Below are 144,179 nucleotides of genomic sequence, written 5' to 3' on the forward strand. Positions count from 1 at the left end.
TTTGCCTGACCGTAGGAATTAATTAAACTAATTTATCCAATGTACTTACAAGGTAAAAAGTGAAAACTTGAACCAAACATTGCTCACCAAAAACCCTAGTTAGCAACCATGCCTAAAATTAGCCATTCCAGATAATTTTGATGGATTAAGAGCTTCAAATGGGTGCCTGATTTACACGAAGAATAACAAAAATTTGCAGGTCGAAACCTCCTAAAATAAGCATAGTTGACCTTACGGAACAGTATTTAAGAATTATTTACAACAGAATTGAGTAACAGGAGTGCTCCTAGAAATTCCAATTGGATTGCATTTTCTAATGTTCTGATTAAGCGTTCTCAACCATGAAGAATACATAGTGTCTCTGTGTAATTCCCTCACACCATATACACTGATCTTCTTTCTTCTTATTCTGAGGAAAAAAAACAAAAAAAACAAAAGTACAGTGTGCTTCCATTATCCGCTGTACATGGAAACAAACCAAGTATACATTTTTCACAACCCATATCATTATGATTGAGAGCTTTTCCCACTGGTTGAAGAACAAAAGGGGAAAAAAAGAAGAAAAACAAAATATAACAGATGGTCGAGGAAAAGATGACTCCAGTCCAAATGATTAAAATTACCTACTTGTAAAACCAAAGCTTGCTCTTCTCAACTCTTGCTAGTCGCACCCAGGCTCTCGTAAAACAAGATGTATCCATGATCTGTATTACTTGAATATTCTTGCGCTGAACCAAAAAATGTCTGCACAGCAGACTCGTCAATCATCTCCACATTTTCATCATCAAAAAATAGCCAGTGATTGTGGCTTTTCACAAGGCTGACATAGTGTCCGTGATTGGGCCCACTTCCAACGTGAACAACAACTGCAAATAACGAGTATTCAATATCTGCATCTTCAACTGTATTACTCAGCTTCAGCTCAAGTGGAAAGACAACTCGATAAGATAGCTTCTTGTATCGACCCAGCTGCTCAATGTATTTGAACCTCTTCAGATGGATGACCAAGATGTGAGGAGGTTTCTTTATCTTCATCCTCTTCTGAGCTTCTTGCAAACTGCAATTGGAACAAAAAGATTTTTATCATTTAACTATTAAACATGATATGTTTGATCCTGTCCAAACTATCAGAAACACGTAACTAATAATGGAGGTTCAAACAATCATCCAAATTTTCAAGAATGCTCAAAATCAACTACCACAACCGACTAAAACAAGTGCTGTGTAAAACATGGCAATTTGAAAGGTTACATTTATCATATTTACAAAAACACACAAAATAGCAATGTACTAACAATGTAAACCATTATTAGGTCATCTCACACCTATCCAGTTTGAAATCCATGTCCCTATACCTTCACCATGGACTAAGAAATTAAATGAAAATTGGTAGGTACTTCCTGTGTGCCCAGTAGCAGTAGGCCCAACAGGCTAGCACCACTACCGATCCCCTCCTTGATGACTTACTAAAGATTTCATCAACATATTTGGCAAATTTTCATCAACATATTTGGCAAATAGCAACTGATCCCACAACCAGATACTTGGCTTTGTGTTGTTAATTCTTCAGCTTAAGTATCCTAACTATAAATAATATAAAAATCAGATAAATATAAGAAAAACCCTTGAAAAAGATGCAATTTTAGATGGGCTAATGAATTGCTGCATTTCAATATTGATATGAGTGGATGCATTCAAACATCGATCCGCCTTTTGCAGGTAATTTACAAATGTATAAACTGTCAAACTGTTATTGCTTTAAAGAATTACCTGTTTTCAAGCTCTGTAATGAATTTTTGCCATTGGGCTAGCAGCCCAGTGATAGAATTCCTGTCTAATAATACAAGAGATAAAGGGTTCAATGCACAACACCCTTGAAACCCCTCCCCCTTGATCCTTTCGGAAGTACAGTGGGGGAGAGGAGATCTGGTAAATGGCCTGTAAAGCCAATCCAAGCTCTCCAAGAGTCATACCCAGCAACAAAAATAGAGTTCTAGACTTCTAGTGAGTGAAACTGTGGACCAAATAATTCCAGGCAAGACTCTAAATAGACTGTGTTGCACAAACTATTGAGAACAGCACTAGAAGGCTAATTCCATAAATCAACTCAACTATAAATAACAACAAAAAGAAGCCAATGGTAAATGACAATTCAACAAAATCACCTACCTGCAGCACTTGTCGCAGAAAAACTTATCCTCTGCATTTAAAGTTTCTGTGGAACTAAAATTTTTCAAACAGCTTGTTATTGAACTGTTCTGCTCAATATCAAGGCTCAAGTCGAAAAATGTTTCATCTCTTGCTGTAACAGTCTCGCATTGGAGGCACCTTGTCTCATTGGTAAGAATTCCCTGATACAAGCATGCATAACAAGTCATGAGATGCTTGCTTTTCCTTTCATTTTTTTTTTTTTTTTAATTTTTCCTCCTGGTTGGAGAGAAAGGCAAGAAAGGAGGGAAATTATGCAGGGAAAAAGCATATTGCCAGTACTATCTAACAAAGTATAGGCAAAAGCAAATAATAAACTAATAATGAAGAAAATTTAGAATGTTTGACATTTAACTATGCAAATAACTTACAACAAAAACAAAAATATAAGTCACCTGAAAATTTTTGTGTACCCAGGTCACTAAAGGTTCCTTTGAAAGACCATTCGCCTGAGCATGTTTTGGACCATTTGCAACCTTTTCAGATGTGGATGAACTTTCCAGATCACTTTTTGCCACTTGGGCTTCCTTCTCCAATATGTCAACAAGTTCATTTAGCAAAAAATTCAAAAATTCATGAGCATCCTGCATGAAAAATAGACAAACATTTATTCATCTGTAAACTTTTTTCTTAGTCCAGTGTAAATCTATATGTCAAACAGACTGATATGATTAATTACTGCAAATGAACCTATACCTGGTGCATATAGCTGCGGAAAAGCTCATTTTGTTTTTTCAATCTCTGTACAAAACGCTTTGGGGCAATTACACCTGTTTTCTTCTTCTGTGAACTTATCTACACACAAGAATAATCACAGTTGGGCCCAACAACATAGCTGAAACAGTAACAAATAACCCCTGCATATCTTCTGCAACACAATAACTCTTTTTTGCTCCTTTCTGAAGTGAATCAGCAGAAAGCACAAATGCACAGAACAAAACATGTGAATTAAACAAGAGTAACAAGCAAGGGATTTCTTTTTTTTTTTTTTTCTTTTTTGGCATTAGTTTGGATTAGCCACAAACAGAGTGGAATTGAGGCATAGAATTCATATAAAATAAAAAGTTCAGGATTTAGTTGTTGCTGTAGTTGTTGCATTAGATAAAAATAAATTATGAACAAAATACTAAGGTTCCAAAAAATAAGAGAGTGCTTTAGCTGAGAATGTATTACTAATATCTTGAGAATACAACACTTAATTGGACAAACACCAAGCAGCAATATCCGAAGACATTACTAAAGCTATTGCCAGTAAAACCCGAGGACAAGTAACTGTGGAAATATATGCAAACGCGTTTCATTGACTTGCTCAATTTCTTAGGAGAAGAACATTTACATTAATGCTAAGTGGATGTAGATGAGTATATCTACAAAGGAGGTAAATACCTATATAGTTATCAGATGCTGTTTCCACAAGAACTGACTTTAGAAAGCCAAAAAGAAAAGGAAAAAGAAACGGAAAAAAAAAAAAGGAAAAAGAAAAGATAGAGTATTTAATTCCAAGCATGATGACAAGGGAAATTATAAGAGAGGACACAAACACACTACACACTGAATTAGATGAATCCCCCTCCCTTTTTGCATAACAAATAAATCAGCTGATCGTATCCAAAATTGGTTTCGAGAAAAACATTCTAACATACTATCTTATGCTGTTAACTTCTAAATGAATCTCTAACCTATTTCTGAGATAAGAGTTCACTAGATTATTTATGACAATGTTATTTGAAGAAGCATACCACAATAACAACCAAAAAAAATAACTAATAAAAATATTACTGTCATTAATAAAAGAAAATGTGAAGAATGAACAAACAAGTAAAAATAAATAAAAGCATGCACAAGAGCATTATTATATCATAATTATATAGGGGAATAGGCAGCAAAGTAAACCCATTACATATTCAGAAAAAAATAATAATCCCAGCTGCTCATGTAACATTATTATAACATAATTATATAGCACAAGAGCATGTAGAAAGTTGAAGGGGAAAATTTTAAGCACTTAAAAAAGGACAAAGAAATGAACTTGATGATAAATCTCACTTGCTTTGACATCCAAAGTAACAATCAAAGTTCCAAACGTTTACAGGGATTTGTTTACCTGTGTAAATAAGTCCGCCAAGCAAGTCAAGAGATTCTCCTCTGCATCCCCAGTACTTTTATTATTTGCATAATATTCTAGTAGTTGTTCACGAAACGGCACACAAAAGTAAAGTGCCTGCATTGTAAAAGGACGAATAGAAGTAAGGCATGATGAGGTACAAATAGATAAAAAATTGAAAAATAGATGACAATAATTCATTTTGGGTTCATTATGAATGCAATTCAGCTACTTAAAATTACATTGAATGACTATTCAAGAAGTTGATACATATCTTAGTAAAGACAATAAAATCGGAGCTAATTTGAGAAACTGACAGTACTTATAATTAACAATGCATTAAACAGAATCTCAAGATGCATGCATATAATAAATCCTTCAAAGTAAGGATAGTGTAAGTAATTTGCAAATACACGGACTAGGAAGTGCAGAGTTGAGAGTTCAATGAACAGGCCAGAAAGGCATATAATTTGCTCCTAAAAGCTGCTTCAAATCTATTTCAACCAATTCAGTTGCTAATATCACACTACAAAATCTTGTTTCCCATTTAAAAAAAAAAAAAAAAAAAAATCAAGTCAAGAAAATCAGAGGCTAATAACACGTAACAAACTTGAGCACCTCATACGTAACCATATGAATTACATGAATCTCTAGTCACTAATTACTTATACCATAAACCCCTGCCAAATAATTACTCATAATTTCCAGCTTAAAATTTAAACCAATCATATCTATCAAGTTTAAATTTAAAATACTAAATACCCAGAATCTTAAACTATACAACCTTTTGCAAAAGCAATAAACACATATATTTGTTACTAATGTTAAATCCTAACCTTAATCTCCATTTCTATACAAATATCAGTACATATCTTGTTTAATCACATGTCACAGAAATGCACTCTACACGAAACATCTAATCCAACTAAAAGCGCCCATAAGAAAAAATCAATTCCCTCAAAAATGGTGAACAGTTCACGAACTAACAAGCTACAAAAGATTTGATAAAACAAAACCACACGATAAGGATAAGCACAAAAACGATAATTACTTAACAATAATTAAGAACTAAATGAAAAGCTATTACAATCGAAAGTTTGACAAAACCTGTAAGACGCTGTTACAGTAGCAAGTGTTGCCAAAATTCTCGAGGCCAAAGTATCGTTCGCCTTCAGGAAACTGGTCGCCAAGAGCTTTTTCCAGTTTCGAGCCTGCAGCGCCCATTAGTGCATCAATTGATTTGACTCAGATCTCTCTCTATGCCTCCTCCAATTCAACTCAGCGATTCAACAATTTCCATCGAAGACTCTTCCCGGTCTGCACCGTCTTGTCTCTGTATCGTCGTATCGGTTAATGTTTGGATTGATTTTAGGGTTTGTTTGGGAAATGGAAATTTTGCAGGAAATGGAGCAAAGACGAGAACGAGACGAGGGTTTTTTTTTTTTTCGTTCTAGCAGAGTAAAACTAGGAAATGAAACATATGAACAAGGCAAATACAAAGGGAAGAATTTTCTGTCTCTTATATTTATAATTTTTAAAGAATTATATATATATATATATATATATTAAAATATAAAAATATATAATGAAGTGAGATAAAATTTAATTATTTAAAAATAAAATAAAATACAATTAACTAGTCTTTGAATAAAATTTGATTCTAACCTCTAATGTTTTGTGAAAGCTACTTAAAAAGTTAGCGTACAACACACAGTATCTTAATTCGATTCGGCATTCATAGCATCCTAATCCAATAAAATTTGCAAATTGAAAATTTTTTACTTTCAAAAATTAATTAAACAGTCATTTTATTTTTAATTTTCATTAAATTTATAATAAATATTAATTTTACCATTAACAAAATTTTGAATTTCTTGTTTAAATCAATATCAAATTAAATTAACTTTTTATATATTCTATTTTTCACAATTCTTAAATTACAAATAAAAATTTACTTATTTAATATTTTTTAAAAAATAAAAATTCTAACTTATAAGTTTTACCAAATTATAAAAAATAATAATAATTCACGCGATAAAACCATCTGCATCGTTTCAGTATTTGCTGTTTGACGTGCTCCAAAGTCCAAACTACCCAAGGGACAAAATGCCTGTTCGTTGATTAATGAACTAATAACGAGAAATTTCTCATTCTCGGAAGAAGAAATAGGTACGAGTTAAAATTTTACCAAATCATTTTTCTTTTATACTTCCATATCGTCTCCCTGTAGATAGATCCGACTAATTTTCACTCGACCTCGGATATAAATGAGCTGATCCGAAAAAATTTATATTACAAGAAATTAAATTTATAATATGGTAATCAACCTACAAATGATTTTTGCTAATAAACTATCTGATTGAGTTTACCAAATCATTTTTTATATGGCATATAATATATATATATATATATATATATATATTGTTATATAATAATAATAATATAATATATAAATTATATTATTGAGAGAATAATTTAATAATTATGCAATTATAATGATTTTAATTTTTATATAACAACTTTAACTACTAAAGTTTAGTCTCAAACTAGCTGGAGTCAGTTATATATTTAATATATAAAAATAATATCCAATCCAGTGGAAATTTTTCCAATAGAATAATACAATATAATTAATCTTAAAATTTTATTCATGCAGTTTGTTAATTAATTACTGCAATGATGTTTTTTTTTCGCTAATTAGCAAATCAAGATAATAAAAAAGAAAGGAAATAAACATTGTTGCAACTTGTTATAGTTTTACTACATTTTTAACTTTTTCATAAGTATTAACTTAAAATTAAACTTAGAGATTATAATTGAAATGATGAAATTGTAACAACATCCGAAATTCAATGTATTTTTACACTTAAAAGGAAAATGATTAATCAGTTTATTATTATGATTATTATTTAGAGTTCTAAATAAGAAATAATTACAATCTCTCTAACGTATATTTTATCTCACTATTAGATTATTTTATTTGAAAAATGAACTATTTTTATGTAACATCCCTTCCCGGTCCACCCGTAAATCCGAATGAACCGAACCGAGACGCTACAAACTGGTTGACTGTATGGCCTGACATGCTGAAATTATAATGTATATTGAATATAATATCATGCTGATGTTGTTTACAATAATAATGTAATTTATATTTACAAAACATGATACTAGTGTCAAAATGAAATGAGCCCAACTGAGTGCCCTGTACATGCCATAAAAAGGGTAGACAAAAGATACATATTAAAATGAGTAGCTACCCTGAAGACTGAGTCTTCTACAGATGAACTGCAACAGTTGTAAGCTGACTCTACTGTCCGATCTCAAAACCTGCGAGTTAGATAGGTAACTCGCTGAGCAAATAAAGCTCAGTGGATATCTCAACATATAAAGAAACCATTAAACACCTACATGTATAGAAAGAACCATGTAAACACATATGGCACATATAAGCACACATCATGATACTTTCATGATACCTTGATTATCTTTTGTACTATTTATAATACTGTATGATTCATGAAATGTTATGTCAAGATATCTGTATGGCTCCATAAGGTTATAGTGAAACCGAAGTGATAAGAAAAACTGTATGAAACTGGATGAATACTGTATGCTTGGCTGCTATGGCCCATATATAATCATATCCACTCAACGGCCTGTAGCCGGAGTATCAAACTGTATGGGATGCAAATCTGCTATCCTATGTCGCGACATAGCCTTATCTACATGGTTTCTACCTAACCTCAATGGAGCATAATGTTGGTATGTCAATAATATAACATAACATTATATTAATAGTTCATAACTTCATAATTCATAATGTATATTTGATTGCACATTATTTGCATGCTTGCATGTTGTTTTGATACATGTTCTAATGTTGTATTTGATGTTAAAATGATTGGAGGCATATAAGTGAAGCAAAGGAATACAATTGCATTGAAAATGAAGTCCAAAAATGCATGAAAACACAAGTCGCGAGCGCGTACTTGAAAGTCGCGAGCGCGTAAAGCACCAAATGAGAGACAGTGAGTTATTGGGCACAAGTCGCGAGCGCGAGAAGTGCCAAATGAGAGACAGTGAGTTCCCAGGCCAAATTCGCGAGCGCGCGATGAAGGTCGCGAGCGTTTACAGGCCAAGGGCCAAGTACGCGAGCGCGTACTTCAAAGTCGCGAGCGCGAGAAGTGCCAAATGAGAGTCAGAGAGTTTGCGAGCACAAGTCGCGAGCGCGCATTTGAAAATCGCGAGCGCGAGAAGGCAACGCGAGCTCGTCATGCGATTCGAGCGCGTGCTTCGCTTTTTCCAGCCTGCACAGTCTGTACTCTTTTGGTCATATCTCTCAATATATAACTCCGATTTGGATGATTCAAAAACCCATGTAAAGCTAACACATAGAGCAACAAATAACTCTTCTATGACACTTCCTAATTCCATCATTAAATGGGGTCAAAATCAAGATGAAGTTACTGGTAAAATTTCCAGCAAAACCTGTTTCAACATAAACTCAATATTCACTTCATTTAGTCACTTCCTCCCCTGTTCTCCCCTGTTTTCTCACCATTACCAGTCTTCCCACTCAACATGAAGCAATATATTGTCACACTAACAACACACCACACAATTCTCATACAAAGAAATTGGAAAATAACAAGAGATATCAAACCTTTGCTCCAAAAAGCTTGAGCTCCTCTTTAACTTCTTTTTTCTACACTCCTTGAACTCCCTTCACCTATAAATAAGAATTCTTATGAATTCTAAAATAATAGCACCAAATGATTCAATTATGAACTTCAAGAAGGTTTACTTACTTGGATAAAAGAGAAGTTGAAGTTAAGGCTTAACTACCATTAAAATTGAAAGGAAGGTGGAAGAGGAAAGGAAGAAGATGAAGATAAACATGAAAATGGGAAAGTGAAATGGGTATGCACGGGTAGGCTCTAAAAGATCCATAACTTTGTGTGTAAAAGTTCTAAATGGTACCTCAATTGTAAGAAGGTTACAACTTAACACCCAAGCTGTATGTTTTAGTGCAAATAAATCCTAACCCTTATGCTTTGATCTTTTTCTCTCACTCAAGTAACTCCACTTATAAACCCATTCTACCCCAACCGGGTTTGGTTCAACTCGACTCAACTCAACTACTCAACTCTATGCTAAGACTCGATTTGGTAGGATGTCACATTTTATTTAGAAAGTGAGCATATTCCATCAAAAAAGTTAAAAAGTATATTTAACTAACAGTAATTAAAGAACTCACTTTTTAAGATGGAAGGATTTGTTTGTGAGATGAAAATATAAGTTAATAACTTTATAATTATTTTTCTAAAACATTGAAAGACTTAAAGTGTTAATTTCAATATAATTTAAAGGTTTTATTATATTATTATTACTATCTAAGCGGCGTGTCCCATTTAGCCCTTTTACTTTTTATTAATTATATTTTTATCATATAATAATTTTATTATTCTTTAGTTAGATTCTTGCCACAACAGTATTTTATCCCGCTTAATGCTTTTATAATTATTTAATTAGATTTATGTCCAATATTATTTTTTCACTTAACCTTTTTATTGTTCTTTAATTACACTCTTGTCATAACATAAATAATTATTCATTTAAAATTTTTTAAATAAATTTTTCTAAATTTATATAAGCAAATTGAATATGAGTTTTCCATGCATTTTTTAAAAAGCATAAATTGAATGGTTAATTTTGTAATATATAAAATTGATTTGCCATTGATTTTTATAAAAAAACTTTTTTCATTAATTTGATTATTTTCATTTTTTTAGATCCAATTAATAAATAAATGCCATATATATTCTCTCATAAGTAGAAATCATTAGAATTTGAAACCTTTGATGGTTTACGTGCATACATATAACTGATAACATTAAATACTATTAATATTTGTATTTATAATAAACAATTATCAATTAAATATTAATTACTAAATATTGATAATAAATTTTTCAAGTAAATTGAATATTAATATTATAAACTTATATAAAGCTCTACTAATAATATTTTTAAAATAATATTTATTTATTCTATTATTAGTCCGATCAATAAAATAATAATATTTGATATCTTATTTAAACTCAAAAATAATATCTATATAAATTTATATTTTTTTGACTTTTTATCTAAATTGATTAAAATTAAAAATTTAAAGATAAAAAAATTAATAAAAATTATTTTTAATTTTATTTATATAAATTGTCTATTTTCATTTGAGAAATATTATATATATAATAGATTGACATTAAAAAGCTTTTATTTTGCATATATTCAAATTAAAAAACTTTATAAATAGATAATATATTAAATTTTACTTATTATAAATGTAAAAAAAAAAAAGTTTCTTATTGTATATAGTATTTCATGTATTTACTTTTCAATTAATTATGAATATAAATTATCTTTGGTGATTATTTAAATAATAAATTAATGATGAAATTAATTTCATTAATAATTTTATTAATTATTATTTTTATTTTTAAAAAATATTTTAAAAATTACTATAGGTTGACAATAAAATTGTATTGTTGACAAATTTATAAAAAAGTTGTGCCAACAAAAACAAAAACGAACATATATAAATTTTTCAACCTTATTTGGTGAAAAATATATGTATCTGTGTGATAACAAATATTTTGACAAATAACATTATCAAACTGCACAGATGCTATCATGATTTATTATATAATTACATGTACATAATAATGTCAATATAACATTTACAACATTGTTTATAAGTTAAATTATTATGTACGAAATTAATAAATATGAAGTATCACATACACTTTTATTATAAAATTTCAAATTCTATTATATTATGACACAACTTATAAAATTATATTTAAATTAACCGACACATCGCGCCAAGATTATGTGTTCATTATATTCTAAAATAGAGTGGAGAAAAAAAAAAAATGAAAAGTCACTCAATGTACATATTTGATCTTCTTATAGAAAGGCTTGCCCATCAACTTTTGATATTGTAGCTATAAACACCTAATCTTTTATAACCGTAATTTATGCCATGAATTGCTATAATCGCAACTAAAATGCACCAACACGTTCATAAAACCCTAAGTTTATTCAATAAAAGAATCACTTTTAAAGAAGATTTTACACATGTGATTGAGAGCAAGCTCAATGGACAACGGGGATAAAACAGTTATTAGATGATTAGGACATCCTGTCAAGAGATAAAGAAGGATATGAACTTTCTGTACGTCGTATGCCTACTTTTCCTGAAACATTTCCTGTTATTTTGGTAGATGAAAATGAAATTATTAGTTTTCGCAATTCAATCATATAGGAATCCCCTACCCCTAGGTCAATCTCACAAGCCTCTTGGTTCGATTAAGTTATGAATAATCAGAAATTTTATTTTCCTTTTTATCCGAAAATTTTAAACTAATAAATAGTCTGAATAGTAAACAATATCCTAAAGGTAATTATATTATATTTAATATATTAATAAATATTAACTAATGAGGTTAACCAATTGGTCATTTTCTAAATCAAACATTTACCAATTTACTAATGTAACAAATTATTCATAAGCTAACCAATATTTTATATTGATAATATTATATATCCTCACCACCAAGCTATGCTCACTCTTTAATTTATATTCAAGTCATTTATAAGTCACAAATCACAACATGAATCATACTTTGCGTTTGAATTAATAGATAACCTCTTCTTCTATATTTTTATATCTGTATGAATCGATATCATTAATTTTAATTTCTTCCCATGTAATTTATTTAATTAAATTTATCGCATATTTATGTATAACCTTCGTAATTCTAATTCTTTTTGCTTTTTCTTAATTCTAATTCTAATTCTTAATTCTATATTGTGCTTCTCATTCTAAAACTTCTCCAATTGATTTTCCAAGTTCCTTTTTGATATGGCTCCATTCTGTCTAAGGACGAGTTTAAAACCTTTATAAAAGCATAATTTACTAAAATAAAATCATATCCAAGGAGCCTAGCTAGCTTCAAATCAAATCACTGTCTCGCAATGAATTTACAACAAGTTATAAGATAAGAAGGAGATTTTTTGAAGTGCAGAATATCAAGCCTCCATTGAAGTCAACAATATAGTTTTATTATCCATTCCATCTAAAATTCAATGTTTTATCTTGATACTTTAATCATTTACAACATTTTCATCCGGCAAAGCGATCATAAAAGGACGTGTAAAGCAAAACTCCTGGCTAATTTTTAGAACGGCAGGCTCGTTATGAGTAGATAAATGCAGGACACAGAAATGAATTTGATCATAGATTGAAAAGGGAAAAATTAATTATAAGATACGCCTTTTGATAGAATGACATAGAGAGTTAGAAGAACTCCAAGTTAAGCGTGCTCACTTAAAGGAAATACTAAGATGCGTGACCTCCTAGGAAATTTCACATAGCTTCTAGGATTGCAGGCTAGCTATGGATAGAGGAATGTGAGACACAAGAATGAATCGGATCATATATTAAAAAAGGGAAAACAAAGGCGCCTTTTGGTGCAATGAATTGGAAAGTTGGAAGAACACCAGAGTTAAAGGAAATCTTAGGATGAGTGATCTCCTTGAAAATTCTTCATTTCACATCTAGTATGGAATAGAATTGGCCTGATCCAAAGCGATTATTATGATTACTATTTTAATTATTTGATTTAATATTTTTATTTGTAAATTTTAACTGAAGAATCGAAAGGTGAACTTTAAAATTTAAAAAGCTAATAATTGAATCTTATTTAGATTTAGACATAAGCTACATTTAGTTGAGGATTATGGTAAGATTTCTTAGATCTTAAATTAATTTGAATAGTCGAGAAATCAAGGATTGAAATTTAAATTATAATATACTTTTATACCTTGAAAGAGAATTAAATTACCTTAAGAAATTCTCACCTTCAAAATATGTATTTTCTAAATTAAATTAGTTAAATTATTAACCATAGATAGATTAGAGTGATGAAACCTAAATTTAAGAAGTTTTATACCCTTTGTTTATTTGAAGAGTAGTTGTGATTTATTTAATTAGTTAATTATTTTAATTTTAATTTTATTTATCTTTCTCTTAAATTAATCATTGTTAATATAATGAAAATCACAATAGTTAAATACTCAAAGCTAATCCTAGTATGAACAACACTTTACTAACTTTGTATTATTTTAATGATCCGTGCACTCGTAAGTTTCCGTAGACAATTTCAAATCAAATTCATACCACTGTATAAGTTTTAATTATATATTTATAAAATATATTTCAGTAAAGGAAAAATATATAATTAGGTTTATGCATTAATATATGACCCAAAATTTTTAACAAAGAAACCTTAAGCTTCAAGAAGAAATTTTTTAACCTATGGCGAATTTAGAAATATTTTTATCCGGGTTAGTATATAATTTTTTTGAAAACCTAATACCCAAAGCAATTACGCGCGGGTGGTAGCTTTTGTTCGTATCCCTGTAAAAATAAGGGGTCAATATTGAATTTTTCAAATTTTCTATGCCAAAAGTGAAAATTTGCAGACAAAGAAAAATTGGCTCAGGGAGAGCGAGTACAGAGTCAGCTAGTAGTTGCCTTATCTACTTCGCTAGAATTCTATAGAGCGCCTGCTCACTAGAAAGCAGAAATGTTGAGTTTCTCCAGCGCAACTTTTCTCCCAAAGCCGTTATCTGCAATCCCCAAATCAAGCTTTTCCGGCATTCCAATCCGCCACACATGTCCTCTTCCAATTCGAGTACCTGCTCAAAGGACACGGTCGTTTTCTGGATACGCAGTAGTAATGATGGCGAAGAGAGAAGAAGAACTGAAGGAAATCAGAGGCCTGAGTACTGAGCAAATAAATGAAGAGGTAATTGATCTTAAAGGCGAGCTCTTTATGCTTCGGCTTCAGAAATCGGCCCGCAACGAGTTCAAGTCCAGCGAATTTCGCCGAATGCGCAAAAGGGTATCTTTCCCATATGTTTTTTGTTATTATTAGTTAAAATTCATTACATTAGAAATTTTGGTTCAGGATTTGCTCGAATTATCTCCGTTTTTGAGGGAGGAATTATGGCTTTTCCTTAAAGCTGTAGTTACAGTGCTATGCTTGAAATAGTTTTCACTAAATGATATTACTGTGAGCGTTTGTTGCAATTTATTTGTGAGATTGATAATGTAGGTGGGAGATGTTTTTTTGGCTTTTGATTCAATGGAGTTTCTATAGGGTTAGTTGTCTAGCAGTCATTGTCAAAATAAGTGGATTACATTTATGGTTGGAATAACCAATGATGAGAATTGTGTAATTGGATAGCTTTTGCTTCTGTTATAATTTTATTGTTTTTTTTAACTGTGCGTGGTGATTAGAGAGGAATTCTGATAGATATTAACTTGGAACCATGAAAACGTGGAACATAATATTTTATATTTGAGTTTTTTCATTCATATTAACCTCTCCACATATTAATAATGTTTAAACCTTGGAGAGATGCATAAAATGTGAGGTGTAATATCAGCAAAATTGAAATAGTCGTACATTGATCATTTAAGAAAAAAGAAAAAGAAACATATTGACCCCAAAAAATGGTAAAAGTTCAGTGGGGACAAACTAAAGAGGATTTCAAGCTACTTTGAATTTATATGGAACATTTGTCATTTTTCAAATTTTGAATGGGGGCAGTTGCCTCGCTAATACAAAAGCATAGATCCACTTTTGGTGAAGCATCTTCATTCTCTCTCACACTCTTGTATCACATTGCTAACTCTATCTACCTGCCTGCAAACCCTATGCTAATTGTATGTGTCATAGTATTGACAATAAGGAGGGCCTAAGATCATGGCTTTCTAAGTGTGCTCTTTTTATATATGTATATTAAGTATGTTCATATCATTATTTTTTTCTTGAAATAGGCATCTTTTTGATAACGATTGAGATTTAAAATTTGTGGATTTTCTTTGGCTTTTAATTTCAGTCAACTTCAGGCTTCAAACAAAGATTTCAAATCTTTTAGGGTGCTGTGTTTGATAGCATATCTTTAACTTGGTTGGAGCCTAGAAGACTGCCAGCATCTATGTTGTTAAATTGCTATTTGAATATATGGAGAACTTCTTCACTTCTTATTTTCTTCACACCTCAGTGATTAATTACATTATCTAGAGTGTGGAGATGAGTCTATTCTATGGTGCAATGTTGGTTTCATGCCCATTGCCGGCCTTTACGATTAAGTAATTGTGTCCAACACTTTTACATGGATGTGAATAACGTTGTTTAACCTGTAATGAATAATCTCACATATGTTGACAAGTGCTACTTATAGGTACGTACCAAAAACAGTTGCTGTTGTGAGGTGACTTAGCTGAAGTCATATAACATGGCTTAAACTAAATGTTAGTATGTTATGGTTATCATCTGATAAGATACTTTGAACTGATGTGACAATGGCAGAGTGATGGAGCTGTATATTTTATCCAATACCCAATCAGGAGCAGTGAGTACTTTATGGAAGTTCATTACATCTTATAACACATGTAAAGCTATTTTATATAGCCTCCTAATGTGATATTGAGTGTGATTCTTTGAATGCCTAATGGACACTTGGGGTTAAGGTTGATGAGATTTTGGTTTTGGTTAAGGCTGCTGACTGTACACAAGGTAGGGATGGAAATCGCTTGATGGCTTCTAATAAATGATTTTCCTTTGAAATGCAAAATGGCAAACAATAGGATTGATGTGTTGACCAGTTGACTAAAAATGGTTGGAATGAGGTTCAGGTGAATGAGGGGAGTGGAAGTAGTGACAGGACCATAAAACTGAACAATGATGCTTCTGAGTATAAATCCAAGAGCATATCCAAAGTGATGCAAGTTCAGCATCCTAATGTGCTATAGATATGACTATATGCCTTCAAAATGCAGAGGCATTTGATTGTATGCATCATTATGTCCTTGCAAACGACTATTGACTTGCTGGGACTTAGGATTACTTTCGAAGTAGTAGGCTAGCAGCCATAATAACGTTTTAGTTGCTAACTTGCCATCATTGCTCATTGACCTAGTGAAATAACTAGTAAGCTGCTTGCTACTTTTTTCCATGTGCCTGCTGTCCCATTTTTCCAGTTTGTCGATTCTGTGCTCTGCTAACAATTCATCACTTGGTTTATTATTAGATGATACTCACATGTGAGCCTTTTTAGTACAAAGGTTTTATAGATGCATATCCTAAAGACCCGTGGTTTTAGTATCATGTTAATGAGAGTTTTTGTTAATAACAGATTGCTCGCATGCTTACTGTTAAACGGGAAAGAGAGCTTGAGGAGGGGATCAACAAGAGGTTGTCAAGAAAGTTAGACCGACAATGGAAGAAAAGCATTGTAGTGAGACCACCTCCATCTTTGAAGAAGTTGCAAGAGGAAGAGGCAGCTGCAGAAGCTGAGAAATCTGCATAAGTAAATGTTTGCATTTTGTAGTTCCATGATACGGACTGCTCATTTCTTTGCTTAACTTTCAGCTTTTTATGTTAGACCATTTTTGTATAATTTCATGTCTGGTTTTTGGTTCTCAAGTTTCCCCACTTTCCCTTTTTAGGATCTTATATATATATATATACACACACCACAGCTTGAATTTAATTTGGACTCAAAAAACTGACACTGCTCAATATACCTCATTACTCATGAAAAGCTCAACTCTAAAGCTGAAATTTCTCCAAGTAACAATTCAGATTGCGACCAGCCCAACTTGTTTTCATGTGTTTGTAACAAATGTCATGGATTTATATTTATTTAGGAGAAATTGAATTACAAATCTAAATGTTTGGTTTGTATATACTCTCTCTTTCCCAGTATTTATATCCTTAGACAAGAGTTAGGGTAATATCAGGTAAAACTTTTAACTTTGCTCATTTTAGTGTTGATCTAACAGTCTGTCGGTACAAATTTAACTGCTTGATTTATATGAAATGTAAATACACCATACTTATGTTTCATGGATTTTTATACAAAATTTTAATTTTCGACTTGAGAAGAGAGACTCATGGAAAAATTAGAATTGTTTAAAAAAATTATGGGAAAATTAAAATTAAAATTCAAGCAAAAAGAACAAAACGCTGGCGTACCATTTGTACATCATGCCTTTTTTTTTTTTTTTTTTTAGCCCGATCAGATTACCAGTTTCCCTCAGTTCAATAAGAAAAAAAAAAAAAAAACAAAATCATATTTTTATTTTCTATCATATTACTCCCGCCCAACTGGTGATTGCTCCGGCCGCGCAAACAGCCATGGAAGAAGAAACGACGACAGCTCCACCAACACCGGTAGCAACAGATATCTCAAACTCAACCAAAGCCTTAGACCCAACCCTACAAAAAAAGCACCAAGCAATGCTCGATCGCCTCTCTATCCGCCATCAAACGCGCAGCAAATCCTCCTCCTCAACCACCGACTCTACCGCTTCCTTCCTCTCCAAATTCTCCGACTTCAAACGCTCAATTGAATTCCAACTCGCTGAGTCATCAAAACTCGCCAGCACCGATCCAACTCGCCTAAAATCTCACCTCGTCAATATCTCCAACTCCATCTCCTCCCTCGAACAACTCGTCGCCGAGAATTCCTACTTTCTCCCTTCCTATGAACTTCGCTCCTCTCTCAAAACCGTCGCGGAACTTAAACTATCTCTCGAAAATCTCCACTCTGAGCTTGTCCCGAAAAAGAAATTTTCTTTCAAAAACAAATCTACAAGCAAAACCCCAATCTCTGAACCTAAAGAAAACGAAATCGCCAAACCCGAAACACCGAAACCGATTTTCACAATTAAGGATTCACCAGGAATTAGGAACAAAGTGAATGAAATATTAACAAAGAATTTTAGAGGATCGGAGATTGGTGAATTTACGATATCGGATTTGGATTCATGTGAAGTTAGGTTAATTGGTTGCATTGGTGCGCTTTTTGTTAATCGCTTAAGGAATTGTAAGGTTTATGCAGGGCCAGTTATAGGTTCAATTTTGATTGAGGAAGTTGAAAACAGTATTTTTGTTTTGGCTTCCCATCAGATAAGGATACATTACGCGAGAGAAAGTGATTTTTATCTGAGAGTGAGGAGCAGGCCGATAATTGAAGATTGTGGAGGTGTTAGATTTGCGCCTTACTGTTTGAGTTATGAAGGAATTGAGGAAGATTTGAAGGAAGCAGGTTTGGAGGAGGAGACTGGGAACTGGAGCAATGTAGATGACTTTAAATGGTTGAGAGCTGTGCAGTCTCCTAATTGGTCTGTTTTGGAGGTGAGTGAGAGACTCGAGGGTGTTGAGATCAAGGATGGGAGTGAAAATGGAAGGAGTTAGGGTTGTGGGATGGTGAAATTGATGTTCTGATATGCCAAATTGAGTTCAGGTAACCTTTTTGTTTTTGCAATTTTTTTAGTGTTAGTGATCTTTTGTATACTGGATTTGTTTCAATTACTGTGTTATTGGATTTGGAGATGATAGGCAAGTGCAATTTTATTAGCTAGTGTGCTTTTTGTTACTTCCATGCATGTAATATCCTGTTTTTTAGCAGATGTAATGAACTAATTCCTTTTATGAAATTTTGTTTTCACATATTGGTTCTTCTCTCTCATTTTGCTCTTCATATTTGGTTTATGTAATTATGCATGTGTGATAATTTTGAACCTACACATGTTGGTCGAATGATGAAAAATGGCTAGCAGTGTCTGATGACGGTCTTTGAATACCTTATCCTCACACAATCCTAGGTAGCTGTAAATTCTCTTCATTCCAATGTGCCTAAAAAGATACTGATAGCTTATATTTTACTGGTGGAGGCCTGATTCCTTTCAGTGACTGCGTGTACAGCTGCATTTATGTGTAATTTACCTTAAAGTCACAACTTTTGGAGTAGTTTGTATAAAAGAGTCATACCGTGAATGATATGAAAAGAAGCTTGTTAGAATCTGTGTGCATCTGAAATTTCTGAAAATAACTTCTGCGGTTGCTTAATTTTTTTTACTGAAAACAAACCTGAAATTGGAAAAACAAACTCTTCTAGTTGGATAATGAGCTGCCTGAAAAAATTTGAGAGTTCAGGCTAGGTCTGGTAACAGTAGTATTTAGCCATTCAGGTTGGAATTGTTATCCCTTTGAAAATATTGTAATTTGAAATGTTAACTTTGTGGTCACTGTGATATTAAACTGCAGAATGATGAAATTAATAATGCAGTTGGAAGGTAATGGAGCTGTTTCTTCCATATAGATTGTTGTGAATCAAATATCAGTCATATGATTGACCTTATTTTATCAAGTTCAGCAATGTGTTAGACTGGCAAACCTAAGTGACCATACTTTTATTTTCGTGAAAACTTTATTGAGTTTGATGATTCTCTTGTTAACTTTTTCAATTCTGGATTAACTTATATCTCTATTATCATCGTTTTCATCATCATTAAGCCTATGTAAGAACATAGAAATAGCAGTGGCTCGAGATTTCATGACTATTGTAAAAGAAACATGAAGCCGAAAGGCCTAAGGTTTGGTTGTGCTTTGTATGCTAATTGCAAACTCAACTACAACCTGGCTATTGTATTAATGAAACTCCCTGCCGGGAGGAGTAATGAAATATATATCAGGATGCATTGCAAATTAAATTAATTAAACTTCCAGAGGGGAGGACTAATGAGGGATAAACCAGAATGCTTTGCGGATTAACTATCGGATTGGTGAGGCTCCTTAGTGGAGGAGTGATGGAGGATGTGCCAGGACGCGTATAAAGGGCCAGAGAACAGCATAACCATAATGACCCAATGTCCCAAACTACCACAAAGCAAAAGAAACAGAGCAAAATTTAGTTGTTGCAGTAGTCATAAGGGTGCACCAATGGAGCTTGAGGTGACCCATGAGATAAACTTGTTCCTGGGTTAGCCAAGAGAATGAAGCAACTAACATGATTCGTAACAATGATCTGATGTGAAGGCAATCGGCCTGCATAACGGCTGTAGCAGCCATATTCAATGTGGTGGCAGTAACAGCCATGAAGGTTTGCAAATAGAGCCTTGAGAGCACCTATAAACCTATATCAGAGTCTGGACTAACTTACATCTCTATCATCTTTTTCATCATTGCTTAGAACATTGTAACAAGTAATAACAGCAACTTGAGATTTCTTAACTATTCTATAAAACAAAAAAGAAAAGAAAAGAAATTGGTGTTTCCCTTCTGATTTTACCAATAAAGTCAGATAGATTGGATGTTTGGGATTCAGAGATCAGGTTATGATGTTTTTTCGCTTCTCTGTCTGTGGGTGTTTTTACAAGTTATATCACTATTAGCTTAAGCTAATGGATGAAGATTGATCTGTTTAGTATAGCAAGGAGTGGCCGCTTTCCTTATTGCTTGAGTTGAAGGTTATGTGTATTGACAAACCACTGCAGTAAGCAAGCAATTATTACATTCCATATTAACAGAAAGTTTCACCTCATCGCAAGAGCAAGGGACCAGGACGTGGAAGGTAATTACTTAGAAAGGATGCTTGGTTTGACCTTTAAATTTAGTACATATTTGGTAGAATGTTATTGAACATTATGGAACGCAATCAAATAGGAGTTCAATTGAACGATGAACTGAACATGCTGGCAAACTTGCTTCTGGAACATGCTGGCAAACTTGCTTCTGGCAATAACCACCCCCGCCCCCAAAAACCCCAAAAGGAGCATGGAGAGTTAAGCAATGCTAAATTGATTTTTTCTTTTTTTCTTTTTTTTTTTTTTTTTTTTTGGGTCCTTTTGGGCTGCCTTATTGTTTGTTAACAGATATTATGACTCCCTTATTGTTTGTTAACAGATATTATGACTCCTGAAGTCATAGAGTTTGTTGTTACTGTTAGAATACCAATCAGGATTTTGCAATCATTTTATTAAAGTTGCATTATTATTTAACTCAATAATTCACATGTAGAGATCTCTAGTTTGCAGAAATTTGCATGGAACTGTACTATATTTGGCAATTAGTTGCATGGGTACTGGTCTCCTTTGCATTCAAATCAAGGTTTTTGTAGCCTTTTATAGTTGTCACAAGGTATTATCATATCAAGTAATGTTATTTCCGTTGCAGTTGCAGTTGCAAATTCAAATTTTACTTTTAATGATCAATACTTCGACATTTATAGTCCAATTCAGTCACCAAAAAGTTATTAGCAATACATATTAGACATTCTTTCTTTCACTGACCCTTGCACATGGACATGTGTGCATGTGTTTGCTGTTCTGGCTATGATTCGTACTATTTCTTATTGATTTATTTGGTCCGACCTTTATGTGGGCACGTACTATTGATGATATGCTTTCACATGGCATATATGAACGTTTGATGATCATGTTTGTTGGTTGACAGGAGGATGGGCTTTGAACCTAGTGCTCTAGCACCATGCCAATTGCAAAGCCGGTCTCTTGGTTCTATTACAGCTTTTGGACTTTGCAGATAACAACTTGGGGGGACAAATGGTTATTACCATCTTGCTATGCAATGAATAAGTTGACCTTAGTCGTGAATATTATTTTCATTCACTTGTTTCTCCAAACACTAAGATTTATTCAGTTCTATCAACTGCTGCGGATTCTGGGGAAGGAACCTTGTTTGGATGTTTTAAACAATTCTGAAATACAAATTAAGTACTTCGTTCTTTTGCTCAAAATCTCATGTAAAAAACTCAATTTGTGATTATTTCATGGAATGCATGGTTCAATTCGTATGTTTGATAATGTGAAGTGGTTGTTCCCTGATTGTGCAATATCATTAGCAGGCAATTGAACCTCCATTTGGTTTTCAGGAACTGTTTATCCTGTTCTGTATGTTTTGGGAAACGTGAAGAACCTGTTCACTAGGGTTAGGAGATGATTGAAAAGTTCTTTTCTTTTTAGGGAAATTTTTCTCTGAGTATACTGCAAACTCTGGCAAGATTTGTTTTGAACATGAGTATTGGACTGTTCTTGGGCATAGGTGCCTCAACTGCTTGATCTATTACTGTTCTGGTGCTGGCTAGCTTGTCGATGTTATTAAGTGTATGAGATGTGGAATCTTAATGGGTAATCATATTAGTAGTAGTTCAGACCAATTGGCCAATTGATGATACCCACTCTGACTTTATTGATGGCATTGGTCTCATAGATGGAATCTTTACAGTTTGACCATAAAAATACCAATTTAAAAATCGCTTGTCAGAAAGACAGGTGCCTTCCTTATTAATTTGCTTATATGCAAATATGAAGTAAAAGATTATTTTGATGGTTTCAACTTAGTGGTACTATTATATAGAGATGAAATTGCATCATTTGGATTTTGTCAAGAGTTTAGTGATTGCTCTTTCAATATGGTCAAAAGTTGGCTTTGGAGTAGGGACAATTTCAGCAACTCTCACTAACACAAAGTCTTATATATATTTTTTTCTTTATTTAAAAGTCAAGTAATGGAATCTTGAACAGATTTTCAACTTGCCAGCCTAAGGATAACTGCATTTCAGTGTCTGATTATGGAGATGGCATTATTGTATGTTTCTTTTGAACTCTTCTTTTAAAAGTCTAATATTTTTTATACTTATTTTCCAAATGTATTCATCGGATCATGACATATTCACATTGAAGTAATCTTTTTCATACTGCGGGTCTTACACTCATCAGACTCCACAAGTAACTAAAAGTGGGTGTACCAGGGACCCTCAATTTTTCATTAGTGAATATCTTATAGTTTCATCCTCACATTTCCAGGAAATCAAGTTTTATATTTAATTCAGAAAGAAGTTTTGGATGTGAAGTTGAATATTTAGTATGAAAGCATGAAAGCTCAGAGCACAAAAGTATGCAGTTGTGTCCTCAAATGCTAGCTTAGCTTGTTGTACAATGTTTTCTAATCCATACTCGCCAACTCTCATTATCTGAGCCACAGTTTTGCACACAACGTCTTTTTCAAGCTTTGACTTGATCTTATAGCACTGTTCTTGATGATACAATTCTTTCCATCTGCAACTCTGACCATGTGACTTGTTTACCTACATCATTATTTGAACTTTTGACTGATTCTCATTTCTCATGCTCCAGATTCCACAACTAAAACGTTCAGAAGACAGATTTTACTTTTACCTTTCTTGGCCTCTTCCTCTCCAAAATTTTTCTTTTGGAAAATATATATGATGGTAATAAAGTATGTTTAAAGTGTCTATTGATAATATTTGCCTCAATTCTTTTGTGGTATCGAGCTGTATCAGGAGCCTAGATTGAGTCGTATGAAGAGCAAGACAATTGCAAGTTTGTATGTGTAAAATTAATCTTCTACATATTTGAGTGGTGCAGACTGCAGAGACTAAGACAATTGGTAGCCTGCTAAGGTATGGTTTGCTATCATTTTACTGGTGTAAATCATTCAATGTGTAATATTTTTATAGTGATGTACAATTTTCTCACTTTCTTTTCCACGTTTATTTCTTGTATGAATGGTGGTTCTACATTTTTTCCCTGGTGATGTTTATTATGATACCATGTCGATGAACATGATAGCTTTTTTTACATGGTTGCGATTAGATCTATGTTTCTGGTGCATACTGAATGTTTTAGCTTCTATCTTTTTGCCTAGGGGTATCCAAAGGGGCAGTTCGGTTCCGAACTGAATCGATCCGTAAAAACTGCACTTTCCTTTTTTCTCAAACCAGAAAATTGTTTGGAACCGAACAAACTCATTGGTTCGGTTAATGGTTTTGGGCGAAAATTACATATGTTGTTTAACCGAACCAAAAACCAAAACCAAAATTATTTAACATTTCAAACTGAAACCGTACTAAATATCCAAAAAACCGAACTGGACAGGTATTTTGGTTTTAACCAAACTTTGCTCGCCCCTAGTTGTGCCTTTGGAACTTGAGAGAGAGAGATGTAAAGTAGCTCTTGGCTGAACCATTTACTGAAATTTTAATTTGGTTCCTGTCTTAAAGTTTTGCTATTCAGGTGTTAAGCTACCAATATTTGCTGTCATGATCCTTGGCCAGTCACCTCTGGATAAGCTTCCTCTCCAAAGCCAAGGTATGTTTTTTCTCTGCAACAGAGTGAAGGTAATATATGTTCTCTCTATTTTTATATTTCTTTGGTACATGGGGAATCCCACTTTTAGGAACTCGAAAACTGGTTAAAAAGGGAATATCTGCAACTAAAAATAATCTAGTGATTAAATTAGGAACTCGTGAGAATCCTAGAACTGAACAATTATTACTGAAATAAAACTAGATGTTGATCAGGTGTCGTTTTGAATCTAGGCTTGAGTTGGATTGTCGTTTGATCTTCTGCATTGACATTGAGGGAAGGTAACAGAGGGCCTTTTCTTAACTGACTGCGTAGGATTAAGAAGAGGGGTTAGACCAGTTATTATGCGTTAAGAAAGAAAAAGGGCCTGTCTTAATTGAACTTGGTTATGGATGGATTAGATACCATCAAGTTTTTAAGCCCATGAGAGTCTTTTTCATAGTTTCTGAAATGGGTTTGGTTCAGGATGGTGTGTCAGTCAACCTTTAATTTATTCTAATCTAATTGTCTTTTATTAAAATTAGCAATGCAAAATATTGTCTTGGTTAAAGAAAAATCAAGCTATTTCCAAGGAAAAGTAACTTCTTATTTCAAAAGTGAAAATTTTTTTTGCAGACATTAATAAATTTATTATAAGCTTGTAAATACATTTATTAATCTATTAATTATTACCGGTAGCCACCACTGTCAATAACCTGTAATTGTTATATTTATCATTTTTTATACATTTTTCTCGTATTGAACAATAAATTTTTCAAAAATGAAATTTTTAAAGAGAAATTATTTGGAGAAAAGAAAAGAAGAATCATAAGAGAGTTTTATATGTAGACAATCTGGATGAATAAAATACTATGAACTCTCTCTCTATGTATATATATAAATTAATGGATTGAGCATGCTTTGGTAGAAGGAATAATAATATTTATTATGAGTCTTTACTCAATTATGGTTATGATTATATAGTAAGTATTATTTTGGTGATGACTTTGACTTGCAATTTAGAATTTAGTGTGGGATTTAGAACCTCATTCACCATTTTAATTTGGCTTCATCACCAATTTCCTTCTCAACTCTGCAATTTTTGCTTTGTAAATTCCCATCAATTAAATCCTAATTGCTCTTTATTTTCTAGCCAATTAATGAGTGAGTCTGCGAATTGGGTTTTAACTCTGAAAAATTAAAGAAAAATCAAATAATTACAAAATTTAGGTCAAAATTAATCATAGTCAAATTTTTCAAACAAGCCGATGTTTAATATAAAAATTTCTCGGACCAAGCCTGAACAATTCAGAGTTCGGTTCGGCTTGATTCATTTACAACCCTAATCATAGACTAAATGTATATAATTGCTTATGTACTTTTCGTGAAAAATCTTATGATATCTTTAACCAATTAAACACTTTAATTAATAAAATTATATCCATCAAACTCTTGAAGTTGCAAAACCATTCTTTTAAATGTTCTAAATTGTAATATTGCATTAATTAAACACTTATTAGATAATTGAAATATTTGAAAGTTATTATTTCAAAAGTTGTATTAACTAATAATTAGATATGATTAATATATTTTATATATATATATAAAAAAAACAAAAATCTTGTACACTATTATTGCCAGTATATATAAATATGCAATATTACCAAAATTTTATAACTTTGAAAATAAAATAAGTCTTCGCAAAATTAACTCATAATCTTAATTTTACTATTATACTAGGGTCATCCTCAAAATACAACTACATATATATATATATATATATATATAACTTAATTAATTTACTTTAAATAATTCATAATTCATAATTCATATATATATATATATATATATATATATATATATATATAAAAGAACATGTAATTAATGAGAAGTTGATGGGAATTTACATTTAAGTAATTGGTAACTGAAAGATGATTGCGTAAAATAATTCCTATATTTAATTTGATATATCTAATATATATGTAGTTTACATAATATATATATATATATATATATATATATATATATATATATATATATATATATATCAACTGTCAGTCTCATTTTCTTTCACTATCTTTAGCTGTAAACTATGATGTCATTTTGCCTACTGAACTTTAGCCAACAAATAAGACATATTAATTTTGATGCCCAAAACAATTAATTAATATAACAGAGTTACAATTGTTTCATTAAAATACTAATTATTACATAAAGTTGTAAGCTTGGTCAGTTGATAATTAGGTTTGCTTTCCATTTTATTGACCAAAATTTAATTTTTCTCTCGGATATATTTTTCTCCTTTGCAAATTTTCTAAGGGCGAATGACTTGTTTTTAACTAGATTACAAATATGGACTCAATTATAATACAATGCAAGAAAGCTGATCCGTTAATTTTTTTTTTTCAAAAAATAAAATTCTAATCACATATAACTTAATATTATATATAAAAAAAATGTTCTCATGATAATATCAATCTTACAAAAAAAAAAAAAAAAATTATATATGCAAATTCCTTACCTATAATGTTGGTTATAACAGTTGAGAAAACTTGATCCCATATCACCCACATGATGCTAATGTAAACGAGGTGTAAATGAGAAGATTTGATTATAAATTAAATAATTTAAGATAGTAATTAATTACTAGTAAATTAAATAAGTTTCTTGCTAATCAAGTGATTAGACCATTAAGTTCAAAGAACTACAAGAGAAACAATGAACCTTTGGACACGTAATTATCATTGAAATGGTAAAGATATGACGAAACTAGCATGGACTTTGCGTACCCCACATGAAATATTTTTAAAAAATAATTTTGATTTAAATTAGGGTTTTTTGGGCAATTAACAGTTGAAAATAGTGAATTAATTTGGTGTTTAATCTATGTATTATGCTTTCAAATACGATTCACGTGTAATGGGCGTAATACTAATTTATATTATATGTCAATGGTTTTAATTGATCTCGTTTTCTGCTTTAATTTTTGTGTTTCTTTAATCAAGTGCTTAACGATGTTTAGAGTAACTGTCAGTGTCACTAATATTAGGAACAACCTCAGTACTACTCCAAGCTAATCTTAGCTTAATTATATATTTTAATTATCTAGGTTCTAACGTACAAAAAGACCTACAACAATACATTATAATATTTATTTTTATTTTTATTTTAACATTATATATGCCGTTTTAATATATGGTGATTGATGCGCATTTATATATAAAATTATTGAAAATATATTTTTTTTGGTATCTCCAATTCATTGGATTAGGATTAAATAGTTTAAATATTTGGTTAATACGTATTTTCTTGTAACTTAATTTGTTAAAATGACAAAAAAAAAAAAAAAGTTAAGAAATTGATTAAAATAAGTGTACTTAGTGTAAACATTTTCAAAAACTTATAAAAACTTTTGATTTATTTTACGTATTCCTTTTTCTTAACTTACAAGTCAAATCAAACACATAAGTAAAATATTAATATTAATTAATTGAAATTAAGGTTTATTAATTTTCATTTTGCATGGGAATAGAAAGACCAAGAACCATATACGTGGCATAAAGAAGCAAAGAAAGTCCGAGTTTAGATGTATTGGGTAGAAACTTAACAGAGCAAGCAATTTAGTTGTTTAGCTGACACTACAGCTATGATCTTTTCTAATAATTTTTAATTAGGTGACGCCATTTGGCCCTCTCGATTCTTTAATTATATAATTAATAATAATAATTATAATTATTAATTAACCTGCTTCATTTGGTGGTCCATCCGACAAGGAACCCTAGTTGAAGAAGCAATGTGAAAACCTTCACCTAGTTTTCGTGAAGAAGGTGACATTAGGGTTTTCTTTTTCACTTTCTATAAATTACAAGGTTTGAGAATTTTGTTTGGTTTGTTTTCCGTGAAAAACTTGTGCCGACAGCTAAATGAGGTAAGTGAAGATAAAAAATTAACGCTAATGGGATTCTCACTTTAATTTGACTCTACACATTGATGTGATGCTTTGTTATGAGTTTAGGTTTGAATAATTAAGCTAGCTTATGAAGTTAGATAATGACATTTTTCTTTTAATTATATCATTGTGATGGACCTCACCCTGGATTTTTATTCTATATACAACATTAACCTTTCGTAAAACTTCATTTTCTTCGTATTAGTAAATATATTCAATTGCAATCCTATATATAATCAATTTTCTCTTTGATTTCTTTATAATCTCATAATTTTAATTATACTTAGTCGGACTGAAGTGATAATACACATTTATGTTCTTCGAATAATAGGAATTTAATTCTTAGAAAAAACACATTTAGAAAGGGACTGCAACAAATTTCGGAACGAGAAAGGTCTCGTACTCAAAAAAAAAAGTATGAAAATACTTACAGGAGATCGAGGAAAAAAAAAAAAAAGGGTATAATCTTTCCTAAGGAAATAAAAGAACTTAATGGGATTTTTTAATTAAATAGCTAAAACTGATTAGATTAGACTAATAACCCAAAGATAGAGTAGTTGTTTTATAGTCCATGAAACTGATTAGATTTAAATCCCGACAACTTTCTCTCTTAAAAATTTTTGGCAATAAACAAAAATACCTTTGCTTCAATGCGAGGAGAAACATGTAGATTGTATATGAAACTGTCTTTAGCTTTTCTCTAAAAATGGAAAATTTCTTTTTAACTAACCGCATTAAGATTGTTTGTTTTTGCATATTCCTTCACCTTTTGCATTAAAAGTTTCTTTTCAATGTTATAATATGATGTATTTTTCGTTTTCCTATCCTTCTGGAAAATATCAGATGAAATTTCTCTCTCTGCCGGTATGAAATACATAAACAGAAAGAAGACAAGGAAGAAGAAGACAGTGTCGATGAGACCAATAAATGCATTGTGAGGGGTTAAAAGAGAAGAAGGAAATTCAGTGTTTGCTATACCAACTTCTCCTCTAACCATCTCTCTCCCTCAATGGTCAAATTAATGGATCATCACCTCCTTTCATGTCCTTTTCGAATTGAGTAAGTTTTATTTTCTGATCATTGGACCAAGTATTTTGACAACTACATTTTTTTTTAATCATACACTCTTGCTCAAACTTATTTTTTTTTATTATTATTTTTTTTAGAACTAATTTCAATGTTTTGGAATTTTCACGCACAGTATATAGCTTGTTTGAAAGTTATTTATCGTCAATTTTTGTCGGCCTAGGTAATTTTTTTTCTTTTAAAAAAAAAATTTCTTTTCAAATGCTTTCTAAGGAAAACAATTTTTAGAGTTAATCCATTATTTTTTATGTTATTAGAAATATTTAAAATAATTAACTCAAATTATAATAATTACAAGTAGTTCCTATAAAAGGATTCATACCGTTTAGTTCTAAGAATTTATCCTCTTTATTATTTTGTCCCTCCTTTTTTGGTAAATATATTTATTCGCCCTAATATTTTCTTTTGTTAAACTATTTAATCATTCCGTTGAAAAATTGTCATCTTTTATTAAGTTCAAATGAAAATAATAAATGTGAAAGACTAAATAGCATCATTATATTAGATATAAAAGACCAAATAATCAAATAACACAGGGTGTCTAAAAATAAAAACTATACATTTTAAATGTAAGAACTAATCAACGGAGCAAAATCTCGGAAATAGATCGATATATTACAAAAAGAGATACAAAGTGGTAACTAAGGGCAAATTTTGGTGGACTAAATGGTATTTATTCCCTAAGTTTTTGGATCAAGTAAAAATATAATTTAATTTCAAAGAATACAAAGAATTTTGGAGAAGATAAGATGCAAAATTTTCATTTTACAAGGATGTATTATCACAATTTACCAATATATATTTTCATTATTTGGGTATAGATTTTAAATTGCAGCATACTTTCAAACCCTAAGGCACCATAAATAATAGAGGGTTTCACATAATTGTGATAATATATATACACACACACACACGTAGAGGTGGGGATAGGGAGAGAGAAAGGTGGCCTATGAGCAATGTGGCTGGTTAGAATGCAAAATCAGTTGTGCACACGTGTGGAAAGAGACTCCAATTTTTAGAATTGAATTATTAGGAATGCCCCAATTCGAGATTAGGGTAATACACGACAAAATACACTTTTAAGGAAATAATTTTCTAGGTAATATATTTTGAATGTGGTTTGATATGTAAATTAATTTCTTAGAAAATAAATTGCTTTCAAATTACAAAATACCATAATATAACTTCAAGAGCATTTAGATAATAAATAAATTGATAAATTCGTTACACTAAGTTAGAAAAGTGCAACTTCCCTAAACATCTCTAAGGAACTTACTTCACTTGGTTAATGAAAGTTAAATGATTTACTTCATAAGAGGTAGAATTGATAATACGAACTAAATACAAGCACTTTAATTATATGCAGAATTACACTTCCTTGGTCTACTTACCTTCAACTAAACATCATCTAGCTTTCCCATTAATATATATATATATATTTTATCCTGTTTATGAGTGTTTACCACTTGAGATACAGCCAGCTCCCAGTAATTTTAAATTTTAGTTAATCAAAAAAAAAAAAAAATGAAATTCACATTCTTATTGATTGCATTAATTCTGTTAAACTATTTTGTTGTTATATATTAATATAAATTATTAATAGCCAATTAGTTGTGAATTGGTCGATCCTTCTCATTACTATGAGAAGTGAAAAGTCTTAAATTTGAATTCTTTTGACAGTTAAAGAGAGGATTATTATTTATAGTGTAGTCTGCAATGTTATCTTGACTCATTGAAAATTTTAATAAATTTAAAAAAAAAAAACATAAATAATTAGTACATCTAGATGCTCTTTTGGCATGCAAGAGTTCCCTAATTCCCTCCTCCACAGATTTCTTCTTTACCTAAATAAATCCATGTAGAAATTTTTATAGTAGCTTTATTTGGAAAGAATATGATCTCAAAATTTCACCTAACTAGAATAGAACTTGCTATTACAAGGAGTATTAATTCTATTGTTAAAGCTTAACATTGATCGAAGTTTATTTTATTGTTATTGCTTTCATTATTATTGTCATTATTTAAAATAAAAAGACTTCTGCTTAGTCATTTATTTGGGTTTATATATATATATATATATATATATATATATATATATATATATATATATATATAGTGCATTTCGTCCCTCTCAAGATAAGCAAAAGGATTTAAATTACAAAATCTCTAGAGCCTTCCTGATCATGAGGTGAGCTGTAAGTTGAATTTGGTGACAAATTTTTAAAAATATGTAATGTTTGTTTAAAAAGAATAATGTAACGTAGTTGTCTTTATAGGATCAAGAGTGCAAAATCCCTTCTCCATTGCTATTGTGTTAGCTTACATCGTGTCAGACCTATAGGGAAAACGCTCTCAGAGAGAATTTTCTTTAGTTATAAATATCGAGTAGGATTTTTTCACTTTTAACGATGATTTTCTTTATTTACAAGTATTGAATAAGATTTTTCTTTATTTACAAGTATCAAATACTTGACTTCTTACGTTAAGGACTTTGAGTCTTTTTTACTCAGACCAACTCCTATCGATAAGACTATAATTTCTTTTTTTATGAGTGAAAAAGCATATATACCTTTGTTTGTGCTAACTATTATTTTTAAATTTATTGTAAATTATATATACAGCCATTGACGAAGGGAGGGGCCAGAGGTGGCCCCCACTCCCTAACTAATTTTTTTAAAATAAATTATCGCATAAAATATTGAAAATTTTTATTGTACTTTTTAAAATAATAAATTTTTTCAATTTTACTCCCCTTATCTCTTCAAATTTTTTAGCCTCCTAATTTTAATTTCCAGCTTCGTGACTATATACTTACAGTAAATATATGTTGATGATATATAGTGAAGCAGGCTAAAGAAAGAAGTGGTTCAAATTGAAAGTGGGTCTTTAATGCTGGGGAAGTTGGTGAGGAAGATCTAATAAATTTATAATAATAGATTATAAAATTACAAAATATATATATTAAAAAAAGGAGATCCATGCATTCAGTGACGAAATAATCCCCATGTTGCGTGCATGGCATAGGTTCCAAATGGCCACCTGCGACGTGCCACCTGTTCCCCCTCATGCTGACTGCTTCTTCCTTTTATTTTTCACTATAATAATTAATTAATTTCCAATTTCTTTATTTTTTTTATTTAGCAAAGCAGCCATTAATTCAGCTCCAATAATGCTCTCCATAGGCCTTTTCGATCTAAATACTATTTCCCCAATTTTTTTTCCTGATCAATTAATTATTAAGATTTGAATTTTAATTTTTTATGCTTCAAATTATTGTAAAATAGAAAAAAATTGCTGACTTGATTTCATTATTTTTTAATTTTTGATGGGCTCAAGAATAAGTAGTGCAATTGAAAATTGGAGATAGACAATCCCACATCCCAATTTAAGTATAATTTGGTGAAGTTTTATATTTAAAATAAGTTCTATAATTAGTAAATTTTGCAAATAAAACGAATCTCAAATTGTTTTATTCCAGACATTTTGTAATAATTTGTTCAACTGGATTAAGCGTGGCTATTTTTTAGTATATGCAGCTGCATCAATTCAATCATCACATACTCCATTCTCTTACAAAAATTTTTTATATTTTAAATCTCGGCATTTTTATTTTTTTCATAAATATTATAAGAATAATAATTTATATGTTAGTTGATTCGGCAGATTCTCATTTCTATATAAAACTGTTAAACTTGTTTTGACATCCCTGAATTTCAGAATTTGATTTAATTAATTTTAAATTAATTAAATTTCAATTAATAATTTCTAATTAACAAGATAAAAACGTGCTTAATTATATTGGGAGTTTTATAATCTCTTTTCAATATCATCAAATTATGACAATATGTATTATAATTTATGTTAAATGAAATTTCTAAAATTGTTACCCAAAAGCTTGATTTTATAATGAAAACAATTTTTTTTTACTATTGAACTTTATTTTTCACATGCTATAATATTTTTAACGTGCATTACACGGCACACATCTAATTTGCTAAAAGGACCCACTTGTTCAACGCACATTTTCCTATTTGTCTATAGGTTCTTGCATTCCTATTGACCAAAATAATGTATGACCAACACGTATATCGATTTCTAAGAAGCGCACTTATCTAAGAGAGTCAAAAATATTTATATTCTATGGTTCGAGGGAGATTAAACCTCCTGATTAATAAAAAAAAAAAAAAAAAAAAAAAAGAGATATCATAACCTTGATCATATATGATTAATTATTTCCATATTATTAATTCACTGTAGTTCCGTATTTATAGTTATTGTTTTGTTTATTGTACCAATCAAAGATTCGAGAGTAACTTGATCAGTCTCCTTTGTTCCTTTTAGGGGAGAAAGAAATGGGAGTTTTGAAATTGAATCTTCCCATTAACGATTATGATAAAGTGTTATCAATTTGAAGAATTATATTTATTACATAGCTTATAATATATATGCATTTCTCAATCAAATTTGTCAAAATAAAGAACATGCTAGAGTGAATGTGCTATTTTTTTTTTATCAGCAAAGAAGAATTTTTTATTTGTATTTGACGTTAATTAAAAACCAGAATCTACACCCAATAGATTATGCAGAACACATGTGCTATTGATGTTATAATTTTCCTTCTCATATAAGGTCACACTTATGATAGCCAAATTAACCCTATCATGTTATATACAATGGCGTTTTTTTTTTTTTGAGTATTGAGGAGGAGATTCAAACTTGAATCTATTGTTAGGTCGTATATGCACTTACCATTAGATTATGTCTTGGTGTATACATTTTTTTTTTTTACTTATAGACTTGTTAATTAATTTGTTTAATCATTAATCATACCAAGGCTCAAGAGATTAAAAAAATTATATTCCGGATTTAACATAAATCCATTTTGGTTTTCCTTAATTACTATACCAAACATAAGAATTATGCTCTGTTTTGAAAATGAATTTTTTTTATCATACTTAAGTTTTAAAAATATATATAATAAGAATGTAACTAGCAGATCCATTAAATAGTCCAAATGCTGTAACCTACCAGTAAGATTACATATTCTATGTATTTTACTTGTCAAAGGTAGAGAAAGAGTAACATACTAGTAAAAATTATTCAAAATGAGATACTATTCCACAAATGAATGGGAAAAGCTAACCTTATCAGTAATTTAAAAAAATAAAAAAATAAAAAGAAAAAACAAGGAAGGGCATAGTTGTTATGCTAGCAAATAGGAAGCTACTATGTCAACCTACTTGTTTTGTTTGGGCTTTTTATTAATGGGACAATATCAAAGATTGTATTATAAATAGTAAGCTTGCAGTTAATGGTTGGATTGGAGGGAGGCAACCAAATCTTGAGGAGAAAACCAAAAAGAAGAAAGAAAGAAAGGAAGGAGATACAGTTGTTTAGACAGAAAAGAAACTATGGGAAGGTCTCCCTGTTGTGATGAAAGTGGTCTCAAGAAAGGTCCATGGACTCCTGAAGAAGATCAAAAACTTGTCAAATTTATCCAACAACATGGCCATGGCAGCTGGAGAGCTCTGCCTAAACTTGCTGGTAAATTATATATATCTCTCTTTCAGTCTTTCTCTTTAGCTCTCTCTCTCTCTCTCTGTCTCCTTTCTCTCTAAAAGCAGATCAATTTTTGCAGGCCTTAATAGATGTGGAAAGAGTTGCAGATTAAGATGGACAAATTATTTAAGACCAGATATTAAGAGAGGAAAATTTTCCCAAGATGAAGAACAAACAATTCTCAATCTCCATTCTGTTCTTGGCAACAAGTAATAATTTTTTAAACCTTCTTCTCTAATTTTCTTTTTATCTTGCAGTTAAACCTTTTGTATACTCTTGTTATTCTTTTAACAGATGGTCAGCAATAGCCAGTCATCTTCCAGGACGAACCGATAATGAAATCAAGAATTTCTGGAACACCCATTTAAAGAAGAAGCTAATACAGATGGGATATGATCCGATGACTCACCGGCCTCGAACCGACATGTTTGCAACCTTACCTCATCTTATAGCCTTAGCTAATCTAAAAGAGCTTATAGATCACCACTCATTAGAAGAACATACCATGAGACTACAAGCAGAAGCTATTCAAATGGCGAAACTCCAATATTTACAGTGTCTTCTTCAACCTCCAACTACTAGTTCTAATATTAATACCTCAAATATCAACATACCCAATACTGTTTTCAATGAGATTGAAGCTTTCAATCTCTTGAACTCACTTTCAATGGATTTATCAACGACAACCTCTCTTCCAGGGTTAACTGATTCCATACCTAATTTTTCTCATTTGCCTGATTTACATGTTGAAGCTGCACCCAATGAGTTTATGGTAAGGCAAGAAGATGATCATCATATAAATATTAAATCAGCTAATAATAACTCTACATGGGTTAATAATAATCCTTCAATATCTTCATCAACAATTACCACTCCATCCCCTACTTCTGTTTCGGCCACGGCACCGTTTTTAACACAGAGTTCTTCCATGAATAGCAGTTCAAGCTATGGAGGGGAAGGTAGTACTACAGTTTGGCAAGGTCTTGATCTACTTGAAGACCCTTTCTTTAATGAGATTGCATAGTTTAATTTTTGTTATTTTTATTTTTATTTTATTTTGTGTGAAAAAGGTTTGGAGTTCATATTGCACCCATATCTACTTCACTTTGTAATATTTACAGCACATATACATATATAAAACCTTCTGTATATTATGTACACATTGCACTCTTCACTCATCAGAATTAAATAGGTATTTCATATCTTTTTTTTATATAATTAAATGCATGTTTCTGATTAATTAAATTTCTTTTGGTTATTATTTAAAACTTGTTTCATTAATTAGTTGATAATCACCAACTAATTATCATATGTGTGATTCTAAAGATAAGAATGATTTTATTAATTAATTTTTCTCCTATCTAAGTTTAAATATTTTTTGTACTTAACCATTAGGTTATAATTAGAATCATAATAATTATAATTAAGCTTGAATATAGAGTTTCAACTGCTCTGAAGATATGATCAATCAAGATTTCAAGGCAGGTGGACTGCGAAAACAAATTAAGAAACATATTTTTCATGCATATATAATTAGTTACTTGTTTACTTGACAGTCATGATTTTTCTTAATTAATTATTTTAATTTGTTAATTATTTAATAATATTTTATTTCGTCATAAGTGGAAACGTGTTGACAATCCAATTGGTCTTCGTTGATTTATTATTAATTAGCATCATGTATACATATAATTGCCAAGAAATTGCAGTGAGTTTTTCTTTGTTATTCCTTAATTTTTAGAAAAAAAATTACAAATAAATGGGGTGACTCAAAAAATCAAACAATACAGAATTAAATTAGTTAAATTAGAAATATTTTTAAAAAAAAAAACCTTTAGATTAAATATATTATATATAGCTAGGTTACAGGTCATTTGGTAAGCAAATGCATGCAGAAGTCTTGACGTTCACACATGGGGAAATATTATTTGCTGTATAGAAATTATTCTCTAATTAAATGATTAATTTATAAATTAAAATAAAAAATAAAAAATAAAAAATGGGTAAGTTAGAAGCAAGTCATTGACCAAACCTTTTTGATTTACAAAAACCAACCACTCTATAGCTAAAGAAGAAGTGTGGATGTGATTAATTCTGTTTCTTAATTAGTTAATTTATGATCTTAATTAATTAATTTTAATTAAAGAGAGGGAGAAAAGAAAAGAGAGGGTTGACCAAAGCATCATGTCAAAAAAGTGACGTAAAAGGATCTTTCAATGATAAGAGAGGGACCCCCAGGTAGTTAGGAAACACTCCAAAGTTGGAATTTTATGACTAGCCATGAAAATCGACTTATTGCTGCTACTGCTAAATTAACTACCGGGTGCACCAATCCTTCGTGCTTCTATAATATTTTCTTACATGGATTAGATATATGTGGGCATAGTTATGATAGTTATCATAACTCGAAAAATGCTAAGTAAAACCCAGCTAAAACCCGCGAGCCCTGATTTTCCTTTTGCTGCTCTATCAACATTAAATTTAAAACAGTTGTCATTCGGAGGAATCCAAAACAAAGAGGATTGATAGTATTTATTTAAAGAAAATTTAAAACAGTTGAAGAAAATGAAATTGATAGTATATTTATATAAATTTTAAAGAAAATTCATTAATTTTTATTTTTTATTTATTTATTTTTGGATTTACACTCTTTTTTTACATTAGTATTCAAATAAAACCCTCTCAGTGATGAAAATTTCAAACTTTTAATCTTCACCTTGTAAGTAAAGTTCGCCTAAAGATGTATTTCATTTTCATTGATCAAATTGCCTATTAATATTTAAATTTTGATTATAATCTTAATTTTTATTGAGTTTTTTATAGCTAATTGGTTTCATTACAATTTGGAAGATGATGATGAGCCATTATTTCTGAAAGAAAATTTGTTAGCTAATATAGAGTTCTTTAAAAAAAAAAAAATATGTTAATGTAATGGGTGCAATACTCTCAATTGGAGATAATTAGTGGTAATCCTACTTTTGATATTTCCATATTTTTTATTTAAGCCGAACACAAGTTTGCATGTTATTCCTTTTTTGGACATCCTAAAATGTTTATAATATTTCTAAATTTGTATATGTAACAGTTATTTTTTTCATAATAACCTTTATAATTGTTCAATGAAGGAAGAACTTTTATTAATATTTTAATGAGTTAAAGGGTAAAAAAACGTAAAATAATTTTTATTGACTAAATTCTTAATATACGTGTTTTATCAAACCATACTAATAGAATAGGACAAGGGAATAATTTTTTTGGTTAGTGTGAAGCCAAATTAACTGAAAGAAAAGAGAAACATTTCCCTCTCGCAAGAAAACAACCTATAAGAAGAATTACCGTACAGGAAAGGAAAGAGTTGAAAATACATATAATCTACTTTGTATGAAAATGAAATACAACTATAACTATTGACTTTCAGTTCTGTCTACAAATTGTTCTAGAAATCATGAATAGGAATAATACATTTCAAAATAAATAAAAATACACCTCTAGGAACAATGAATTAGATGAACGCGCTAAATTATATGAATATAAGTTAAATAAAAAACTAATGATTATAAAGATTTATTTTTAGTATTAATTTTGATAAATAAAATAATTATGGCTGCAGCCTCCTGCACAAGATGAGCGAATTATACTAAATTAATTATTGTTGCAGATATGAAATAAACGGAATAAAATTAAACTACTTCAAGAAATAAATAGTTCAACATATAAGTATAATTCTTGTTTTAACATTCAACAATTTATATTAAAATTGTATAAATAAAGTTTTAGAACTTTTATCATCTTTTTGAGTAATAAAATCCTAATATTTATTTCTCAAAAACTTGTGTCGTGTTATTTTTTTTTTTTTTTAAATTAATGCATACATGATGAGATCACTGAGCCTTCATATCCGTATTAGGTTAAGTAAAGATCTTGTATTTGACTTAATTAATATTATTTTCTTGCGTAAACCCTCCTCAAGAATTTAATTAAGCAGGATGAACTGAAAACAAGAAAAAAGATTTAGTGGTTAAATACGATAAATTTTTAGGTAAACTCGATCTACGACTTTAACTATAGACCCACCCAATAAAATAAAGCCATATCAACAATTTACTTACTTTTTTCTAGATTATTTCTTGTTAATTCTTTCATGTTTCTGTTGGTTAGAGATAAGAAATGTAATAGTTACGATAGTTGAGGAGTTATTGAAGTGGGGTTAGAAAAAAAAAAAAAAAGTAAATTATTGATTTGTTTTTATTTTATTGGATGGGTCTATAATTGACGTAGTTAAGAATTTCTCGTAAACTAGGCAAATAAATATTGTTTATAGTGTTTTTTTTTTCTTTTTAATATAATTATATATATAATAAAATAAAAGGCACAAGAAGTTCAATGAATTGAATGAGTCACATTAAGTCATTGTTATGGATAGGTTGATCTAATCTAAGAAAAAATTTAACTGAAAAGTAAAAGTTAATGAGTAAAATAATATGCTAAGACAAGATTATAATAAATCCTTAGACAAGAAAAGACCTATAAAATGCCATAATTTCCTAAGTGAGTAGTTGGACTATGTTCCTTTTCTAACAAGGGATTGACTATATATAGCATTTCCAGTTAATTAACAGACCCATTCACCTCACTCATCACTTATTAATCAAACCATTAATTACTTTCAAAAATCACATATGCTCCATCTATTCCACTTTAATAATAACAAATACGCATTTTAGCTTGTTTTATTTTCAGTGTTTATTTAGAATTTTGAAGGAATAATAATTTTTTCCATATTTATTAGGTGTTTTATTGTAAAATTAAATGGAGAGTTTTTAAATTTAAAAAAGCGCAATTTAGACATTATATTATGTATGTTTAGAAAATCAATGTGTTCCAATTATTTTCTATTAAATGTTACGATTAATGGTAATATATATTTATATAAATTCCGTACTATATAATAAAAAAAATCTAGTCGTAGTATTGTAGTGTTGGGTAATTAATTAATCATTAATTAATTAATTAAGCTCCTTCTCTTTGAGTAAACTAGATTTTAAGCTGGTGTGAAAAAGAATGGAAATTGATTAAAGCCAAAGTAGTCAAGCTTATCAATTAAAGCTTGCAATGCAACAACAAAAATCTTAATTATATGTTTCTCTTCATAAAGTCATCATGAAAAAAAAAAAAAATCACCTAATTCAACTCTTTTGGGTTGGATATATATAACTAAGTTATGAGAATCATTGCTTCTTAATCCTTATTTTATATATATTTGACTATATTTTGAGACCTAATCAATAATGTATTAAGTTGTAAAAAAAAAAAAAAAAAAGTATTAAGCTACAAAATTAATTACTTTATAAACTGATTATGTTATTATTTTTGAAATTATCATATAATAATGAGATGGTATGTCCAAATTTTATTTTATTATTATATGTAACCAAAAAAAAAAAAAAATCCCATTAAATGTCCATTTCCTTCCATTTCAATGAGTTGGCTTCCATTTTTCTTTCTATACTTGTAGTATTCAAATGCAAAAGTAATCTGGATCATATGTAAAATTGAATTTGACATTGACCAATATATGCTGCTACCTACTTCACTAAAAAAATTGAAGAACTGCTTCCACTTGCACAATCTTTTAAACTGTGTGTGCATATATATTCCTATTTAAGCCCTAAGTTCTTAGTGTTGAGTTATGGTATTAGCTATAAATTATAAGATTGATTCAAAAGTTTCTTCATTAATTAGCAATCCCTAATGAGACTTTTAAACTTAATACAGTCAAAAGCTGAGGATTAATTAAAAAGTAGTAAGTAATTTTGAATAACAATAAGAACACAAGTGCAGTGCAGTGCAGTGCAGGCTCCATCTTCTTCAAGTAATACCTAGCTAGCTTTTCAAAGGTTTAGGTTATGCAAGTGAGATCATGGCTTGCATATTTTTTCCTCCATTAACACTTTCATATGTATTTTAATATAATATCCCATTTGCATTTTCTCTTTTTTTAATCCATTTATGATATATACAAATCAACTTCTACTCATACATTGAAGAAACTCTATGCTATTAGGGCACAGTGATTCTAGAATATAGAAGAAACGAGGGTGGTTTTAGAGAAGGTATAGTGATAGTGAAGTTGAGGTTGAGCTTTAAGAATATTTGTAGACTTTTTGGTCTTAGGTTTAAATTACAGTCTTCCACATGGAAAATTGAATAGGGGCATGTACTGTAATTGTTCTATCAAAGACTTTGTTAATTCAAGCCAAATAATTGATGGCTATTAATATTTATTTATACACCTTCACTGTCAAATTGTCAATATATGAATTATTAGTGCCAAAATACCAAATAAGTCCCAAAATTTTTTAATGCCACTTGGTCTAGAGAATATATATCAATGTAACATTTGAACCAAGCAATTAATTAGAATCCCCGACTTGATTTGAGTCATTTGATTTTTTAATAAACCGAATCCAATTTTCCTCGTCGATTTTCCTTATATAGTCTTGCTATAATTTTCTATTCCAGATTTGGACTTTGGTCTCTCTTTGTTTGCTACATTTCTATTATTATTAATGAATTGGTTTGTGTCCTTCAACAGAACAATAAAAAAAAAAAAAAAGCAATTTAACCAGTTGAATGAATTGAATATAGGCATAACTGTTACCTTATTTCATTTTTTTCTATTTTAGTGTCTGAACAAAAAATATTATCAATTAAGTGTACAAACTTTTTAAAATTTGCATTTTAACGTCTCATCCAATTTGTCTCGTCAGAAACATGAATGTGTAATCGTGAGACTTATTTTTTCACATGTGATAGATGACATGGCATAAAAGAGGTCCAAATCAGCTTACAACGCGAATCTACTTGGGCATAACTATTAAATTCCCTATTTAACCTTTGGATATGCTTTTTTCTTTGCAAACCGACTTCCTGATTCCGGAACCCGTTCAACAGCAATAAACCCTCTGCAATTAAAACTACACCTTTTTTATGGTTACATGGTTATTATTATTATTACATGGAATAATACTAGCTAGTAATTAAGAACACTATAATTATATTTCAATAATTTGAAATATCTTGACATTGATTAATTATATATGCTAATTAAGGTATTGAATCTCAATTTCATTAATTATGCTGATTTTTAGATTATCATCATTTCAATGGATATAAAAAGTTTTCTAACGATTGAGGAAAGTATGTAAAGTCAATTAATGTATTTATTTCCTAGTCTAATCTAATTACAATACTACAAGCTAAACCACTAGAAAACCAAAGAAATCAAAGCTATTGTGATTCAAATCGAATCAAACTCTAATCAGACCAAATTGAACTATAAATAGTTCAAAGGAGAGAGAAAACCTCATTTTATTCTTCTTCTCCTTCTTTGTTTACGTCAAACGAAAGAGGATTACTAGCTGCCATTCTTTGATCAAACTCCAGCTACCGTTAAACACGAATAAGATAGCAAAATGCTCCTCCACTTAGAGTAAGCCTACATCCAATCACCGTTTGGCCAATCGTTTTTATTTTTCCATATTAAGAAATTCAATTTTTATTTTTCTAGACTTTTTCGGTTGGGTTTTGCAATCTTGACTACAATTCTTGTTGAAATAACTTTGAATTCATAGTTATCTATAAAGTAAACTTGATTTTGTGTTCATTTAAGAATTTGGTGAAGGATTATGTCAATTGAAACTTGAGTTTGAGTTCGAAAATTTTGATGAAATCGATAAAATTCATAAAGATTGATAGCACAATTGAAGCACTCATAAAATTCTCCTCATTTTGATATCTAATGAGAAAATTTCTAGGTTGGTTCAATTTTTCGGTCACCATACACGGTGTTCGGCATCAATCCGACAGCAGGGGCAGCAACACGATATCCATCCACCTTCATTTGATAATTTAACTTGACCAGAGAAAAACTGAATAGACATTGTGCTAGGCACAACGTGTGCCATTTAGCACAACTCATTTCCCAATAATTATTAGTTTATAGAATGTCTTGGACTTTAGTTTTCTGGTGGGTGGGGCATATCTAATCATGATTAAATAGTAGTTAATCATAATTATTATTACTAGTGATTTGGTACACTATTAACTAATTGGACGGTGAGGTCATCACTTAATAATTATATACTTGTTACACACTAAGATATAGTTTAGTGATAAATATATATATAGCCTGATAATATATTCATATTTGAATTCCTTCTCCAATGCTAAAACAAAAAATTATAAACTTTTTGAAGTAAGTTGCTGCTTTTTTTTTGGCATAAATTCTATGGCCATCAATTTTCATAAATTTAATTTCCGACGAGACCTTCGTCTCTACCTGTTAATCTCTACCTATTAATAAATGTTCAAACTTAATGTTTGTGATGTATCAATTTCAATAAAATTGGAAGGTTGAGATTCTAAAAGTCAACAAATCTGATTATATACCATCTCCGTTTCATAGTACTTGTCAAATTTGAAAAAATAGCATGTTTTAAAATACTTATTATATTTGTGTTTTCAAGGAGCAATAAATCTTTTTTTTTCTATATTTACCTTTTGTATATGATAAAAAAATATTACTTCAATTTAATGGATTTTTTTAGAAAATTAGTGTTAAATTAAGGATAATATAGTCAATTAAGGATAAAAAATATTAATTTATTGTAACTTAGACAAATTTAATGTTTTTTTAGGAGACGTGAAATTCTAAATGTAATAAGTATTATGAAATAGAGCAATACTCTCAAAATACTCCATTTATTCCAAAATATAAGTCGTTTAAGGTTGTTACACAAAGATTAAAAAGTAATTAATTCTCCTAGGTTATAACAAACTCAAAAGTAATTTGACCAAATTATCCTTATTTTAAAACCAAAGGTTACTTGTGAAAGTGTTTATCGTAACTAACCTAAACAATGTTAATATTAGAAAAATATAATTTATTACTCCTTAAAATACTCAAACCGATTTATATTTTAGAATAGATAGAGTAACATTTAGTTATTTATCTTACAAGAAATTTAATTTCAAAAGTTGTTATTCTCATAAAAATTAATCATACAAATAGGTGTAGACTTTGGGTTTAAATTTCAGGATTGGCTGTAAATATCACTTTTACGATTGGATTATCACATCATACCTTATTTATGTAAATATATTTTTTTTTCTTATTCAATCAAAAAAAATTAATCATATTAATACAAATTGGATAATGCAAAATTAATTGCTGTAGCTTAGAATCTGCCCAATGTTGCTACTTGTAAATCAAGTGCATCGTCAATCACAGAAATGGAACATTGAGGTTGGTGGGCTTTAGGAGGATTCCACATCAGCCCAACTCCAGGTCCTACAGTAACCATCGTTACAATTTGCAACTACGTGTCGTCTACAAGTCTTATTTAAAGTCTCTAAATCTATTTTCTCACCTGTTTTAGAGGAATTTATTATATCCTAAATATGTCAAAATTAGTTTTTATTTACTTTCAATACTTTAGTAAGTTGGAGATTTTTTTTTTTTTAAAAAATGAAAAACAAAGCAGCCATTTTGGCAAGTATAATTATTGTGTTATTGACTATTATGCTCAAGATACCATGCATGATATTTCCGAGAAAAAAAAATTTTAATGCTGTATAAATAAATATTTATATTGCCAAGAGATTAAGGACTTGTTTGATTTAATAGTTGTTGATAGGTAGAACTTAGTTTTTAAATTTTGGTAGCTAGCAATTGAAACATCAACTGATGATAGTTAAAAATTTCGGTTGTGTTTTGTAACAACATTTTAAGTAGAGTGCGTTTTGGCTAGTCAAAACATTAAACGCTACTTAAAAAATTATTCGGTGATATAGTATTTGAATTAACTTTTAAAGATTAAGATAGTATTTTGTGAAAAGTTAATTTATGTAATGTTTAGCTTTTAGCGTTTTATGAAAAGATACTAAAACAGCTAACAGCTATCAAAATAATTAATTTGCCGAATAAACTCTTTAACTTTTAACGTTTCAATTATAATTTTGAATTGCCAATTAATATTTTGAATATTATTCCAATCATTAAATTTATCAAACATTTTTAAATATCATTTGGCTCGAGATGTCCTATTCTTTAGGATTTGTACTTTTTGAAAAGTACATTTTTAGAAAAATTACTTTTTTGAAAACATGATTTATCATGTTTTTAGTATATAAATTATCATTGCTGACATTAAACTGCTCTCAAATTATAAAAAATAATAGCGTTAATAATAAAAATATAAAATACAATTACATGATACGATAGATTAGCGAAATTCATTGCATTTAAATAAGGAAAACTATTTCCTTAGTCTACCTAAGAAAGTTACTTTTCTTGTGATAAAAAATCGATGGCTATTTTCCTAGAAAGTTGAATTGATAATACAAACCAAACAATCGGACTTTATGTTTTTTTTTAAGCTATAAACACGACCTTAATTGGTGATTACTAGTACAAATCTCAAACTTTGATTTTTAACTGCTACATATATCCTAAATTAAAAAATTGTTCTTTCATAAAAGTTGTGAAACATGGAGAATTTGCTCTAATCATATACCTCATTGTTCCTCATGTGCGCTTGGACATTTATAAAAATGGAGGGAAGAAGAAATATTTACGTTTATAAGACCTAAGATATATATATATATATATATATATATATTGAGAATGATATGCCTAATCCAATTTGAAGGGAAAAGAAAAAAGGAAGAATGGCTATACACTCTTTGAGTTGTCTTTATCAACATTTTGAGTGGGAGGCCAGAGGAAAGTATACATGGTTGAAGCAGCTATCATTCCAAGAATGGGAGCAAAAATATAGACCCAAAGACCGCAAAAATCCTTTGAAACAAGGGCAGGGCCTATGCTTCTTGCAGGGTTCATTGAAGCCCCTGTTATGTTCCTGCAAGACACAATCTTAAACATTGTTTATTGATCCCTAAAATGAATAATAATGTAATTAATGGCTCTTAAAAATTTGTTATCAATTAATTACCCTGCAATTAGCATGTCAAATAGCATTGCAGACCCAACTGCAACTCCAGACAACTCGTTAATCTACATTTTTAATCATATTCTCCAATAATTCAACCAAATTTTATAAAGATAAACGATTGTCCAAATTATATATATAACAAAAAAAAGCTAAAACTTCAGAAAAAGTGCAGTTTGAAGTATACATACTGCTTTAGTATCAATAGCAACACCACATATTGTGAGCATTAGAATGAACGAGGTTATAAACTCCCATATAAAGCTTTCAAGATCAGTTGCTCTACCCTCATACTGAGTTGTTGTAATCTTGATATCTATTTTCTCACGGTGGAACATCACATTAAGGGTCAGGATTGCCAGTGTAGATCCTGCCAACTGTGATGCTACATATCCTGGAACCTACACAGTCACAGGCAAAAAACAACACCATTTTAAAAATGCGACTAGTGCTACCCCGAGGTTTGAGAAGGGACGGTAGGGTATTTTTTCCTCAACCAGATGTCCCTAGTTCAAATCCTAACCTGTCTCCATGGGTACTTGCAGGATATAGCAAAAGCAATAGTAATAGCTGGATTAAAGTGACCTCCAGAGATATGGCCGAATGTGTATATCATCACCATCACAACCAGACCCCAAGCCACTGCTATACCAACAACTGAGAGCGGCCCATTTATACGGTCAACGATCAACGAACCACAACCTATTAATACAATCACATAGGTTCCCACCATCTCTGCAATTATCTAACCGTTCAACAACTTCTTATTAGGATTTTGAGTCTTGAGCTCATACACTGAAACTGAAAGGCAGGGAAAAATTGACAAAAATAGGTACCTTATGGGCGTTGTTTGGAGAAACTACAGGAATATCTGTTGTTGATGCTTGTGAAGGAGTAGGCTTTCCTTCCTCTATTGTTATCAGGTCAGGAGTCGTAATGACCACTCTAGGCTGCTTAGGGGAAAACTCATCAAGAGGAGAAGGGGAAACAGCTGCCATTTTCAACAGAGAATTCTTCCTTCCAATTTAGGTTTTGGTATATATATGTTGTTTCGTTACTTCCTAATCAAATCACAGCATTGCCATTGTCAATGGAAGACAAATAATTGTTCCATTGAAATTTTCGGATATATTTATAATTCGCTGTCTTAGGTAATATAAAAAATTAATGTTGATCATTAATACCTATGTTCATTTCCATTGAACTAATCATCAAAGAAATGCTTAATCATCAAGGTCAAAATAATTTTTTGTTTATGAACTGTGGACTGAAGTACTCTTTGGAATCCGACCAAAGCTACACAAATGAAAGATACAAATTTTAGTGTAGAAAGTAGGGTAAAAAGTTTATTTTTATTATATATGTTTGTGTCTATAAAAAAAAGAGCTGGAATACTGCTACATCAACCCTCCCCAAAAACCACACATGTAAGATGTTTCATATACCGGATCACCTTTGTTCTTATATGCGTGTGTATGTGGCCAAGCGAGAGCTTGCAAGTTTAGCGTCGTATAATACACATAATAATAAAGTTAAAATCATAAATATTATATTGTTATAGTTTGAATTTCTTTCTTTTTTTCCCCTAGACTATATGGAAAATTGTTGAAAGAAAGTGTAATCAAATCACTCCCTTTTGCATTTGCTCTTCATTGAGAGGTCTATGCGGGCATGTGATCCCACATCCGCACGGCAACAAGTAGAGCAACTGCATGCTGGTTATATAAAGAGATAGGGAATTAGTTCGGAATTTATCTTTGCGCTTGGGGCAATGACGCAGCTAGTGAGGTTCTAACCGAGGTGGTCTATTGCTGGTTGAAAACTATTTCCAGACCCCCTCTTCGGCCTGGGTTCAGCTTTGGCCGTTGAGAATTTCTGGAAGAGTTCCCTTTGGGTAAAGCCCTGCAATTTTTACTTCTAAACTTATTTGGGTTCTTGGTAGAAAAGTGGATTACAGATTGGGTCCGGCTTGAGTTGAACTTTTTTAACAGCAAAATAAATTTTCTTTTCATTTGTGTCAACCATGGAATGATGGAAATATAAAATTTCGAATAACTTTCATTTCTTTTAGGCTGTACAGTGAATAATTATTTGTTATGACAAAGTAATGTTTTTTACATTTTATGATATGTATTTTGAGTAAATAAATATTTTTTATTAATCATGGTGCATTTTTAACAAAATATTGTACTTTTTTTACTTTTTTGCTATTTTTCGCTGACTATTATGAATGCACCGAAACAAATTGAGTTGGTAGTTTTAGTGCAACATTCTCTGTACGCACGACAAATATTAGATTTGTAATAAGTTTTTATTCGATATTTTTTACAAGAGCATTATTTTTGTTAAAATTCTCTCAAAAATTGGCAAAATAGGCGGGTAAAAGAAGTAATTAGAAATATTCCTTTATTTTATATATATATATTTATTTATTTCTGGAGTGCTTAAAAAAATTTTAAACTTAACTAACCAAAAGAAAATTAACATAATCAACTTAATTAATAATTATTTGTATAAATTAGTGAGCCGCCTAAAATATTTTATGGTGAAGTTATGATGTAAATTTAACATTATAATTATATATAGGGAAAGTGACATTTTGTAAAATTATTTCGTTTATGAAATTCGTTTCACATGCTTATTTTTTGGAAAATGTCAAAAGATTATGTTTATTTTATATATATATATATATAATTTTTTTTCACTCTTATCTTATTCTATTTCTTTGTTCTTTTTATAATTTCGTAATCGCACACGTCATTTTGAAAGCGCCAACCACCAAAACGCCGTGTCGGACCTTGCTTTGTCCATTACGAGTGTAGTCCAAGTCTGTAAGCATGTACGTACCCACTTCTTCCCTTCTCTTTTACCTTTGTTTTATTCTTTCTTTATCTTTTTCTAATAAAATTGAATAATTAGCATATTATTAGAAAGAAATCATTTATGCAATCAAATTACGGTTTTAATTTGTTAGAATACATCACTTAATTTCATTTATATTGCAATAATGTATAATAAAGATCTCTTGATCAGTTAATGATCAAACAGTTAATTTAAGAACCGAGTCCTATTTAGTACATCACCATGATGTGATATACTTTTTATATTAGCTTGGATTTTATCTTAAATGAAACGATAGATGTGAACTCGGTAGAGGTTAAAATCAATGATATGATTTGGGTTTATTTGGACCAATTAATGCTAAAAGATTAGTATTTAACCAATTAGCTAGTAGTTTACTATGCTTATCTGCCTTTTCTGGTTTTAGTATTTAGGCCACGAGAGATTCTTAACAGATTTAATAATATTATTATAGTAAATATAATATATATATTAGATAATAATCATAAGGTTTAACTCTATGATTATATATCTATTTAAAATAAATAGAATATTTTATAATTAATTTATTCTTAAATATTTTTTTCATTAACTAATGCAAAATGATAATTTACTCATTATGCTATATTATGTTTTTACGTCTTCTTATCAGTTTAACAGTATATGATTTACAAGTCAATTGACAAATACACTTAATCACGCCAAGGCATAGTTCAATGGTAAATACATAAATGACTTGATTATAAATTTAGGTTTGAATAACATTCTCTGATACTAAAAAAAAAAAAAAAAGAAAAACACTTAATTACTAATTTGTAGTAGGGGTGTGCATAGATCGGACTGGGATGAAAATTATATAATTTTCAGTCCTGTTCTAAAATATCGGACATAGAAAATGGAGTTCTAATCTATTTGGATAGGACGGGACGAGAATTTGAGTTTATGGGACATGACAAAATGGGTCGAGTCGAGAATCAATTGAGATTTCTTGTAGTCTTACTAAATTATCTTTTATCAAAAAAAAGATAAACTTATTGTATTTATCAATTACAATCGAATAAAATTCATTTATACAAGTCTTAATTAACTCAATCATTGAGTATACTAGAAGATTTTTTAAGTGGTTATTTTCTTGTTAACAAAAGCCTAAATGTAATAAAACAAAATAATGCAAAAACTATATACAATTTAACTGTACATGTATTTTTATGAATTTTAGCTTATCATTGTATTGCCATTGTTTTCTTTAAGTTGATTTAAATTTGATACTTAAGTTAATACTGAATATTATCTAAACATATATAATGATAGCATTAAGCATAACTAATAATCCAATAATTAAATTAATTATAGTTAATAATTTCTTTTGTATCGATTAATCTTTCCATTTATTGTTTAATAGAAAAAAATTATTAAAAAAGATTTACTTAACACATATATGAAATAACAAAGAAAAAACTTATGTTGAAAAATATGTCTAATTACTTGATTTATTTTATATTTAAAAAATGCATATTCTTATTATTTTTTTGTATTATTACTACTTTAATAGCAATTGGTATAAAAAAACAAAAAACTAAAAAAGACAAAATGATTTTTATATACATAATTTGGAATTTATAAAAAAAAGAAAACTATAATTTTAAAGAAAAAATGAGACAGGAATTCTCAATTTTCAGAATGGGACGGGATGAGGCAGAACTTGAGTTGGTAAGGATTAGTTTTAATCAAAGAATTAGGCCCAAAATATAATTACTTTTGGGACGAGATTTGGAATAGAACTATTAAATTAGTATCGATTTTTTCCCGGGATGAAAAATTCCGGACTGTTTTCGAGAATGATTCAGAATTCCCGTGATCTCTTGCACACTCCTACTTTATATTGTCTTGGTTCTGTGGCTCGATTTTCGAGTTTTGATTACCAAAAAAATTTACAAATAAAGCCTAATGCTTTGTTTGAATGAGTGTAAAATACGAGTGAATGTTAAATAAAAGGTAAAATGCATTATGATTTTCAAAATTCTTTATTTGATTTGGATGAAAATGACAAAGAGGATGTAATTTATTTTACACATTTCTAGCTAATTTTCACTTCATTTTGAAAGGAAAAAGAATAAATATCAATTTATATCTTATGTTATTTCTTCCCTCTTTCCAAACATAGCATAAAGATTGGCATTCTGTAGCTATCATTTTGGTTAAAATTATCTTCAAAGAAAGATGATTGGAATGAGATGGAGTTTATTGCATTGAATTTAGAGCGAAAAACTTATTATCTTTATGGCAGTATAAATATAAAAATATATAATTATAGCAATAATAATAATAATAATAATAATAATAATAATAAATTTTAAAATTATCATATATTGCAGTTTATTTTAATATTAAAATCTTTTTACTTGAAAAAAATATGCATTATCAAACATTTTATAATGGATTATAACTTAATTGACAATAAAAACTGGATATATAGGAATAGTTTTCAGGTTCGATCTCCACTAAATATAATTACAACCAGATACCGGTGATTTATATATAAAAAAAAAAAAATCTTATATGAATTATCGATTTTTCTGCATTTTCAATACCTATTAACAATTTAGTCACAGTTGTAGAAAATCCATCTTCTATAGTCTATTATCCTGAACAAAAATTCTTCAATTTTTTTTTTTTTTTTGAGTTTTATGTAAAAAGAAATTATCACATATTGAGAACGGAAGGAAATAGAAAAAATCAGAGTGAATGATGCTTCTGATTTTTTCCACTACTACGCATTAGATAACGATCCTTGGAGGTCGGAGATCAGACCGCTATGTTTAACTCGTCTGGGTCTGGCCAACGGTCTCTGTTCCCAGCCGCAAAGTTCGCTGATCTAGTGTTCATTCAACGGACGCGATCTATTATCTGGACGCCACGTGTACAAGTGGCGTGTGCCTCTCTGTTAATCCATTGGTTTTCGACTTCTTGGCCTTTTTCAAGTCAATTCTCAGAGTTCTCATCAACTTCACTCTCTGCAAGAAACAAACGCAAAAAGAGAAAAAAAAAAAATGTTAAATCCAGACCAAATTGGCCGTCCTCTGATGGAATACTCTTTTCCGGTGGAAAACGGCGATCCTCGAAACCCACTCTTAAACCTCTCCACGGTGCAGGCGAGAATGGATTCTCTGCAGCGGTTCTTATCAGAATCGGTCAACAACAACACTATAATTAGTAAAGAACATATGGATATCGTCTCCTGCGAGATCTCCACCGCCATCCACCAGATTATCATCAACGGTGCCGCACTTCTCTCGTGTTCTCAAGTGGTTCAGCCGCCGACCGCCGTTAAACCGGATGAGAAGCTTTTGGATCTACCCGATCTGAAAATTTTAACAACAAAACCTAATGTTTTAAACCATAACTCGGAGAAAGTAAAATCCGCCGCCGCAGCGATGGTGGCGGCTTTAGAGTCCAATTTAAAGGTGGAGGAAGGAGATGAATGTGATCTGGATTATGATATTGTCGAGCTAGATGAGGTGGAATTGCTGGCGGAGCATGTTCATTTCTGTGAAATATGCGGCAAAGGATTCAAGCGGGACGCTAATTTGCGGATGCACATGAGGGCCCATGGAAATCAGTTCAAAACTCCAGAGGCGCTCGCGAAGCCTGATAAAGGAAACGAATTTTCAGCGGAGGTAAAGAAAACTAGATTCTCTTGTCCTTTTTTGGGATGTAACCGAAACAAGAAGCATAAAAAGTTTAGGCCACTAAAATCGGTGATTTGTGTTCGAAATCATTTCAAAAGAAGTCATTGTCCAAAGATGTTCTCCTGTAACCGTTGCAATAAGAAGAGTTTCTCTGTTGTGGCGGATTTGAAGAGTCATTTGAAGCATTGTGGAGAGTCCAAATGGAAATGCTCATGTGGGACTACTTTTTCTAGAAAGGATAAGTTGTTTGGGCACATAGCATTGTTTGAAGGCCACGTGCCTGCTGTTATTGGGGAAGATGATGACAGAGTAGCTAAAGACTGTTTGGTAGCTATGGAGGAAGATGAAGCCGAAGAAGGGATTGTTAAGGGAGAAAAGGATAGAAATTGTACGGATGATGGGTTTTTTGAAGAATTGCTTGATGGGCTTGGTTCAATTGAGGGATATAATTTGCAGGATGTTTTGGGATCCTCTCCTTGTAATGATTGGAGTAGTGGAATTGAAGAATTTTATGGAGATGGCCATTGCTGATCAGGTATATGTTCAGATTCTTTGTAATAATGAGAGAATTAATAATAATTGTATACTTGGCCCACCCCTTTTTATGTTTAGCTGAGTTTATTTGTAACAAGGATTAGCATATTCTGCAGCACAAAAATTGGCTGTTAGCATATTCTGCATCATAATTCACCATTGTTTTCTTTTTTTTTTTTTCTTTTTGGTGTGATTAGCTGAATAATTTTTGTTGGAGGATTTGAGCTAGAAGAGGAAATTTCTGTAGCATGAGAAGAAAAGATTCAGTTCTATTTGCTTTGCATGGATGGAAAGAGAACAGAACAGCTAGTGTACCTTGGTTGTGAAATGGGGATTTCAAATTCTCCATTTTTCATCCATTGGTGTATTATTTTGCTTTGGTTACCAAACAAGTGAAAATGCTTCTCTTGCTATTTTCCATCCTCATTTTCTTTCCTCTCATAAAATCCTCTCTCCTAAACAAAGCAGTACTATAGTTTTAACTTCTAAGAAAGTTGCTTGTGATGGAGAATGATCACTGTCTAATGCATCTTGGACAAGATAACAAATAATGCATGCACGTTTGCCATTTTACGGTCAGCGCTTATACATGATAGTTGGTGCAAATTATTACATCAATAAAGATATTTGGCTCAAGTGAGCCTAGCTCAACTATAATCTCATTTTACTGTGAGTACTTACACATAATAGTTGGCGCAAATTATTACATCAATGAACATATTTGGCTCAAGCGAGCCTGGCTCAAGCATAATCTTTGATAGTTGAAATGTCCATATTACCCTTAATAATTTTTTTTATTAGTTAGATGAAAAATACTAAATTTGAATTTGAAATTTATACCGAAAATCTAACAAAACTTTAGTTAATGGCTCCAAAGTCAGGTAGCGCGTTCACATACCATACCATCTGAACCATTGGTCCTCATCGGTTATGTTGTGTCTCGAAACAATAATATCTAATTTGCTGCCCTTCAAGATCCAATTTAAAATAAAAGTTGCATAGATAACAAGAACTTGGGACTAAACAATAAAAACTATTTCATGCACCAAGTTAGAACTAAATTTTGGGCTTGATCACCAACAAACGATACATAAATAAGGTAGATCATATCAATTGAATGCTTCGGATTAATAGAAAATGTAATAAGCTTTATCCCATACCAGATGTCTTGTTAAAATTTCAGGACTGGTCAACTTTCTGATCTATTGAAAGTCCTTACTTCCGAGTTCTTTGACTAATCTTGTTAGACAATTTATTTTGTCTTAATCCCTAGCAGGATTCAAAAGGTTCAAATTATGAGATCTATTTCCGAAAATAAATTTGTATCAATATACAAGCCTGAGAAGAAGAGCTTACCTGACTTTTTTTCTTAGAGGTGGTTCTAAATTTCTTATTGTCTCCTTTATGTGTCTCTGAGAAAAGATGGATATACTTCTGTTCCACACGATCTTTTTCCTCAAGCATACCTAGCATCTCATATGCATTTGCCACTTTCTGCACAATTGATTTTTCTGGAGGTTTGCGGTCAAAAGCTTCCAGGCCCTTGAAAAGCTATGAAATCCAAGTAGAGAGACTGAAAAAGGTTAGTCCAATGTTATTGCAAAGGGTTGATTATTTTAGGTCAATTGGTTTTTCCATTTAAAGTTCCAATGTTACTAAGTGTTAAGAAAGCTAAGGAAAAACTATAGTTGTGTGTATTCATCAATAAGATATACGAGTTTACATACAAGTGATTCCTAAATTATTTAGGAAGATAAATCCTCGACTATTTAGATAAAAATCCCTAAGATCATGCTATGTACATAATAAATAGCGACTTTCCTTAACACTATGGAATATTCTTATTGGGGTGTTTATTAGTAATCCCCTACTGAGAATTCCTTATCCTAGTAGGAGCAGCTAGAGTACTGAGGCACTTTTTTTTCCCCATAAAACTACTTGCTTGTGGGAATATTTTCATAGACACAAAATTTGAGAAAATTAATAATTCTATTGAGGCCTATTCTCTTCTAAGGCTGGTTTATATAAGAATGCTTTATACATAAAGTATGAAAAACTTAATGCAAAAGCCACTTTTTTATCTTCATGTACACCACCTGTTAATATATTCTTTTCTGTTATCCAGTTGTTACACTGAACAAAAGATCTCTATTTCCTAGCATCTGTTGCGGATTAGATTAAAGAAAAAATTAAACATTATTTCAATAATGGAGAGCAGGAGAATCTTCAACCCTATGTGTTAATGATCAAAACCTCGAGACTTTTGCTCAAAATTTTCAATTCTACCACCCCCAATGAATTTTGTAGCATGATTACCAAATTTCATAGCTTCATGCGGTTATTAATAACAATAAAGTGATCTCAAATAGATTCTAATGGGTACAAATGCAAATGAATTAATTTTCAAATAAATAAAAACAACATCAAAAACATGATAAGCAGCTTGAAATCGGAGCATACCTTTACGAGGCATTCTAGCATGTTATTTCTATAGTATATAGATAGCATGAGTTTGCATAATTCCCAAGGCACCGAGTGAAGATCTGTACCAATTTTCTTCGACCAAAACAAGTGTGCTTCATCTGCTCTATGATCCATATCTAAAGCGCGTATTAACTGCCCATATGTTCCCATTGTATTTCCCTGCCCCTTGCTCAGCATCCATTTAATTACCTAGAGGATATTAATCAGTAGCTAGAAACAAATTTCAGAAGGATAAAAGCATCATCTATTGGTGTTGTAACAAAAGGGCTCATGCAACCTTGTCTTAGACTTCTAAACTGAAAAGTTATGGTATGACAAGGCAAACTTTATTTCAATTGTTATTGTTGCTGTTCTGTTATGTTTTATATAGCTATATCACTATCCATATCAACAATGCCTTTTCTATTACTAAGCCAAGAAATAGTTCTCTTCTCATGGATCTTACTTGTATTATTCTTATGTAACCAACAACATCATCACCTTTTTATTTTTGTCAATCCATTAAGATTATACATAATAATTCTCTTGAGGGACTGCTCAGATGACTTGGTAAGCCCTTGAAAGCAATAAGGTACACGAACAATTAATATGTAAGAAAATAACATTGGGATTTTATGCAGGAAATGAGAACGTAGCAGAACCAACAAAGGAAATCAAAAGTAGAAAATGACAGTCCTAATAAGACTTCTTGAACAAAAACACCAATCACCTACAGTTCTTTTCTTTTGCTATAATTCTGCAGCTCTAGGACCAGAGGTGTTGTTCAAACCCCTCTAGACCCTAAATTTATTTTACATCCGAATTTCTGCAGGCAATCAATCATCAATTTCTGAAATGATTAACTGTACTCAACTTTTTTTATCTCTTGTGCTATGCCAAATGATTAACTGCCCATACAATAATGTGGACTTTAAAAAGTATCCCAGCTTTATTTTGTCAATTTAATTAGATAAATATTGCCCCCAGCACCATTCTAGTTCTGATCCATCTTGGATTTATTCCTTACAATTTAAGCTAAAAATTTTATGTAGATGCTAAAATATAGGAGAATATGTTTAATCAATTGTTAGTTTAAAATGGAGAGAGTTTGATGGTTTGCAAAGATGCTAAAGTTTTGTGGAATTCTGCTTTTTTGTGATTTTATTATGCAGATGATAAGTAGAAATTTGCATATTTTCAAAGATAAATAAAATTATCTTAAATCTACTGTGGGATAATGCATCCTTCATGGCTTTTCTGTCATCCTATGCTTTTGAAGCCTTCAGAGGAATGTCATTACATGTTATTTGGCTTAACAGGAGGAAGCTTCTTTTCTAGTCTTTGATTTTTCTATCTGTTGCTTGTTGCTGCACTCTGCAGCATCATTTAGGAAGATGTCTTATCCTCTATTTCTATGGTTTCCTCCTTCAATAAAGGTTTCATTTTTATCCACAAAAGACAAGAAAGAAACATTCACACATAATCATGCACATACATGAAGGGGGAGAGAGAGAGAGAGAGAGAGAGAGAAAGAGAAACCTGAACAACTCTGTGCCACTGCTGTTCCTTTTCAAGAGTGAGCAAAGCCCTCCTAATTGACCCAATAGGAAACTGGCGCTCCCATGCAACCCAGGCATCAAGAGCACCATAAACAGCTTCTTTACTGTCCTTGAGATTAAGAAACTGCAGAGATAAAGTTTTCACCAGCTTGTCAATCCATCTTTGCTTCATGTAGGAGAATGTCAAGATCAAAGACCAATCCTTTGATTCCATTATAGGAAAAAATATGAAATTCAAAGTAAATGTTCGTTTAACAAGTTCCCATTAAAAAATGAGCTTGCAACTTAACTAATCAATGCCTTATATACAAATATATAAGTGTTTGTGCTGCTCAATGAATGCAGATAACCCAGTACAAAATCAAGCATCACAACTCTTCTAGAAAATACTTTTCAAAAAAACCAGAAAAGAATAATGTGTGCACAAAAGCCATAAACAGACATATGCACTTTTAGGAAAAGTGAAATGTTAGGGAGAAGAACAATGCATGACAGTAACAGCCAAATTGTCTGGCACAAAAATTAATGCAACTAGAAGACCTGAGTTGCTAAAATAGTTATTAGCATTCAGCATGCATAAATTATATTCTCAGGTTACATAAATCATATTTCCACACAAATCTTTATCAGTAGATAAGAATACTATAAATGTTTTTGCATATGCACACCATGTTCATAAGAAAGCTGATCTTATCCTTCCTGGAAACATTTTCCCCGATCTGGTATTTCTGCACTCCTCTAACATTCTGGATTGAATTTTCACATGCAGCAGCTTTGTGATCAACACGATTCTAGAATGTCACAACCAAATAGATCACTTTGGGTCCATTCAAATTTAGTAGCATAAATTACAAGTCATATCTAATCATTCTAAATGACAATATTAAAAAAATATATGACAAATTAATATGAAAGGGAGAGATGAACCGAACTATCTAAACAGGGATTAATTAATAGACTACAAAATAATCAGCTCATCATAGTGCTTATATTTATGTGAAATACTAAAAAAAACTTTTTTTCTCTTGCTTTCCTTTTGGTCATTCTGCTATTCTCTTCTTAGCCAACTTCAGCTGCTCCAATAATTACTTCCAGACAAATGCGCAAAATCTCTCCATGCTGTGGCATTTTATAACATAACTAAGCAGTTTAATATGATTCTTTGCAATTTCTTATGCTTCAATGTTCCTATCTGTACCTTGGTTGCTGTTCTCTACAGGACAAACAAAGTCCACCAAACCAAAAGGAGTTATCAAGACTGGATGAGAGAGAGAGATTCTCTTCATGGCTTACTAGAAGCTTGAAAACTCCTTCCAAGAAGTGACCAATTTCCATAATACAGGTCTCTACCAATTAAATAAGTGCGTACGTTCCATATGTCTATTGAAATACAAAATTTTAATCAACATCCATTCTTAACCTCTTGATTTTCGTTCTTTTAGCAATAGACACTAGATCAACTTCCTTTACTAGGAATTCATGCAGGCTATGCATCAGGAATTATTAATCAACATCAACACATCCTAGACACAAATCCTAAACTTTCAACAACCATGTCATTTTCTATCAAATTACTAATGAAACCATATATACATTCTCAAAATAAGTTCAAGGACATTTTGTAGAGTACCTCTAAAAGGAAGGTAGATCTAGTAACGTTTGTTTTATAAATATGATCTTGCAGCATCGTATTGTAGCCGCAATTAGGACTTTGAACCCTAGCAGCTCCTACCCCAGTTAATCGGCTGCTCTGTAAATCATCAACTAGCTCAAAATCAGAATCACTGCCTCCAAAAATCACAATAAAGCACAAGTGCAAAGAGAGATACTCACAAGGGAAGACATGGCTGGTGATCTCCACATGGACCCTAAATGTGTACAAATCTCTGAATACAAAACTAATAAACAAATAATAAGCAAAAGTGTAGTTCGCAATCTAAATAATTATTAATACACAAAACTTTGACAACAGAGTAGAGACACAGAATTCCTATGAAAAGGAGAAAAATTTAAGAGAAAAGAAAATGTAACTGTATTTATTTAAAAAATTAATCTTAATAAAATATATCAAAGAAAAAAATTATATATATTTTTAAGTGCAAATTTTTTAGTTTGTCATGACTAAGTTTACTTTAAGATATCTTAAAAGTCATTAGGAGTATCATTGAAAATTCCATTATTTCCCCTTATTGCCACATTTATATATAAAAATAGATTATTATAATTATATATTATAGATAGATTCTCTCATTTTAAATATTTTGCTATTAATGTCATTACGTTTATATTTTCCTTATCCAATTATATTTCCCTAGTCTCAACATCACCATGTATATATACTTACATCTATTATATACGATATGAAAAACAAATAGCAAGTTCTTGTCAGCAATGGTAATAATAATCTGAACTTTTCTATGCGCACCCATTTATGTCCAATCAAGTTCATAGGCAGTTACAATGCTTATAGTTTAAAATACACAATTCATTATTACAGATATCTAATTTGATAACTAACTCAGTTCTATTAATTCAATTCCGTTAAGTTTCCATCAATCTAAAGCATCATCTATACATTTTCTTTTTATCAAACCCAAGTAGAATATTACACAACAAACTAGAACCTAGCAATTTGTATTTCCATTAACGGGCTAGAACCTTATGCTTATTTAAAACCATTGATCACTTCTAGCTATTATTAAAGATGATTACTTCAGTTAATTAGCTACCAACACTTTTCTAGGATTTTCTTAACTCTTGTTTTATCAATTTCTGTGATTTTCGGCTTTAAGGCCTATTTGTCTAATTGCATCTATCAATATCTCAAGTATCGAAGGACATCTAATTGCAAAACTAATTACTTATTCATGACCTACACATCAGACGCAGCATTCTGCCTGCTGTAATAATCTCCGGTCACCGAGGCCACCGCCTGCGTCTCCGTCCGCCGTGGCCGGAGGGGCAGTGGCTATCAAATTTCTCGAGATTCAAACATTAGTCGTGGTTTTTCATGTAGAACTCAATTCCCAAATCAATTTCACCGTCCAATGCCTAACTTATCAAAATCCGAAAATTCCATTCAAACTGAAACCGAAATTCTAAACTCCCTTCAATCTTCATTCAATGACCAAATCAATCAAGAATAAGTTAATCAAAAGCATTGAGGGTCGACCTTTGACCAACCTGAGTAAAGGGAATTGCCACAAATGCTTGAGCTGGCCGGAAAATCGAGAAAGAGAAAACTGTCTGAGGTAGCAGCGTCGCAGGGGAGAGCCTTGTTTCGCGTGGAGCAGGCTTCGATCGTTGAAGGGATGGCCGGAGTCAAGGTTCGCCGCCTTGGCCTCGATAACCGGTGGCCGAAAAACTGATCGGGTAGGGGAAGGAAAGGAGATCGCGGTGCTGCGATCGGGAGAGGAGTTTTGGGCTTCTTTCCCCTTTTTGGTTGTTTCTCTCTCCTGTTTCTGGTTGGGCTCAATTCACTGGTTCGGTTCAAGTCAAATGGAAACTTCTAGATTTTAACGGGTTTCCATGGTTTATGCTAGGTTCGATCGGCCTGGTTAGTGGTTTGGTTTTCCTTATTTTATTATTCTTATTATAAAATTCTATTTGTTATTATAATAAAATGATATTATTAAATTCAAATTTTAGAATTTAATAGGAAAAACTTTTGAAATTTTAAAATCGTGTTCTTTAAGCTATGTACACATAATTCTATTATACTAATTCAGTTCCATAATATTTGTTATATTTGAAAAATAGTTTGTTTATGAGATTTTAAGTAGTTCATTCATTTTGAATAAATATTAAGTTAAATATTAAGTTAAATCGCAAGGAAATTAGAGTAGAGAGAAAATTATCAGAATGATAAAAACTGCCTCTTAATTGCAAAAGACATAAACTCAACATGTACATCACGTTTCTTCAATGCCTGCCACGAAGAGTCAATACCATCCCAAAACAATTAGACTAGCCTGCAAAAACAAAATCACCAAAACCCAAAGCTTATCAAAACTCCTAAAAACATTCCAAAACCACCTTTGCTCCTCAAACCCATTCTTACCCACTCTCTTAGCCTTCTCAACTGTAGCAAAAAAATTACAACCACAATTAATAATCCGTGACTTAATACTATTATAATTTAATCCATAATTTGTTAATAAGATTAAATTTTGAAAGAATTCATGATCAATCAAGAACACCTAGCCTGCTTGCCATGGCTTCTATGAGCACCCGAGTGGTCTCTCCCTCTTCCTGAGCTTTATAAATATTGAACAGAAACAAACCTCACCCTAAACTCCTAATTTACTGTTATTTCTTCGTTCATCACCTGTATTTCTTAAATCCCTCGATAAATCAATAATTTACACGATTAAACTAAGCAAGTACTAAACGACAAAGGAGAGAGAAGCAGCGAAAAGATGGGATCGAGAGTTAAGGACCAAATGACATCACATCACAGCCGCTACTTAGCAGCCTCGTCGTTCGCCCTTCAGTCAGCGACGGTGCTGGCAGCGATTACGAGCCCGATGTGGTCCGTCGTGATCCTCCCCCGTATTCTCGCCAAGATCGATATTCCGACATCCTGGATGGAGGAGTTGTAATGTCGGCTATGGCCAGTGTGTAGCCCAAGTAGCAGTGGCGAGTTTTGGTACGATTTGAAGGTGGTGATGGTGAAGGCGGCGGTAGAGAAGATGCAGGGGTTGGAGATGTTGATGGCGAGGGCGGATATGGTGGAGGTGGTGCATGCGAAGGTGATGGAGAGAGAAAGTTTGTGTCCTTCATATTCCCAGGGGTCTTTTTGTCATTTCCTTATGACTTAACTGAAAACACCCCCAATTGGACGGAAAAACTACTTAAGTCGACAGATGCAAATTGGACCGAAAAACTACTTAGTTCGACAGATGCAAACGTGGCATTGAATTTTGATCCAAAATAAATGGATAACTTAAATAATTTGGTCGTGCCTCAGATATTAAATAATTAATTTCTCTTAAAATATTTAGATATAAATAATTGAATTTAAATCTAAGCAAATTACAGGTGGCTTATTCTATAAGTTATCAAAAAAATAAACTATTTATTTTTCATCTTAATACCTAATTTATTTATCTAAAATAAGTAATTTTAAAATTTTAATAAAGAATTATAAAATTTTTATTTATGTTATTGAAATATCTATCATGTATTTACATATAATTGAAGCTATATTATATATACATAAAACTTTGTTATCTTTTTAAATATAATTCTATATAAACTTTTATTATTTACAGTAACAATTTTAATAATAAAAAAATTTCCATAATTAAATAAAATAATTCAAAATAATAAATATAAAAGAGTAATATTCTAAAAAATACTTAGAAAACCCATGATAAAACTATGACACCTGATATTATTAGATTCTAATATTGGTGTGATTCAAATTCCAACACCCGCCTTTACATGGTTTTATTTTTATAACCAAGGTCTAAGGTGCAGGCTTACCCATCTGCCTTAATAGTGCCAAACACCCTGATTAGCTCTACTGTAATATCAAACAATAACAAAAAGTAAAAACTATGGGAAATGGCCTGAAGATGATCACGAGAACATTGCATCTCCTCTATGCTATTATCATTTTTAAAACCATGTAAGAATTTTCAATTTACTAGGAAAAGTAGACATTTTTTACTTGTCAAATTTGTCTTGCTATAGACTATCAATGTTGGTGTAATTCTAACAGAATCAATGTCATTTGCTTATTAATTGTCAATACGAAAAGAAGCAGTCATGTCAGTTTCAATGGAGGCTTTAGCAATGGCTGGAGTAGATTATCATCAATGGGGTAAACAAGTGCAACAATGGGAGCAGGACGATGAATTCGAATCGCCTCCACCCCATTTACTTGCAGAAGAAGAAGAGATTTGTGGAGATTTGCAAGTGGAAATGAAACAAATTAAGCAGAAGTTTGAATGAAAGAATAGCTAAAAGATTGAGAGGTGTAATTGTTTTGATGGTGAAAGCCATTGTTGGGCTTTTGATGATTACTTGTTTTGATATATGTGAGAGATATTATAAGCCATAAACCAGCCAATATGTTTGATATGTAGACATGTATTTTTTTTTTTTTTTTTTTACATTTTTTGCATTTATTTTTTTTTCCTTAAAATCAGAATGGTGGGTTACTAAGCAATTTGTTTTTTTTACTATATTTAATTAAAAAAATATTAAAAACTAATTTTTTTACTATTTTAAATAATAATCTTACCAATTATAAAATTAGTAATCCTATAAAAATATTGAATTTAATAGTATTTAATAAAATATTTTATAATATCAAAACCGATACAGTTTCATCGGTTTTCTTATTTATATGATGCGAGAAGTGAAAGATCTCGAATTAGAGTTCTCTTAATCACAATAATTTTCACTGATTTGGTCAAGTATCTCAAACTTTATAAATTTTTGAATTTTATATTGTCATTCCTACTACCATGTGTAGCATCAAATTTTGACCAAGAAGCTTGGTTTATACTAATTTCTTTTTAAAAATCTTTAAGTAAGTATAAACTATATATACATATATTCTTAACAATCTTTGGCTAGGAATGGATGTTTTGGAGAAGTCTATTGAATTAGGTTTAATTTGTTAATTTGTTAAAGTTCCTTATGTTTTTTCCTGATAATTTTAATTAATAAAATGTAAAATTTTGCTACGCTGAGACGAATTTGGATAGAGGAAAATATTTGTATGTCATTATCCGATAAAGCTGGCATCATGGCGTTGATCATAACTGAAAAAGAAGCACGTGTTGAATATATTCTTTGTTGGCCAATGGCATGTATATGTATATGCACGTGTTATAGTCATACTGGTTGAATATATTCAAGTAAATTGATAAATTTCTGAAATGTTTCACGAGAATATAGTTTTTTTTACGAGCAAATTAATTTATTTTATTAATATAAACCAGGAAAATTCACAAGATTATGGTTGTTGATACCATTTTCCTTCCATGGAAAACGTTTACCATTTTAAATTTCTCGTCAAACCTATCACAAGCTTCCAATTTTGAATTCATCTCTTCACTTCACTCATGTGATTTCTCTAGAAAATGTAATCGAGTTCTTGCTTCCCTTTCACCATTTATATAAACAAAAATTGTTACATTGGAATACTGTAACAAGGCAAGATTACTCATTAGTCTTTACTCCTTATAGCCTGCAAAAAAAAAAAAAAAAAAAAAAAAAAAAAAAAAAAAAAATCATGTCAGCCTCAATAGAAGCATTGGCAATGGCGGGTGTGGATTATCAGGATACATGCCACGGCGTGCATATTGAAGAATGGGAGAGAGAGGACTTAGCAGAGCTGCCTCCGCCCCCACATTTACTAGCCGATGAAGAGAAGGAAGAAGAGGAGATATGGGGAAAGTGGAAGTTGAAGAATATGGTTTCGGCTACGGAGTTTGCTGAGTATGTAATACCCAAAAAATAGAGTGGAAAGGGAGCAACGAGACCAAAAAAAAAAAAAAAAGCATATGAGGTCTTTTTTTTTCTTATGTTTTGTATTTGTTTCATTGATTCAGATTACATATTCAGTGTCTTATCTATTTATTTATTTATTTGATTTTATATTGAGTTGATACGATTCTGAAAATCATTGTCAATACTCAATGTATAGATGTAGTTGCTTCTTTACCTATATATATTTAATTCTTTCCTTTAGCTCTTGTTTTGATACGAGCATGAATTAATAGTCAGCTTCGTGTCGTTTTTTTCTTAATCGGCTCGAACTGAGATTTAAATTCGCATTTTGATAGAGCGAGCGATTTAGCAATGAAGCTTTGTTCACTTTGAGCGGTCAATGATTAAAGATGAGTGATTGTAAGCATTCAATTTTAAGATAGCTTTATTACTAGTTAGCAAACAATCTTTGTTTTTTTTTTACGAAAATAATGTAGGATATTATTAACCTTCAAGCCTTCAAATATCAAAAATACAAACAGGTGGTCGATCAGACCAAACGACCTTGCCTGTCGAGATGGTAACGGCTCTAGCAAGCATATGAGCAGCACCATTCGCAGACCTACGAACAAAGACTAATCTCACATCCCTCAACTCATCGAGAAGAGATCTACAGTCTGAAATAACTAATCCAAAAGCAGAGCCATCACTATAGTTGGGATCAGTAATAGCCCGTACACAAGTTTGAGCATCTGACTCCACAACCACAGAAGACCACCCCACTTCCTTAACCCAACTCAAAACCTCTCTAATAGCCATTGCCTCAACAGTACATGATTCAAAATTACCAGGGATGGACATTTGCAAAGCTCGGACAAAGGCCCCATTCGAATCTCTAATAACTGCACCTATACCAGCATAATCGCCATTAAACAAAGCACCATCAACATTCAATTTAAGAATTCCTTGACTTGGTTTAGACCAAGAAGCACACGCTACCATCCTACCCACATCACCATCAACACCATTAGCTTGGGTCCAACAACTTAATAAATTATTTGCTCTCCTCACAACCTGAAATGATGACAACCTCTTATCCCTCCATAATAAATCATTTCTTGCCTCCCATATAGCCCACAAAATCATTATCTGCACTTTAAACTCAAACTCACCAAGGGCAGTAGCCATGCTCTTAAACCAATCCCAAAAGGACAAACAATGACCAAATCGAAATCCAATTGAGGAAGACTGCCAACATTCTCTGGCAAAATCACACTGCACAAACACATGAAACACATCTTCCTCACAATACTGACAAAATGCACAAAGACCATCAACATGCAGATTTCGTCCCTGCAACACTTTAATACAAGGAACAGCATTATTCAATAGCCTCCAAATAAAATTAATACACTTAGGAGGAATATGCAAACCCCAAATTCTCTTCCAAAGACCCACCTGCAATAACTGCTGTTCTGTTGGCTCAATAAAAGTAAGATGACGATAAGCACTTTTAACTGAATACACACTTTTTTTATCAAACCTCCAAAACCACACATCATCACCACCACACCTACTTAAAGGAATAGAAATAATTTCAGCAGCATCTTGAGGCACAAAATTATTAGAAATAACCTCCATATTCCAGCGGTGATTCTCAATAAGATCTGAAACCCACAGTAAACCAGTAGCAATTGGCCTAGGCGTCACAATTTTCATTGAAGATACTGACGGCAACCAAGCATCCTGCCAAATGGAAATAGTAGAACCGGAACCTACCCGCAAACAAGCACCTGCACAAACAACTCGCTGGCTTTCCCAAAGACTGCGCCATAAAAAACTAGGTCTGTTACCCAAACTCGACTCAAGAAAATTAGTGAGAGGAAAATACTTAGCTTTCAACAAAGAAGCCACGACAGAAGTCGGATTCATGAAAATCCGCCAAGCTTGCTTACCTACCATGGCTAAATTAAACTCATATAACCTTCTAAACCCAAGGCCACCCAAAAACTTCGGTCTACACATCCTCTCCCAACTAATCCAATTAATTCCCCTCCGTTGCTGCATATCACGTCCCCACCAGAAACTACACATTATGCTTTGAATTTCCTTGCAAAGAGATTTAGGAAGCAGAAACAAATTCATAACATAATTAGGTAAGGCTAGTAGTACAGTCTTCAACAAAATTTCCTTCCCCGCTCGTGACAAACAATGCCGCTTTAGGGAATTTAACTTCTTCCAAACTCGATCCTTGATAAAGCCAAAGACCTCTCTCTTATTGAGACCAATACGAGTTGGTAAGCCCAGATAGTAACCCAAATCTGGGTTTTCTTCCACCCCCATAACACCACAAACTTGTAATCGAACCAATTCCGAAACATTCTTGGAGAAACATACAGAAGATTTGGAGAGATTAATAAGCTGACCTGATGCTTGAGCATACCCATTAATAATTCCTCTCACCATAGCTGCTTCAGAAGTATCAGCCTTAAAAACAAGCAAACTGTCGTCCGCAAAAAACAAATGGTCAATAAAAGGAGCCCCACGAACTATAGAACAACCATGCCACAGTCCTGCATTAACAGCAGATTGAATCATGCAGGAGAGACCCTCCGCACAAAGAATAAATAAATAAGGTGAAAGTGGATCCCCTTGACGCACACCACGAGACAGAACAATAGGACCCAAATGGTTACCCTTATGCAAAATCCAATAAGAAACCGTCGAAACACACCCCATTACCAAACTAATCCACTGATGGTTAAACCCCATCTTATCCAAAACGACAGTAATATAACTCCACTCTAACCTATCATAGGCTTTTGAAATATCCATCTTCAATGCCGTATACCCATCCTTACCACTCCTCTTATTAAGAAAAAAATGCATCAACTCAAAAGCAATAATGCTATTATCCTATATAGAACGGTTAGGAATAAAAGCACATTGCGATGGAGAAATAATGTTAGACAAAATCCGCCGAAGCCTATTAGCAATAACTTTGCTCATAATCTTATACACAACATTGCATAAAGCTATTGGCCGTAAGTCACCCATACTTTCAGGGATATCCTTCTTTGGAATAAGCACAAGGAGAGTATTATTTAGTTCACTAGGAAAAACACCCTGACTCAAATACTGGATGCAAACCTGTGAAATTGAAGGACCAATAATATCCCAATAATTTTGATAAAACGCTGGATTAAAGCCATCCATTCCAGGAGCTTTATCAGGCTTCGTAGTAAATACCGCCACTTTAATCTCATCCGCAGTATACGGAGCCAAAAGATCAGCATTCATATCCGGCGTCACACATACAGGAACATGATCCACAATCGGACCAACATCACCTACATTAGCAGTAAATATATCAGAAAAATACCCCGTGATTAGCTTATCCAAACCCGAATCATCCTCCACCCAAACACCCTCAGCATTCTTTAATTTAGAAAATTGATTCTTTTTAAAACGTATAGATGCAGCCATATGGAAAAAACGGGTATTCTTGTCTCCCTCCTTAAGCCAAAACGTCTTAGACCTCTGCTTCCAACGAATTTCACGATCATTCAATAAATCATGAAAATTTTTTTTAGCCGCAATAAAACTTTGAATATCTGCAGGAACTCTAGAACCCCGAATGACATTCATAATCCGTCTATAATCTGCCAACAAATTCCTATCAAAATTACGTTGCTCCACACCCCACCGGTCCAATGCTGAACTACAAAAAGCCAATCTGTCTAACAAGTCCATATCTTGCGAAGCAACCCAGCTATCATGAACCAATTGACGACAAGCTGAATGCCTAACCCATGAATTTTCAAACTTAAAACGTCTAGCCACTTGACGGGTCATATAAGTTCGAACTTCCAAAAATAACGGTAGATGATCAGACGAAGAGGTATCAAGAACATGAGCACGTGCCAAAGGAAACAGACCAACCCAATTAGCCGAAGCAAGAACGCGATCAAGTTTCTCCTCAATAAGAACATTAGACTCTCGACCATGTTCCCAAGTACATGGGTAACCACCCATAGGAAAATCAGTAAGACCAGCATCTAAGATAGAATCACGAAAACCATTAATCAAACTCTGAGGCTGCCGACGCCCCCCTTTCTTTTCATGTTGGTGAAGAATATCATTAAAGTCACCCAAACAAACCCATGGCAGCTCACTACATTCAGCCAAATTCCTAAGCAAATTCCATGATTCAGAATGACGATTACGATCAGGTTGCCCATAAAAGCCAGTAAGCCTCCACTCACCCACCTGATCAACCACTACCTCAACATCAATGCATCGTAAAGAAATATTAAGCTGACGAACTGATAAAACAGACTTCCATAAGAGCGCTAAACCTCCACTATGACCCACAGAATCAACCACAATACAATCATCATAACCCAACAAAGTTTTTATTTCATTAATTTTATTAAAAGAACAAAGAGTCTCAATAAGAAAAATAAAAGTAGGCCTTTTTTCTAAAACAAGAAATTGAAGACATTGAATATTTCGTGGGTTGCCCAGCCCACGACAGTTCCATGAAAGGCAACTCATTTCTTCCGGCGGCCCTGCATTCCGGGGGCGGCCGATATCACATTAGTTGGACCAGTAGGCATACTCGTTGAAGAAGCAAAACCTTGAGTCACTCCTTGGAGCTGATCCTGACCCACACGTTGACGTTTAACATCACCAACCTCAAGCTTATCACCCATACCAGGAGTAGAAACCTGACCAAGTCCTTCTAGGGATGAACTATTTGCATTCACAGCAAGTGGACTAGAAAATATTTGTCCTTGATGCACTCCACCAAAACTTATCTTATTCAAAATAGAGACCCCATGCTGGCCCACCATATCCGCAGCCATCACACCACCAACACCATCCTTTTTACCAGACCTGACATCAGAATTGTCATCATTACCGCCCAAAGGACGCAACCAGCGGTCACCAACAGGCCTTTGCACCCGACGGTTTGATGCACGCAAGTTCTGAGAAAAACGACGAACAGCTTTATCAGGTTCAAACTCAAGCAATTTAGGGCAAAAACGTTCAGTGTGGCCAAGAAAACCACAGATAAAGCAGAATACTAGAAGTCTTTCATAAGAAAAGTAAACCGTAAAAGACTCCCCCGTGGAACGCTTGATGCTAAACTCCTCCCTAAGCGGCCGACGAACATCCCACTTTACTCTCATACGCATATAGGAGTCCCAACTAATCTCAAAATTCTTCGAATCAGCCTCCATAAACTGGCCAATCCTATCCCCAATATCTTTTAAAACTCGTTCTGACCTAAAACCAGAACGCAACCCCTTAACTTGAACCCAGAGAGGGACAAAGAATAATGGAACATCAAGGGGAGTAGGATAACTCCCAAGCCTTTCTAGAAGCAACAGCTGATTATCAAAAGTGCATGGACACATCGATAGCACACGATGGACGTCAACCTCATGGAAAAACTGGAAAACATAAACCCCTCCATTGATCTCACGAATCTGCATACCCATCAGTGGACGCCAGAACGATGCCAAAGTATGTCTCATTGCATGGAAATTAATTATTTTTTCAGTCAAAAATCGCCCAACAAGACATAGATTAGGGTCCTCACTCTGATCCTTTTCAAGCGGTTCATCATCACCATAAACTAAGCCATCATCCTCATCCCCATCCACAGAAAGATTGGCCATATCGACCGAAACGCCGTCCTCATCAGCCATTAGAGAAAAAATGAAAAAACCCTAAAAAAAATAGGGACGAAAGACTCCTACAAAGGAGACTAGAGAAAGGCCCACATTTTTTTCTAGCAAACAATCTTTGTTAATTATATTATTCAGTATGCAATATTCATTGTAATATTTTAAGGTTAAGGAATTGTTCTATAAAAAGTTATCCCATAATGTCTAGGATTTGATTATAATTAATTGAGTTTGTTTTTAATTAATTTATATTTAATAGCTAATCAAACAACTATAACATTATCCAATGTTTCTACTTTAAACTAATATATATAAATAACTAACCGATAACAACTAATAAAATAGTTGAAAGTTACTATTACAACATCTAAAGTACTTAGAGTGGATATTAATTAATCAAACTCTCTCTAGAAACAAATTTTCTCATTTATCATATTGGATTCAGGATGCATGATTGTTATCATTAAATTTCATGTTTCATATGATCTTATGTCTAAAATTGAATAATTTCATGAGGATAATGATTAATTAAGAGTTTCTGTCACTTTTGATCATGTACATGCAATATGTATTTTATTTGTATATATAATACACGTTGAGTTAATTAAAGCTAAATTTTCATTCTTTTCTATTTCTCTCGGCGATTGGTTCATTTTTCCTTTTTTGGTGCACTCATGCGAATTTAAAAAAAAAAAAAAAGGAAGAAAAATAAAAGTCTCCTTTATCTCCCTTCTTCTTGGGAATGTCCGGGCGATGGTATCCTTAAGTTTAATGTTAATGGTTCATCGAGGGGCAAGCCTGGCCCAGCAGGTGTAGTGGAGTTTTAAGAGATTCCAATGGCTATGTATTATGCATCTTCTTTAAAAACGTGGGTGTCATGGATTCAAATGAGGCAGAATTAATTGCCATTCATTTCGCATTGGATATCTACTAATCCTCTCATTTTCATTCCTTTCCTCTTACTGTGGAATCTGACTCTAGAAATGCAACTCTTTAGCAATCTAACAATTGTGTGAGACATTGGAATTGGTGCAAGAGATTTAACAAAATTGACTATATTGTTTCTTCTTTAACCAGTGTCAGATTTTATTCATATATCAAGAGCCAAGAATTCTTTTGCAGATGTGATTGCACGAAAAGGGGTTCATGCGGATAGACCTTTTATAGCCTGGCTTTAGTTTTCTCATAGTATTATTTTTTCGCAAATTTGCTTTTCCCTTTTCATAAAAAGTAGCTGAGTTTTTAATCAGCTTTTGGTGTTTGTGGTTTTGTTATTACAGTAGGTTTTTACTTTTCACGTCCAAATTAGGTCTTTTAGCTGTACAGAGAAAGCTGATGGCTTGGGTTTAGCTATTGGGGATATGATTTTTTCCTGCTTGCAGTTTTATCTTCTTAGTAATAAATTTAATTCTCTTTTACTGATAAAAAAAAATATTGACAGTGAAGGTTTGAAACTATAACAAAAGTTTAACCTTTTTTGTGAAAGAACCCTAACAACAATAGCAGAATAATAACACAAACAATTTCGTAAGATCTTTTGTTTGGGCAGTTTCTAAAGCATATTTAACCAACGAATTTACATGTAGTTTTGTGAATGATGCTGTTTAGTTTCACGCGGTAGAGATCCTTGTCATGGAGGTGTAACGTAAGTTTGCCTAGGGTTTGATAAAATTGTAACATCTAAAATCATAGCTCCATGTCGACCAATTGCCTCAGAAAAAATGGTTCATCATATGCTTATTCAATACGTCAGCCTGTTCATTTGGATCGTAATTCATTTCCAGATAAATTTCATATTTTGAATTCATTTATACAAACGGATCGTATAGTTTTTAGACCGTGGAAAGATTTGCTTTTAAACATTTTTTCTCCCATTACTTGAAGGGCACAAAAACCAAATTCAATAACATAAACACTCTGATTTTGATAAGGAATTTGACCATATCTTTATTCTACATGAAATGATATATAGCGTCATGTCTGTAATCAGCTGCAATAAAATCTGATGGAAAATGATATATAACGTCATGTCTTTAATCAGCTGCAACAAAATCTAAGGGATCATATATATAGATGATCACGAGAACATTGCATCTCCTATGATCATTTCTTAAAAATATCTAATCCTATGTCAGAATTTTCATTGTTTGATTTATGAGCTAATTAATCAACCCGTGAACTTGAATTTGTTAAGAAAAGTAGACGTTGATCACTTTTCAAAATTGTCTTGCTATAGACCTCAGCATTCCTCTATAAATATTGGTGTAATTCTAACAGAATCAATGTCATTTTCTTACTGTCAATACAAAAGCAGCAGTCATGTCAGTTTCAATGGAGGCATTAGCAATGGCTGGAGTAGATTATCTTGAATGGGGTAAACAAGTGCAAGAATGGAAGCAAGACGATGAATTCGAATCGCCTCCACCCCATTTACTTGCAGAAGAAGAAGAAGAAGAGATTTGTAGAGATTTGCGTGTGGAAATGAAACAAAGTGAAAAGTTGAATGAAAGAATGGCTAAAAGATTGAGAGACATTGCTTTGATGGTGAAAACCATTATAAGGCTTTTGATGATTTCTTGTTTTGATATTTGTCAGAGATATTTTAAGTCATAAACCAGTCATCCCTTTTTTTTTCTCTCTTAACATCAGAAATTTTGCCCTGGAGGGAAAGTTGTGAATGTTACAATTTCAAAGTAATGGATGTTCTGGCTAATTTCTTTTGAATTATTCTTTAATTGGTTGTTTAAAAAAACAATAAAGAGCTACAGACAGATCATTATAATTTGTCTTGTCAGCCCTTGGTTGTAATTTACATAATTCTCATTTTAGTATTACTGAATCAAAATTAGTTGTTAGTAAAAAATATATTTATATCATTTGACTGTCTTCTCTTGTTAACATTAATCATACTTTTTTTTTTAATGTAGTTTAATGATCCTAATAGAATTGGAAGAAAGAGATCCAGATTACTCCCATTTTAATGTTTTTTAACATTTAAAAAGTTAATTTTAAAAAATTAGAATAAATTAAAATCCTAAAAAAGAAACCAAATATTGCATTATTTCTTTGTGATTGTTTCTGATGCTCCATTGTAGGATGGCCATGTCCGTACTAAATTTGCTTTAAATTCACTCTTTTGTCGGCTATATTCATTTAATTAAACCCAATTAAACATATGCAAAAATGTCTTAGTTTTATTATATCTAATTAACAATTTCCTTTCAAAAAAATAACAATTTATTAAAAATAATTCTTTATAATTTTATTTAATAATTTTTATTGTTATAAAATGAATGCTGCTTCAAAAGTATTTAAATTGATAATACTCAACAAAATGTTTGCTTTTAGTTAATAATGCTGAAAATATTTATTTTAAAATTTAATTAATTATTTATTTATATAAATAAAATTGAATAGAAAATATCCACTATACTAAAACTATACCTAATGCAAATATGAAATTGGATATTTACTCTAATTCATAACGTTCTCAACTTCATTTATAAATACTTAAATCTTATACAATTGTCAATACTCTTATCTATTGCCATCTTAATATCATTTGTAATATCAAAATTCCCCCATAAGCAGTTGGCTTAAGATTGCATATCTAATGAAATTAATGTTTGATTTTCTATGTTTTTTTTCTCCCCCAACAGTTTTTGGTTTCTACTAGAATTACACAATTAAAAAAACGCTTAAGGTTCTATACAGCAAAGTTTGTTATTTTGGTTTCTGTTAACTGTTTTAGTAACATTTAAATGTTAGCTGTTTGAATAACTTTTCATGAATCGCTAAAAGTTAAATATTATATGAGTTAACTTTTCACAAAACGCGACCCTAATCTTTAAAAGCCAATTCAAATATTATGTCACCGAATAAATTTTTAAATAACGTTTAATGTTTTAACCAATCAAAATACTAACAATTACTTAAAAAGTTGTTAGGAAACACCTTCGCGGATCGCGGCATAAGTATAATTACAAAGTTCGTATTCATGCAATATATTTATTCTTGATAAAGTCAAAGACAAGACAACACTGAGCCATAGGATCCTTGCTTAGTTGTTTATATACGGTAAATGGTCAAAATTCTAAATTGGCGGTAGGCATATATGCATGTGTTGTTGAATATAATTAAGTTAATTAATTAAAAAATGAAAAGATCACCAGGACGAAGTGGAGTTTTTCCTGTTCATATTAACACAAAAAAAAAAAATTATATATAAACATTCATAATAAACGTTTGCCATTTTAAATTTCTCTCCGTGTCTATCATCTCAATTGAGCTTCCTATTTTGAATTAATCTCTTCATTTCACATGTGATTTCTCAAGAAAATGTGGGTTTTTGCTCTTCCATTTGCTCTATATAAAGACCTGTGAATCACATAGGACTATCATCTTCATCTTCATAAGAAAATTGAGGGGGGCAAATACAGTATTATAAGAAACAAATCAAGATTAGGTATAATTAGTTTTTGCTCCTTGTAGCCTGCAACAAAAAAGGAATCATGTCAGCTTCTATAGAAGCATTGGCAATGGCAGGTGTGGATTATCAAGATATTTACAATGGCGTGCATATTGAAAAATGGGAGCTAGAGGACTTACTTGAGCTACCTCCGCCACCACATTTACTAGCGGATGAAGGGGAGGAGGTGGAGGAGGAAAAGTGGAAGTTGAAGAATATGGTATCGTCCGCCGGCGGTGGAGATTGTTGAGTAGGTAAAATCGAAAAAATAGCTAGGGTGGAAGGGAAGGGGAAGGGTGAGACCTATAAATAATTAGTTATCATCGATTCAGATTCTATATTATTCAATGTCTTATTTATTTATTGAGTTGATAGATTAATTCTGAAAAACATTGTCAATACTCAATTATCAAAATTCAAAATGTATATATTTAGTTCTTTCCTTTGGCTCTAATCTTGATACGTGCATGTCTTATTAGTTAAGAGTGACATTCTTCATTGTCAATACCAATGAAAAAATCCCAGTTTGAAACATTATAATATCTCTTCCTTTCAATGGAATTTGTATATCCAATTTATGGTTGTGTTGAATTTATGATTATATGTCTATTTAAATTGCATTATTAAGATAATGTCAATCAATTTCTAAAATACTTAACCAAATTTTTGAAGAATAAAAATGATAGGGGATTTGTCAACTTTCTTCTAGTAGTTATTTTCCATCCTTGTATTTGTATATAATGAAAAAAAGAAAATAAATTTATTTTCCTTCATTTGAAAAGGGTAAAATTTTAGAGAAAGAAAATATTACTATTGAAATTGACAGTTATGTCCTTACTTAAATAATGAGGTATTTAAGGAAGGGTTAAAATTTGTTAATTAATTGGGCATTTGGGTAATTTAATAAAAAGAGCGAAATTTCCACTTTTCTCGTTAATTATTTTTTCTCTAAATTAGAGAGATTGAAAAAATGTTGGCCCGGGTGAAAAATAAGCAAATATTACTTCCTTCAATATTTTCCTTTCCTTTCCCAAAGACAAGAAATTATCTTTCTCTAAATATTTTTCATAGTTATTTTCAGTCCTTAGAAAAAACTGTCATCCAAACAACGGGTTCAAGTTTATATATTAATTAATCAAACTCTCTCAAGAAACAAATTTTTCCATTTATCATATTTGGATTTAGGTTGCACGAATGCATATTGATTAAATATCAAATTCACAAAAACATGTATAAGAGTGATAAGCTAACTAGTTCATTAGTTAGAGTATCGACCTTTTAACATTGGTAGCCGTCAAGCCCGGTAAGCCAACTTGCTTTGGAAGCATTGAGTTTGTTGAAGGAAAAATGCAATTCAAGAGCCATTGCTACTTAGAGAGTGATTTGATTGTTTACTTGCCATTCAAGCTTTGCAAAAAGATTTTGTGAATTGCTCTTATTTTGGTTCTGCGATTTCTGACTGTCAAACTCTATTAAGAAAGTTTTCTTCTTTATCGTTTTGATTTTGTTAAAAAATTAGTGAACCGGATTGCTCATTTATTAGCTAAAGCATCTGATTCTATGTTTGGTTTTATGGAGCGTACAATTTGCTCTCCATCTATTATTTCTCATGGAATGCTTTTTTATCTTAATAATTATAATAATCAAAGATTTGCAATTTTTCAAAGAAAAAAAATTCCAATATGAATTAAAAATCTCCAATAATCATATCCTAATTAATCTTTGCATTCATATTTGTGAGCCCAAATGTGCTTGCCATTTATGCAAAACTTAGCTATGAATCTACCATTAAGGATTATATCAGCGGTAACTTAGTAAAAATCTGATTAACTTCTTCTTAATTTAGCGATAATAGGAAATTTCTTAGAAAAATTATGATTATAATCTTGAGAAACAATGTCATCGGGATTTCAACTTTAGGAAAATCAAAAGTTATAGACCATGTTGTCATTTGCTGACAATTATCGGATTTGCAGAGATGCAGATAATTGTCATTTGCTGACAATTATAGACCATGTTGTCATTTTTATGCAAATGAATAAAAATGACTATATCCGATAATTGATACCGATAGTAAAAATGGAAGATAAAATGAGATGAGGTTTAAGATAGTTTAACCTGTATGGCAGAAATGGTTTTTTGTTAGAAGATATGGCAGAAATAGTTAATACTGTGTTCGGAACTGCTGTTTAGGTAACTTTTCGCATTTTGACAAATGTTATTATTTATAGTGTTCGGTAACATAGCGTTTGAACTAACTTTTAAAGGTTAAGATAACATTTTATCAAAAGTTAACTCATGTAATAACTAAACGCTACTAAGGATGTGTTCGACACTAGTATTTAGAGTAGCATTTAGTGTTTTGACTTCAAAACACTATGTCTCTAAATTATTATGTGGTTACTTCATATATAGAGAACTTTCACAGATTTATGGAGTGTTTTCTAAAACGTTATCTTACCTAACGTTTAGCATTTTATTCTTTTTATTATTATTATTATTATTATTTACAACCTTATCCTTATCCTTAATTAATTTAAAATCCTCGTGTTATTACATTACGTGTTTTATTGCCTTTATGTTTGGTTTATTTATATTTGATAGTAAAAAAAAAAAAAAAAAGTTATTTATATTTTTAAGCTCTCATAATTTGAGGTGTTATAAATTGTGAATGTCCCTCCAATGGGGTAATTTTTTGACTATATATACTAGATTTAAGACAATGATACTCAGATAAGGATTACGAATCGTACATTATCTATTAATTTGAATTTATTAGGGGTCTAATATCATTATTTTAATATTATTTATTATTATATATTAACATATATATTTGTATTTAAACTCAAATAAATATTAAAAATTAAAAATATTGATCCCCTAAAATGTTAAAAATTTCTCATTTATTTATAAAATAGTGAACTTTTCAATTTTTGCTCCCTTAAATTTTGAAAAATTAGGTATTGTGAAATTATTTTTTTATAATGAAACTAATTGAAAATTCTAGGTGAATATTTTGATGTCCTTTTTTGTTATTTTAAATTTATTACCAATTAAAAAGCTGTCAGATATTAGATAGCATTTGATAGTCAAAACGCTATATCTATCAATTAGATTATTCGGTAAGTTAATAATTATAATAGCTGTTAAAGGTTGGAGCGTTTCATCAAACGTTAAATCCCTTAACGTTTTAGCGTTTTAAATTTTATTTTTTGATACTCTTATTCATTTAGTTTGTTTTTCCCTATTCTTAAGTTTTACAATTCTACTTGCAATAACGCTCCTTTTAATTTGGTACTCTTGTTATTTAATTAAATTTTCTTTCTCAAATCTCAAAAGGATATATGTCATTTTAATTATTTAATTATTTAATTGTATTAAAACTGCATATTGTCAAAATTAAATAACATTAGAAAAAAAAATCTCCTCTTTTCATTTTAATTTTATGAGAAACAATCTTTTGTTATAGAAAAAAAATTGAAATAAAAAAATGATAATAATTTAGACAAAAAAAAAACACTTAGTAATATATATATATATATATATATATATATATATATATATATATCTTATTTTTATTAATTAGTCCATTTCAGTTCTATGGCCATAATTTAAAATTTTAAGTCAATATTTTAATATCTTTTTTTGTCATTTTAATTTTAAATGCTTATCAAATATCTATTTTTACCAAACACTTTTACTTTAAACCATTACATAAATACCTAACAGCTAATAACTAATATCTAACATCTCAAAGCTACTAGAACAACTACTGTAAAAGCTAGTATTGTCGAATAAACCCTTAAAAAATTTTCACCATTTTTTTCTTTTTTTTTTAGTAAAAAACATCGATGTTTTTCTTATTTATTAAGTGTTTTTTTATTCCTTAAAAAATTTAATGGACTGAAATAATATTGTGGATTACACAATAAATACCTCTCTTTTTAACTCATCAAATTATAAAGATTCTTATGGTCAAGATGACTCAAATACAAAATCTTTTGTTATCCGTATTAATGAGAAGGCTAACCAAATTATATCTAATTGATTTCTTTTTTATCATATGTCGTTATTAAATTGGCTTAATATTATATATAAATCAAATTATATTCTCTCCTCAAAATTAGGAAAAAGAAGTACAGTAGAAAATATTAAATAGCACTAGGGCATATGTGAGCCCCACTTAAGATGTGCATTCCATCACATGGAAACTATAGTTTGTATATGGCTTCTATTTATTTCATGTAAGAAAATTAAAATTATCCTGTAATTATTAAAGTTTCAAACTAATAATCCATACAACTATAAAAAAATTAAGATTGAAATATTAATAATTTCCTATAAAAATATAAGAAGTGAAAAAATCTCGAATTCAAATTCTTTATACAAAAATATTAAGTTATTGATAATTTGAAATTATTAAATTTTTAATTAAGAAAAGAGGAGGCTACACAAATAAATGGACAAGAATGTAAAACTTAAGTTTGGAATAAATTCAATTATTAACTTCCATTAACATGGGATTGGAAGAGAAATAGTATATCGTATTTTTTTATAATAATGGAAATAGTTGTGTTTAGCCAATTTTTAGGCCAACGTTTGCAAGAAGCTATGGGCTCTAGGTCCAAAGTATGGCATCTCATATCATTAAAAATATAGTGAATACAAGTTTAGCTTCGTTAGCAACTGAGCATACCCATTTCCTTAATCAAATAAATTTTCTATTTTATAAATCTTATAGTATAATATAAATAATCCATCTTTTTTATTTTATAAATAATACATCTTTAGTTGCATTGAAGAAATAAATTTAATACGAAGTATAAAGTTTAGATCAGGAATTCATTTTAGAAAAGAGTGGCATAATAAAAATATAGGAATCATTATGATTTTGGTGATTTAAAAAATTATTTAATTTCAGTGATTACTATTTTAAATGATAGTTCAAAAAATCCAATTTTTTCTTAATGGCATTAGTTCAAGAAATGTTCCATTTAATTAAATTAATTTTTTTCATGGCGTGTGATGCACGTTTGTACGCTTATTTTTTATACTCGTTTACTTTTTTTTATTTTACATAATTAAAGTATAAATTCTTATTTAGATTACAATAAATATAGTGATTTTTAACAATAAAATGAGAAACTAATCTAATAAATCAAATAAATATTTATAAATAATAGTAATTTTTATTTTTATTTTTTTAGCCAATCAAAATCATGAAATCATTTAAAAAATATATTAATAAAATTATATTCCTTAATAGAAAGAACATGATTTGAATTAAATAAGATATCAATATCATTAATCAAATTTGAGATGTTTAAAAATAATATTTTTAGCCAATAAAATTAGAGGGCAATTTGTATTTAAAGAAATTTAACCATACTCTTTTTAAATCAAAATCTTAATTATCTAGATATATTTATTTAAAATAAATTTAAAAAAATAAAAATTTTCAAATGGCTCATATTTACACATATTCATTTAAAATAATAATGTTAAAGATAAATTACAATAATAGGAAATAAAAATAAAAATAATATAATAATAATAATTATTAAAATTAGAATTAATAATTTATATAATAATATAATGAAATAAAATAGACATAATAAGATAACAAGAGCAAAACTTTAAATTTTCAAATACTTAATTATATATATGTATTTATCTATTAAAAAATTAAAAAAATCCAATCAAATGATATATATATATATATATATATATATATATATATATATATATATATATATATATATATATATATATATATATATATATATGTTAATATTTTTCAATTGACTGTTACTAAAGTTATTTCAAATTATCTTAAATTTTACAAAAACAATATAGGAAATCTCATTATTTTCCCTCATTTCCACTTATTTAGTATAGATATAGATATATAATATAGATATAGATACATTGTATATGTAATATTGATGTCCATTTTATTGCGACATAAATGCTTCCTTAACCAAGTTGACCTAAATGTGGTATATTAATTTTTCTATGTTTACATTATAGTATTTATCAAGATTTTATATGTTATTATGTAATAATATTAATAACCTTTAATGTGGAGAGGAATAATATGTTAGAAAGGTTTTCAAATAATTAAGTCATTAGGCACATGAAATTATTAAATTATAATCATACTAGGAAATTGCTTTTTTTTTTTTTATTGGTTAAATGAGAAATATACAATAAAAATGGGTTAGGAACAAGTTACGAGAGACAGGTCCATTCTCAAAAGGCTGTGCAATTGAACTTTTAAATTTTGTAATTATTATGCCCCTTATTTACAATTAAGGAACTCATTAAAATCTGTTAATTACACGCGCGTTGACATATAAAATAAAAATAAAAAATGAATTAAATTTTGTTCATAAAAAATTCAGAACTGCTCTGCTCTATTCACCATAGTATCTCTATGGCTAACAACTCAACAATACGATCGATAAAGGAAAAATCATTGCACACATCTAATACAAAACATTTAAATGAGTATTCTAAATTGGTAGGAAGGAAACAATTAAAACTTAAACCAAATCAAGCATCGTAATTTAAACTTTTCCCGATCTCTAGTTTGAGGAAATTGAAAAGCAGAGATTTTCCAAACAAAACCCCAAACCAATTTTAAGATTTTAGATTATTATTAGTTTCAAAATAAAACTCACCAAACACAGAAGAAATATTGAACTATAGATTCTAGAGAAACACAAAATATTGCAAACGAAAATAAATCTTAAAACTACAATAATAATTGTACAAGAAAAAGAAGAAGAAGAAGAGTATTCATATCAAAACTATAACAATAACAAAACATTTTCTTCAGAAGAGGATTCTCTCAAACCTTTAAAATCTCTCTATTTACTGGCGTGAGCTTTGTCTTTGATCAAATCGATGTTAGATGGATTTTCTTCTCAGAAAAGGACTCTCTCAAACTTTCAAAAACTCTCTATTTACCGGCATGAGCTTTGTCTTTGATTAAATCGATGCCAGATGGAGAGATTTGTGCATGCAATATAGAAAAATTGATGATATTAAAATTAGTTTTAGTGATTTTAAGGATCCAAAATCAAAATTTCAGAAACTTTATTGTAAAGAAATTAAGGAGGAGAAGAAGAAAAAATTAAAAAGAAGATGAAATACAATTAAATACATATCTATTGAAAGATCAGAAAGTAGAGGAATAAAGAGAGAAAAGCGAAGAGAGATTGAAATAGGAAAAATTAGAGAAAAACGATCTCGTTTTTGCCATGCTGGACTTTTAATCAAGTAGTCACGCCCCATTCCATTATTAGTTTCACACGCTTTTTTTCAACTTTGCGAGGGGCATAATAGTTACAAAATTTAAAAGTTCATGTGCATATTAGGTCCTTCGCAAAGTTAAGGGTAACAAATGGTTAAAGTAAGAAAGTTCAAGGGATTTTATATTTTCGGTCATTTTCAAAATCATTTGAAATACTTATATTGTTATTATTGATACATTAAACTATTTAGTTATTCCGCAAAAGTAATATCATTTTTGTTATAATTTTCAATTAAAAAAAACGAAAGTACCATTATCTACCCTATTAAAAAATTATATAGATAAAATTTATTGTTAAAATAGAATTATTTAATTTTTTATTAATTTACGTCAAAACAGAAATAAACATATTTTTTGGAACAAAAAAGTAGTATTTTCTTACTATAGAAAAATTAAATAATTTAATAGGTTAATAATAAACTTATTTAATATATTTATAAAAAAAAGAGATAAAATAGTAATTAAAATCAAATCTCAAGAACTAAAATATTAATTCTCTATTCAGAAAATTCATCCCACAAGCCAAAGAGTCAATTTGAAGAGTTAACGAGAGATTATCAAGCGCCAAGAAACCAATCAACATGTCTAAGGCAGCATTATTTTGGAAAAATTGACAAAATTAGAATTAAATTGAATTAGCTCAGTAATTTTGATTCAATGTTTAAACTCTTTGATTTTATTTTAATTTTATACGATATCAAAAATTTTAGTTCTATTTAATTTTAAACATCTTAAGAGATAAATAAAATCTACCAACTGAATTGGATCAAATCAAATTGGATTAGTTTGATTTCACTGTGTGCACATTTTCAACGTTTTAGATTTTTTTGTAAAAAGAATTCAATTGATTGGGTCAATTTAAATCAAACCAACCGAATATCCATCCTTAATAAAGCCAAGTTCGGTTCATTTATGATGAAATGCACCTGTAGTACATGATAAAAACTGAATTCTGCTCCTTGCAATGTATCTATTACATATATCACATGCATTCATCTGTTTCCAACCTTTATTTGCGAATAATTTATATATTTATTTGCAAATATCTAGATATTTTATTTTATTTTTTTAAAAAGGTACAATGATCATATACTTTATTGATTTATTTTATCCATTTTATTGATTCTGACACTTTTAACTTTTCACAAGAACTAAAAAATATTTTTTTTTTAAAAAAAATTGAATCACTTCAACTCTAAAAGTACTTGATTAAATTATGAATTAATTAATTACTTGTAATTAAGGGAGATAAAGTTTGATAAAAATATTTAAACAAGGGTAAAATTGTAATAAAATAATTAATACTACTTTAATTTTCTAAAATTTTATATAAGTAAAACCAAAAAAGTCAAAAAGTGTTAAAATAACTAAACGAAGAAAGTATAATACTGCAATTTAAGCATATTAATTTAAATTATAAATCATAATTATATATACACATCTATTAAATATGGAGACCCTTATTAAAGGCAGAATTACAAATTAGCAGTACCTTCATTCAGATAGAAGTGTAGTTTAATGTAATTGTAAAAACAAAATAAGAAAATCGTTAAACAAATTCAATTCTAGGAAAAAAAAAGTTATAATTGATTAAATCACCGTTAATTGATTCTATAGATAAATAGTAAATTACGTATAATGTGATTGGTCTTCATACTAATATTAGAGTGGAGTGTTTCGAATTCGAATTCGAGTCCAAGTCTCCAATATTATTTCCGTAAATTGATCATCCTAATAAATTAAATTAAATAAAAAATATATATAAATAATTCTTACATAATGGAGATATTAAAAGATAAGTTGGATAAAGTAATTAATTCTTCTTTAAGTTTTTTTAAATGAAGTGAGAAAAAAAAACCTTAAACGAAGTTAGACTAAAAATAAAGGTAAAGTTAAGAAAAACATAATTAATGCTTTTTTTTAATTTTCTAAAATAAAGTAGGAAATAAAATCTTAAGCAACACTTATAATGAAATAGAGGTAGTGTTCAATTGCAAATCGATGGAAGTGAAATTAATATCATAATCAAATCATTTAATAATCATATGAATAAGATAAAATTTAATAATAATATCAAATCATTTAATACCTTTGCGCTATCTCAAAACCAATATTGGTTACTTGTCTTGTATCTAATGTAAATAAAAATAATATTAAAAAAATATCATTTATTACGCTAACACCTGTTGGCTTTTGTTTTCCTTCTATTCAAATCCTCAATTTTTGAAAGTTTTTTTTTTCCTTTTATTTAACCGTTATTTGAAATAAATGAATTGCATAAATTTTGTAAATTCATTAATAAATCTAAATTTTTGCATTTGATATAAAAAATTAAAAAATTCAGTTTTACAAATTTAATTTTACAAAGTCAATTTTATAAATTTAGCCTTCTTTACTATGTCTGAAAAGTTTATCTGACAAGTTAAAAGTTGATTGTTTGAATAAAAAAGAGATGCTATTTTTTAATTTTTAGCTATGCCATAATATGAATAAAAAAATTTAATTTCAAAATTTTTGAATTAAAAAAATTTTTATTAATTTAGCGAGTTTGAAAAAGAATTTTTCCAATTATATAAGTGATAATATTGCCCTAGTTCATTGAATCTCCTAAATCCCAATGAAAAAAATGAAAATCACGAGTGAAACTTTAGAGTGGTGGCTCTTCCATAGGCCAATCGGCCGAAAAGCAAGTCACTTCATTAAATTATAACCACTTTCTTTTTCAACCTTTTCAATCGTATAACGATTAGTATATGTGGGTAACAATCTAAATTATTTTATTTACCGGTGGTAGTTTATTTGATCTTATGTGATATATAAAAAGTAAAAGATCTTAAGATCGAGTCTTTTTGATTACAATTGTTTTTACCAATTTAATAAATTAAGAGGAAAATACTCCTGTTGTGACTAATTGAACTTCCAATGAATCAAAAAAAAATTATTTTATTTGCTATAAGAGAATGTCTCGTTTAATCGATAAGTACCAATATTAGATTTTAGGGTGAGGATTTAATTAGTTTGATTTAAATTTTTTGAAAATGAAATGATTAAACTTTTTGAAAAAGTAAAACCAAATTTATGAAAAATATAAAAAATGTTAAAAGAAATAATTTGGAAGCAAATTAAATAATTAAAGTAGTGAAAAAAATATAATATATACATATACACATGAATAATTTTTTAAAAATATTTTATATACTAAAATAGTTAGAATAAATATTGAATAAAATGGTAAATATATAAAGGCTTATAAGCGACACAAATCAAACTAATTAAAGCTAGTTCATAACCTTTTAAAATTAGTTGGTTAAGCTCAAATTTATCTTTAGCATTCAATTTGACCTCCCAGCAAATTTAAGTTCCTAGTAGACTCAATTTTCTAAAACAGTCTAATTAATTGGTTAGTTCTAATTCTTTAACGGTGGTTGCCCCAAACCTAAATAAATCCAAATGTCTTTTTAATGAATTCTAGCCTTCATCCTAGTCATTCCACATTTGTTGCATAGCTCAAATATTTTAATAAATATTATATAAATATATTATTATTATGATTATTGAGGTCATTTATGATTTTTTTTAGAACCCGCTCTATACTTTTAGGATTGGACTTAAATCCAATTATTTAATTGGATATTTATTTAATTATAGCTCATCACATGTTATTTTCATTTACGTGATTAATTAAATTTTATTAATTAATCAATTAAAAGAAAAAGACAGAGGAAGTGGGCTTCAGTTGAGCAAAACAATGGGCACTCTCAAATGGTTGTTTGGTGGTATACCAAAGGTCTTCACATGGGAGGCTAAAGGAGCTAGGGATGTAAGGTGATTCGGTGGATATTTTGATAATTGCTTGTGAAAATTATAAAAGGAGTAATCAATTTAATTTAAAACGACACCATGTAGAAGTCGTAGTCAAATTCTCCCGCGAATTAACTAAATCAAAATCAATTTAATTTTTCAAACCTTGTCTTTATTTTTTTTTTCCAAAGCTCTGTCTTTTTATTTTTGCTATAATTACAAGCTTTCTTTATATTGCAAGCAATATTTATTTTTTACGAGCAATCAAAACTCTATTTTACTAGTTTGTGCATGTATATATATACACGAAAGAAATTATTCATGTGATTGTGAATAACTTTTATATATTTATACTTATTAACTAATGATTTAAACTTCTAGATTAGATGGATAGTTTTCTGAAAAGAGATATTATTAGGAAAAAAGAAACCCAAATGACGATAACTTTACAGTTAAGGTGTCAATATAATTAATTAATAAAGAGAGAGATCACGGATATTATGATATAAACTCCATGGAAATATGCCACCTGTGAACTATAGCCTATTCCATGAACTCACCATAACCAAACACATTTCACTATAAATATCCTAACTCTTGATAGTTTCATGTTACAAAGCAATTTAGAAAGGAAAATTCTGGAAGAGTTGGAAGTGCCATGCCATCGATTGAAGCTCTAGCAATGGCTGGTGTAGACTGTGGAAAGTGCAGCATCAGCCTTGAGGAGAGGGAGCGAAGAGACAGGGAGAAGACGCCGCCGTATCTTCTTGCGGAACCAGAGCCAGCTGCAGGAAATGACAAGATGGAAGAGATATGGAAGGTGAAGGTAAAGATGGAAGTATTGGCTAAAGCAGTCACTTCTTCGATTCATATTATGAATAACAAAGGAAAAAGTATGTAGAGGCTCTTGTAACACCCAAAAACTCTAACTTGGAGTTTTCTTTATTAGCTACCAGTTATAAATTTTATTTCTATGTAATACTGTTTATGGTATTTATTATATGAAAGTAACTATATATATAGTTTGAATTAATAATTTATATCTTCATTATTATTATTATTATTATTATTATTATTATAATAAACTAATTTTTACAAACTATTATTTATCTTTCAGTCATTAATTAATATCTGTTATCAACGACAAACTGTTATTAACAACTAATTAAATGAAAGAGGTTCATATGAGTTCGGTATTATGATTATTATTAACTGAGTTTATACTCATCATCTTTTTATTTTATACTTTAGAAAAAAAAAGTTTTATTTTTTCTTCTTCCTAACTCAATAGAGTAATCATGTACTGATTAAGTCCTGCGTTTTATCTTTTTATCATGCTCTTGCATTGCATTTGATATTTTACAGTTATTCTAAAACACATGCAGTTATATTGGAATTAAATTTTATATATATATATATATATATATATATATATATGAACGGGCTTTTGGAAACGGGTGATGATTGGAAACGGGTGATGACAATCATTCTTGACTCCGTGCATATTAGATTGTTTAGTGTTTTCTTAAAAAGATAAAATAAAGATAAATAACCATCTATGATATAAATATATAAAAGCTCAATCAAGTTTATTTATGGCAATTATTTATGTGTCATGATATTGTGATGTGGATTTTATATTTTTAAATTTTTTTTAATTATCTGAAATAAAAAAAATCAAATTATAAACTTTTATTTTCTTTATTCAATAATTAATAATTATATAATAAATTTATTTCATTAATAAAAAACTTTTTGTTTTATTTGCTTTGCAATAATTAATAATCTAAATAATAATTTTTTTATATTAATAATAGAACACTAATTAGTTTTTTCAATAATTAATAATCACACTATAAATTGATATAACATTTTGTTATTTTATAATTTAACTATCTCTATTGTTTAAAAAAAAATTAATTCCCTTTGAGTATTATATATATATATAAGCACTACCTCTCCTAAGTTTATCATACAAATTCTTATATTCTTTTTTATGTTCAACATATTTGTAAATAGTGATAAAAATTAATACCTAACGCAAAAGACGTCTATAATTAATGATTCATGAAATTTCTTTATTTTTCCATTTTAAGTAATTTTATAGTTTGAGTAATTGGTAAACAATATTTCTGTTGACTGTTTTTAGTTTAGTTAAGAAGGTAAGCTTATTGTTTTTAATTTATTAGTCTAGAATTTATAAAAAATGTTTAATTAGTAGTTTTTATTATCATAGTCAAAAAAAAAAAAAAAAAAAAGATGAATGTCAAATATTATTTCTTTTCATTACATTAATTTATTTAAAATTTTCAACCAAATTTAATTTATATTAATTACTCGACTGGTTTAGTTCCCCAAAATTTAATCCTCAAATATATTCAACCGCTTCATCCATTTTATTTGATTTAACACCAGTAAGCTATTTAATCCTTTTTAAAATAAGCACCGCGCTTTTTTTAAAATTAATAATTAAAATATTTGACTATTTAATCCTTCATATTTAATTTAATATTACTACATACCCTTCACATTTGTTAGTATTAAATTATTATTTAATGGGTTAAATATTTTCCGATCCTTAAATTATGATCAAGTTAACACTTAAGTCTCTCAATGTTTAAGTAATTATTTTGAAGGACCTAAATAATATTGCAGTTACACTGATGTCCTTCCATCCAATATAGAAGTAATCCCTAATGAGAAACTAACTTTCTGGTTTTCCCTAGTTTCAGCACAATTATCACTGCTCCATAAAAATATACTAATTATAATATAGCACTGAAAATAACAAGCCAGCAAAATTTTCTAAGTACTTAAGGTACCGAAATACCAAGAGTAGTTCAAGCTTTTATGATATTATTACATTTGTCTTCAGTGCTTCCATGACTTGGTCAAATCACAAAGAAAGCCTTCCAGCTTCAATTACAACCATTCTTCCTACCACTTTTGCTTATCCCACAGCTCCATCTGCAGAAAAGATGAGACTTTTAACACAGTATCAAAGTTAAAAATAAATTCTTACTTTAATAGAAACACCATTTTCTGTGTTCCAGTTAGGTAAATTTTATAACACAAAAGGAACCAATACAGAATGATAGGATTAAATGGAAGCAAGATGTTCCCACCAAGTTCTTTTCAAAATAGATGCTGTTCCTAAAAGTTGACAGCCTATCTCAGATTAATTAAATCCAGAAGATCATTTCCAGCAATTGCAGTATGAAGAAACAAAAACATATAGACCCTATTCAGTTGTGGAAAAGAGTTTTCTGTTTTCTATTTTCCATTTTCTATAGAGATAGAAAATTTGCAAATGGAAAAGAGAATTGGAAAAATGGAAATTATGTTCATGTACAACGTATAATAAATGGAAAGCTATTTTCTAACTCTATAAAATGGAACATGTATACAAATTATAATTCTTTTCCATATTTATATTTTATATATGATTTATTATTTATATTTTTCATATTATTCTTTTTTTATGTTATAATTTTTACATTAATTTTTCAAATTAATTTTTTTGCCATATTTTTTATTTTTTTTTATTTCAATTATATTTGTTTAAAAATAAAATCACATATTAAGCTAATACCTGCAGTAAATAGCAAAGAATCAGGAAACTAGATCAAATGAACTTACATTGGTCAGGTAGGAAATAAAAAAAAATAAAGCCAGAATTCACAAGGCATAAATTCTATGTTTTTTTATTCACTCACTCAAAATATAAGGACATGTGCAACAAAGGAATTTCAGTTCACAATATACCACTATAAGCTTTCACACCTGGATATATTATATAGAGATTTCAAGTATTTACCAAGAGATTATAAATTGATTCCTCGAGAACTCTAAAAAGACTGATAAGAAAGGGTGAGAATCAAATGTTAAATTGGGCAATCTTATCTAATGGTCATATGTAATTATCATTGGATATCTTTTTATGCTCATTTTCACAATTAGATTTTCACCAACAAAGATGTTCCCATAAGATTCAATTCAAACCAATAACACAATACTATGCATAAACCCATAGAAAATGACCAAGAGAGCAATGACTGTTCAAAACGAAATGCAAGGATATTAAAAATATGAGCAATACTCAACATAATTAGTTAGCCAACTAGAGTCCTGAAGTAATTTATCCAGCATGAAAGGAAATTGAGACAAATGCTAGAGCTATATTTTCAAAGGACAGTCTTTGGTTCACAACTAGAGTGATGAAAGGAAGAGTTTGGCTAGATCTTATGATCAAATCTTGATGATACAAATATATGCAAATGATATCAAAAGCTTCCCCATATACATGATTTATCACTCTCCTTCCCTTCCCAACTTCATACTACTAGTAACATTACCATCAAAATATGCACCAAGCATACTTCAAGTTTTCTTTTCTTTTCTTTTTTAATGAACATCGGGGGTGATTTCAATAACTCTAATTTCTGTGGCAATGCTATGAACATCTAACAGACATGAGAATATTGCCAAACAGTTCACTATCTTGTAGGAAGATCTAACCCCAGAAAACAGAGCAATAACATAGAAGCAAATCCAAAACATCAGAACCCTGAACACGATTTACCAAAAATATAACACTATAATGCTCCTTTTCCCTTTCAATGTCAGAAAATCTCCTTTAGCTTTTCATTTTCTTCTGTTGGCACCAAAAAGCTTTAAAAAAAGGGATAAACATGACAATAATAAAACAAGGGGAAGCGTTGTTTCTCTCTAATTGTTGTATTGTGAGTGTTACAGTTATATCACACAGCAGTTAGTTAGATTAGAAACGGATAATTTTTACATAAAAACAATACATATACTAAAAAGAGAATTTTAAAATTTGAAACGATGGTAAAGAAAAAAAAAATGTAACAATATGTAGTCCTTTGGTTTCAAGAACATTTCTTGCACTGGAAACAAAGGCTATATAAAGTCAAACTAATAAAATGCCTGAAAATGATTAACTAAAAGAGAACCCAAAACTAAAAAACTCAAAAACCTAGTTGAATTGTACTTTAACAAACTTACTATCTAAAGAATCTATTTCAATTTGGCATCAGGAATTATTTCAAGACTATATTGGTGGTTTTCAGGTTCTGTTGCCATCCCCATTTTTTACTCATCCCCAATTGTACAATTTTGACAATTGTTCTAACTACCCCACCACTTTTCCTTGGTTTGTTTATTTGAAATTTTCGTAAAAGAAGCCCCACCATCACCATAGAAGTGAAAACTTCCTCACGTATAAACATCAAAATAGTTAAAACAATGAGTTGGGAATTGGAGAAATCTCCATTTCAGTAGTAGCCATGCTTGAAACTGTAGTTGCAGAAACATTAGTGAAGAACAAATTCAAATTTCTTGGAAAATAATGTTTTAGCTTCAAAACCTTTAGAACACCAAAACTCAGAAAAGAAAGAGGCATAAAATAACATAATTCGATTCAAAATGGACTCACTCTAACAAAAATGAACCTAGAGTTAGAGTATGCCATTAAAAACTAGGAAGACCATACAATTTTTTTCCAAAACAAATTGCCAATTTAACCATCTTTATCTTGGAAAAGAAATTTATTTGCTTGCCATGAGAGCAACCAAGTTTAAACAAAGAAGCCACATTCTGAAAAGAGTAAAGGGACCCACATAAGCATACAAACAGAAAGACAGATTTTTAATGTTCTAAAAGCAGATAAGTACCTCATGCCATTAATAATAAATTCGCAAATCTAAAATAGATACCTAGAAAGAGTACCCACTAAAACATGAGAACTATCGAAGGCATTTTCAAAGTTACTTATATCTGCCAATGATAGCATATAAGAAAGCTCAAGCTCAAGAACCCAGCACTAAAAGTTAAACAAGGAGAAAGCAATCAAGTAAAGACGGATCATAAAAGCCATAAACAATAGCAACCAAACTATCAAAGGAATTTTCAAAGTTACTAATATCCGCCACAACAGCAAGCAAACTACCAGCTCAAACAAAGACCAAACCACCACCGCCCCCACGCCGCCCGCCGCCCCCCCCCCCCCCCCCCCCCCACAACAACACACAAAAAAATAAAAAAATAAAAAAGAAAAAGAAATCCAGCTATCAACCTATCCATCAAACACCAAAACCACAATTCCGAAAAGGCAAATAAATGAACAATCAACTAAATGAAAGAAAATAAAAATAAATAAAAATAAAAATAAAAAAAAACATGAAAACAATCTCAAACATTACTTCACCTCATCTAATTTTCTCTTTCCCAGAACTCCTTTTGGTAGCCTCCTTAACCTTCTCAATATACCCTTCAATAGGAGGAGTCAAGGTAGCCATAAATCTATTAACAGGAAAGGGAGTCAAATCAGGAACCAAAGCAGCCGCCTTTAACTTCTCAGGCAATGCTTCAATAGCTTCTTTCTTCAATCTCAAAAGGGTAGACTCAGCTGCTTGTCTTGCCCTATGTTTTCTCATCAAAACCCTACTATATTCTTTAGCCAATCTTTTCCCATCCTCTTCAGTAAGCTCATATTTAGGTATTTTATCAGCATCCACCAACCCAAGTTCTATGAGGTCGAATCCAGGAGTACCCATTATCATAGGCTCATCAGGAACACCCATAGCTTTCCTACCCCCTTTTTTGAGAATCTCTTTTTCTCTCTGTCTTTCAAAGCTTGTAAGCCCCAATTTTTCCCGCTCTGCTTCACGCTCACGTTCTTTGGGCTTGAGGAAACGAACTGGAGTTGGCGCATTGATACATTGCTCATATAATCGGTACTTTTCTGCGTCTTGACGCGATACTGCTGGTGCTTTTGATGGGTCTTGACCTTTTTTAATGGAGATTTTAGATCGTTGCTTTGGTTGGCCATCTTTGATCTTTCCCTTTCCCTTTGCTGTTCCGCTTACAGAACAGCTTTGGAGGAGGTGGAGATTAGCTGTTAGGGATTGGAAAGGTCTTGATTTTGCAATTCTAAACATTTCTCTGTTGTTTCTGTGTTTATTTCTGTTGTTGCAGGCTTAACGATGTTTTCTTTTTCCGGGTAAAGGATGTGTTTGGCGAGGTAGAAAATGTGAGAATTGCGCGAGAGAGAAAAGAAATCGAGTTAGGGTTTTAGGCCTTTAATTATTTAATGGGCCGGGTTAGCATGTATCAGTCATAGGTGGGCCTATGCCCACTAAGAATAAAAGTATTTCTTAAAAAAGAAAAAAAGTGAAACGCATTAATAGAATTACAATTCCCCTATCTCTCTTTATCCTATCTCCTTTCAATTATTCTTTTTATTTCAATTAATTTTGGTAAAATTAATTATTTAATCTGTCTTTTTAAAAGTACATGAATTTAAAACTTATCTAACAATTTGTTCCTTTCATCAAATTTGTATTAGTTTTATATGAAAAGATGAAAATCACCTCTATGTTTATGTAAATTAATAAGAACAGCCTCGTCTTTATGTAAAACTAGTCATCAAGTTGTGCTTTTATGAAAACTTTTGATATGCAATTTCATATTGGAACCAAGAATAAAAAATCAGGTATTTTGAAGTTTTACTAAAACTCTTTTGTTTTCATAAAATAACTTGCAGAAAAATATTTTTCAAAATTTTTCGTTGTTTGGGGGCATTTAAGAAAATAAATCAACGGAAAATATTTTCCTAGTCAAAGGAAAATTAAGTTATTTTTTAAAAAAATGACTTTCATTTTTCAAGAACGTAAAAAATTTTTCAGACTTTGACAAACTTATTGTAACCTTACAAATTCATATTTTTTTTTAATTTATTAATCATCAGTATTACCACCACTCGCCATTCATCACCAATCGCCACTATTGACCACCACCATTGTCACATCCACATTCTCATAACATGTCATAAGCATGCATTAAATTATTTTTAGAGTCTAATTATGCATTAAGTATGTTTAATTATGATTCTGAATGATTTATAGTTATTCGGGTAAATTACAGTGCCATAAGGGTATTTTGATAATTTATAGTGTCATGAGACTGTGTTATAAAAATAGAGTGTAATATTAGTATGTCAATTAATTATTATGCAATGCATGTGTTTATATATGGTTCTAGCCTTAAATTTAAAAGAGAAAAAAAATAATTTGCAAATATTCTATAATAAAGATAAAATAAGCTAAATATAAATTACTTTCCATGCCACTACAAGACAAATCTAACTTTTCTTATTTATCATTTTTTCCTACAATGCGACATAAGCATCTTATCTAAATAAAATCACATATTCTATCCTATTGCAATCTCATCAACCAATAAAAAAAGAGAGTTTATGGTGCACCACAAAGCATGTAATTGCACCAGATGCTCACAGGCTTCAAGCATGTGAAGTTAGAGATTCTCATTTCTCAAATCCACTCCTCTCTAAATGCCAACTTTTTCTTCTTTCTTTTCATTTTTTCCTTTTCTCTTTCTTTCTTCTTTCTCTCATACAATACAAACACTTACCGAAATACTCTAATGCCTAAATCCCCTCTCTAAACTCAACTACTCCTCACCATATTTGAATATGTTATTCCTCGTCTCTTGGCCTACAAGCTAATATAATTTATTTCAAGAAAATCTAAGTTTTCAAGGTAAAAATTTACTCTTTCAGGTTACTACTTCTTTTCTCTCTATTTTTTCTCTTTTTATTTGAAGATTTATTCATGTATTTTAAACTAGGACAAAATATATAGCCACTGTCCCTCTAAAATAACTACTTAAAAATTATGTTTTGATATTATATTTCTTGAATATAAGTGCTAAGGATGCTATGTATGTAATTTGGTTATGATTTAGACCATTTTTCATGCTTGTAAGAACCTTTGTGACTATATTTTTATGATTTTATGTTTAGTTTATCAAATTAAATATTTAATCTTGATTATATGATGTTTAATGATGATTAATCAAAAGTTGATTTGATTTAATGTATGTCTAGTGCACTAACTATGGTGGGCCAAACCATGGAAGGACTAATGTGCAGCTTTGACATTTGATGAGGGCTACTTGGAAAATATTCCAAGGACTAAAAGACAAATTCTCTAAGCTTGTGGAGTATTTGGACAAAAGGAAGACTTTGAGGACTTAACCCAATGACTAAAATGTGAATTTGTAGTAACTAAATTGTAATTTGTCCTTAATTAAGGTGATGATCAATTAAGATTAATGATAATTAAGTAGTAGTAATAAATTAATTGGTTAGCAGTAATTAAATTAAGTAAATAGATAGTTAATTGGTGATATCTAGATTAATTAGGTACTTTATTGGTAAATAATAGGAATAATATAAATAATAAGATTTTATGACTACTCCATCAATTAGGTAGCCAATTAGAATAATTTAGGAAGCTAAAGAAATATTGGATTTAAAAATCCTCTTAGATCAATCAATCAATTAATTGATCCACTTAAGTCCAAGTTAGGAGAATATTAGAAAATAAGTGAAATATGGATTAATTAGGTGGTGATATACCATGTTTAATATTAGTGCCTTGGGAACTGTGCTATAGTCTTGGAATTTGTGCCTATTAGTGAATTACAAGTGATTATGTGATAATATGCTACGATTATGAATTTAATTGGATGATATGAATTTTTGATGCCATAATAGAATATTTATATTCTTGTGAAATTAATATAGGATTATGCAATTACATATAGATTATAAAAAATAAGTAAGATTATAAAAAATAAGTACGATTATGTGTTTAATATATGATTTATGGATATGAAATTATGATGAAATATTTAGTAGAGAAAAATATGATTTTTTATGAATAAAGAGAATTTATGAAAGAGAATATTTTTTCGAACTGTAATAAAATACTACAGTGTAATTATGAGACCGAACTTTTATCTACGAACACTGATATATATGAATTATGAAATGAATTAATTACAATAAATATTTTATCGGCCTTGGTCTACTTGGTTGAGTCAGTAGTTGTATAGAGGTATAACATGTCATAGGAATACAGTATTGTCTATATGTGACACACAATGTCTTATAGGGCTAACGAACCCCATTTTATAGGAGCTAACGAACTCCAAATTTTTATAGGGGTTAACGAACCTCATTTTCTGGATATGACCATTTAATTCCGACTGATCGGTAGTATGATGTTATATGGGCTTTCGAGCTGAATATTTATTATCGAATTCTCGATCTGTTGTTTGATTCTTCTAAGTATGCTAAAGGCATAATTAAAAATATAGTTTCTATAAATTAATTAAATAAATAATTATGTTGTTCTTATGAACATATGCTGATTTATGTGATATCATGATTATGTATGTCTAATTTAGTGATGTATGATTATTGGATTTAATTAAGCATGCTGACTATGAATATTTATATTACGCGTCTGAAATATGCTATATCATAGTTATGCTGCATGATTATAATAAAATATTGTGTTTTATAATATGTGATATTATGACTGCTTATGTGTATTTTCTTGCTATAAATGAGAAATTAGCACCACTAAGCTTTATGCAAGTCAACGCGCATGTTGCTGGTTTGAGGTAGGTGATCCACAACAGCATTAGACTATTCAGAGACCCCTTATTCTAATATAATCAGTTTTTAATAGTGTCTCTTTTATTTCGGTTTTTAGAAATCTAGCGTCATGTAAATATAATTGAGGCACTAGAATATTTTTGTTAGGTCAGAATGTTATGAACTAAATATTTAGAACAATAATTTTATTTTCAGAATCAGAATATTTTATGGTATGTATTGAATATCTTAAATGCTTTCAGTTAAAAAGAACTAACTTATTTTCTGTGCTGAATTTTTTTGAGATGTGTTGAATGATGGGTTGAGAATGTATAGTTTGTTTTGGAAAATATAGTTGTGGTGTGGACGGATTTTTGTATTTTTGTATTACTAAATATATAGGGGAAAGTCTTGCAGAATTTCTGTAGGATTTCTCCCAAAATTTTTCCAAGTCATTTTTTTAAAACTAAAAGAAATGTTTTTGACATGTCAAGTATTAAGCATGCTAATTTAATACTTTGGTGTTAAACCTAATGTGACTCTTAAGGTCTTATTTTACGAAACCAGATTTTGGTAGCACAATCACGGGTCATCGGCGACTTTCATAATTTATTTATTTTTGTATTATTCTCATGTTTAACAATAAAATTTTTAAAATATGAAAGTTATATTATTATTATTATTATTATTATTATTATTATAGTCTTATGAGTTAAAAATTTTAATATTTTTAACTAATTTTTAGTATTATAAACAAAAAATGAAAAATAAGTTATTTGGAAAATATTTTTTAACGACAACCTTTTCCTTGGAAAATACTGTCTTAATTAATTTTAGCCTTCGATAATATAATATTTATCATAGCGTTTAAAGTTAGATAATATAATATTTATCATAGCGTTTAAAGTTTAGAGTTTGAGGCAGCGTTTTGTGAAACGTTTTTTGTATTAACATGCAAGATTGTTTAGTTGAGATTATCAATCACAAGACAATGACTTCTTTAACATTTGTTGAACTTCGTATCAAATTTCTACATCCAAATCAAAATTTTCATACGTATCAAATTTCACAAGTGCTTTTAATTGGTAAATAAAATCAAAACTAGTCCTCAAGGGGATGAATGATGACGGCTGACCTTGTAGACTGGCATATCTTGCCATAACAGAGTGAAACAAAAGCATCGGCAATACATACACAATATGTAAATTAATGTAAGAAAAAAACAAAACTACAATGTCTTGATGGAAAATGATTGAATTAATTTCTCTAAGGCTCATGAAGAAATCCTTTTAATTGCAAGAGACTAGAGATAAAAAAGGGTTACGTTGAATATCGTTTTACATAAGAAATATAAGTAGATTAAATTTATAATAAAAAAAGTAGATTAAGTTTGAATTTGTTAAATTTAATTTTCAAATAGAATTATAATATGAATATAATTCATCAAAAATATATTACCATTAATTTTTAAAATTAAAAAATTATCCAATCAAAATGTAGAAAATAAAGAAAAAACTAAAAAATTTCTCAAAAAAGAAAACAAAACTTCTGGAGTCTATCGATTCATCGCAAGTAGTCGAGAAAGACTATTCTCTTATAAATAAAATACTGAATAAAGAGAAAACGAAACTTCTGGAGTCTATCTAATTTGAGATATAATTCCCAAAACTACATTAAATAGGCCTCTAAGTGCTAATGTACACTTGTTCTCGATTCTACACTTTAGAGCTTGTCTGCTAGATGTATACTATACGAATTTGATCATATTTAACCTTTTAAATTTTACCATATTTTAATTCCTAAAATTTTAAATTTTAAAAAGTATTTCAATCCTTAAATTATATATATATATATATATATATATATATATATATATATATATATATATATATATATATATATATATTTAAAGTATTGTAATGGAGCTATGGGCTTATGGTCCTGTGTGGAAAGCAGATTGCAATAATTCACTCATCTTTTGTCCTCTGCAATTATAACCTTGACGAAAGTCTTGTTGGCTAGCAGCGTTTGAAATAGTGTTTAGTATTTTGACAAGTTGAAATACTATTTTAATTAATTATAGCGTTCAGTAATATAATATTTACTCTAGTTTTTACAGTTTAAGACAATGTTTTATGAAACGTTATCTTCATTAACATTTAGCATTTTATAATTTCTTTATGATATCTATACCCATCACCTATTTTTACTTTGTTTCTCGCTTTCATATGTTTTTTTGTCATTTTATAATAAACAACTAATTAAACAGTTATTCGTACTCAACACTTTTATTCTAAACTGCTATATAAGGGATAACCACTAACAGTTAATATTTAATAGCTAACTACTGGTAAAACATTGACAGCTATTAAAACAGTCAATAGTTACCAAAACAGCTAAATTTATTAAACAGACCCGAAGTTATTATTTGGTTGGTAGAGTTCGAAGTAACTAAGAATGTAAGAATTATAGCAGTAAGTTCTAAAGGAAAATCATTTATTTTTCCAAAAGAAAAAAAAAAAAAAAAGACAATCATTCATATTATCAATTCTAGTTATTTTGGTAATAATTGAACCTCATCATAAATTTAAATCCAAATTATTTATTTGCACCACCTCTTCTCCAGAATATAAATTTCAAATTAAAAATTTGGCAGGAAGAAGGGTGGAAGGTCTTTCATTAAGGCAATATTTGGATTTATGATTCTTAAATATAGAGATAATCACTATTAACAATAAAATCTAACACATGAATATAGGAAATTTAATGGTGATGCACCATTTTATTTATTTATTGTTGAGGCATAACACATGATATCAACGAGAAAAAAAAAAGGCTAAAATAGGGAAACAAACATAAAAAATAATAAAATCTTAGTCCCACTTGTGCTTTTTTGGAATAAGTATAAGATCGTGCTTGTTATGGATAGTGAGACCACCAGCTTCTTCCATTGGAAAGTCCTCAAATTTCTTTCCATTAGGGAGCTCAAAATCAAACCCATATAAAAGATTAGCCAATGTGTATTTAACTGCTGTAGTACCCATTGCCAGACCAGGACAAATTCTTCTTCCAGCTCCGAATGGGACCAACTCAAAGTAGGACCCTCTGTAATTATTCTATTAGGAGAATAACTCTTATATAAGTCATTTTCCTAATTAGTGTTTCTTAATTCTCTATGGTACCAAAATATAATATTTTAACTAATTCCCCATTTCTTAATCACTTTCACTTACACAATAAAAAAAATATATTTGATAAAAAGAAAAGTAGCATCTGCAATTCATCAATTAATATATGTATGACAATTGTGGCTCCATATGGTTATCGTTTAAAATCAGCTTAAATTTTTTATAAATAAATTTAAAAATTTACAGAAATATATTGTATGTGCGTCTAATGCATAAATTTGACTCTAAATTTTTGTCGATTATCTTTGTAGTTTCTTGAACTTTGCGAGAGTCCAATTATAACCCCACACTTTCACATTTCACTGATATATTGTCCCTTGCCAAATGAAATATCTTTGCTAGAATTCGATATCAATAACCCTACATTTTCATATTTCATTTTGATCAGGAGTATAATTATTATTGAAATGTAAAAGTGCAGGGTCATGAAAGGTTCTCTGCAAAATTCAGGGGGCCACAAGAATAATCGCTGAAAATTATAAAGTCAAATTTATGCATTAGGTCATTATTTATGAGAGTTGAAACTATCCGTTGTTTGCTAAATTTATGTAAAAAAGAAATTCACCACTTACCAATTAGACAATTTGTCAAATTAAAAAGGAAAAAAGAAAGAAAGGTTTAAGTTAAGTTCATTCATATATATATATATATATATATATATATCGGGGTGATGTCCGCCCTTACGTAAATTCATTCATGTTGCATGTATATAATCATCACATGGATATCATTTTAAAAATTGATTTAATCTAATCATCTAACCTATAAAAACACTTGACTTTGAATTTTTGAATCCAAAACCTAGCTATGATTACTTGAATTAAACATGTTGTTATACAAATTCTACTAATTTCCACCTCAAAGGTAACTCACAATTTCCTGTGCATAGAAGTTAAATTCTTTAGTTTTTATTTTTTTTTTCATTTTTATTTTCATTACTATTTAATTATATTTTTGATTTCATACGCATTATTTAATGAGCAGTGCTTTAATATCTTCTCAGAGATTTTTTCCTATCCATTGTTTGAAGATTTATAAGTGTAACTACCGTTTTCAAGTTTTGGAATGAATGAAATTGAAATAGAATTAATTTACCTCCTCAAATAATTAAAAAAGAAAATATAGGATTACTGATGCTCCATTTATTTCTCTAAAATAACTTGCAGAAAAATATTTTCCATTGAAAACATTTTCTTTGAAAAATATTTTCCTAATGACTTATTGAAACACCCCGAATTTTTATTTTCGAAACCTTTGAATTTTTATTAAATCAAAAATCAGAAATTTTGATCGTGTGGGCTACAATTAGAATAAAAATCCCAAATCGAGCCCAGGTTTGCGAGTTGGGCCTAAGCCCAAATATATCATCAGAAGTTTCGATTTGAAAACAGTTAAAATTTTCAAGAAATAATATGAAACTCCAGCAATTTAATCTATTATGAATATATATAAATTAATTAACCCAAAATCAAATATCATTACTATTAATATTTTTAATTTTTATTGAGTAAATGGAGAAAAAGTTAAGGAACCTAAGTAAAATAATTAAAAATAAATCGAACCGGACCCAGAAATCAAATTAATTTTCGAAACCACACGAATAACCTAAAAACCAAGAAAAAAAAAAAAAAAAACCAGATAACAAAACAAAATCGAGCTAAATCGCTGAATTGAATCAAACCGGTTCGAATCGAACCGAAATGACCCAGATTCTTCTAGAATCGCCTTTCTTTCTCTTTTCTTTCTTCTTCCCCTTCTTCTTCCTGGCACGCGCGACAGCCCCTCCTCTTCCCTTTCCTTTTCGCTTCCGGCCACCGTTCGACAAGAATGAAGTGGCGATCGATTCCTTTGGCGATACTGGGCACGATTCCAGTCTTCCCTCGCTCCGATCGAACCTTCAGTGGCGCGGATATGGCTTCCTCAACTTCTTCGCGACGCAGCTGCAACTCCGGCGAGATCGAGCGATTCCGGCGACGTGAAGCTTCAAGGTGAGCTCCGATCGACTCCTCCATCCTGTGTGAACGTTTTCCATCCAAGAAGCGACGGTTTTAGTGGAAGAAATCGAAAACACCATGGCCGCCGGCAAGGAAGGGACTGTCGGGCTTGTTTCGGCCAAACGAGCCACTAGTTCAACAAACCGATTGTAGATTTGGAATCCTCACAAAAATTGGAGTCGGGTGGTTGTAACCCTGCAACTTTCTGGACACTCGCGACTTTTCGGCCACCGTGCACGGCGGCGGGCGGCGGCGGTCCGGTGACCGGCCGGCGACACTCCGGCGAGGCCCCGAGAGACAGAATGTTCCTCTCTTCACGCTGATCACGGAATCGTTGCCCGATTCTCAATTGGTACGTTCTAAGATTCAACTCTTAATTTTTGTATATAAAGAATTAATTGAGTAACGAATTTAATTGAGTTATTAAATAAATTGAATTGAATAATAAGAAGTTAGGTTATTGGAATAGTTTAAATATATATAGACAGTTATGGTCTTTTGTAAATATATTAGGTTGGAAGCTTGTGAATTTAATTGGGGGATTTATAGGAGAATTCGAACTTAGGATTCACTTGTTAGAAATTGTGATTATATTAGGTTGAGTATATAATTTAAAAATCACTATTCAACCTAGCTAAATATATTTAATGTTGAAAATCTAGGACATAAGTCATTTTGGAATAATTGTCATAAATCGAAACGTGAAGGACGAATCGGAACTAATTAGTTAGATAATTAGATGATCGAATCTAAATAAATAGTAGTTATAAATAGTTACTGTTAAAAATGAGTTTTAACAGCTTAACAATTTAATTACCATAAGTTTTTAGTTTGGTCGGCTTATGACTTAACAAATAATCTTGTATGAGTATTGTTGTTTTGGAAGGAGGATGGGATTTTAAATTGATTGATTGCCCGACGGATGGGCTGTGTGCAATGATTGATAAAGATATGATAATATTGCGATATCTGAGCAGGTAGATAGTCCAATTTTTAGGGGAGGTGCTGCCGAAATTTCGATAGAACTTAGATAAATTTTGATTAATAACATAATTAATAAGTCTTATTTAGATTAGTTCTATGATTTGGTACATAATAAATATAGGGCTCTGATTAGTTATTGTCTTTATTATTCATTTAATCATTCACATCTTTATTTATTTATTCTCATTATTATTGTTATTATTGTTATTTATATTATTATTGTTGTTTATTGTTAATGCTATTTATTTATTTATTTATTTATTTGCATTAATTTTGGATGTTTAATTGTGCATCGCATTACGATGTCTAATTGATTAATATGTCTGCATTTAATTGAAATGTTTGATTACTTGTGCTATGAATATACTATGCCTTGTTTGTGTGGAATTGGGATGAAGTGGACCACCATGGGTTTGTGAGGACGGTCTGTGATATGGATCCTGATTATGATATGATATTTGACCGTCGGCCGGGAAAATGGGAGATCGGCGCCCCCGTGTGCACCTGATGATATGGGTTATATAGAACCACAGGATGGCCTCTTGTTGTTGCGCACCTGATAATCTAGATTTGATTGTAGCCCGCAGGGTGGCCTCCTGTTGTGAGCACTTGATGATCTAGATTGGATGGAGACCACCGGGTTGCCTCCTGTTGGTATGGAAAAGAAAAGAGAGAATGGAAATACAATGAGAGGACTGGTCAGTGAGGATTAGACCAGTTGGCCGTATGGGGGATCGGCTCCCTGGTGCACATGTATGAGAGGGCGAGCCATGTGTGAGGACGGCTCGTTGGGGTTTCAGGTGGCGCCACTGACTAATTTCCACGTGATGTGATTATATGAAGATGTTTATGATTGTGAGTGCTGGTGATATGCCATTTGTGTGACTGGCTGAGTGAGCATATAACTAGTCGGATGACTAGATTAATATGTGTACACATTTGTGTGACTGCGTGTGTTGTGCAATAATTATTACTCCTTAGAAAACTCACATGTCTTGTTTGATTTTTCAGGAAGTAGGTTTTTCCTTTAATCGGATTTAGGCTATGTTTCTTCGGCGTAGGGCAATAAAGAATTTTTCCTAGTTCCATAATTATTTTGCTATGTATACTAACAGTTAGTGACTCCGCAGTTGTAGGATTTGTATACTTTTAATCGTTTATTATTATAAATGTGATGCATTGTTAATTGGGTCCGATCTGTGGAAATGTTGTAACTGATAAATTTGGGCCGAAATTTAATAGAATCTTGAGATTTATTTTTCTATAAATATAGGCTGAATGTTTTAAATATTATATTGAAATCATAGATATTAGTGATTTAGGCTTACTACGGGCCTCGGGGGCCTTAAGCTTACCTGGGCCCTAGTGCCGGTCTGGCCCATAGAGACGGGTCGTGACACTTATTTTCCGTTATTTGGTTATAATATTGAAAATTAGTTAAAATTATTAAAGTCTTTATCTTATAAGAGCATAAAAAAGATTAATAATAATAGAAATTTTATAATTTAAAAATTTTATTGTTAAATATGAGAAGAATACAAAAAAAAAAAAAAAAAAAAAATTATGAAGTCAGGTGGATGGTGGTGGTGGTCCGTGGTGGTAGCCGGGGGTGGTGGTCGGTGGTAAGTAGTAACTAATAGTAGTGACTACAATGATTAATAAATTAAAAAAAAATATGAATTTATAAAATTTGTCAACGTCCGAAAAATGTTTTACTCTCTCGAAAATGAGAAATTATTTTTCTTAAAAAATGACTTAGTTTTCTTTTGACTAGAAAAATATTTTTTGTTGACTTATTTTTCTGAATGCCCAAATAATAAAAAACGGTGAAAAATATTTTTCTGTTGAAATTAAAAACCACTTCCATACACTGGCAACATTGCCATTGTCGTTGTATTCATCTTTGGTTGGCGTCATTTCTTTAGAATCATCACTACTAGCGAGATTGATGAAAAACCATATGATCTTATTCTCTGCATCTGAGACATCAGAATTCAAATTCTTATAAAAGGAGTCTCAAGGGGTTTCACTGTGGTCATCACGATTAAAAATGTGGACCAAAGTGATCTCTTAGTTTGCTAAGCTCACACGCCATAAATGCTTCTTCCTTGAAGCGATGGTTTCCTCGTCAAGTTTTGTGTTACAGATATATTCTCCAATTGGAGGAATTGGGGTCATGGTTTGAAAAGAACTGAGAGAATTTCAGAGTAAATTAGGGTTCTAAAAGCATCTTTGCTTGTCTCGAGAGTGAATATGAGAAAGAAAGCTAAAATGGGATCAAATAAAAGATGATAAAAAATTATTTAGGTCATTTTATGTTGTCTTGATGGCATTATTATTAAACCCGATCCCAACAGTGCCCCAAATAAAAGAATCGAATGGATGAGTTATTGGTTTAATCAATGAGTTAATGATTCAATTAGCGAGTCATATAAAAGAACCGTCGTTGCAATTGGTTTAATCAATGAAACAACCGTCGTTGTAAATCATTTGGATTCTCTAAAATATGTAGATTTAAATCTAAAGTGGATGTATTTATAGTCATCTAATTAATGCTAAAATATTTCTTCCAAAAAAGGAATGCTAAAATATAGGGAAAACTTATAAAAGAAAGTTTGGGAAAATTTTATCTATACCGGATCTATGGCCTCACTCATAGATCAAATAACGAGAATAAAGTTTTTTTATTGAAACGATGATATTTCTGACTATACACTAAAAAAAAAAAATCGAAACACTTTTTAAAAAATCCTTACTATCATTGATTTGGTCCATGAGCGGGGCTTTGAACCCTGTCTAGAGAAGTAATTTTCAAGAAAGTTAAATTCTTACATCTTTTTAATTAAATGCTAAAAACTATACATGTTTAGAACCGATCTAATAACCAGAAAACTGTGTGTGGACTATGCAGCAGAACTTAGTAACATAGAGAATAATAAAATACTCAGTTAGGTCATATTCGACAAAAGTGTTTGAGGTTGTGTTTAGTATTTTGATTGGATTAAAATACTATCTTAATTAATTATAGCCTTCGATAATATAATATTTATCATAATATTTAAAGTTTAGAGTTTGAGACAGTGTTTCATGAAACGTTTTCTTTATTAACGGGAAAGATTCTCTAGTTGAGATTACCAATCACAAGACAAAGACTTCTTTAACATTTGTTCAACTTAGTATCAAACGTCCCTTTCTACATCCAAATCAAAATTTTCATATGTATCAAATTTCACAAGTGCTATTAATTGCTAAATAAAATCAAAACTAGTTCTCAAGGGGATGAATCTGACGGCTGACCTTGTAGATTGGCATATCTTGCCATAATAGAGTGAAACAGAAGCATTGGCAATACATACACAATATGTAAATTAATGTAAGAAAAAACAAAACTACAATGTCTTGATGGAAAGTGATTGAATTAATTTCTCTAAGGCTCATGAAGAAATCCTTTTAATTGCAAGAGACTAGAGATAAAAAAGGGCTAGGTTGAATATCGTTTTACATAAGAAATATAAGTAGATAAAAATTTTAATAAAAAAAAGTAGATTAAGTTTGAATTTGTTAAATTTAATTTTTAAATAGAATTATAATATGAATATAATTCTTAAAAATATATTATTGTTAATTTTTAAAATTAAAAATTATCCAATTATAATGTGGAAAATAAAGAAAAAACTAAAAAAATTCTCAAAAAAGAAAACGAAAATTTCTGGAGCCCATTGATTCATTGCAAGTCGTCAGAACTCTTACAAATAAAATACTGAATAAAGAGAAAGTCTAGAACTTTCATATATATATATATATATATATATATATATATATATATATATATATATATATATATATATATATATATATATATAAAACATAAATGAGGATGTGAAAAACTAAAGATTTAATATTAATATCAAATCTAACTTTAAACTTATTTATTATTACAAATCTAATTCATTTGATTACTAATTAAAGTGTAATAAACAAAATAAATGATATGGAAGTATTGAATAGGAATTTTTTACTTAAATTGGAGCCATCATCGAACTAAATTTGAGATATAATTCCTAAAACTACATTAAATAGGCCTCCAAGTGCTAATGTACACTTGTTCTCGATTCTACACTTTAGAGCTTGTCTGCTAGATGTATAATATATGAATTTGATCATATTTAACCTTTTAAATTTTACCATATTTTAATTCCTAAAATTTTAAATTTTAAAAAATATTTCAATCCTTAAATTATGATTATATATATATAAATACATATTTTTAAAGTATTGTGATGGAGGTATGGGCTTATGGTCTTGTGAGGAAAGCAGATTACAATAATTCACTCATCTTTTGTTCTCTGCAATTATAACCTTGATGAAAGTCTTGTTCGGCAGCAGTGTTTGAAGCAGTGTTTAGTGTTTTGACAGGATTGAAACACTATCTTAGTTAATTATAACGTTCAGTAATATAATATCTACTTATCTTTAGAATTTGAGATAGTGTTTTATGAAATATTATCTTCATTAACATTTAGCTTTTTATAATTTCTTTATAACACCTATACACATCACTTGTCTTTACTTTATTCCTTACTTTCATACATTTTTTGTCATTTTATAATAAACATCTAATCATCGTAGCCAACACTTTTATTCTAAACCGCTATATAATGAATAACTATTAACAATTAATATTTAATAGCTAACTATTCGTAAAACACTGACAGCTATATATTAAAACAGCCAACAGTTACTAGAGCAGTTAAATTTATTGAACAAACCCGAAGTTATTATTTGGTGGGTAGAATTGGAAGTAACCAAGAATGTAAGAAGTATAGTAATAAGTTCTAAAGGAAAATCATTTATTTTTCCAAAAGAAAAAAAAAAAAAGACAATCATTCATATTATCATTTCCAGTTATTTTGGTAATAATAGAACCTCATCATAAATTTAAATCCAAATTATTTATTTGCACCACCTCTTCTCCAGAATATAAATTTCAAATTAAAAATTTGGCAGGAAGAAGGGTGGAAGGTCTTTCATTATGGCAATATTTGGATTTATGATTCTTAAATATAGAGATAATCACTATTAACAATAAAATCCAACACATAAATATAGGAAATTTAATGGTGATGCACCATTTTATTTATTTATTATTGAGGAATAACACATGACATCAACGAGGAAAAAAAAAAGCCTAAAATAGGGAAACAAACATAAACAATAATAAAATCTTAGTCCCACTTGTGCTTTTTTGGAATAAGTATAAGATCGTGCTTGTTATGGATAGTGAGACCACCAGCTTCTTCCATTGGAAAGTCCTCAAATTTCTTTCCATTAGGGAGCTCAAAGTCAAACCCATATAAAAGATTAGCCAATGTGTATTTAACTGCTGTAGTACCCATTACCAGACCAGGACAAATTCTTCTTCCAGCTCCGAATGGGACCAACTCAAAGTAGGACCCTCTGTAATCAACATCACTGTTCTCAAATCTTTCTGGGTAAAATTCTTCAGGGTTCTCCCACTTAGATGGTTCTCTTCCAAGTGCATAAGTGTTGATGAATACTGTTGTGCTTGGTAAAATGTCATACCCACCAATTTTGCATTTTTTGGTGCAAAAATGAGTGATCAGAAGTGGGACTGGTGGGTGTATTCTGAAGGTTTCTCTTACGATTAATTCCAAGTAATTGAATTTATCAAGATCTCTTCCTTCTACTCTGTTTTTATTTGGTCCAACAATTCCTCTTATCTCTTCTTGTACTTTTTTCATTATTCTTGGATTCTTTAGTATCTCTGTGAATGCCCATGCGGTTGTCACAGAACTTGTATCAATGCCACCCACAAAGATATCCTGCCAAAAAATGTATTATAGTTTTAGAAGATTAGCCTGGAGATCCACAAAAAAGAAAGAACATTATTTGAAAGAAAAATTGAATTTGATACCATGAGAATAGACTTGAGATGGTCTTTAGTAAGTTGGAAAGAAGCACCTTGGTCTCTCATCAGCCCAACCAAGACATCAACAATATCTTCATGTTCAGGCTTAGGTCTATTTGGGTCCAGATGCCGCTCAAGAATTTTCTGAAAATACGCATCAAGGTTTCTGAAAGTTTGTTCTCTTTTAGCAAGAGCACCAGTCAAAGAATCAATGAATCTTCCAGCACTAGGGAAAAAATCCTCCGCATGAAAACTGTTTAACATATCCATAGCTTCACTAATCACCTTAACAAAACCTTGTTGGAACTCCACTTGTCCATAGCTCCTTCCGAAAGCAACAGTACCCATAATACCATCAATCATGTTAAATATTAGCTCTGTAAGATTAACTGGATTAGGGTATGCATTTGTTAAAATATTGTTTAACTTGTCAATCTGCTCTTCTCTTGCATACCAGAACATATGCACTCTTTTCATACTCAAAAGCTCAAAAATAAACAACTTTCTCATTTCTCTCCAGTAATCAGAATATGGAGAAAATGCAACATCCAAGAAATTATATGACAGTCTACCGGGCCCGACCGATAAAGGGCGACTGCAAGTGTCAAGATCATGGTCTTTCATGGCTTCTCTTGAAGCCTCTGCACCAGAGATAACAACACCAGGTGATCTCCCTAATTGAACTCGCATGACAGGGCCATATTTTTGTGACAATTTCCACATATCGTAGTACGGCCTGTCGCCTAACTGGTGAAGATTGCCAATAATGGGGAGTCGTGTTGGACCTGGTGGTAGTTTAGGACCTTCAGTTCTCTTCTTGCTTTTGAAGAGAAAGAGGGTGAAAATTGGAAGAAGAAAGACTGCAAGAATTGGAAGCCATTGTTGGTTGAGAGAAATTAGATTTGATATAGACATTTCCTGTTGTTGTTAATCTTTTTTGGTGTGGTTTTGATTTGAAAGTGGAGTTGATGAGTGAACCCTTTAAATACTGCAGCAATGTAGTGAACCAGAGACATGATATTTCTTTACGAGGAAATATAATAAATATATTAATTATAGCACACATTTTTTTCATTATTTAATATTTGCAGTTGTATCACCTACCTTGTTACACATGCCATTAGTCATTTTAATAGGCATCACCGAAGTTGAATTCAAATCAAAACCGAATAGTAATCGAGTTAAAATTGCCATCATACTCCAATCAATGGCATCCGATTTCAAACCATAATCAAAATCATATTTTTATTGTTTGGTTTCGGTTCTTCATTTTCTAAAATTAGAATCCAAGATTCTAATTTTAAACTATGAAAAACTAAAATTTACAAGAAACACATAATATATTTTTTTTGTTTTGTTATAATTTTTAAATTAAATTTTAAAACTTTTAATTATTAATTTGGTTTAGTTTGTCCAATAGTATTATTATTATTATTATTATTATTATTATTTATTCAAAATACAAAACTAAAAAAAAATAATAAGTTTAAAAATGATTATCTAATTTCGGTTTCAAATCAAAACGAAATCAAAACCGGTGGTTCTGAAACCATCTTAAAGTGTGCCTAAAAGTGATTTAAATTTTGATTCAATCCTTAAAGCTTTTTATAATCGAAATCTACAGTTTTAAAACCGAAACCAATGGCTCTGAAACTATGAACATAACTACCTCTCTCACTCTCCTTAAAATAAGACTCGAACGCGAAACCTCTAATTCCTCACACTAGTGAAAAGACCAACCATACCACATCTTGTTGGCATAGAATCTTATATTTTATTATTTGATTGAAAATAATTACATAGTTTGAAATGTTATTTTTAAAATAAAATTAAATGATTTAAATTCCATCGTTCATATAAAAGTATGTAATTAATAAAGATCCCAACTCTGAGCTGAGATTTCTCTCTCTCAAAATGACGAAATTGAAGTAATGATGAAATTCATCAATTTTATGAATTACTTTTTCTCAACCAAATAAAAAAATCCAAGGAATCCACATAAATGTTTAAATGTGTGTTTGGAAAGGTGGAAAATAGCTGAGAAAGGAAAATAATTGAGTAAAATAACTGAGGAAAGTTATTTTCTTCTGTTTGGATTATGTTAAGAAAATTGCAGAGGAAGGAGAATTTGTACTGAAATCCTCTTGGCCCGCAATTTTTCAATCTCTCCGAATCGGAGATAAAACAACAAATTTTGTGGGAGATTTTCAATGTTTGTACAAAATTACAAAAAAAATTCATTTTCCTATCTCCAACAATTAACTCCTCTGTCTTGTTTCCATGTCGCTGCAATTCTCCACAAATAGCAAATATAGAGGATGGAAATTGGAAAGAACCAAAATATTATTGTTGATGCTTTATATTAAAAAAATAAATATTATTTTTTTTAGACTGTGATTGATGGTATTTAATTAAATTAAATAGTAATTAATTAAATATATTATTTTTATTTGTCAAGTAAACTTGTAACATTATATAAAATGTTAACGTTAAAACTGCAATTATGCAACAGTAATATTTTCTTTCCTCTCTTTATTTTCCTTTCAATCTAAAGTGGAAAATATCCAAGGAAAGAAAATAAAACAATCTTCTTTTATTTTCCCTTGTTATTTTCCTTTCTTTCTTATTTTCCGTTCTCTCTTTTCCAAACAGCGAGCAAATTTTATGACTTCTTATTTTATTTTTACTCTAATATCAAAATATTAAACCATAGTCAAAAATCAGACTTCAATATATATATATATATATATATCCGTCAATAAATATCCTAAATCTCCTTATATTTTCTTAAATTTTCAGTATCAACCTATGTCATTTAGAATATTTATGCATATAAATATAAAGGCGGATTTTCTACTATATATTCATCGAAATTTTAGCAACATCTCTCTGTATAAGAGTGTTCAAGTGTACAAACTGGATAATCTAATATGCAACTCAAGAAAAGGGAGATGTAAAAGATATTCTAACATAAAAACGACATTTTCATAATTATATTCTAATAAACAAATTTATTTCTAAATTATCTATCATAGACAATCCAATGTCTTCTCATCATCCTGCTGAGAAAAATACAAAATGTGTAACAATGATTAACTATCTTAAATTTTATTTGTTTAAAACCTAATCTCAGAAACTTAAATAAATCCAATTCTAAAAAAAATTATACAAAGTATATTCTCACAAATTCAAGAAACAAATTAAGTTCGAAATTTAAATTCCTATATATATATATATATATATATATATATATATATATATATATATAATTCCCTAAACAAATAATGACATAATAAAAGAACCAACAATTTATATTCTACTCTAATTTTTTTGAAATGATATTCTGCTGTAATTAAGTTAATTATAATTATACAATCAATCACATTTTAAAAATTAAGTCATTATACTAATTATTTAATCTAGTTAATTAAATATATTATTTATTATTCATTAATTAAACCAATTTAATTTTATATACTGATTAAAATATTATTGTACAATAACATTACACTATTTGTTCTAATAATATCTATTGAAATTAATCAACTCCAAAAAATAAAAAATAAAAAACAATTTCAATTAAAATCAATCAACTTCTAATATCAACAATTACATAAGATAAATAAATAATTAAACAACAAATTACCAAAGAAAAATGAAACATAAATAATAGTAGAAAGTGAATGAATAATAGTGGAAAGAGGAGTTGCATATTTTCTCGGACGTGTGTCATGGGCATTGATGAATAGTGCATATTAATGAAATACGACCACTGTTGATTGATTCTGGAGGGCGAAAAAATTGCCTTTTTAGTTTAAATTAAAATTACAGACAAATATTTCAATCAGTAATGTTTTAAAATATGCCACTAAACTAGTTAAATGAACATGCTACATGTCCGTTACAAAGCAAAATTGCTTCACTAATTATCTTTAATTAATTGTTTCAGTTACGAGATGAAATAGTACCGTCGCTATTATTTGTACTTTATTTTATTTTCCGTTGCTACGGTAAACACAGTCCGCCACTAAAATATGACTTTCTTTTCTTGGAAATTTGTTCATTATTTTAATTGAAAATTTTCAGTAAATTAATTAGTTTATCGTTGATGATAATCTGTGGTTATTTAGTGTATCTAATTACCATTTCTTGTAGTGGAATTGTAGAATTGATATCTATATGTAATTTTTTTTAAATATAAAAGATAGATTTAGTGATACCTTAGATGTCAATAAGTCTTAGGTTTGGATCTCACCAATATTATTATAAAATCTAAATTTACAAAAAAATTCTTGACTATTTTTTTTAAGTATAAATATCAAATATTATTCCTTACCACTCATCTAAACATGACTTTACTAAAAAAATAAAAATTAAAAAGAGAGCTCAACATTGAGAATCTTCTCCCTTGCATGATACTTAGGGCAGATCTACAATGGGGCAACGAGGCAACTTGCCCCACTGGCTTTTTACAGTTTAATTTATAATTTTTTACGTTTTAGTATATATAATTATGTTAATATGTGTTTGTTTCACTGAATTTTTATATTTTAGCCCTGTTGAATTATTACATTTATACATTACTCCTACCAATTTAATTTTTTGGATCCACTGATGTGTATACATATATAGTGAAAATTATAAAAAAAAATCTTTTTAATTAACAGTTGATAGAAAATTACTAATTCCATCAGCTTCGATTTGAAGTTTTTCTTATCAATTGCTAACTTTTTTGTATTTATATTTTTTTTCAAATTCATTGACCTTATAAAAATAACTATTGGTAAATTTCTTTTTTTTTTTGTAAATTAATATTTTTATAGTCATGTTATTTACAGTTATTCAATAATAATAATAACAATTTTCTATTAAAATATTATTTAAAAAATTAACTAATATTTTTATTTATATAATTATAATAAAATAAAAAATAATATATTCACTTTAAAAATAAAATAAATATACACAATACATCATAACATATAAAATAATTAGATCTTTAATGGTCATTTTATATTTTATTATCAACCACTGCTAAAACCGTACCAATTAACATTCATCAGCTAATCGCTATTAACTACCAGCCACTAGTTATTAGCAACCGCTATCCACTTCAGCAGCTGTAAACAGCTAAACCAAACCAGCTCTTAATTGTAATTTTTTTAAAATCTTAAGAGGAAAATTTTTTCTATAATATATAAAAAAAATATGAGAGAATGACTATATATGTCATTATTATTAGGCCAAAATTATTATTCTTTAATATAAGTTATTTGAGCCAATCAGATATGGTATGATTGTCTTCTCATTTATACGAGCAATGAAAGGTCTCGAGTTCAAGTCTTTTTGACTATAAAAATTTTTACCAATCTGATAAATTAATGGTGGATTAAGAGTTTTTACCAATTTGGCGAATTAAGGGTGAACTACCTCAATTATTTAGCTCATAATGTTAATTTCAGTCCATTAAACATGCGAGCGAATAAATTTGAAATTTTGAAGTTGCTCGACTATTACTCTACGTATTCGTATTTTTTCAAAATTCTGTCTGCAAAAATTCCCGCTAGTTAGTGTGAGTCGCCTTTGTTGAAAACAAAAGAAAAAAAAAATTTAGCTCAATCCCACATCGGGGAGATGAGCTTTTGAGAGTGTTTGAATTGGCCATAAAAGAAAGCCAATGTTTAGGTTTCTAAACACACCAAAAATACTTGAATGTGTTTTATATTAAGGATTTAGAGCAAGTCTCTTGGAGTATAAAATATTTGGGGTGTTTTGAGGGTGTCGGGTAGAAAAATATTTTGTAATTATGGTTGTAACAATTTGCCGCATAATGAATATTTTTCTTGATTGTCGTTTGGCAACGGCCGTGGTTTTTCTCCACTTGGGGAGTTTTTCACGTTAAATTATCGTGTTCTCTTTAATTTCTCAGTCATTATTTTATTTTCTCATTTGTTCCTGCTTGAAGCCGATCCGAAGGGCAGGAAAATAGCGATTTTCCTAACAAGTGGTATCAGAGCCTAGTTGTTAGGCGGAGCTTTTAGTATTAAAATAATTTCTTGTAATTTAAATTATAAGTATGCACTGTGGTTACGGCTTAGTCTGATCTTCCACATCACAAATACTGTTGTTAGAAATTATTTTATTTTAAAACAGGTGGAGTTTTGGATGCTTTGGTGTGCTTGTGTACCGGTGGTGAAGGTCCTGACAATAATTATTGAAGTTATTCTGGTACGAAAGTTCTGATAATATACCGTGCACGTAACTTCTGTCTAGAAGGCCTGATTTTATGTGGGACCACTTGTGACCCCTCCGTCCAACTGAGATTTTACGTGGAATGGTAATATTATCTAGGAGATCATTGTGATCTTTCCTGGGTATTGCCGAATTGGTTTACTTCATTAATTATTAGGTTCACTGTTATAAGCACAAGTAAGCATGTCAGCTATGAGATGTGAGATTGAGAAATTTGACGGGAGAATGAATTTTGAACTGTGGCAAGTGCAAGTCAAAGACGTGTTGATTCAGTCTGGACTGCATAAGATTTTGAAGGGTAAACCAGTCAGCGGAAAGAATTCAGGAAAAGACAGTAGCAGTGGAGACTCAAAAAAATCCAAGATTAGCGATGAAGAATGGGAGGAGCTGGATATCAAAGCGGCAAGTCAAATTCGCATGTGTCTAGCAAAAAATGTTCTTGCTAATGTGCTTGGATTGTCCACGACAAAGGAAAGGAGTTGTGGGAGAAACTGGAAGAGTTGTACCGAGGAAAAAATATATCCAACAGGTTATATTTGAAGGAGCAATTTCATACGTTGAAAATGACAGAAGGTACAAAGCTGTCAGATCACCTGAGTGTTCTTAACGGCATCGTCTCTGAATTAGAAACTCTTGGAGTGCAAACCGAAGATGAAGATAAAGCTCTCCGACTCATCCTGTCACTTCCTTCGACATATGAGCATATGAAACCTGTTCTGAAATATGGTAGTAAGGAAGTGGTGTATGCGGATGTGGTTAGTAAGCTCCTTACTGAGGAGAGAAGACTGAATGAAATGAAAAATAAATCATATGAGGATTCAGCTTTATTTGTCGGTACCAAGAAAAAGAATAAAAGCTTCGGAAAGAGGAAGGTTGTCTGCTGGGTTTGTGGTCAAACTGGACACGTGAGGAAGGATTGCCCGAACGGTGGAGGTGATTCGGCTAGAAGCTCTAACGTTGTTGCTGCCAATGTGATCTCCTGTGGTGAAGGAGATGATGTGATCTCTCTGTAATTAAGAGATGTGTGTCCTCCTGGCATGATTGCTACCCATTGAGATGCCATGAAAGAGGACGGATTATTGGTAGCTGGTCCACAGAAATGCACACGGCATTGGTTGACAGTTGATGCAAAGTGTGTGGTAGAAAAAATATGTCGATGGCTAATGAACTCTTGGAAAAGTCAACAGGAGGGTTGCACCATAAACTATTAGCAGGATCTGACATGACCGATGGAAAATTCTTGGAGTCGGTAAAGTGGTTCCAAGTGGCGATACTCTTTTATGGTGGAGTATGATAATTCTTGACGATAAGAATTATGATTGACGATAAGGGTATGATAATTATCATAAAAGAATTATGATAATTCTTTTATGGTGGAGTATGATAATTCTTGACGATAAAAATTTAGCTCAATCCCACATCGGGGAGATGAGCTTTTGAGAGTGTTTGAATTGGCTATAAAAGGAAGCCAATGTTTAGGTTTCTAAACACACCAAAACACACCAAAAATACTTGAATGTGTTTTATATTAGAGATTTAGAGCAAGTCTCTTGGAGTCCCTTGGAGTATAAAATATTTGGGGTGTTTTGAGGGTGTCGGATAGAAAAATATTTTGTAATTGTGGTTGTAACAATTTGCCGCATAGTGAATATTTTTCTTGATTGTCGTTTGGCAACGGCCGTGGTTTTTCTCCACTTGGGGAATTTTCCACATTAAATTATCGTGTTCTCTTTAATTTCTCAGTCATTATTTTATTTTCTCATTTGTTCCTGCTTGAAGCCGATCCCAAGGGCGGGAAAATAGCGATTTTCCCAACAGTTAGGTGGGCACGTTTTTATTTCTTAGACAGTTTCTCAATTATTTAATTTTGTCCCTCTTATTATGGAAAAGAATAAGCTGGTCCCTAAATCAAGATCTCTTTTCAAAAATTAACTATAAAATTTTTAATTTATATATTCATTAATAATTTGATTTTTCTATTTAGAGCCAAAATATTAATGAAATTATAATTTTAACATCTCATACTTAGTTTGATTATAATTTAGGAATCAACTTCTCAATCAATTGATAGTTAAAAATGCTATTTTAGAAGAAAAGATTAAAGCGTTAATGAAATTATAAGGAATGGATCTCATTGTTACTTTTTGAAAATATAAATTCTCGTGTGTTAGTTATAAATTTGGGGATTAATTTTAATTTTTTTTCTCTCCTTATTATTCAACTACCATTATTAATCTACACGATTATTTTTTTTTTTTTTTTTTTTTTTTTTTGCGACTCCTTCATCCATTTATAATGGTTCTACCAAACTCGTTTTTTTTTTTTTTTTTTCATAACTTTGGCAATTTTCTTGTCTTTCTTGTAGACAATTATTCTTGAATTATCACAAAATTCAAATGTTAAAACATGATTACAGCTTTGCCTATTTTTCCACTAAAAAGGAAAAATATCCGCTATTTAGGCGGGCACGTTTTTATTTCTTAGAGAGTTTTTCATCAGACTCAATTATTTAATTTTGTCCCTCTTAAATTTCTCATCCTTCTCTTAAATTTATATATTTAGCAACTGCTATAAATTAGTATTAAAAACATTTTTACAATTAGAGTATCAAATGAAAGAAAATAAAGATATTTTAATACCCATATGTTAAAAGAATGTTTAGAGTGTATTGGGATTGATGCTTCCACTTATCCCTCTTAACCAGATTACCTATAATATTTTTAGTGAAAGTTTAGAAATCCTAAAATATCCTTGGTTATTGGTCGATTGATAATAGTTTGAGTTTTTAATAATCGATAAATTAGAGTTTTTTTAATGCTTTTTTGTTAATTGATTAAAAAAATATTATTATATTAATATATTATTTTAATTGAATTTTCAAAAATTGATTATTTACCATATTAATTGTTTGAAAAAATAAATTATTATTTTAATTTTAAAATAAACTTCAAAATGCAAAAAAATAAAACAAAAATATCTAGAAAAGATATTGTTTCATACGTTTATATATATATATATATATATATATATATATATATATATATATATATATATATATATCACTTTTAAAATTTTGAATTTTTTAATTTATATCTATTTATCTATATTGAAGTTTTCCAATTTATATGGTATAGATAAATGCAACATTTCAAATTTTTTTTTCTTTTTTCATGAATATTGGTTGTCAAAATGTCATATACTTGCAAAACAGGTTCTTCCATAAACACAAGAACCGCGCATACGAAAGGATTTTATATATCTATATATTCTCTACATCTCAACATAAATTAATGAAAGCAAGATACTCTTAAAAAAAAAAAATCAAAAAATGGATATAATTGGAGTTTGTAGATCTCAATACCATTAATCTAAACCGGTATCAAATCCAAAATCAAAATGATCTTTTCTGTTACCGATTGAAATTTATTTATGTGGAAGTTCAGGTATATTTCAGTTCTTTATTATTATTATTTATTTTAGAGTTTTATTTCTTTTATTTGATTTTCATGAATTCAAATCAACATTCAATAACATAGATCATATTATTTAGTTTTTTTAAAAAGAAATCGATGCTATTAACCTTATCATTTTCAAAAAAATTAAAATCTAATCTTATAATTAATAATAATTTATTCATTTTATCGTCTATAATTATTTTATTAAATATACTTGGCTTTTAATGTTGTTCTATCATATTAAAATTAGTTTATGAAAAATATTATTCGCTTATTATTTGAATATTAAAAAATTAATACTATTGAAGAATAAATTATAACCATACTTAATACTATATAAAAATAAATTAATGAGTATAAATTACAAAATAATACCAAACAATAACAATGCAACGCATGTGGTAAAAAACACCCAGTACTATTTAAGTTTTCATACATTTTCTAAATTGACTCTGTCATGAATCAATATGAAATAAAGTGATCATAGAGAACAAAACTGGTTCCCGCGGCTCATCCCGAGCCCCGAAGGCTAAAACATATTTTGGATTGGGCTTGGTCTTGGGCTTAGGCTCGAGTAGTGAAGAGTCTCAAATATTTTTATTGGGCCGGACACCGAAGCAAAACCCCGCATATATTCGAATACGATGAATGGTTAGTTGTAGTTCCTCAAGCCGAATGTTTAACAGTTCAAGGTCAAATGGCATAAAAAAATAATTCAAAATATTTTAATTAAAATTTTAAAAACCAAGTTGATGCCAAATATGTACGTAATTCTTTTACATATAAGTAAATTTTAGTTTTCAAATCAAGTTTAAATAGAGAAAATGTTGTTTTTCATTCTATAATTCTCATGTTCTTTTTAAGTATGAGATTAATTTTATTTCAAAATTTACGACCGTGTCTTTTCATAATATTTTTACACAAATTGAATTCTTATTTTTACAAACATTGATCACAAAGTATTTCTAGAAGGAGAGATTTTTTTAAAATTGTTGGAATTAATGGATAGGTATGGGTACACCCATTATTAGCCTTTTTAACCCGGATCCATTAATAATACGTGATAATAATTAATATGTCTAATTATTATTATGTGTACTTAAATAAGTTTAAATATCCTAGTTTGATATATTTTAGAGCTTTTGTGTTTTAGTTTATTATTATGGATGGTCTATTTTTAAGGTTGTTTAGTTAATAAATCTCGTTTCTTTAGGATGCTTAGTTGTTTTATTTTATTCAAAATTGTTAGCGTATTGGACTCCTTTTTCTTTTTCTTTTCAGTTGTAATGTACAGCTATATAAAGCTAACCTTCTTCTTTCATTCATCAAGAAAAACAAGTTAGTTTTCTCAAATTTTATTTTCGAAATCAAATGTATTTCATTATAAAAGGTTATACTAATTTGATAAAGAAAAATGTCATGTCTATTTTATAACTAACAATGAAACTCTCATTACAAATTAATTTTAGTGTCCATAAGATGGCCAATTATATTCTTTATCTTAATGACTTTTAGCAAGGTTTCTTACTTCTCCAATTTATAGTTGGTGACCAGATGAGATAAATGTGGTTGAATTCCTTCAAATTTGTAAAACATGTAGATGATCAGATGAAGCACTCCAATGTAAAGTCCAGTGATCAACCAATGCTAAAAAGTTAGTACTAACAAATTAATTGACTAGTTTACCACCCTCCAATATGGCGTGATGGAGTAGATCGGCAGCCACCCTTCTCACTACAACAATTATTTGGGAATTGCGTTAACTTGTCTAGCTAGTTCAAAGCATTTCAATCTTAATGTACAACATGTGGACCACAATAGATGACTTCGAATGTGTCTAGCAATCTAGCCACATGTTCACGTTTGAGGCATCTAGCGTATTATACAATTTACAAGCCATCAATATATATATATCCGTCAATAAATATCCTAAATCTCCTTATATTTTCTTAAATTTTCAATATCAACCTATGTCATTTAGAATATTTATGCATATAAATATAAAGGCGGATTTTCGACTATATATTCATCGAAATTTTAGCAACATCTCTCTGTGTAAGAGTGTTCAAGTGTACAAACTGGATAATCTAATATGCAACTCAAGAAAAGGGAGATGTAAAAGATATTCTAACATAAAAACGACATTTTCATAATTATATTCTAATAAACAAATTTATTTCTAAATTATCTATCATAGACAATCCAATGTCTTCTTATCATCCCGCTAAGAAAAATACAAAATGTGTAACAATGATTAACTATCTTAAATTTTATTTGTTTAAAACCCATACTTAGAAACTTAAATAAAATCCAATTCTAAATAAAATTATACAAAGTCTATTCTCACAAATTCAAGAAACAAATTAAGTTCCAAATTGAGAATTAATAATCATTAGTCAAATCCTAATTGTTAATTCTTTTAAATTGAGACAATTAGTTCTCACAAGCTTCAATCTTAGTCAACTTCTGCAGGTAAAAAAATTACAATTTCACTGGCTTTTATAAATTAATAATTAACTCCTCAAATTTTTGAAAAATATTGTAAAATATTTTTTTAATAGCTGTTAGGTTCCAGACTCCAAACCCCTTCCCTCATTTCTTTAACTTGTAATTTCTGCTCTTTAATAGGTTTATAATGTAATTGTTAATGATGTATTTGAGAAAATTGTAATTGTGTAACAATGTATTATAGTTTGATACTATATTTCTTTGGGATTGATATGTGTGGACTAATCTATGGATCTATCCATGAATCAAATGAATAAGAAATTTTTTTTTTTTCATTAATATAATTTATGAGTGGACTTATAGATCGAGTCTAAGTGAGTCACTGCGAAATATAATATTCATATATTGCAATATCATATCAAAAGATTTAAATAACAAGGTGAATATTTACGATTATTTTTGTTTTGATTTGCTACCAACCAGTTTCCCAGATGAGAAATATGAATTAGACGATGAATGGATTTCACATTTCAATTACTTTACTTAGCTTGCAAGTCAAATTAGGCAAGTTAAGTTTGGTGTATAAATAGGATTTTTGTATTATTTGTAATCTTATCGTTTCTTCCTTCTTGTGTGACTGCTTCATTTAATTAATTAAGAATTATACTTGATAAGTTCTTTTAATGAATTGCACTACAGGTGCTTATTCTATGTAATACAAATATTGAAGGAATTTGCTTAAATATTAATAGTTGTGCATGGAAAGATACGTTTGGCCAAATTAGTTGTTTTGGTAGTTGTTAGCTGTTTGAGTGCCGTTTAACATTTAGCTGTTTGAATAACTTTTCATAAAACTCTAAAAGTTAAATTTTATATGAGTTAACTTTTATAAAAGATTAAATTAATATCTAAAAGTCAGTTTAAACGCTATATTATCTAATACTGTAAAAAAATATTAAATTATGCACAAGTTACAGGCGCATGATTAGAAATTGTATAATTCACTTTCTTTCTACATCGTTCCATGCACCCCTACTACGTCCACATGCAGAGGCCCTTCGCGTTGATGGAAATATTAGGTGGCTAATGCATCCACGTCGTATAAGTAATTGGTAGGTGGGTGATATGATAATGATATGGTTACCAGAATAAACATTAAAATATAATTTTTCTCATTATGTCAATATATATATATATATACTACAAAAAAAACGGATCGGTCGCAAAATGCCAAAAATCGGTCGCTAATTTCAATTAGCGACCGATCAGGGACCTAAAGATATCGGTCGCAAAAAACGTCGTCGCAAAGTCAATTGCGACTGATTTTTGGGTCGGTCACAAATTAGCGATCGATAAAATCGGTCGCAAAATTTAAAAATCGATCGCAAAGTTTGGTCGTGTTTTTATTTTGAAACGCTGTCGCATATTGGTCGTAGAAAAAGTCTGTCGCAATTATGAAAGTCGGTCGCAAATTGTTTTATTTTATTCAAAATTGTTTTATTGGACTCCTTTTTCTTTTTCTTTTCAGTTGTAATGTACAGCTATATAAAGCTAACCTTCTTCTTTCATTCATCAAGAAAAACAAGTTAGTTTTCTCAAATTTTATTTTCGAAATCAAATGTATTTCATTATAAAAGGTTATACTAATTTGATAAAGAAAAATGTCATGTCTATTTTATAACTAACAATGAAAAGAGAATAAAACTCTCATTACAAATCAATTTTAGTGCCCATAAGATGGCCGATTATATTCTTTATCTTAATGATTTTTAGCAAGGTTTCTTACTTCTCTAATTTATAGTTGGTGACTAGATGGGATAAATGTGGTTGAATTCCTTCAAATTTGTATAAAATGTAGATGATCAGATGAAGCACTCCAATGTAAAGTCCAGTGATCAACCAATGCTAAAAAGTTAATACTAACAAATTAAGTGACTAGTTTACCAACCTCCAATACGGCGTGATGGAGTAGATCGGCAGCCACCCTTCTCACTACAACAATTATTTGGAAATTGCGTTAACTTGTCTAGCTAGTTCAAAGCATTTCAATCTTAATGTACAACATGTGGACCACAATAGATGACTTCGAATGTGTCTAGCAATCTAGCCACATGTTCATGTTTGAGGCATCTAGGGTATTATACAATTTACAAGCCATCAATATATATATATCCGTCAATAAATATCCTAAATCTCCTTATATTTTCTTAAATTTTCAGTATCAACCTATGTCATTTAGAATATTTATGCATATAAATATAAAGGCGGATTTTCTACTATATATTCATCGAAATTTTAGCAACATCTCTCTGTATAAGAGTGTTCAAGTGTACAAACTGGATAATCTAATATGCAACTCAAGAAAAGGAAGATGTAAAAGATATTCTAACATAAAAACGACATTTTCATAATTATATTCTAATAAACAAATTTATTTCTAAATTATCTATCATAGACAATCCAATGTCTTCTCATCATCCTGCTGAGAAAAATACAAAATGTGTAACAATGATTAACTATCTTAAATTTTATTTGTTTAAAACCCATACTCAGAAACTTAAATAAAATCCAATTCTAAATAAAATTATACAAAGTCTATTCTCACAAATTCAAGGAACAAATATTGAAGGAAATTGCTTAAATTTTAATAGTTGTGCATGGAAGGATATGTTTAGCCAAATTAGTTATTTTGGTAGTTGTTAACTGTTTGAGTATCGTTTAACGTTTAGCTGTTTGAGTTGCTTTTCATAAAACGCTAAAAATTATATTTTATATGAGTTAACTTTTTATAAACACTAAATTAATGTCTAAAATTCAGTTTAAACGCTATATTATCTAATACAGTAAAAAAATATTAAATTGTGCACAAGTTATAGGCGTATGATTAGAAATCGTATAATTCACTTTCTTTCTACATTGTTCCATGCACCCCTACTACGTCCACATGCAAAGGCCCTTCGAGTTGATGGAAATATTAGGTGGCTAATGCATCCACGTAGTATAAGTAATTGGTGGGTGGGTGATGTGATAATGATATGGTTACCAGAATAAGCATTAAAATATAATTTTTCTCATTATGTAAATATATATATATATATATATATATATATATATATATATATATATATATATATATAAACTTAACCTATCACCTCACATATATTCTAAATAAATGAAATTAAATATTTTTATTGAAAATACATCTATATACTTACACATGTTACATGAGCATGTCAATATATATATATATATATATATATATAAACTTAGCCTATCCGAGTCTATCACCTCACTTATATTCTAAATAAATAAAATTAAATATTTTTATTGAAAATACGACTATATACATACACAGGTTACACAGGCATGCACACCGTTGGTACTCTAAAAAAAATTAAACGCGAATTAACAATTTTAGTGTATCAAATATTAAAGTCTATAAATTATAAAAATGATTGTTTTACTTGAATTCTTAATTAAAGTATTGAGGATTTGGCTCTATGATAAAACATTTCATCGACCGTTGAGAATAAATAACCATTGTAGAAAATAAAAAATTGCAGGAAGGATATATATATATATATATATATATATATATATATAAAGAAAATGTAATCCTGAAAAAATAAGGAAATGATTTATCTGCACTCAGTGTATAGATCTACATGTACAGTAAACTAAGTATAAACAACGTGAACTATTTTATTCAATTATTTTACTTTATTTATTTTTTTAGATTTTTAAGATTATTACCTTTCTTTTATTTTCTTCTCACTCTCTTTTTCTTATATAAGAAATTTTTAAGACTTTAATTTAGAGAGAAAAGATAAGGTAATGAAAAATTAAAAAAATATATGAAAAGAATAAATGTTTAATAATTTTAATATTTCAGCAAAATAATTCAGTCAAATGCATTTAATTTCTATTTTTTAATAGTAATGATGCATTGGGACTCAAGACTCAAAGATCCCAGATTTAATTCTCATACATGTCAACATTTAATTATAATTTGTATTTTTGCCCCTTTATGTTGTATTGTCCTTGATAGGTTGTAATAATTGTAATAGATTTAATATTGACTGTAAATAGTAATTGATGAAAAAAAAAAAAAAAGAATATCACTGTTATTTATCAATTCACATTGTTCGAAGTGGTTGGAACTCATTTTCCTTTAATAAAAGTTTCAAGTTTGAACTTTAGGAGAATAACTCTTATATAAGTCATTTTCCTAATTATGGTACCAAAATATATATATGCATGTTGCCAAGATGATTGGCTTACCAAAATATAATATTTTAATTAATTCCCCATTTCTTAATCACTTTCACTTACACAATAAAAAAAATATTTGATAAAAAGAAAATCAGCTTAATATTTTATTATTTTATTGTATAGAAACTTATATTTTATTATTTGATTGAAAATAATTGCATAGATTTGAATGTTATTTTTAAAATAAAATTAAATGATTTAACTTCCATCGTTCATATAAAACTATGTAATTAATAAGGTTCTCAACTTCGAGCTGAGATTTCTCTCTCTCGAAACGATGAAATTAAAGTTATGATGAAATTCATAAATTTTATGAATTACTTTTTCTCAACCAAATAAAAAAAAAAATCTAAGGAATCCACATAAATGTTTAAATGTGCGTCTGGAAGGGTGGAAAATAGCCGAGAAAGGAAAATAATTGAGTAAAATAAATGAGGAAAGTTATTTTCCTCTGTTTGGATGATGTTAAGAAAATTGCAGAGGAAGGAGAATTTGTGGGAGATTTTCAATGTTTGAACAAAATTACAAAAAAAATTCATTTTCCTATCTCCAACAATTAACTCCTCTCTCTTTATAATATAATATAATATAATATAATATACAGTCTTAATATTGGAACACATGCCATCGAATAGGTAATATTTTAATTAATTCCCCATTTCTTAATCACTTTCACTTACACAATAAAAAAAAAAAAATTTGATAAAAAGAAAAGTAGCATCTGTAATTCATCAATTACTATATGTATGACAATTGTGGCTCCATATGGTTATCGTTTAAAACCAGCTTATGAATGTAACGATGACAATTTGAAATTTAACTCAAGTCTCGTGAAGCGTGGGTCCCATCACTTCTATTGTTTATTCATTTCTATTTTAGATTTTAAGTTGGGGTGCAATTATAATATAAATTTATAGTGTTTAAAGGATCAACTTATGATAAAATCGTTATAACACGTAAAATTTATAGTATTTTAAATGAATTACTTGTACATATAATCATATATTAGTACAAATCAGGGAATTTACTTTTCAATCAAGAAATTTGACTTTTTTTAGAAATAAATTTAAAAATTCACAGAAATATATTATACGTGCGTCTAATGCATAAATTTGACTCTAAACTTTTATCGATTATCTTTGTAGTCTCTTGAACTTTGCGAGGGTCCAATTATAATCCTACATTTTCACATTTCATTAATAGCTATGTCTCTCGCCAAAATCAAATATTACTAAAATTTCATATCAATGACCCTACATTTTCATATTTCATTTTAGTCATGAGTATAGTTATTATTGAAATATGAAAATGCAGAGTCATGAAATGTTTCTTGCAAAATTCAAGAGGCCACAAAAATAATCGCTAAAAATTATTAAAATCAAATTTATGCATTAGATCATTATTTATGAGAGTTGAAACTATCCGTTTGCTAAATTTATGTAAAAAAAGACATCCATCACTTAACAATCAGACAGTTTGGCAAATTAAAGAGGAAAAAAAGAAAGAAAGGTTGAATATCGTTTTACATAAGAAATATAAGTAGATTAAATTTATAATAAAATAAATAGATTAAGTTTGAATTTGTTAAATTTAATTTTCAAATAGAATTATTATATGAATATAATTCTTCAAATGTATTACCATTAATTTTTAAAATTAAAAAATTATCCAATCAAAATGTAGAAAATAAAGAAAAAATTAAAAAATTTCTCAAAAAAGAAAACGAAACTTCTGGAGTCCATCGATTCATCGCAAGTCGTCGAGAAAGATTGTTCTCTTACAAATAAAATACCGAATAAAGATAAAGTCTAAAACTTTCTTCTTGTTTCAACTTTCATATATATAACATAAATGAGGAGGTGAAAAACTAAAGATTTAATAATAACATCAAATTTAACTTTAAACTTATTTATTATTACAAATCTAATTTTTTTGATTACTAATAGTTATAGTGTTCAGTAATATAATATATACTCTAGCTTTTAGAATATGAGACCGTGTTTTATGAAATGTTATCTTTATTAACATTTAGCGTTTTATAATTTCTTTATGACACTTATACTCATCACTTGTCTTACTTTGTTCCTCGCTTTCATACATTTTTTGTCATTTTATAGTAAACAGCTAATCATCCTAGCCAACACTTTTATTCTAAACCGCTATATAATGGATAACCATTAACACTTAATATTAAATAGCTAACTACCAGTAAAATACTTACAGCTATTAAAACAGCCAAGAATTACTAGAACAGCTAAATTTATTGAACATACCCGAAGTTATTATTCTGTTGGTAGAGTTGGAAGTAACCAAGAATGTAAGAAGTATAGTAGTAAGTTCTAAAGGAAAATCATTTATTTTTCCAAAAGAAAAAAAAAAAGACAATCATTCATATTATCAATTCCAGTTATTTTGGTAATAATAGAACCTCATCATAAATTTCAATCCAAATTATTTATTTGCACCACCTCTTCTCCAGAATATAAATTTCAAATTGAAAATTTGGCAGGAAGAAGGGTGGAAGGTCTTTCATTAAGGCAATATTTGGATTTATGATTCTTAAATATAGAGATAATCACTATTAACAATAAAATCCAACACATAAATATAGGAAATTTAATGGTGATGCACCATTTTATTTATTTATTATTGAGGCATAACACATGACATCAACGAGAAAAAAAAGCCTAAAATAGGGAAACAAAAATAAAAAATAATAAAATCTTAGTCCCACTTGTGCTTTTTTGGAATAAGTATAAGATCGTGCTTGTTATGGATAGTGAGACCACCAGCTTCTTCCATTGGAAAGTCCTCAAATTTCTTTCCATTAGGGAGCTCAAAATCAAACCCATATAAGAGATTAGCCAATGTGTATTTAACTGCTGTAGTACCCATTGCCAGACCAGGACAAATTCTTCTTCCAGCTCCGAATGGGACCAACTCAAAGTAGGACCCTCTGTAATCAACATCACTGTTCTCAAATCTTTCTGGGTAAAATTCTTCAGGGTTCTCCCACTTAGATGGTTCTCTTCCAAGTGCATAAGTGTTGATGAATACTGTTGTGCCTGGTAAAATGTCATACCCACCAATTTTGCATTTTTTGGTGCAAAAATGAGGGATCAGAAGTGGGACTGGTGGGTGTATTCTGAAGGTTTCTCTTACTATTAATTCCAAGTATTTGAATTTATCAAGATCTCTTCCTTCTACTCTGTTTTTATTTGGTCCAATAATTCCTCTTATCTCTTCTTGTACTTTTTTCATTATTCTTGGATTCTTTAGTATCTCTGTGAATGCCCATGCGGTTGTCACAGAACTTGTATCAATGCCACCCACAAAGATATCCTGCCAAAAAATGTATTATAGTTTTAGAAGATTAGCCTGGAGATCCACAAAAAAGAAAGAACATTATTTGAAAGAAAAATTGAATTTGATACCATGAGAATCGACTTGAGATGGTCTTTAGTAAGTTGGAAAGAAGCACCTTGGTCTCTCATAAGCCCAACCAAGACATCAACAATATCTTCATGTTCAGGCTTAGGTCTATTTGGGTCCAGATGCCGCTCAAGAATTTTCTGAAAATACGCATCAAGGTTTCTGAAAGTTTGTTCTCTTTTAGCAAGAGCACCAGTCAAAGAATCAATGAATCTTCCAGCACTAGGGAAAAAATCCTCCGCATGAAAACTGTTTAACATATCCATAGCTTCACTAATCACCTTAACAAAACCTTGTTGGAACTCCACTTGTCCATAGCTCCTTCCGAAAGCAACAGTACCCATAATACCATCAATCACGTTAAATATTAGCTCTGTAAGATTAACTGGATTAGGGTATGCATTTGTTAAAATATTGTTTAACTTGTCAATCTGCTCTTCTCTTGCATACCAGAACATATGCACTCTTTTCATACTCAAAAGCTCAAAAATAAACAACTTTCTCATTTCTCTCCAGTAATCAGAATATGGAGAAAATGCAACATCCAAGAAATTATATGACAGTCTACCGGGCCCGACCGATAAAGGGCGACTGCAAGTTTCAAGATCATGGTCTTTCATGGCTTCTCTTGAAGCCTCTGCACCAGAGATAACAACGCCAGGTGATCTCCCTAATTGAACTCGCATGACAGGGCCATATTTTTGTGACAATTTCCACAAATCGTAGTACGGCCTGTCGCCTAACTGGTGAAGATTGCCAATAATGGGGAGTCGTCTTGGACCTGGTGGTAGTTTAGGACCTTCAGTTCTCTTCTTGCTTTTGAAGAGAAAGAGGGTGAAAATTGGAAGAAGAAAGACTGCAAGAATTGGAAGCCATTGTTGGTTGAGAGAAATTAGATTTGATATAGACATTTCCTGTTGTTGTTAATCTTTTTTGGTGTGGTTTTGATTTGAAAGTGGAGATGATGAGTGAACCCTTTAAATACTGCAGCAATGTAGTGAACCAGAGACTTGATATTTCTTTAAGAGGAAATATAATAAATATATTAATTATAGCACACATTTTTTTCATTATTTAATATTTGCAGTTGTATCACCTACCTTGTTACACATGTGATTTTTAGTCATTTTAATAGGCATCACCGAAGTTGAATTCAAATCAAAACCGAACAGTAACTGAGTTAAAATTGCCATCATACCCTAATTAATGGCATCCGTTTTCAAACCATAATCAAAATCATATTTTTATTGTTTGGTTTCGGTTCTTCATTTTCTAAAATTAGAATATAAGATTCTAATTTTAAACTATTAAAAACTAAATTTTACAAGAAACATATAATATATATATTTTTTGTTTTGTTATAATTTTTTAAATTAAATTTTAAAACTTTTAATTATTAATTTGGTTTAGTTTGTCCAATAGTACTATTATTATTATTATTATTATTTATTCAAAATACAAAACTAAAAAAAAATAATAATAAGTTTGAAAATGATTATCTAATTTCGGTTTTAAATCGAAACAAAATCGAAACCGGTGATTTCAAAACTATCTTAAAGTTTGCCTTTAAGTGATTTGAATTTTGATTCAATCCTTAAAGCTTTTTATAATCGAAATCCACAGTTTTAAAACCGAAACCAATGGCTCCGAAACTATGATCATAACTACCTCTCTCACTCTCCTCAGAATAAGACTGGAGCTCGAGACCTCTAATTCGTCACACTTGTGAAAAGAGCAACCATACCACATCTGGTTGGCATAGAATCTTATATTTTATTATTCAGTTGAAAATAATTACATAGTTTTGAATGTTATCTTTAAAATAAAATTGAATGATTTAAATTCCATCATTCATATAAAAGTATAAAATTAATAAAATTCCCAACGCTGAGTTGAGATTTCTCTCTCTCAAAACGACGAAATTGAAGTTATGATGAAATCCATCAATTTTTTGAATTAATTTTTCTCAAACAAATAAAAAAAATCTAAGGAATCCACATAAATGTTTAAATGTGTGTTTGGAATGGTAGAAAATACCCGAGAAAGGAAAATAATTCAGTAAAATAAATGAGGAAAGTTATTTTCCTCTGTTTGGATGATGTTAAGAAAATTGCGGAGGAAGGAGAATTTGTGGGAGATTTTCAATGTTTGTACAAAATTACAAAAAAAAATTCATTTTCCTATCTCCAACAATTAACTCCTCTGTCTTGTTTCCATGCCGCTGCAATTCTCCACAAATAGCAAATATAGAGGATGGAAATTGGAAAGAACCAAAATATTATTGTAGATGCTTTATATTAAAAAAATAAATATTATTTTTTTAGATGGTGATTGATGGTATTTAATTAAATTAAATAGTAATTAATTAAATATATTATTTTTATTTGTCAAGTAAACTTGTAACATTATACAAAATTTTAAGGTTAAAACTGCAATTATGCAACAGTAATATTTTCTTTCCTCTCTTTATTTTCCTTTCAATCTAAAGTGGAAAATATCAAAGGAAAGAAAATAAAACAATCTTCTTTTATTTTTCTTTGTTATTTTCCTTTCTTTCTTATTTTCCGTTCTCTCTTTTCCAAACAGCGAGTAAATTTTATGACTTCTTATTTTATTTTTACTCTAATATCAAAATATTAAACCTTAGTCAAAAATCAGACTTAAATATATATATATATGTCACGACCCGTTTCCGTGGGCCGGACCGGCACTAGGGCCTAGGTAAGCTTAAGGCCCCCGAGGCCCGTAGTAAGCCTAAATTATTCAATCTGTCTACATGATTCTCCTAATTCAACAAAACAGTAAGCCCATATGACTTGAGATATAAGTTTTATAAAATTTTCAAACATCTGGCCCAATATCAAATAATACATAAAATTTAACCAGGGCCTATTCACAATAACTCATAATCACAATAAGGGCTTACTAGTTTACCTACAGTTAATTACACAATAATTAATTTATAGCGTAGTGCTAACAATAAGGCCCAATTTAAATACACAACCCTATAACTGCGGAGTTCAATAATAATCTGATAAAAGAGTAACTTATACAACCAAAATTAAATAACAAAAATATAAAGTTTACATTTATAACTCTGCGGAGAAGATTGCAGAGCTTCAATCGAATCAGCTGCTTCCTAGTACCTGAGAGGTTTGGAGAGAAGGGGGTGAGTTTTGCAACTCAGTGAATAATAATAAATAATACACACCACATACAGGCAAGCAAAATGCACCCTAGTATACTGAATGAACACACAACAGTCACTCATATGTCATCATATCAGCACCCACAACAATATCACCTTCAAATAATCACATCACGTGGAAATTAGTCAGTGGAGTCACCGAACCCCCGATGAGTCGTCCTCCCACATGACTCATCCTCTCACATGTGCACCAGGGAGCCGATCCCCCATACTGGCCGACCGGTCTAATCCTCACTTGACCAGCCCTCTCATTGTTTTTACATTCTCTTTTTTTTTTTTTTTTTTTTTTTTTTTTATACCAACAGGAGGCAACCCGGTGGTCTCCATCCAATCTAGATCATCAAGCGCTCACAACAGGAGGCCACCCTGCGGGCTGCAATCAAATCTAGATTTTCAGGTGCGCAACAACAAGCGGCCATCCTGTGGTTTCAGAACAAACAGAATTATCAGGTGCACACGGGGGCGCCGATCTCCCATTTACCCGGCTAACAGAAACAGAATTAGGATCCATATAACAGAATCAGAATATAACAGAAATCAGAATCAGGATCCGTATAACAGAAACAGTCTCACAAACCCATGGTGACCCACTTCATCCTAATTCCACACAAACAAGGCACAGTATATGCACAGCACAAGTAATCAAACAATTCTTTCAACGTATTACACCAATTTCATCCAAATGCACAATTATATATAAGTATAATTATAATGATCGTAACTTAATATATATGATAAAATACTTGTAATATATTGTAAATATGTAAATAAAAACATAATGTTTATGAATAAATGTTATGCATATGCAGTGTTGATATGCATTATTTATTATTACTCACTGTGGTGGAGAACGAAGCTCTAGCGTTGATTCTATCCGGGAGGAGCACTAGATGGACCCGAGCGATCTAAGCAAAGTAAAAATGACATCGGAAAAAAAGAATAATATCAGATAAAATATTTATTCATCACACTACTATTCTTAACCTATTTAATTTCTATCAATAATTTACTCTCTATAATTAATTAAATTTCTATAATAAATTTTATTTGCTACCAAAATTCATTTTATTTTCTACCGAAATTTCGACAGCATCTCCCCTAAAAATTGGACTTTCCACCTGTTTAAAATATCAACAATTTTATCTAATAACTCCAAATCACACAGCCCATCCATCGGGCAATCAATCAATTCAATTTTCTCATCCTCCATCTGAATATCAATATCAACATTACCTTAAATTCTCAATTCCTCATTTCATTCCATTCATAATATTATTATCAAAATTCCTCAATAAATTATTTCATACTGAATTTAATTTTAACTAACTAAATAACGAAAATTGCTAACTAAATATTTTTATTAATCAATAAATTAATACTACTTAAATTAATTTCACTACATAAAATTAATTAACTACGCAAAATAACTAAAAATTAAATGAACTAAATTAATTAACTACAATAATAAAATTAATTCAAGTAACTAAAATTATTAAAATTAATTTTTACCCCAAAATATAATTTTTGTCGAATTTGCGCTAGATCGGGGATTCTTACGCGTGTTGGATCGAAGTATACACGCTGCGACTGTCAAGCGGTGGCCGGAGATGCACTGCAGCAGCAGCAGAGCTGCTGTGACGTCGGCGGATGCGTAATCTGTTGTGGCGGAGCAGCTGGCGACGCAACTTCAAGGGATACGTGACAGGCTCGCCGGCGCGATGGAGGTAGTGGACTGTCGACCTCGCTGGAATCGAACGGAGAGAGAGACAGCGACGGCGGAGCTACTGCAGCGTGGACCAGCAGCGAGGTGGCGCTACGTGGCTGAGCTCGTGCTGGTGGCTTGCGTTTCTGCTGGAGCTGTTGGGACGCGACACAGACACAATCGCAGAGAAGAAGAAAGGGAAAGAAAGAAAGGAAAGGAAAGAAGAAGAAGAAGAAGAAGAAGAAGAAGAAGAAGAAGAAGAAGAAAGGAGAGGAAGGCAGTGGTGCTGGGTGGGTGGTCGGGAGGCGCAAGACAGAGTGAGGGAGGGATATGAGCGTTGAAGATAAGAGGGGAGGAGATGTTTCTAGATGGTTTGGGCTGGTTTGGTTCGATTCAGGTTCGAATCAGCCCAAATCTTGGTTTTTGATCGATTCTAGATTTTTCCAATTGGTTTTTGGTTCGGTTTGTCACTGTACGAATTATTGATTTGCATTTAAATAATTAAATACATTTCCAGGCTGTCAGTTTATTAAATTTAATTGGAAAATATTTGAAAATAAAAATTCGGGTTGTTTCAATCTTCCCCCCTTATAAAAATTCGTCTTCGAATTTTAAAAGTAGCAAGAAACTAGGATGCAATAGTCGTTTACGATAACGGTGGTTGTACTTCTCACATAATGCTGCAACTACTAAAAGTTATTACATTCACATTCAGGAGAATACTTCTTATGAACAGCTAGATATCTACCTTATCACCATAGTTAATTTAAACTTGAGTTGTACTATATCCACAAGTCAAATCAAGTAAACCATTCATAACCCAAGGCACAGATTCAACACTAATATTCACCTTTACACGTAAGAATTTAAGCTCTTCATAACCTCTGCTTAAGTAAGGGATATTAATCTCATTAGCTATATATCATGTGTCCTGCATTGATGTATCGCCTCATTTTTCTCTCATTAGCTATTATAGGCAATGATCATCATTCCATAAGAAGCTCATACACAAATCAAGTATTTAATCTTACTGATACAAGAATCCTTATTATTATTATCAATTCTACCATTACCATTCAATCCTTTCCAATTAAAGAGAACAAATTCATGGCATTACTACAAGCTTATTTCAAACAAAATCATGACATTTCTCTAGCTAATTGCTATCAACTGATAGGAGATTTTGGCTTCTATCCCAAGCACATCACCTATTTATCAACTTAACAATTTTCCAACGAAAGATAGATATACAATCTCATTTCAAATCCTCAATTATGTTCTCTCTATATTCTTTACTCCAAACAAGGTTAATAGCTCATTGAATTCCTCAACATCTGAGTTTTAATGTACCAGTCCTCAAATGCACCTAACTAATTAAATATTCCCTTAAACCATTAGATATGTCGCAACTACCATTTATAACACAATTCTATTCATTCAATCATAATTGCTACCAATTGCTAAGGAATTCAGAGTAGGTTTACATTGATTCTACATTATGTATCAATAATTTTCACTCTAATCGGTACCTCAATAGTCCCATGAGCAATTTGAATTGATTAGTGATCTAATCGACACACATGAGTTGGCACTCCAATATAATCAAGATGTAGTCTTAAACCATCCTGTTATCACATCCAATAATCCTCTAGTTTATATCCTTAGTCTTCAAACACTAACATGTATTCTCTTCATTAATTTGTTAAAACTATCCCAAATTCACCTTTTCCTTCTTATACCAAGTTTCACTGTTCCATGCAAATAGTAAATTAAAACTCAGCTTGCTTACTAATGAATGAAAATACTCTAATTACCTTCATGTTCTACTAAGGACATAAATATAACTTCCCTTCTTTATCTAATAAAACAAGTAACTTGCAAAAGTTGCACTAATTAATAGAAATTCCTTATTTTAATTGCTTTACGTCAAGAAATTTAAATTTATTTACATTCGTTGTCATCTCAAGCTAAGTCCCGTGATCCTTTATCAACTATTATTCCAACTAGATGCTATCAAATTACAGTAGTCAAAATTCTCTTCTCTCTTTCTCTCCAATAGAAAGTCTATCTTTCTTTCTGAATATAAGTACTAAATTCTTTTGTCATCGGGATTACAATCCTCGAATCATTTATCTATTTGTTTAACATAAGACATTCAATAACTTCCTACCTTTGATCTCTTTTTAGATTTAAATTTACTATTTATGAACCACTAAATTCTCGAAACTCACCTCGCAAAGACCCGATTAACTCAACTCAAAAGTTTGGTTATAACATTATCAATTATTTATTTAATATCCTATTAGAATTATCATCAACAGTGATAATTATTTTAAACCTCAAAGCCATTTTTCCTACCTTCAATAGTATACATGTTCCATCATTCTATCGTTAATAATATTTTGCTCCTTTTTGTTTAACTACATAGTCTTAACTACTTATTCTAAAACATCTTTAAACTTTCTAAATTTTCATAAATCTTAAATTTATTTACAGCATAAAATTACTATTCATGATCATTTAAATTCTTAATATCCACCTTATCTCTATTTTCCATCTGATATAACAAGAAACTTTACAATTATACAATATTGTTCTCCTTCAAATTATATTCTAATTATCATTTTTCTAATATAATTATCACCCAATATTATAGCGTTCCAATCCCAAAACCACTAATTTTCTTTATTATCCTTTACTTCCATTTTATTATACTAGCTCCGCAAACTTAGTTTGGTTTATTAAATATCCTACATGTACTAGGGTCACTAAATACTGCCTAATACACTCACTACATACTCAACTTTCACCATATTACTTCCTACATTATACTAACTATCCCTTAATTATATACACCACCTTTGTAATTCTATAGACAATTCAACACAATTACCCAACTTATCACTAAATACTCCATATTACTGCCTAATACTAACTACATACTCAACTTTTTTTTTTTTACACTCAGTGAAATTCCCAAAAATAAAAAAAATCTTTGTCTTAGATCCTTTGATGTATCATTATTCCTATTTGCATCAAATCTTATAACAATTATTCTTAATTTGTCAAACCTCTAAATACTAATTATCCTCATTTAAATCACACTAATTCATACTCTTCACGTTTCTGTAATTGATTCTTTTCTTAATATCCATACAATAATAGGACTAGATCCATCCTTACTTATCTAATTCATTAGTATAACATCAATTCAATAATTGGACAATTATCTTTCCATGTCCAATGTCATTCATCAATACTTAATCATCATAGCCCACTATTTACATAACATAATTACTTTAATTCCCTCATAGAGTCGTTAACTCCTTAGATCATAGTATCTCCCATTAAACAAAAATCATTGTTTGTAATTCACATATCATCGAGTATGCAACAATTATTTTAAACATCAAAAGACTAAATACCATTAGATTTAATTCTTACTTATACCATATTAAACCATAAGATGTCACGATCCACACAATATCCACCACTAAATACATAAAGATTAGAGTAATTTATCTTTCACTAAGAATCACAATTTACTTTTCTTATAACCACAATAATTTATATTATTCCTTATATTCACACACCTAAAAAAGAATAGTTGATGACTACAACAATACACTCTACTCTACCAAGCAGTGATTACTCATAAATAAAACTCACTTCATACAATAATTCCACCAATATTATTCTTTATGAAAAATACTCATCACCAATTATTATACCAAATCGCACCAAATCCTTCAACATTCAGACCTTATAAAAATCATGTATATCCATTCCATCCAGAAAATATTTATCTCAATAAATATAAGAAATTCCACTAACCAACATCATGTAAATTTCATCAAATTCATATACTCATTCAATACTCTAAATAAATAGATTCTAATGTCCTCGAATACGAATCATTTAGTTCTCTTATTAAATAATTAGCAACTCATTCTCAATTCCGCAGGCACACATCTAAACACATTCATGCATTCTTATATATGTATTCCACATTTAACACGTATTAAATAAAAATAGCACACTTTCATCAACTAACCTCAACTTATTAATCCTATATAACTTATCTTCTTACATACTTAAATTATATATGAATATTATTTATTCCATAAAAGGGTTTTTTTGTTTAAACCATCCCCTTAGCATCAGTAACTAAATCACATCTCTAAAGAACAAGGATACAAAATTTACTTATTAAACAACTTGACTCTAATCTGGTTGCGAACAACGCTGAAGAGGAAAGCAAGGAAGACTATGTCAAGACATGACAGGAATTACTCCGCAGTTACATCTAGACTTATGAACTTTTGCTCTGATACCACCTTTGTCACGACCCGTTTCCGTGGGCCGGACCGGCACTAGGGCCTAGGTAAGCTTAAGGCCCCCGAGGCCCGTAGTAAGCCTAAATTATTCAATCTGTCTACATGATTCTCCTAATTCAACAAAACAGTAAGCCCATATGACTTGAGATATAAGTTTTATAAAATTTTCAAACATCTGGCCCAATATCAAATAATACATAAAATTTAACCAGGGCCTATTCACAATAACTCATAATCACAATAAGGGCTTACTAGTTTACCTACAGTTAATTACACAATAATTAATTTATAGCGTAGTGCTAACAATAAGGCCCAATTTAAATACACAACCCTATAACTGCGGAGTTCAATAATAATCTGATAAAAGAGTAACTTATACAACCAAAATTAAATAACAAAAATATAAAGTTTACATTTATAACTCTGCGGAGAAGATTGCAGAGCTTCAATCGAATCAGCTGCTTCCTAGTACCTGAGAGGTTTGGAGAGAAGGGGGTGAGTTTTACAACTCAGTGAATAATAATAAATAATACACACCACATACAGGCAAGCAAAATGCACCCTAGTATACTGAATGAACACACAACAGTCACTCATATGTCATCATATCAGCACCCACAACAATATCACCTTCAAATAATCACATCACGTGGAAATTAGTCAGTGGAGTCACCGAACCCCCGATGAGTCGTCCTCCCACATGACTCATCCTCTCACATGTGCACCAGGGAGCCGATCCCCCATACTGGCCGACCGGTCTAATCCTCACTTGACCAGCCCTCTCATTGTTTTTACATTCTCTTTTTTTTTTTTTTTTTTTTTTATACCAACAGGAGGCAACCCGGTGGTCTCCATCCAATCTAGATCATCAAGCGCTCACAACAGGAGGCCACCCTGCGGGCTGCAATCAAATCTAGATTTTCAGGTGCGCAACAACAAGCGGCCATCCTGTGGTTTCAGAACAAACAGAATTATCAGGTGCACACGGGGGCGCCGATCTCCCATTTACCCGGCTAACAGAAACAGAATTAGGATCCATATAACAGAATCAGAATATAACAGAAATCAGAATCAGGATCCGTATAACAGAAACAGTCTCACAAACCCATGGTGACCCACTTCATCCTAATTCCACACAAACAAGGCACAGTATATGCACAGCACAAGTAATCAAACAATTCTTTCAACGTATTACACCAATTTCATCCAAATGCACAATTATATATAAGTATAATTATAATGATCGTAACTTAATATATATGATAAAATACTTGTAATATATTGTAAATATGTAAATAAAAACATAATGTTTATGAATAAATGTTATGCATATGCAGTGTTGATATGCATTATTTATTATTACTCACTGTGGTGGAGAACGAAGCTCTAGCGTTGATTCTATCCGGGAGGAGCACTAGATGGACCCGAGCGATCTAAGCAAAGTAAAAATGACATCGGAAAAAAAGAATAATATCAGATAAAATATTTATTCATCACACTACTATTCTTAACCTATTTAATTTCTATCAATAATTTACTCTATAATTAATTAAATTTCTATAATAAATTTTATTTGCTACCAAAATTCATTTTATTTTCTACCGAAATTTCGACAGCATCTCCCCTAAAAATTGGACTTTCCACCTGTTTAAAATATCAACAATTTTATCTAATAACTCCAAATCACACAGCCCATCCATCGGGCAATCAATCAATTCAATTTTCTCATCCTCCATCTGAATATCAATATCAACATTACCTTAAATTCTCAATTCCTCATTTCATTCCATTCATAATATTATTATCAAAATTCCTCAATAAATTATTTCATACTGAATTTAATTTTAACTAACTAAATAACGAAAATTGCTAACTAAATATTTTTATTAATCAATAAATTAATACTACTTAAATTAATTTCACTACATAAAATTAATTAACTACGCAAAATAACTAAAAATTAAATGAACTAAATTAATTAACTACAATAATAAAATTAATTCAAGTAACTAAAATTATTAAAATTAATTTTTACCCCAAAATATAATTTTTGTCGAATTTGCGCTAGATCGGGGATTCTTACGCGTGTTGGATCGAAGTATACACGCTGCGACTGTCAAGCGGTGGCCGGAGATGCACTGCAGCAGCAGCAGAGCTGCTGTGACGTCGGCGGATGCGTAATCTGTTGTGGCGGAGCAGCTGGCGACGCAACTTCAAGGGATACGTGACAGGCTCGCCGGCGCGATGGAGGTAGTGGACTGTCGACCTCGCTGGAATCGAACGGAGAGAGAGACAGCGACGGCGGAGCTACTGCAGCGTGGACCAGCAGCGAGGTGGCGCTACGTGGCTGAGCTCGTGCTGGTGGCTTGCGTTTCTGCTGGAGCTGTTGGGACGCGACACAGACACAATCGCAGAGAAGAAGAAAGGGAAAGAAAGAAAGGAAAGGAAAGAAGAAGAAGAAGAAGAAGAAGAAGAAGAAGAAGAAAGGAGAGGAAGGCAGTGGTGCTGGGTGGGTGGTCGGGAGGCGCAAGACAGAGTGAGGGAGGGATATGAGCGTTGAAGATAAGAGGGGAGGAGATGTTTCTAGATGGTTTGGGCTGGTTTGGTTCGATTCAGGTTCGAATCAGCCCAAATCTTGGTTTTTGATCGATTCTAGATTTTTCCAATTGGTTTTTGGTTCGGTTTGTCACTGTACGAATTATTGATTTGCATTTAAATAATTAAATACATTTCCAGGCTGTCAGTTTATTAAATTTAATTGGAAAATATTTGAAAATAAAAATTCGGGTTGTTTCAATATATATATATATATATATATATATATATATATATATATATATATATATATTCTTAAATTTTCAATATCAACCTATGTCATTTAAAATATTTATGCATATAAATATAAATGCGAATTTTCTACTATATATTCATCGAAATTTTACATATAAGTAAATTTTAGTTTTCAAATCAAGTTTAAATAGAGAAAATGTTGTTTTTCATTCTATAATTCTCATGTTCTTTTTAAGTATGAGATTAATTTTATTTCAAAATTTACGACAATGTCTTTTCATAATATTTTTACACAAATTGAATTCTTATTTTTACAAACATTGATCACATAGTATTTCTAGAAGGAGAGATTGTTTTAAAATTGTTTGAATTAATGGATAGGTATGGGTACACCCATTATTAGCCTTTTTAATCCGGATCCATTAATAATACGTGATAATAATTAATATATCTAATTATTATTATGTGTATTTAAATAAGTTTAAATATCCTAGTTTGATATATTTTAGAGCTTTTGTGTTTTAGTTTATTATTATGGATGGTCTATTTTTAAGGTTGTTTAGTTAATAAATCTCGTTTCTTTAGGATGCTTAGTTGTTTTATTTTATTCAAAATTGTTAGCGTGTTGAACTCCTTTTTCTTTTTCTTTTCAATTGTAATGTACAGCTATATAAACCTAACCTTCTTCTTTCATTCATTATAAAAGGTTATACTAATTTGGTAAAGAAAAATGTTATGTCTACTTTATAACTAACAATGAAAAGACAATGAAACTCTCGTTACAAATTAATTTTAGTGCCCATAAAATGGCCAATTATATTCTTTATCTTAATGACTTTTAGCAAGGTTTCTTACTTCTCCAATTTATAGTTGGTGACTAGATGAGATAAATGTGGTTGAATTCCTTCAAATTTGTATAATATGCAGATGGTCAGATGAAGTTAAAAAGTCCAGTGATTAACCAATGCTAAAAAGTTAATACTAACAAATTAATTGACTAATTTACCACCCTCCAATATGGCGTGATGGAGTAGATCGGCAGCCACCCTTCTCACTGCAACAATTATTTGGGAATTGCGTTAACTTGTCTAGCTAGTTCAAAGCATTTCAATCTTAATGTACAACATGTGGACCACAATAGATGACTTCGAATGTGTCTAGCAATCTAGCCACATGTTCACGTTTGAGGCATCTAGGGTATTATACAATTTACAAGCCATCAATATATATATATATATCCGTCGATAAATATCCTAAATCTCCTTATATTTTCTTCAATTTTCAGTATCAACCTATATCATTTAGAATATTTATGCATATGAATATAAAGGAGGATTTTCTACTATATATTCATCGAAATTTTACCAACATCTCTCTGTGTAAGAGTGTTCAAGTGTACAAAATGGATAATCTAATATGCAACTCAAGAACAGGGAGATATAAAAGATATTCTAACATAAAAATGACATTTTCATAATTATATTCTAATAAACAAATTTATTTCTAAATTATCTATCATAGACAATCCAATGTCTTCTCATCATCCAGCTGAAAATATAACAAAATGTGTAACAATGATTAACTATCTTAAATTTTATTTATTTAAAGCCCATATTCAGAAACTTAAATAAAATCCAATTCTAAATAAAATTATACAAAGTCTATTCTCACAAATTCAAGGAACAAATATTGAAGGAAATTGCTTAAATATTAATAGTTGTGTATGGAAGGATATGTTTGGTTAAATTAGTTATTTTGATAGTTGTTAGCTGTATGAGTATTGTTTAACGTTTAATTATTTGAGTAATTTTTTATAAAATGTTAAAATTTAAATTTTATATGAGTTAACTTTTTATAAAATACTAAATTAATGTCTAAAAGTCGATTTAAACGCTATATTATCTAATACTGTAAAAAAATATTAAATCGTGCACAAGTTATAGGCGTATGATTAGAAATTGTATAATTCACTTTCTTTCCAGATCGTTCCATGCACCCCTACTACGTCCACATGCAGAGGCCCTTCGCGTTGATGGAAATATTAGGTGGCTAAAGCATCCACGTAGTATAAGTAATTGGTTGGTGGGTGATGTGATAATCGATATGATTACCAGAATAAGTATTAAAATATAATTTTTCTCGTTACGTCAAAATATATATATATATATATATATATATATATATATATATATATATATATATATATATATATAAAAGTTAACATATCCGAATCTATTTTCTTACGTATATTCTAAATAAATGAAATTAAATATTTTTATTGAAAACACAACTATATACATACACATGTTACATAGCCATGTCAATATATATATATATAAACTTAGTCTATACAAGTCTATCATCTCATTTATATTCCAAATAAATGAAATTAAATATTTTTATTGAAAATACAACTATATACATGTGCAGATTACACACACATGCACACTGTTGGTACTGTAAAAAAAATTAAATGCGAATTAACAATTTTAGCGTATCAAATATTAAAGTCTATAAATTATAAAAATGATTGTTTTACTTGAATTCTTAATTAAAGTATTGAGGATTTGGCTCCATGATATAACATTTCATTGACTGTTGAGAATAAATAAACATTGCAGAAAATAAAAAATTGCAGGAAGGATATATAAAAAAAAAAAAGAAAATATAATACCTGAAAAAATAAGGAAATGATTTATCTACACTCGGTGTATAGATCTACATATACAATAAACTAAATATAAACAACGTGAATTATTTTATTCAATTATTTTACTTTATTTATTTTTTTAGATTTTTAAGATTATTACCTTTCTTTTATTTTCTTCTCACTCTCTTTTTCTTATATAAGAAATTTTTAAGACTTTATTTTAGACAGAAAAGATAAGGTAATGAAAAATTAAAAAAAATATGAAAAGAATAAATGTTTAATAATTTTAATATTTCAGCAAAATAATTCAGTCAAATGCATTTCATTTCTATTTTTTTTAATAGTTCAGAAATTCAATTATAAATTTTTTCGTTCAAACACTATAGATATAATTAATCCTGTATATGTACACACATACCAATAATTAAAAACCTAAAATCTCTGTTAATAAGTCTTAAAATTAAGTAGGTTATATACAAATAATGATGCCTTGGGACTCAAGACTCAAAGATCCCAGATTTAATTCTCATGCATGTCAACGTTTAATTATAATTTGTATTTTTGCCCCTTTAGGTTGTATTGTCCTTAATAGGTTTTGTAATTATTGTAATAGATTTAATATTCACTGTAAATAGTAATTGATGAAAAAAAAAAAGAATATTACTATTATCTATCAATTCACGTTGTTTGAAATGGTTGGAACTCATTTTCCTTTAATAAAAGGTTCAAGTTTGAACTTTAGGTATAGAAATTATCCTATAAGGAGAATTACTCTTATATAAGTCATTTTCCTAATTAGTGTTTCTTAATTCTCTATGGTACTAAAATATAATATTTTAATTAATTCCCCATTTTTTAATCACTTTCAATTGCACAATAAAAAAAATATTTGATAAAAAGGAAAGTAGCATCTGCAATTAATCAATTAATATATGTATGACAATTTGAAATTTAACTCAAGTCTCCTGAAGCGTGGGTCCCATCACTTTTATTGTTTATTCATTTTTCTAGTTTAGATTTTAAGTTGGGTGCAATTATAATATAAGTTTATAGTGTTTTTCTATTTTAGGATAAAATCGTTACTAACACGTAAAGTTTATGGTATTTTAAATGAATTACTTCTACATGTAGTCATATATTAGTATAAATCAGGAAATTTATTTTTCAATCAAGAAATTTGACTTTTTTTAGAAATAAACTTAAAAATTCATAGAAATATATTGTACGTGCGTCTAATGCATAAATTTGACTCTAAACTTTTGTCGATTATCTGTGTAGTCTCTT

At 30.2% G+C, this 144,179-nt stretch overlaps 10 protein-coding genes, 4 long non-coding RNA genes and 1 other non-coding gene across 21 annotated transcripts; 7 read left to right on the top strand and 8 right to left on the bottom strand.

The window, feature by feature from the left end:
• Positions 1 to 281: 281 nt before the first annotated feature.
• Positions 282 to 5,815, bottom strand: UBP3 (ubiquitin-specific protease 3). 2 transcript variants are annotated; one of them, XM_012233359.4, is made up of 7 exons: positions 5,420 to 5,815; positions 4,313 to 4,429; positions 2,905 to 3,003; positions 2,604 to 2,792; positions 2,170 to 2,351; positions 628 to 1,057; positions 282 to 409 (listed from the first exon to the last, which is right to left on the bottom strand). In XM_012233359.4, exons 1-6 carry the CDS (start codon positions 5,534 to 5,536, stop codon positions 652 to 654), a joined length of 1,110 nt encoding a protein of 369 aa, XP_012088749.1. In that variant the 5' UTR covers positions 5,537 to 5,815; the 3' UTR covers positions 282 to 409; positions 628 to 651. The 2 variants fall into 2 exon arrangements, with proteins under 2 accessions (XP_012088749.1, XP_012088617.1); XM_012233227.4 differs by having other exon boundaries at positions 282 to 1,057; positions 5,420 to 5,814.
• Positions 5,816 to 13,887: 8,072 nt separating this feature from the next.
• LOC105647107 (Ribosomal L29 family protein) lies at positions 13,888 to 16,878 on the top strand. Its single transcript, XM_012233133.4, has 2 exons — positions 13,888 to 14,286; positions 16,589 to 16,878. The coding sequence occupies exons 1-2, from the start codon at positions 13,969 to 13,971 to the stop codon at positions 16,760 to 16,762; spliced, it is 492 nt and encodes a 163-aa protein (XP_012088523.1). The 5' UTR covers positions 13,888 to 13,968; the 3' UTR covers positions 16,763 to 16,878.
• A 597-nt stretch (positions 16,879 to 17,475) lies between these two features.
• POR (C-CAP/cofactor C-like domain-containing protein) lies at positions 17,476 to 22,061 on the top strand. The gene is made up of 2 exons (XM_012233033.4): positions 17,476 to 18,703; positions 21,694 to 22,061. The coding sequence occupies exon 1, from the start codon at positions 17,593 to 17,595 to the stop codon at positions 18,652 to 18,654; it is 1,062 nt and encodes a 353-aa protein (XP_012088423.1). The 5' UTR covers positions 17,476 to 17,592; the 3' UTR covers positions 18,655 to 18,703; positions 21,694 to 22,061.
• Positions 22,062 to 22,985: 924 nt separating this feature from the next.
• LOC110010814 (uncharacterized) lies at positions 22,986 to 29,529 on the top strand. Its single transcript, XR_002285838.3, has 3 exons — positions 22,986 to 23,680; positions 24,281 to 24,368; positions 29,137 to 29,529. It is a non-coding gene; the product is annotated as an uncharacterized LOC110010814 (long non-coding RNA).
• Positions 29,530 to 34,699: 5,170 nt separating this feature from the next.
• MYB53 (myb domain protein 53) lies at positions 34,700 to 36,127 on the top strand. The gene is made up of 3 exons (XM_089719381.1): positions 34,700 to 34,923; positions 35,018 to 35,147; positions 35,233 to 36,127. The coding sequence occupies exons 1-3, from the start codon at positions 34,791 to 34,793 to the stop codon at positions 35,960 to 35,962; spliced, it is 993 nt and encodes a 330-aa protein (XP_089575507.1). The 5' UTR covers positions 34,700 to 34,790; the 3' UTR covers positions 35,963 to 36,127.
• A 9,511-nt stretch (positions 36,128 to 45,638) lies between these two features.
• Positions 45,639 to 47,254, bottom strand: LOC105628020 (nodulin-26). The gene is made up of 5 exons (XM_012209321.3): positions 46,787 to 47,254; positions 46,474 to 46,695; positions 46,142 to 46,351; positions 45,954 to 46,015; positions 45,639 to 45,860 (listed from the first exon to the last, which is right to left on the bottom strand). The coding sequence occupies exons 1-5, from the start codon at positions 46,946 to 46,948 to the stop codon at positions 45,674 to 45,676; spliced, it is 843 nt and encodes a 280-aa protein (XP_012064711.1). The 5' UTR covers positions 46,949 to 47,254; the 3' UTR covers positions 45,639 to 45,673.
• A 449-nt stretch (positions 47,255 to 47,703) lies between these two features.
• LOC119370255 (U4 spliceosomal RNA) lies at positions 47,704 to 47,840 on the top strand. Its single transcript, XR_005177817.2, has one exon. It is a non-coding gene; the product is annotated as a U4 spliceosomal RNA (small nuclear RNA).
• A 3,515-nt stretch (positions 47,841 to 51,355) lies between these two features.
• Positions 51,356 to 53,427, top strand: LOC105646928 (protein SENSITIVE TO PROTON RHIZOTOXICITY 1). The gene is made up of 2 exons (XM_012232920.4): positions 51,356 to 53,015; positions 53,212 to 53,427. Exon 1 carries the CDS (start codon positions 51,842 to 51,844, stop codon positions 53,009 to 53,011), a length of 1,170 nt encoding a protein of 389 aa, XP_012088310.1. The 5' UTR covers positions 51,356 to 51,841; the 3' UTR covers positions 53,012 to 53,015; positions 53,212 to 53,427.
• Positions 53,428 to 53,990: 563 nt separating this feature from the next.
• On the bottom strand, positions 53,991 to 60,522 carry LOC105646610 (PPR containing-like protein). Of its 6 annotated transcripts, none has more exons than XM_089718826.1 (8): positions 60,220 to 60,522; positions 58,870 to 58,934; positions 58,667 to 58,786; positions 57,705 to 57,827; positions 57,017 to 57,160; positions 55,475 to 55,687; positions 54,371 to 54,565; positions 53,991 to 54,283 (listed from the first exon to the last, which is right to left on the bottom strand). In XM_089718826.1, the coding sequence occupies exons 2-8, from the start codon at positions 58,897 to 58,899 to the stop codon at positions 54,230 to 54,232; spliced, it is 879 nt and encodes a 292-aa protein (XP_089574952.1). In that variant the 5' UTR covers positions 58,900 to 58,934; positions 60,220 to 60,522; the 3' UTR covers positions 53,991 to 54,229. The 6 variants fall into 6 exon arrangements, with proteins under 6 accessions (XP_089574952.1, XP_089574957.1, XP_089574956.1 ...); XM_089718831.1 differs by having other exon boundaries at positions 58,667 to 58,800; positions 58,870 to 58,922; positions 60,220 to 60,506; XM_089718830.1 differs by having other exon boundaries at positions 58,667 to 58,800; positions 60,220 to 60,506.
• Positions 60,523 to 88,371: 27,849 nt separating this feature from the next.
• LOC105646523 (uncharacterized) lies at positions 88,372 to 92,845 on the bottom strand. Its single transcript, XM_012232418.4, has 2 exons — positions 91,995 to 92,845; positions 88,372 to 88,732 (listed from the first exon to the last, which is right to left on the bottom strand). The coding sequence occupies exon 1, from the start codon at positions 92,725 to 92,727 to the stop codon at positions 91,996 to 91,998; it is 732 nt and encodes a 243-aa protein (XP_012087808.1). The 5' UTR covers positions 92,728 to 92,845; the 3' UTR covers positions 88,372 to 88,732; position 91,995.
• Positions 92,846 to 94,036: 1,191 nt separating this feature from the next.
• On the top strand, positions 94,037 to 96,549 carry LOC110010968 (uncharacterized). Its single transcript, XR_016319909.1, has 2 exons — positions 94,037 to 94,347; positions 94,695 to 96,549. It is a non-coding gene; the product is annotated as an uncharacterized LOC110010968 (long non-coding RNA).
• An 11,007-nt stretch (positions 96,550 to 107,556) lies between these two features.
• On the bottom strand, positions 107,557 to 109,339 carry LOC149497820 (2-methylbutanal oxime monooxygenase-like). Its single transcript, XM_089719481.1, has 2 exons — positions 108,356 to 109,339; positions 107,557 to 108,263 (listed from the first exon to the last, which is right to left on the bottom strand). The coding sequence occupies exons 1-2, from the start codon at positions 109,262 to 109,264 to the stop codon at positions 107,646 to 107,648; spliced, it is 1,527 nt and encodes a 508-aa protein (XP_089575607.1). The 5' UTR covers positions 109,265 to 109,339; the 3' UTR covers positions 107,557 to 107,645.
• Positions 109,340 to 127,384: 18,045 nt separating this feature from the next.
• Positions 127,385 to 129,172, bottom strand: LOC119369493 (2-methylbutanal oxime monooxygenase-like). Its single transcript, XM_089718791.1, has 2 exons — positions 128,211 to 129,172; positions 127,385 to 128,118 (listed from the first exon to the last, which is right to left on the bottom strand). The coding sequence occupies exons 1-2, from the start codon at positions 129,117 to 129,119 to the stop codon at positions 127,501 to 127,503; spliced, it is 1,527 nt and encodes a 508-aa protein (XP_089574917.1). The 5' UTR covers positions 129,120 to 129,172; the 3' UTR covers positions 127,385 to 127,500.
• Positions 129,173 to 131,020: 1,848 nt separating this feature from the next.
• LOC149497821 (uncharacterized) lies at positions 131,021 to 133,405 on the bottom strand. The gene is made up of 3 exons (XR_016319884.1): positions 132,926 to 133,405; positions 132,256 to 132,321; positions 131,021 to 131,354 (listed from the first exon to the last, which is right to left on the bottom strand). It is a non-coding gene; the product is annotated as an uncharacterized LOC149497821 (long non-coding RNA).
• A 4,188-nt stretch (positions 133,406 to 137,593) lies between these two features.
• LOC149497822 (uncharacterized) lies at positions 137,594 to 140,000 on the bottom strand. The gene is made up of 3 exons (XR_016319892.1): positions 139,491 to 140,000; positions 138,823 to 138,888; positions 137,594 to 137,927 (listed from the first exon to the last, which is right to left on the bottom strand). It is a non-coding gene; the product is annotated as an uncharacterized LOC149497822 (long non-coding RNA).
• Between the last annotated feature and the right edge of the window lie 4,179 nt (positions 140,001 to 144,179).

This window comes from Jatropha curcas, chromosome 3, assembly GCF_041381405.1.
Source record: "Jatropha curcas cultivar XTBG-Jc1 chromosome 3, XTBG_Jcur_1.0, whole genome shotgun sequence".
NCBI lineage: Eukaryota > Viridiplantae > Streptophyta > Magnoliopsida > Malpighiales > Euphorbiaceae > Jatropha > Jatropha curcas.

Bases quoted from the DNA above. Each gene is read 5' to 3' on its own strand.
- POR (XM_012233033.4), top strand. From the start codon at position 17,593: ATGGAAGAAGAAACGACGACAGCTCCACCAACACCGGTAGCAACAGAT.
- LOC105646523 (XM_012232418.4), bottom strand. From the start codon at position 92,727: ATGTTTAGAATTGCAAAATCAAGACCTTTCCAATCCCTAACAGCTAAT.
- LOC105628020 (XM_012209321.3), bottom strand. From the start codon at position 46,948: ATGGCAGCTGTTTCCCCTTCTCCTCTTGATGAGTTTTCCCCTAAGCAG. The intron at 46,352-46,473 runs GTTAGGATTTGA...GTGACTGTGTAG, and splicing joins GCAAGTACCCATGGAGACAG to GTTCCAGGATATGTAGCATC. The intron at 46,016-46,141 runs GTATGTATACTT...TTAAAAATGTAG, and splicing joins TTGCTATTGATACTAAAGCA to ATTAACGAGTTGTCTGGAGT.
- LOC105646610 (XM_089718826.1), bottom strand. From the start codon at position 58,899: ATGTGGAGATCACCAGCCATGTCTTCCCTT. The intron at 57,161-57,704 runs GTGTGCATATGC...TTATCTCTGCAG, and splicing joins TCAGCTTTCTTATGAACATG to TTTCTTAATCTCAAGGACAG. The intron at 54,284-54,370 runs GTAAGCTCTTCT...GAATCCTGCTAG, and splicing joins CCTCTAAGAAAAAAAGTCAG to GGATTAAGACAAAATAAATT.
- LOC105646928 (XM_012232920.4), top strand. From the start codon at position 51,842: ATGTTAAATCCAGACCAAATTGGCCGTCCTCTGATGGAATACTCTTTT.
- LOC105647107 (XM_012233133.4), top strand. From the start codon at position 13,969: ATGTTGAGTTTCTCCAGCGCAACTTTTCTCCCAAAGCCGTTATCTGCA. The intron at 14,287-16,588 runs GTATCTTTCCCA...TGTTAATAACAG, and splicing joins TTCGCCGAATGCGCAAAAGG to ATTGCTCGCATGCTTACTGT.
- UBP3 (XM_012233359.4), bottom strand. From the start codon at position 5,536: ATGGGCGCTGCAGGCTCGAAACTGGAAAAAGCTCTTGGCGACCAGTTT. The intron at 3,004-4,312 runs GTAAACAAATCC...TCTTGTGTGTAG, and splicing joins TGGCGGACTTATTTACACAG to ATAAGTTCACAGAAGAAGAA. The intron at 1,058-2,169 runs GTAGGTGATTTT...TTCCAATTGCAG, and splicing joins TTCTGCGACAAGTGCTGCAG to TTTGCAAGAAGCTCAGAAGA.
- MYB53 (XM_089719381.1), top strand. From the start codon at position 34,791: ATGGGAAGGTCTCCCTGTTGTGATGAAAGTGGTCTCAAGAAAGGTCCA. The intron at 34,924-35,017 runs GTAAATTATATA...CAATTTTTGCAG, and splicing joins AGCTCTGCCTAAACTTGCTG to GCCTTAATAGATGTGGAAAG. The intron at 35,148-35,232 runs GTAATAATTTTT...TTCTTTTAACAG, and splicing joins CATTCTGTTCTTGGCAACAA to ATGGTCAGCAATAGCCAGTC.
- LOC149497820 (XM_089719481.1), bottom strand. From the start codon at position 109,264: ATGTCTATATCAAATCTAATTTCTCTCAACCAACAATGGCTTCCAATT. The intron at 108,264-108,355 runs GTATCAAATTCA...ATTTTTTGGCAG, and splicing joins ATCTCAAGTCTATTCTCATG to GATATCTTTGTGGGTGGCAT.
- LOC119369493 (XM_089718791.1), bottom strand. From the start codon at position 129,119: ATGTCTATATCAAATCTAATTTCTCTCAACCAACAATGGCTTCCAATT. The intron at 128,119-128,210 runs GTATCAAATTCA...ATTTTTTGGCAG, and splicing joins ATCTCAAGTCGATTCTCATG to GATATCTTTGTGGGTGGCAT.